General features: G+C 60.1%; 1 protein-coding gene across 19 annotated transcripts; it reads right to left on the bottom strand.

The window, feature by feature from the left end:
* Positions 1-7,577: 7,577 nt before the first annotated feature.
* Positions 7,578-84,672, bottom strand: FBRSL1 (fibrosin like 1). Of its 19 annotated transcripts, XR_005983739.1 has the most exons (21): positions 84,022-84,672; positions 67,518-67,718; positions 54,216-54,320; positions 52,142-52,177; positions 37,070-37,099; positions 20,884-20,929; positions 18,038-18,344; positions 17,725-17,945; positions 17,079-17,147; positions 16,694-16,908; positions 15,887-15,937; positions 15,601-15,696; positions 15,068-15,136; positions 14,877-14,906; positions 14,669-14,740; positions 13,470-13,581; positions 11,394-11,471; positions 11,104-11,187; positions 10,681-10,879; positions 8,693-9,736; positions 7,578-8,214 (listed from the first exon to the last, which is right to left on the bottom strand). XR_005983739.1 is itself a non-coding variant. In XM_041728593.1 (20 exons), exons 1-20 carry the CDS (start codon positions 84,298-84,300, stop codon positions 8,830-8,832), a joined length of 3,207 nt encoding a protein of 1,068 aa, XP_041584527.1. In that variant the 5' UTR covers positions 84,301-84,672; the 3' UTR covers positions 7,578-8,829. The 19 variants fall into 19 exon arrangements, 18 of the variants coding, with proteins under 18 accessions (XP_041584527.1, XP_041584528.1, XP_041584529.1 ...); XM_041728593.1 differs by having other exon boundaries at positions 7,578-9,736; XM_041728594.1 differs by having other exon boundaries at positions 7,578-9,736; positions 13,470-13,578.
* Positions 84,673-128,389: the final 43,717 nt, after the last annotated feature.

Below are 128,389 nucleotides of genomic sequence, written 5' to 3'. Positions count from 1 at the left end.
TGCTGAGAACAGATACCAACTGCCTCAACGCCCGCGCCCCCCACCCCCAGGTCTCTCTGAAACCCCACAAACAGCAGACAGAGCCACTACCAGAAAATACACCAACGATCCGTCAACTCCAGGGGCCGAACCTGGAGTGGGCAAAGCAAAGCCCTGATGGACAGAGGGGAACTAGTCCTGAGCACAAGTCCTGACAGGGACATGGCACATTTCTGAGCAGGACACACATGGGAGGTCGGTCCTCTGCATCAGCTGAGGAGATCCCAGCTGTGCCAGTAGCAGACCTGCTGGAACTTGTCCACGCTCCAGCAGTTTGCACTGGGGACCTTCTGCTCTCTGGGAAACCCCAATCGCTGGAGAAGCAGGATATGCAGGGATGCATCAGTGGAAACCTCCACTTGACTCTCCACAAGGATCAGTGAAGCACCAGAACACCACTCTCTTGCACACTGACCTGGAGGAAGAAGATTGGACAGAACCACTAACTGGCAGCTGGTATTAGAACCCAGCAACTCCACCAGGTACCGGCTTTTGTACTTCTCCCTTATCTCACCCGACTGAATTGAATGTAGCATTGGGCACAAGGCAGAGACTCTGAAAACACCCCCAATTCAATTCCTGATTTGCTTTGTGTGCTAGCATTTCATTGTAGAAGAGCAGCTGCTGAATCTGCGTAAAGGGCAATTAGATCTTTAAACAGAAATAGGCAAAAAAAAAAAAAAAAATCATTTATCACTCCCAACTTGCAACATTTAATCCATAGTCACCAATTAGAACGTTAATAATAGATCCATGACACGAAGTCCCGACTTTATTTTTATTTTTTAAAAGATTTTATTTATTTATTCATGAGAGACACAGAGAGAGAGAGCGAGGCAGAGACACAGGCAGAGGGAGAAGCAGGCTCCATGCAGAAGCCTGATGTGGGACTCGATCCCGGGACTCCAGGATCATGCCTTGGACCAAAGACAGGCGCTAAACCCCTGAGCCACCCAGGGATCCCCAAAGTCCTGACTTTAAAAGAACAGGGACACCTTGTAAGGTGCATAGAGGACACATGAAAACAGCCTACAATAGACATCACTGCCCCATTGGTGTGCATCAGGCTTCAATCTCACGTCACAGATTTCTACCCCAAGAATATGGGAACCTATGTTAAGGAAACCTCTCACAGACATATTGGAACCTACAGTAGAGGCCATGCCTTGACATTTAACATACAGGAGCTCAGACCAGATAGAAGTCCCCAGGTGGTGTTCAGGGTTATCCGTCTATCTCTGTGCCTAACTTAAAACCTGTATCAAAGCAGATCTGCCAAAAGGAAGGAAACAGTTGATGTTGACTGGTAGGAGTTTCAATTGGAGGAACATTGGCAGCTGCTTTTTTCTATATCAGATCATTCGAATCACACTTTAAACATTTTTGAAACCAAATAATCTCAGAATGACACATGTTGGGCCCAGATGGACAAAACCAGCAATGTGTGACAAAACAGAAATAAATTTTACACGGAAGTAAACAGGGACATGGAAATTTGACATGAAGCAGTTGGAGAAATCACTATAAATAACAACATACTGAAAAAAACGACATGAAAATATCAGGAAGGGAGACAGAACATGAAGACTCCTAACTCTGGGAGACGAACTAGGGGTGGTGGAAGGGGAGGAGGGCAGGGGGTGGGGGTGAATGGGTGATGGGCACTGAGGGGGGCACTTGACGGGACGAGCACTGGGTGTTTTTCTGTATGTTGGTAAATTGAACACCAATAAAAAATAAATTTATTATTAAAAAAATAAAATAATAAATAAATAAATAAACTTTGGGGGAAAAAAAGGTATTTCTCTGACTGTAGGCTGACAATTGTTGCAGTAGGATAGGTTAATATGGAGAAAACTCTTGAACAGCTATAATCTTGGGGGCAATCCTGGTTGTCTGAGATGCCAGACAGCTCAGCCAGAGGTGAAGGAGACACCACACATCCCTGTGCCTGTGCTTCCTTGGGAAACTGTAAAATTACACTATTGGCACTTCCAAGAGGAAACACGACATTGGTTGACCATACTGTTGTGGTTCCTCAATATGAGAAGAGAGAGCGGAGCGAGCCTTATAACAGAAGGCATATTCCTGCTCTGAAAACTATGAAATATGGATGAAAGACCTTGAAGACGACACTACAAATGGGAAGCTACACTAAGCTCATGGAGTGGAAGAATTAATGTTGTTAAAATGTGCACACTCCCCAAAGGACTCTCCACATTCAATGCAATCCCTATGAAAATGCCAACAGTATTTTTCACAGAACTGGAACAAGTAATCCTAAAACGTGCATGGAACCACAGAGACTCCACGTATCCAAAGCAACCTTGAGAAGGAAGAACAGAGTTGGAGGCATCGCAATCCCAGATTTCAAGATCCACCACAAAGCTGTAGTGATCAAAGCAGCATGGGACTGGCACAAGAACAGACATAGATTAATGGAGCAGGGCAGAGAGCCCGGGGATAAACCCACATTTTTTTTTTTTGAGTTTTTATTTATTTATGATAGTCACACACAGAGAGAGAGAGAGAGAGAGGCAGAGACATAGGCAGAGGGAGAAGCAGGCTCCATGCACCGGGAGCCCGACGTGGGATTTGATCCCGGGTCTCCAGGATCGCGCCCTGGGCCAAAGGCAGGCGCCAAACCGCTGTGCCACCCAGGGATCCCCCTAAACCCACATTTTATGGTCAATTTATCGAAGACAAAGGAGGCAAGAATGTGCAGTGGGGAGAAGGTGTACACGGTGCTGGGAAACTGGACGACTACATGCAGAAGACTGTAATGGGACCACGTGCTTATGCCATCCATGAAAATGAACTCCAAAAGGATTGAAGACCTAAGTGTGAGCCCCGACACTGTAAAACTCTAAAATAAAACATAGGCAGTAATTTCTTGGACATCAACCTTAGAGGTAGTTTTCTAGATGGGTATCTTCAAACAAGGGAAAAAGATGGAAAACTAATGCGTTGGGACTATGTCAAATCAACAAGCTTCTGCACGGGGAAAGGAACCATCAACAACATGAAAAGAAAACCTACCAACTGGGAAAAGACATTTGCAAATGACATATCTGATAAAAAGTATCCAAAATATATAAAGAACTCATAAATGTCAACACCCCCAAAAACAAACAATCCACACTAAAAATGGACAGAAGACATGAACAGACATTTTTCTGAAGAAGACATGTGGATGGCTACAGATATGAAAAGATGTTCAACATCCCTCATCATCAGGGAAATGCAATCAAATCTGCAATGAGGTACCACCTCACACCCGTCAGAATGGCTAGAATCGAAAAGACAAGAAATAACAAAATGTTGGTGAGGACGCAGAGAAAGGGGAAGCCTCTTGCATTGTTGGTGGGGATGCCAACCGGTGCAGCCACTGTAGAGAACAGTATGGAGGTTCCTCCAAAAAATGAAAACACAACTACCATATGATCTAGTAATTGCACTGCTGGGTATTTACCTAAAGAAAATGATAATGCTAATTTGAAAAAACACATGCACCCTCATGCTTATTGCAGCATTATTTATAATAGGCAAATTATGGAAGCAGCCTAAGTGTCCCTTGATAGATGATGGAAGATGTGGAACACACACACACACACAACGGAATATTACTTGGTCTTAAAAATAAATGAAATCTTGTCATTTGTAACAATATGGATGGAAGCAGAAGGTGTTAAGTGAAGCAAGTCCGGGAAAGACAAATACCATGATTCCATTTACTGTGGAATCAAACAAACCAAACAAGAAGAAAACAGAAATAGACTCCTGAATGCAATCAAGGAACTTGTGGTAGCCAGAGAGGAGGAGATTGGAGAGTTGAGAGAACCAGGGGAAGGGGTAGAGGAACAAGCTTCCAGTGAGAAATGTCACAAGGATGAAAAGTACGGCAAGTAGAGCTGCTGATACGGGACCGTCATCTGCGGGGGCAGATGAGGACTACAGCGGTCATGGTGAACACTGAGTGATGTACAGAGCTGTCGAATCACTATGTTGTAACCCATATTTAATATGACATTGTATGTCAACTACAATACAAAATTAAAAAATGTTAATGTCTGATACTATTTATGAAAAGTTCGAGCAAGGCGAATTTAACAGAGTCCCTATTCTGCTGCGCTGGTATAGACAACGAAGCCAGGTTGACTGAAACTAGATCTAATGGGCAGATTACTCTTGCTGTGGTTACTGCTGATAGAAATGGGAGTAATTTTTGAGAGGAAAAATTATGATTCCACTGTAACCATAAATGCACACTTTTGGATATTAGATTCTAATTCTGCTGACTGTTTTGAAGTTTTTATTTCTATCTGTAAACTACTCTGAATCCTGATTTTTCCGGATTCTTCCAGTGTCAGGCTACCATTTTCCACACATATACAATTTTCTTCTATCTTTTTGACTTGAAATCATGGAACACAGAAATATGGGGAGGCTGCTGGACAGGTCTGCTCAGAACGGCTTCGGGTTGATGCGCCCACGTCTGTCTGGAGCCCTTCCCACCGCAGCCCTGGTGTCATGTGGGGTGGGCCTCCCCCTCCACGGGGGACAATCCAGGTGCTCAGGGACCCCAGGACCCCAGAACGTGGGCACGTGCCTGCGAGCCTTCTGGGACCGAGCTGTCCTTTCCCTGGCATTTCCCAGCTAAACGGTGTTTTATTCCATAGTCAGAGCGAGCAAAGACGTCGTGGTGAAGTAGAAGATGAGAAGCTCCCGTTGGCCACTCTGTGGGCCCAGCTCAGGGCATTAAGCCGCTCAGGCTTGTGCGCTGTCACCACGGCCACCTCCGTGCACTTCCCACCGGGACGCTGCGTCCCCACCCGCCCTCGCAGAAGGTTCGGGCCCGGGGCAGGGACCCGGCGCGGGTGGGGGGCGCACGGGCGTCCCTTCCTCTCCAAGTGAGCGGCTGGCGGGGCCTCCGGGTGCAGGGAACGCCTGGGCACTCCTCCCCGTGGTCTCTCCCCCAGGATGAACCAATCAGAAGGGGCAAAAGGTGTCGCCCTGGTTGGTGCCCCGTGGCTGCGGCCGTCCCCCAGCCCAGGGCAGCCGCCTCTGCGCCTCGCCAGCGCGTCGTGGCTTTCAGGAGGGGGTGGCGGCGGGACAGGGCGCTGCCGCGATGGGCCTCCCTGGGGAAGATGCGCGATCGCCGTCGGGGAGGGAGCCAGAGCCCCAGCAGGGCCCCCTGGTTGGCGCTGCCCCGCGGGATCCCCCTCGGACCTCCAGGAGCCACTTAGCGAGAGGGGGGCGCACCGGGGCGGGAGGGAGCCCTGGCGCTGGAGCCCTCCCCCCACTGCTGCCACCTGGGTCCTGGAAGGGCAGGAGGGATGCTTGGTGGGGCGCTGGGCGGGCGGGGGGCACCTAGCCCCGCGGAGAGAGGAGACCCCAGACTGGGGACAAGCCCGGGAGCCTGACCACAGAGGGGCGCCCGGAGTCAGAAGTACCTGGGGCCGTTGCACCTGGACGTGGCTGAAGTGCCGTGGCCTTGCCTCTGCTCCGAGCTACCACGAGTGCATCTCCAGGAAGCACATCCTTTCCCAGGAGGGCCCCAATGGCCCGTGTGGCCTCGCACCAGAGGCCCAGGCACCAAGGAGCTAGGGACACAGCTCGTGCGCAGCGGTTCCCGCAGGACCCGGCCGGCCTCGGAGGGCTCTGACTCACCCTGGGTCTTCCCTCCACTGAGCTCCCCATGCGGGTTCTTTCTGTTGGGTTACAATCTGTTTTTTTTTAAGATTTTATTTATTCATGAGAGAGAGAGAGAGAGGCAGAGACACAGGCAGAGGGAGAAGCAGGCCCCATGCAGGGAGCCCGACGTGGGACTCGATCCCGGGACCTGGGGTCACGCCCTGAGCCGGAGGCAGGCAATGCTCAACCACTGAGCCACCAGTCCCTGGGCTACACTGTTAGTTCACTTAAATTCCTCCCGCAGCAGCTTCCAAAGCAAGGACATGGAATAACCAAACCACCATGTCAGAACACGTCTGCGTTCTTGACCAATCTGGCTGGGGTGCTTGCCACATCCCTTCATCCCTTCATTTAAATGCCCTCCCCCCACCTTGCGTCGGATCTTTTTTCCTGAAAATTCTATGAGTCAGATGATGGGTGTCCTGGGAAGGCCCTCTTTTGTTTTTCCTGTTCTTCAACTCATCATCTTTTTGTTTTACCTTCTAGAAGATTTTACAAATTTTGTAAATTCTTATCTTTTAACCCTTTTATAGAAAATCTTTGACAACCATTATTCTGATTTTAAAGACACTTCCTAGGGAATAATGTTTCAGTGCAGACCCTGGGTCCCCGGAGTTTGGTGCTACGTTACAGATAATAGTGCCTTATAGGCCACTCTTGTAGATTAGGGCCTTTGGTGGGGAGTGCTCCACTAGAGGGCTCTCAGGAGGCGCCCACCACAGAGTGCTCCACGGAAGTACCCACCACAGAATACTCTCAGGAGGTGCCCATGAGAGTGCTCCCACGGCGTACCCACCACAGAGTGTTCCCTTGAGGATACTCCACCCGAATGCTCCCAGGGGGTGCCCACCAGAGTGCTCCCAGGAGGACTCTCCACCATAGACTGCACCCAGGAAGATGCTCCACCACAGTGCTCCCAGGAGGATGCTCCAGCAGTGTGCTCCCAGGAAAACACTCTACCAGAGTGCTCCCAGGGACAGAATTTCACCATGGATTTGCTCCGAATAATCCTCCTCGTGGGTAACACCCCATTAGAGAAAATGGCATCCCTTGGGGAGGAGAAAGCCTGTCTCCATGCAGATACCAACACTCTCTCCCATGGGCAACACTCCACCAGGGGCCCTTGCCTGGGACAGGGGTGGCAAGTACTCCTCTCCACCCTGTGGTTGAATGCAGCCTGTGTCCTTTGGCTTTTAGCTCAAATATTTCCTCTCTTTACAGGATATACCTGGAATCCCAGGTGGTCTCAGGGAAGAGTCTGATTGGCACCCACATGCCCATTTTACCTATGGGTAGGTTCTCAGAGCCCTGGGGGCCGGCGGGTGAGCCAGGCCTGTGCTTCTCCTCACCCCTGCTCTGCCTGGCAGCTGGCTTGGGCTTAGCGTCGCCACTGGACACAGAGGGCTCCGTGGGGGGCCCCCAGGCCTCCATATGGGGGGCCCTACTTAGGCTCAGGCCTGGCTGCTCACCCAACAAAGGCAAATCCATTCAGGGCACCGTGTCAGGGCCCCCATTTCCGAACCACGGGCCGGGAGCAGAGGTGGCTAGTTCTGCCTCTGCCCTCTTCTTCCCTGAGCCCTCATTTCTCCATAAAAAGGCTCATCTGGCTCCACGTGGTACCAGGGCTGCAGGGGCAAGGCCAGCATTCCAAGAGCAGGAACAGTCCTGGGGGCGCCAGTCCAGGCAAAGCTAGGGATGGCACGGACAGAGCCCAGGGAGGGTGCTCTGCCTCTAGATAAAGGGGACCAGCAGCCCCGCTCTACCCGGCGCACTGCACTGCCCTGGGGGAGGGGGGCAAGATCCCCCACCTTCTACAATGACACACAAAACACCTGACCACCTCGTGATCCAAAATCAAGCCTGTATTTATCTTCATTGATTGACACGTGAACTGAATGTTTAAAACAACCGGAGTCCACAGTGGAAACATGGCTTGGGAATACAGAACAGAGCAGATGGCTGCAGAGGGCTGAACCCATGAGGCTCCAAAGTGCAGTGGACACAGGTGTGGACAGCAGGGAACAGAAAGGACACTGAGGTCAGGACAAGGGGACGTTCAGGTGGTTATGAAAGCAAAACCAAAATCGAAAGATCATGCCAAGGCCTCCACAGGTGGAGGAGCACGCTGAGAAACACCTGCTGACGGCTTTCACGTGGAAGAGAGTGGACGTAAGCTGCTATTTCTGTTTGCAACCAACCGTTAGACTCTCCACTCCTACTAAACATCTACTTGTCTGCTATGGGTTCCAAGAACGCTGCACCATGAGCGCTAGAGTCCAGAGATGTCCTCAAGACCAGAGTGGCCAGTCGAGTGGCCACCGAGGAGGGTGGGTCCGGGAGCTTGGGAGCAGCTCCGATGTGCTGCCAGGCAGCGGGAAGCTTCCTCCCCAGACAGCGGCCAGTCCCACCTCGGAGCGCTTGCATAGTTGAAAGATCTGCTGCAGTGACGCTTCCAAGCATTTTCAACTGACAGCGAGTGGGCTTTTTGGGACCATATTAAACAAATAACCAGAAAGGTTTCTAGAAACTGCTTTTTATAAAGTCTACCTAGGTTAAGAATTTAATAATGTCATATATTTATATTAACAGGCTATTTACATATTTCATGTTTTTTTTTTTTAAAAACAAACCAAAAAAGAAATCCTCTTATGCTTCGGCATAAGGCAAAAAAAGTTTTGTACATTATTATTATTTTAATATATATCTGTAACTTCGGTTCCAAGTACCAAGGGAGGGCCAGGCCAGCCCTGAAGGGGGGGCCTCACAGTGCGCTGGATAATAAAAATGACCGTTTTTTCCTCCATAAATAAGACAAAAGATCCTGGGGCTCTAAGAGATCTGAGGCCTTTACATTGCAAATCTGAACTGAAGATAAAAAAGCAAGAGTTTTTGTTTCTTTTTAAATGTCTAAAGAGCACAAAATTGAAAAAAATACAAATCTATTAAAAACGCTTCTCACCTGTGGGAAAAGATGTACAAACTTGGACCTTCTGCAGTAGCCTAAGCTCAAGCTCCGGAAACCGAAGCCCGCCCCGCGGAGCCGCAGTCCGCCACCCCACGGCATCCCCGGGCCGGGCCGTGCTCGGGCTCCAGGCCCTACCGCGCCTCCACCTCCGGGGGGTTGCGGGACGGGGAGTAGTCGCGCACCTCGGGCCCGGGGCCCAGCGGCGTAGTCCTGCTCCGCGGCGGCGCGGGGGGCGTGGGGGGCGCGCCCAGCGCGGCGGGGGCGGGGGCGGGGGCGGCGGGGCCGAGGCGCGGGGGGTGCAGGGCGCCCAGCGCGGGCAGGAGCGCGGCGCCGTCCAGGTGCGGGGCCCGCGTGCGCTCCAGCTCCTCCCGGTCCCGGCGCGCCTCCCGCGGGCGCTCGGGGCTGTAGTCGTGGGGCTCGCGGTCCCGGTAGGGGCGCTCGGGGGGCTCGCAGGGGGCGGCGGGGCCGGGGGCGGGGGCGGGGCCGGGGGCGGGCGGGGCGCGCCGGGGCAGCTCCAGGCCGCGGTAGGCATCGCGCAGGGTCTCCCACGCGAAGCCCAGGCGCTCGCGGGCCGCGGGGACCAGCCCGAGCTGCGGGGGCGCGGGGGGCGCGGGGGGCGCGGGGGGCGCGCGGGGCCGCTCGGGCGCTGGGTGCGAGGCGGCCGCGGGGGGCTCGGGCGCGTCGCCGTCCTCCCTGCGCTCCTCCTTGACCCTGACGTCACCTTGGGGCCTCCGGGCCAGCACCTCCAAGGGCCTCCCCAGCTCGCGGCCCAGGAGGCCGGCCAGGCGCAGGCTGTCGCCCAGGGCCGCCTTGCAGTAGGGGGACGGCGGGCGCGCAGCCGGCCCGGCGCCGGGGTCCCTGGCGGGAGAGCAGCTCTCCTTGACGCGGGGCTGGGGCTGGGGCTGGGGCTCGCGCTCGGCGGGGACTCCGGGCCGGCAGGGTTCGCCCTGGCCGCGGAGCAGGAGGCTGCTGAGCGGGGCCCCCGCCGGGGCCGTGGGGGAGGCCTGGCTCAGCAGGCGCGTCTTCTCCAGCAGGTCCCTGGAATGGACAAGGCAGAGCCATCCCCTCAGCCGGCGGGGTGGGGGGAAGAGCAGGGGGGGCTTCTGGGACAGGTGCCCGAGGCGGGCGGTTTAGGGCAACCTCAGGTCCTGGGGGTGACGCTGTGTGTAGGGGGGTCCCCGGCCAACACAGGGCCACACCCACACCTCATGCAGGCCCCACGAGACCCCCACGATGCGCTCCCCCCGACAAACAGCTCAGGAAGAAGCTTTGCAGCAGAACATGGAGATCTCCCTCCAGTCCCAAGCCAAGAGGCCCCTCGGGGAGGAATGGGGTCTCCAAGTACACTCTGGGGAGGGGGCCCCAGGGTCCTGCCTTGGCTATGGCTGACCATAGCTCCCATTCACAAGCCCCACTGCCCTGTGCCTTGAACACAGGGGCAGGGAAGAGGGCATGGCCTCCAGGGCTGGCATGGAACTGCGGCCTTGGCTGGGGACCCCCCAACAGGAGGGGCTCGGTCAGAGCCCTCCTATCCTCTGCTCCTGTCCACCCCACTAGCCAGCCACAACTCCATCCTCATGTTTCTGACTCTGCTGCCGACTCTGGAATTGGACCCCCACTCCCCTACCCGTCTCTTCCCGCTGCCCTGCGGCAGCCTGACTCGGCCCATCCTCTCAGGCCGACCCTCCCGCAGGGGCCCCTGCTTAGAAGATGCAGACAGCTCTGCTGCGCTGCTGCTCTGAGCTCCCTGCGGAGGCCCCACGGTGGTCAATGAGCTGCCCATCTCCCATGCTGCTTCCAGGGGTGGACCCTCCCTCTCCATAGCTCCTGCCTAAATCCTGCCCCACCAGGGGTTCTCCCTGGGGGCCCTCTCTCCATTGGCCTTCCCGGCCTTGAGGGTACAGCGAGGGAGATCTCCAGGGCAGAGCCAGAGTTCTGCAAAGCCAGCCAGAGGCCCTGGGAACAGTGGGGGTGCCACTCACCGCTCCTCCCTGCCCTTGTCCGGCTCTCGGTCGTGGTTGGTCAGGGCTGAGACCCGATCAGGGTCCACAGGTTTAGGCCATGGGGGTGGTGTGGGAAACGAGGGGGGCGCCCGGTGCAGTCGATTCCAGGTCTCATGGGGGCTAGGCAGGCCATGCAGCGAGGAGCTCTCCTTGGGGGCAAAGATGCCGCTGCCCTGAGCTGGAGAGGGGCAGCAGTGAGAGGCCAGGACGGCGTGCCCACCCCCACCAAGGGTGCCCCAATGGAACCGCAGGGCTGCTGGGGAGAAGCACACCATTCCTGCATCCCAGGGAGGCAGCCAGAGTGTCACGGTCAGCCAGGGGTCAGGGTGCAGCCCAAACCCACACGAGAAGCCCCTTGTGTACGAGCGGGTCGAGCAGGGAGCAAGGGTGGTGGTCACTCACTCAGTGCATGGCTCCCTAAGCCTCCGAAGGCGTTGCTGCCCAGGCTCCCCAGGCCCCCAAAGGTACCTGGCCTGCTGAAAGGGTCTGTGGGGACAAGTGGGGTCCAGGTTTCTGAGTGGCTCACGCCAGGGCTCCCATCTGACTCTCCTCCTACCCATGATACCAGAACATGGCAGGTGCCACGTATATGGTCTGAGGGGTCACCTCTTCCCACCACACACCCTCTCCCAGATCCTCTGAGGTCTGCAGAAGGCCTGTCACAGACTTCAGTGACCTGAGAGCACACCTACCTGTCAGGTGACCCATGGTCAGGAAGCTGCTGGGATGGGCCGGGGGTCCAAATGGGTTGGTGGTGGGATGGGCAGCACCTGTGGGGGCAGGCTGTCAGGGGCCTGACACACCTGAGGGCTCCTGTTTGTAGCTTGCTCCCAGGGTGGGGATATGCCAGCTGCCTCTGGGAACCAGTGTATACCTTCCACTGGAAGCACGAGGGGGGGGGGGGGCACTGAGAGAGCTTTCCAGGCTGTCCTCCAGACGCTGACCCCAAGACTTCTAACTAGAAGCTAAGAAATGATCCTGGCTACATCACAGTGTCCTAGGGGACAAAGCCACTGAAGACGGCATCTCCTGTGGTCTCCTCCAGCCACAGCCCACAGGTGTCACCACGGGGTCAGCTCTGCTGGAGCCTGGCCCCAATCGCACCTCCAGGGCAGCTGGGGTAGGCACAGGCCCTGAGAAGGGGCTGCTAGGTTGGGGGACTGGCTCTACTGCTAGGGTGGGGCATATGGGGGGTGGATTTCTGGCAAAGACTGCTGATGTGGCCTGCCCTCGCTCTCCAGCATGCCCAGTCTCGGGGACACCCGCAGGGGAGGGGTTGTTTCTGCTGGGCTGCTGCACGCAGTTTCTAATCTCCAGGAGCCCCCCCCAGACTGCTAGCCACTCTCCTGAGTGACTCACAGGTCGAAGAAATCAAACTGGAAATTAGAAAATAAGAGACAGCTTGCTCTGGTGCTAATGAAGATGTGTGTGGGGCGAAGTGTCCCTTTAGGGCACACGCATTGAGAAAGGACCAACAAGCGATAGGCAAGCTCCCAGCTTGAGGAGTCGAGGCGGCCAGGGGGTAGAGCCCTGGTGCAAGAGGAGATGCCTGACAAGCAGGGTAGGCCAGCGGCGTCCATGACCATGTAGCCCTGGTCTGGGTGTGTGGGGGGCGGGGAAGGGCACGGGTGCCAAGTCCAAGCTCCCCACTTCAGAGGAAGCCAAGGCCCACTGCCTGGGCCCCACGATGAACGTACATCCTGTGGACCTAGGGACTGAACCCCAGGTGGGAGGGACAGACACCAGGAGACCCTCTGCCCAGATTAGGGTCTGGAGACCACCAGGGTGTTGGGGCCAGGAACTAGAGAAGCGCCCATGCTTGTGAGGCCAGCCTGGGGGACCGTGCCCACAGCCAGCACTGCAAACTGTTTCCGGGGCCCTCGCTGACCACACGTCTGGGTGTGAGGTGGCAGCAGGTGCAGGGAGTGTGTGTGGACACACAGCAGGGCAGTTGGCTGGTGCATGTGGGGTGTTTCTGAGAAGGCAGTGTCTACAAGATCCTGACAGCTGGGGAGGGGCGCGGCAGACCCAGAGGCAGGCAGCCTCAGGGGGGACGGTATGTGAGGCTGGGACTTGGAGTTTGGGGGTCCTCAACTTCCTCGGACAGGAGTGCCGTGTGAACCTCATTCACTTGTGCAAACACGGTTTACGCTGACCACCTGCTCTCCTTCGGGAGTCAGCAGTGTGTGTGCAGGCACAGAACCCTACCTGGCCAGCCCCAGCAGGGACCCTGAGTGCCGGGCCTGCGAGCCTCCCTGCACCACAACACTTGGTGAGGAAAGGGGAGGAGTCCTGGGTCCCCCAGGACAGAACTCGGCAGTCCTATGCCTGGCTTCCTGCTCATCTCGCCCTATGCGCCTTTCCCCTTTGCCCATCTTGCTGCATCCCTGCTCTGGGATGCATCTTGGCAGTGGGAGGGACGAGTCCTGGAAGGGTGGCCCGTGGCTGCTGGTGCAGGGCAAGCACGCAGATTCTCGGAGCAGAGCCAAAACCCTTCCTTGGAGAGGGAAGGGATTCTTGCCCCTCCCTGCCTCAGGTGGGGCCTGGACAGACGTCAGAAGTGAAGCTGCAGGGTGAGGGAAAGCCTGGGGAGGGCACCCCACACGCGGTAGGACACCAGGGGGTGGCCAGGGGGTGGGTGACAGCGTGCAGCAGCGGGGAATAAACAAAAATGCCGAGGCTGCTGGAGCGCCAGCCCAGGGCACAGGCAGGATCATCTCTGCCCGCCAGCCCTCCCCCCTGCCTTGTGCTCTGGACAGGGCGCTCACCCGAGCCGAAGAGGGGCCGGGCTAGGTCCTGCGGGTAGTGGAGTCCAGCAAACACGCCTGGGGCTGGGGGTCTGCTGGCCAAGTCCAGCTTGTGAGGGTCCAGCTGCATCTGCTGGGGAGGACAAAGCACATGCGGGGCCTGCAGTCCAGACAGCCACGGCTGCCGACAAGCAAGCAATCCCCCCGCTGGGATGGAAAACCCCCCATCCTGGCCCAGGAGTGCCACACGCAGCCAGTATGACGTGTGCTGGATGTACAGGGTGGTCGTGGAGAGTGGTGTGTTCTACACCGAAGTGCACCGCCATCCAGAGCTCGCGTTTTCGTTGGAAACACTTTACCCACGTTAAGACTATCAGATTAAGTTGAAAAAATAGCTTCACAGACCTACGTCATTTTAGATACGTTTCAGTTTCCAGTAACTGATTAACATTTAAATTTCCTAAATGAAACAAAAAAGCCTGTGGCTCCGTTGTGGTGGCCACAAGAGTGCTCCCTGGTTCTGCCCTGCTGTAGTACCTGTCCCGGCGGTGGGGTGCCCTAGCCCACCAGGGGCAGCCCCCACTGGCCAGCCCCCCCAGGGCTATCCCCACACACGTGCATAAGGAAACAGGCAGGATCTTGGCATTAAGGCCCTGCTGACTTCTCGTAGCATGTTCTGGATGGGATGTTTTTTGAAAGCTGTGCATGGAGGTGGCATGTGGCCAGAAATGGTAGCAAAGAGTGTCCAGATCTTTCTGTACCAGGGGGTGAGGTGGAGGATGGGGGGGCAGGGGGGCTGGGGCACAAGTCTGGGTGAGGAGTTCTCCCGCCTCCCCCTGCCCTTCCAAGGCAACCCCAACCCTTCTCGTGTCATCTGGGTAACTGCCAGGGGACCCCTCCCAGGCACATGTTTAGCGCCCCCTGTTCACTGCTGGGCATCTAGGCACACACACAGCAGGTGCTCAACAAATGCTTGGAGAAAAGGATGGGGGACGGAATCGAAGATCTGTGGAGGGCTCAAATGATGCTGGTGGGACCAGCACAAGGTCAGCTTCCCCAAACCGCTGCCTGGGGACATGATGGGTGACCCCCACCACCTGGCCTCCTCTCCAGCCCTGCCCCATGCCCACATAAGGAGCACACGGACACGGTCCCAAATGGGTGCATCGGGACACCCTCTGACACCCCGGCCTGGCCAGGAGAACAAGGGATAGGCTCACCTTTATCTTCTGCTGATGGTGGTAGATCTGCCAGGCAATCTGCACGTGTACAGCACACCACTTCCCAGGTTTCTATGACAGGGTGGGCCACACTCAGCTGCATAGCCAGGGCCTCTGCATTCTGTTCCCTGGATCTGCAGTCCTCCCCAGCCACAACCCTCCGTGAGGTCCCACCAGACTCCTTCCTCCCAAAGACACACAAACTCACCCTGACTGTGGTCCGGTATGGGTCGGACACCTGTCATTAACAGAGAAGGAAACGTTAGATCCAGGCCTTGGGGGTGGCTGAGTCCTGGGGGTGGGGTGGAGACCTGCCCGCAGCTGCCACCATCCTCCACAAGGGAGACCAGGCTGCCTGGGATGGCCCCAGGGAGGGACGGCTGGGCAGCTGCCACCTACCCCAGGGGCTTTCTGGAGAAGGGTGTGAACAGCACTGGCCCGGCCTGTTACCTCGATTGGGTTTGAAGTCTGAGGGGAGAAAACAGGACGTGAGAGGTGCAGACCCCGGGCCCAGGCAGAGGACCCCATGTGGCCCCAAACACTGCCACCAGGGGATGCCTGGCTTCCCACATCCTCAGTCCAAAAGTTTCTGCAAAGATGGGCAGGGGCTCCTGACAAGGACACACCTGGGTCAGGGGGCGCTGAGAGAGCCTCCTACAGCATGGACAGCTCTGTGCTATGTGGGGTGGCCAGCCCTGCTCCTCCCCATGCCAGCCTCAGGCACTCCCAGTGGAGTGAGGGTGCATGGAGCAGTGCTACGGGGTTGCCCCAGAGCCCTAGGCTGCAGCTGCCTAGGCAGGGGTCATGCTGCTGCTGCTGCTGCTGCTGCACAGCCACATCCCACCCGGTATGGCTGGCTCACCCCAACACAACTGCATGGCAGGGGCTCCCATGGGCCCTGAACCCCGTCCCACCGCAGGAACAGCTGGTACCTTGGGCTGAAAAGCACCCTGTAGGGACCCAAAGGGGCCTGGGTGTGGGAGCAGGGTGGGCAGTCCGGGGATGGCAGAAGAGAAGGACGGGAAAAACTGCAAGAGAAAGAGGGGGAGCGTTCCAGAGGCCCCACTGGGAGCATGGATGTCCTGGGGGTGCACTGGGCCTGGCCCCCTGTACTAGGTGGGAGGCAACCTGACAAGGCCTCTGGGTAGGCACAGCCCCACCCTTTACCCGCTACCTGCAGCCCACAGGCCAGCCCAGGGACCTTGAAGGGACACTCACGTTGGAATGTCGGAAGTAGGAACTGTCCAGCTTGGGTGCGTATTTATCAAACTGGAAGGAAAAAGAATGGAGAGTGAGGCCTCCCCTAGCTCGTCACACCCTCTGCTGGACCCGGCACCCACACCCCCGTTGGGCCAGGTGGTGACCTGAATGGTTGTCCTGCCTTCTGCAGCTGGTGGTCTGCAGCTCCCTGGGGGCACTGGCCCAATGCCCTGAATTGGGCCCTTGGGACCCAGGTCTCAGACTGGGCAGGGCCCCTACCTGTCTAATGGTACCACTGCACATGGCCCATCTGTGCCATCTGACGGTACGGGCTGAGGCCCAAGAGATGCTGCAGCCATGATCAGGGGGTGGAGCCCAGGGCTGGTGATTGAGCAGTGAGACGCACCCAGGCCCCCAGTGAATAGGTCCTTCACAGAGCAAAGCCTAGGGATAGTGTACTCTGCTCCCCACAGCAAGTGGCTCAGGAGACAGGGGCCCAGGGTCTGGGGCCCATGGGAGGGAGTCCTGGTTCCCCGGCCCTGCTCATTCCTGTCTCTGGATCTGCTGTCCTGTTGCCAACAGAGATGCTGAAAACCCTGTGCGGATGCGACTGGCCCTGAAGCCACGTCATCCAGTGTGTGGATGTGGAGCACCTGCCCAGGCCCAGGACTGGGGATATCACATGACCCAGAGAAGGACCAGACAGCGAGGCCAGATGGACAGAAAGGGACGGTGAGAACCTGTGTGCGTGCAGAGAGCGTGTGCCTGCCGTGTGTCCCGCTGCCCGGGCCGCCCCCCGCCCGCACGCGTGGAGGGCCTACGCACCGGCGGGGGTGCGGTGGGCGGCAGGAGAGGCGTCGGGGACAGCCCCGTGGGGAAGGGGGCAAATGTGTGTTGGTGCTGGTGTGTGTGCTGGTGTGTGTGTTGGTGCTGGTGGAACTCCGCCCGCAGCAGAGCCCCCGGGCCCAGGGGGGCGCCGGGCCGCTCAGCGCTCTGGACCAGAAAACGCGCGTTCAGCTCTTGCCTGAGCAGCTCGTGATCTACAAGAGAAAAAGAGAGAGAGACGGAGAGGCACGTCGGCCGCGGGCTCCCGGCGGGGCGAGGCAGATAGTCACCTGGCACTCCCGATTTCGGCAGGCCAAGCCGTGCTGGCCGCTCGCTAGGTGCGGGCCCCAGGGTGCAGGTAAGAGAGGTGCCTGTGACCAAGTACCAATCAGAATCCCCGAATGAGGCTGGCAATACATGATTGGCTGGCTGAATGAGATCAACAGGCTGGCATCTAAAGGCAAGAGAGAACACCGTGAGCTGCCGGTGCCCCCGAGCCGGCCGCAGGGGAGCCCTGCCCCCCAGCCCAGCATCCTGGTCCCATCCCAGGGCACCGAGCTGCCCCGGGCTTGCGTCGGGTGGCTCGGGAATTAAAAAAAAAAACAACAAAAAACTTGGGAGTCAAGCTCCACGGGAGAAATCTTCAGTGACCTGATGTTCGGCCTTGAGGGGGCATCTGGAACCACGCAGGGAGGGGGAGACCGGGCTCCCGCCCTTCACAGCAGGATCCTGCGTGCCCCCAGGAAGGGCCCAGGTCCTTCGTTCCAGACACACTAGGGGCGCGGGGTGGCAATGGAGCTGCTCCAGACACCCCCCCAGGCCAGGGGAGCGCGTCCGTGTCTGCGAGCGCGCAGGTGGCACCCACGCCCCTGCACGCGCGTGCACAGCCCGGGCCCAGGCAGGAGGCTTCCTCCGCGGGGAGCAGGACGCCCGAGGTCCCGCCGCAGGTGGGAGGCTCCGCAGCCCCTGCCCCAGACACCGAGGCCCTCCCCTGCCCAGGGTGGGGGGCGGCGCCCGAGCCCAGCACCTACCGGCAGGGTGTCCTGGGACCACCAGGCTGGAGGCCGGCAGCGCCGGGGGCGGGGGCAGGGCCGGGGGGGCGGCGAACATGGCCGCCGCGTGCTGCTGGTGCTGGGCCTGCGAGCGGAGCGCCAAGTGTGAGGTAGACAGGTGGGGGCCCGGCGCGGCGGGCGGCAGGGACACGTGCTTCGCGGGCCCGAGGCTGGCGCTGCTGCCGGCGCTGCTGCTCCTGCTGCGGGGAGCGCGGCTCAGTGCCTGGGGGCGGCCCCCGCCGGCCCCGCCCCCGCCGCAGGCCCCGCCCCCCGGCCCCGGCCCCGCCCCCACCTGAAGCCGTGCAGGCCGTTGTGCGCAGCCGCAGCCCGGCCGGGGCCCGGGCCGGGGCCGGGGCCGGCGAGGGCGCCCGGGGGCAGAGGCACGTGCGTCGGGAGCGGGGCGCGGGGCTGCGGGGCTGCGCGCGGAGGCTGCGGGGCGAGGCGGGGCAGGGCCGGGGCTTCCTTCTTGACGGGCGGGCTGGCCAGGGCGCCCGAGGCGGGGCCGGCGGGGGGCAGGACGGGCGGCTCGGCGCTCAGCTCGCGGCTGCGCTCCAGGCCCGAGACTTTGGGCGGCCCGGCCTCCTCGCCCAGCGTGGGGCCTGCGGAGAGAGGGCCCGGGTGGGGGGCTCGGTGACAGTGGCAGCGAGGCCAGCCAGGGCTGAGCCCCCACCACCCAGTTCACAGCGCGCTGGGGCCGGGGCCTGCCGGCCAGGGCGGGCTGCCGCTGCAGGGCGCAGCGATGCCGGCGCGGGCACCACGGCCAGGCAAAGGGCAGCACCGCGTGGGCCGGAGCAGGGCACTGGCTCCGAGGCTGCTGCGCCCTGGCCCAGGCCCTGCCCACCTCCTCCACTCGTTCACTCGCTGCCCTCGCCGCTGAGCAGCGCCTGTGCTAGGGGCCCGCTTTCTCTCTGAAACCCACCAGGGCACCCACAGCCTGATCGCTCTCTGGGCCGGCAACTGGCCTCACCCGAACCTGGTGGGAGGAAGCGGCTTGCGCCCCCCAGCCGCCCACCGACCGTCACCACCCAGGCCATCCCCAAGCTCAGCATACCCACTGTCCCTCATCTCCCATCCAGGCTGACCCAGCAGGTGCTGCCTTCCTTGGAGCTGTGCATTTGTGCCAGGCATGTGCTCATGACAGTGACCTCCTGCCTACTCACTGCAAACCCCAGTCACACGCCCAGAGGCCAGGTGGGTAAGGAATGCCCAAAACAGGCTGGGCAGAGGGCACATGTCTAGGCCGGAGGAGGCTTTGCCTGGAGCAGACAATGGCCCAGTTTCGAGGATGGGAATCCAGGTTCCTGGGTGCAGTCACCCTTTTGGGCCACTGGCAGGTTTCACTTCCTTCTGGGGGCCACAAAGGCCCTTGGCATGCAAAGTGGAGCAAAATGCACCTCTTCCCCTGCTGCTGCATGGCCGTGGGCCTCAGGCCGACTCTGTGGGACCTCTGGGACATCTCCTCCCTGGTAGGAACAGGTGGCAGCAAAATAGGTGGCAGCAGGAAATGGCTCCTTCTGCCTCCACTAGGGTGCCACTTCCCTCTGCAGCCCCCACTCATCAGGGACAGAACTGAGGAGGACCGATGGCTTCAGCCCCATGGGTCATGGCACCATCTCAATCCACTGGCTTACAGTTGCCAAGGGCTGGCAGCCTGGCACTCCCGCCACTCCCCCAGCCTCCTCTCGCATCCTGCCTCTCCTGCCAGCCCCTTGCAAAGTAAGAGTGGCCATCAAGACAGAAAGGGCAGATGTAGTGTGCGCCTCTCCCCTCTCTGGGGAAGCATGAGCACTACCAGGGATCACCCAGCAGGAACCTCCCTGGGCACCTGAGAGCCCTGCTTTCCTGAGCCCTGCCTATGTCAGTGAGTGGGCCCCGTAGTGGATCTGGTAGTGTGCCAGAAGGCTGTGTCCACATTGTAATCACTAGCACCTGTGCATGTGACCCAATTTGGAAAAGTGGTCTTTGCAGATGTCATCAGGCTAAGAATTTTGAGATGACATCAATCTGGAATAGGGTGGGCCCTAAACTCAGTGGTGGGTGTCCTTCTGAGGAAAAAGGAGGCGGCCATGGGAGATGGGAGGGATACGGCCCCAAGTCCAGGGACACCCAGAAGTGGAAGAGGCAGGAAGGAATCTCCCTTAGTTTTCAGAGTGTGGCCTTGCCAACATCTTCATTTCAGACTTCTAGTCTCCAGAACTGTTGAGATGGTAAGTGTCTGCCCATTCTGAGCCAGCCAGTTTGTGATCAGTTACTGAAAACCACACTCCATGTGAAAAGCCAGCAGAGCGTGCCTCTGTCCCCTGACCTGTCTGGCATTCCTTCCCTAACTGTCCAGATGAGGGGGCTTTGTTGGAATGTTCTCCTTTGAGGACGAGGCTTCTCCAAAAAAAAAAAAAAAACGTGGAGACTATGCCCTGCTGCCAAACCCGAGGGACCAGACACTGCACACACCTACCTGTCTGTGCTGTAAGACCTGATGTGTCTAGTCCCATCCAGATGGCGCCTCCAAGCAAAACGGCCCCTTCTCGGTACTGGGTCCAAGGACACCTACTCTGGACCACAGTCATGACTGACAGGCTGGGTGACAACAGCCTTTCCTGGCCTCGGATGGGATGGATGCACTCTCTAGAGCAGCGCTGGCCAGGATAGCTGTCCGGTACCACGAAATGGTTTGCACCTGTGCCACCGATATGGGGGCCATGGGCCAGGGGTTGGGGCTGCTGTGCAGGGATCTGGGTCCCTGCACGGCAGCCAGCCTCCACCATGGCATGGGTGCTCAGCAAGTGCCAGAACCATGAGCTGCCAGTTGACCCCATGAGCCTGGAGAGGATCTGACAACCTGTCTTGCTAGCAGTTCTGTAAAGGGGCAGGAACCCCACTTTGGGAACCACTGCTCCACTGCTGGCCCTGCCCCTGACTTCTGTTTTCCCTGTAGCTTTCGCTGGGCGGTGGGGAACGGGCAGACTATAAATCCTAGCATCTAACTCCTGCCTCAGACTCTGTGTCCACAACCAACCCAACCCATGATAGGGCTTAACCTGGAGCCCACTCTGTTGCCCCAAGAGGCCCATTGTCCCTTCTCATGATGGCTTCTGGAATATACCCGGTCCTTTCCTAGAGGCCAAGGAACATGCTTACCTTTATCGGCTGCTGGGGCAAAGAGCTTCTCGGAGCCCACGGACGCCTGGAAGACAGAGAGGAAGGTCAGAAACTAGAGGCTAGAGGGAACTTAGGGCCTGCGGGTGAACTGGCTCTTACCCCTGCCCCCCAGGGAACAGCTCTGAGCAGGTTTTATGCACACTGAGGGCTGCCTGGCCTAGAAGAACATGTCCTCCCATGCCACCAGCCGCCACCCAGGGCCATGCCCAGGCCTGGTGTGAGCAAGTGTACACAGGTCACTCAACCCACAACCAGGGAATTGAGGATGCTCAGCAGATGTGGGGGTTCAGTGTGGCCCTAGCCCCAGGAACCCAAGGACTCCGTGGGGCCTGGCACTGGATGGAGCAGACCTTAGGATGGAACCAGCTGCAGGACAGCACTTGTCACACTCTGGTCCAAGCCCTGGTTCTGGGGACCGTGGCAGGTGCCAAGTGATTTCTGACAGAGCCCACCTCCCATTCTCTCCTGGGGAGACGCCCACACGGATGCAGGGTGGCAGGATATCAGGGCGAAGACACGGCCCTGCATGGAGGACTCTGCCACAACTCACAGGAAGGGGCTCCCTAAGACTGCCCTGAGGAGACCTATCCTTGCTAGTTGATTCCTTTTAAAAGATTTTATTTTTAAGTAATCTCTACACCCAACATGGAGCTCGGACTTACAGCCCTGAGATGGAGAGCCGTGTGCTCCCTCAACCGAGCCAGCCAGCCAGGCACCCTGGTAGTTTTTAGACAACTTCGCTGGGCTGCAATTCACACGCCGTACAGTTACCCGGTCAGAGGCGTACAGTGCAGCAGCTCTAGCAGCTGCGCGCAACTGTCACCTCACTAAGGCCTCGGACATTCCCATCACCCCAAGTGAAACCGTGAGATCTTAAGCCATCGCCCCAGCCCTCCCATCCCCTGACCCCAGGACCACCGCCTCTCTCAGGTGCACAGAGGCCCCATGTTGGGCTTCCCGGCAGGGGTGCGGGGGTGTGAGGAGACAGGGCACCAAAAAGCATGAGGCCTCAGACCATGAGGACAGCCACTGTCAAAACTCGACGGCAGCAGGTGCTGTTGGGGAGGCAGACACCGGACTGACTCTGGCACACTGCGGGCAGGAAGGTAAATGGTGAGGCCGCTGTGGACAACTGTAGTCTCCTTGAGGTTGAACGTGGATATACCGCGTGATGCAGCAGGCCCACTCCTGCATACCTGCCCCCCAAACTGAGAGCAGAGTCTCAAACAATTAATCTGTATGCTGGGGGGCACGGCAGCATTCACAGGAGCCAAGCAGCTGGGATGGCCCGGAGTCCATCAGCAGGCGTACAGGGAAGCAAAGTGGTCCACGTGGCCAACAGGTACCGGTCAGCCTTTTAAGGAAAGACAGTATGACAGGTACTTCGAGGGCGGACCTCGAGGACGTGACGCTGAGGCAAAGAGGCCAGAACCAGAGGACATTCAGTGTCGGACCCCACTTATGTGAAGAGTTGGCGCACCGGGGCCGGGGTGGGGGTCAGAATTGAAGAGACCCTGTGGGTTTTACAGGCAAAGAGTCCCAGATGCGGCAGCACACACGGTGTGACGCTCGATGCCCGGAGCCGTGCCCTGAGAACCGGTTACCGGAGTATATACCGTCTTACCACAACACATACAAGAGTAAAAGAAAACATAAGGGAGCTTTCTGGGCTGATGAAAACGTTCTATAGCGGACGGTGGTGGCGGAAATGCAGTTATGCACATCTGTCAAAGTACAGGACACTGTGCACTTAGAGCGGGAGCACTTTCTTGCCCCTAAGTTCTGGGGCACGAGGGTCCGTGACATGATGCGCCACTGACCCAGGCCCGTGCGGGACCTGGACTAGATGCTGCTCCCTGTGTCAGAATAATTCCAGACAGATCGGTGAGTGTGGGAAACAGAATCACAGCTGGAGGAGGAAGCCTGTCACCTCACAACGCTGTGATCACACTGGAATGTGGTTACCCCTTTCCAACCATGTCCCCCAAACTGGGACCAGGAAGAAAAGAGGGCGGTAATGCAGCCCCCAAACCAGAGCCTGGGGCTGGTGGAGCTGCCAGGCAGGGAGGCAGCCGCACTTCACACCACACCCTCTCAGAGGGCTTGCAGAGGCCTGGGGGAAGGACCTTTGACAGGTAAACAAGGAAGGTGGGTGGAGGCTACCCCCACTGTATTTGAGTGTGGGCAGCCGTGCCCTGGGGGGTCCTTCCTGCCTGGCCTGCCAGACCATGGAGGCTGTGTGTGACCTTCTCACCCACGCCCATCCCAGCAAGATGACGCTCCCACACAGGGGCACCAGGGCTGAGCCCTCCTCCCTCTCCCCGTTTGTCTCTTCCAGCACATTCTACATGGTGAGTAGTGGCAGTTAGAATCCTTGGCTTATCACCTCACCTCTGAGGAGTCCCCATGGGGAGAAGGGGTCTCCCTGAACTGGGGGGTCTGCAGGGCAGGGTAGGGGGACTGTCAGCCCTGGTGGGGGAGGGGAGCATTGCAGCCGGGCCTGTTTCCAGACATGACCAGCAATTCCTGTCCCCATCTGAACCTCAGGGCCAGGCCCCTAATCCCGCTCAATCCCAGGATGGACGAGGAAAGTCTGTCTGCAGAGTGACAATGCCCCGCCCCAGGACCAGGAGGGGGACAGCTCACACCAGTCTGCTCCATGGCAGACACGGCCCCAAGTCTGCCAGGAGCAGATAAGCATGTGCACCTCTGGCCATGGCACCCCCATGCTGTACCCCTCTCTGATGGTGCATGGGTCACCCACCCTCCCAGGACCTGCCCGAGGACTTTAGTCCTTCCTGGACTGGACCCTCACCATGACCCCAGGACCCCATAGCAGAGCCCAAGTGACAGCTCTGCTGTTATAATTATTACCTGGGCTTGTTAACATGTTCACAAACGAATTCACAAAGCCAAGAGTCTCTTTAAAATCCAAATCAGAACAGGTCAGCACCCTACCCTGCTGCAGACTTAAACGCTCAGGGCCTTCTCAGGATCCTCACCTGCAATCTGAGCTTTCCTGCAATTCTGTAAGGTTGTGAGCAGCCCACTGGGTCCACCTCATCCTGGGGCCCCTGACCCTGACCCAGCTGGCACCTCTGCCCGCTCCTCAGCACCAGGTGCCAGCACGGTTTGAAGGTCTCTTCTTGCTTGGCTGCCTCTCAGCTGGCCTGGACTCACGTGGGTGCTGCCACAAATGAGAGGAGCTGCTGGGTGCTGACCACGGCCTCCTAGGTCTTCATCATCTGCGCGCTGACGGCCCTCTGGGCCAGAGATGGAGTTAACTGCGCCAGCAGTTCCAGGGTCCCCAGCTCAGGGGCATGGTCTGAGGGCTGGCGCATGCTCCCACCGCCCTTGACACATCAAAGGAACGAGCTCAAGGCCTCACTACCTCAACTGCCGTGACCTTCCAGGAGTCTGGGCACGTGCAGGGACGCTGGGGGGCCCCCAAGCCCCAACCTCCTTCGTGAGCCCCTCCCTCCTGACACAGCCATCCCATCTGAGCAAGCCTGCATCAGACTGGAACGCTGACAGGTGGCCCTGAGGATGTTCCTGTTTCCCTGGGTCCCTGGGTCCCAGCCCTGGGGGTGGCGGGCAAGCTCACGGAGGCTGCAGGCTGGATACAGCTGCCGGGGCCAGGAGGTGGCGCCCTAGGCCCTGGGAAATTCCAGGGGAGCAGGGGAGGGGGCGAGCGGGAGTGCCCTCCCCACGGCTCCCAGCCCTGGGTGCCAGCCCGGCGGAGGCGGAGGCGGGGGGAAGGCCACTGTCTCGGGGCCATCCAGTCTCCGCAGCCTCCGCTGCCACAGAGGGCCCGAGTGAAAGTTTGCTGCGGGAAGTTGAGGGATTGGCGTCCCTGCAGGGGGCCTGGGAGGGGACCCAGGTGGGCTTCGGGGCCAGTCGGGGCCCGGACACCTGCCCCCTCCGTCATCTAGGAAGGCTCCGAGCAGACGGCTGCAGGCCCCGAGCCCAGGGCAGGCGGAGAGGCACCGCTGCTGCGAGTCACCCAGCGCAGTCCGCCTGCCCGGCCCTTCCACAGGAGGCGTCTGCGGCTGACCCGGTGACCCGGTGACCCGGGGGGTGGCAGCCCCAGACCCGGGCCAGTAAGCTCCCGGGACGGGGGTGGGGATGGGGATGTCTCCCGGCCGGGGCCGGGCAGCCACACCTGCACACCTGGCGCCGAGCCGGCGGGGCTGGGGCAGAGCGGCCGACACCACGCACGGGCCGGGAGGGGCGCGATGCAGCGGGGGGTGCGCGGGCCGCAGGCTCACGGCCTCGTGGACCGGCCCGGGCGGGGGCGGGGGTCACGCCGCGCTTTGTCTTCAGGACGCGCCCCGCGGGGCGGCTCGGCTCGGACACGCGGCGGAGCCTCCGGCGGCCGCGCCCCGCCCCAGACAAAGAGGCCGAGGCCGGCGGGCAGGTGAGCGCGCGGGGCGCCGGGGCCGGCTCCAGTCCCCGCCGGCGGACAAAAGCGCGCGCCCTCCCGGCCGTCCCCGCCCCGCCTCCCCGGCCCTCCCGGCCCTCCCGGCCCTCCCGGCCCTCCCGGCCCCGGCCCCGGCCCCGGCCCCTCCGCGGGGAGCGCCCCGCCCGCCGGCCGCCACGTGGGCGCGGGGTCTCGGCGCGCTCAGCTCCCGGGGTCGCCGCCCGCCCCGAGCTCGGGCCCTCCCGCCCGGCCCCCTCGCAGCCGCCAGCGCGCACTCACCGCGCGGGCGCCCGGGTCTGCCGCCTCCGCCTGCAGTGGCCGCGGGTCCTCGGGCGGGGCGGGGCGGGGCGGGGCGGGCGGCGTGGACGCGGGCCCGCCGCCTCCGCCGTCGAGGTGCCCCTCTCCCCTCCCCTCTCCCCTCTCCCCTCCCCTCTCCCCGCCTAGCCGGAGCCCGGGCCGGGGCCGCGCATGCCCGCGGGGCCGGGTCGGCGCGCTCCGGGCGGCTCAGGGCGCGCGGCACCCGGGGCCGGCGGGGGCGGGGCGGGGCGGAGGGGGCGGGGCGGGCGGGCGGGCGGCGCGGGCAGGCCCGACTAATCCAGCCCCGAGGCGCGGATCTGCCCGCGCGGGGCCGCAGGCCGGATGGAGCCGCCCAACCCTCGCCCGCGACAAGCTACGCGCGGCTCCGAAGCCCGTGCACGGGGGAAACTGAGTCAGCAAGCGGCGAGGCGAGACGGCGGGGCTCGAGCTTCGTCCACGGAAGCTCCGCCCTCCGCAGCGCTCGGGCTCGGGCTCGGCGTCCGCAAAGCCGGGGCGGGCGGCTCCTGGGAACGCGGCGGCCACCGGCTGCGGGTGGGGAGAGGCCCCCGCGGAGCCAGGCGGACCACCCCCCGCCACGTCCTGCACGTCCTCCGGGGCGACCACCGACCCCGGCCACCCGCGGGCACCCCCGACCCAGGGCGCACCGGCGGGGCCTCCCGCGGAGACGAGGTCCAGGGACCCCGGCTCAGACGCGCTGCACGGCCGAGCACTGGGTGTTGGCAAGTTGAACTAAAAAAAAAAGCAGCAGCAGCAGCAGCAGCCCAGGTACAGGACGTGCAAGCGCCTGCTCCAGGCCCTGAGAAGCCGTGGCTGGGTGGCCCAGGGAGGGTGCTAGCAGGGCGACCTCGGTCAACAGCCCCGGCCCCGCGCCTTCCCTTTCCCAAGGAAAGGCAGCGACCACCCCGGGAGGACGTGCTTGCACAGGTCACCGGCAGCCTCCCAGGGCACAGAAGAAACGGCTGACAGCAGCGCCACTAAGGTGGGACCTTAGGCCTTTTGCTCGGCTCGAATTATTTACCAAATACACGTACTCCCCTCTCCTGGCAGATCACCATTCCCCTAAGTCCCGCTGTTCTGCCCTAAAGAGAGCAAGCACTGCCCGAGAGTCAGACAACACGCGATATGCCTGACTGTGAAACTGTGGGTCCTCGTGCCCGCAATCCCTGAGGACACCCCATCACCCCCATTTTATCAATGAGAAGACAGAGAGAGATGTGAGCTGGTTCATCAGCTGGTGCAGCGGTTGTCGATCTGAACCCTGGCAGTATGACTGCAGTGTCCATGAGCTCCTCTGGGAAGGTAGCAGGGGCCAGACCCAGGGGGACAATCGGGGGCTGGTGGTGGGGAGTCTCTGCCTCACAGGTGAGTGTCTGTGGGCCCCGGGCCTCCTCCCCTGCCACACCACACTCCACAGGGGTATGAGCTCCTGCACACGGCCCCGGCTCTGAGGCCTCTGGCAGCAAAGGTCCACGCGGTGGGGTGTCCTAACCAGCCTGTGTGCAGCAGCAAAAGGGCCCAGGACTCTGCCAGTAGTTACCCACAGGGCAGAGTGGACTGATGGGTGACCAGCTGACCCTGGGAGAGGCAGGCGAAGGGTGGTGGGCAGCGTACTCATAGGGAAGGAGATGGGAGATGCCCCCTGCTGGCCCTGGAGACCCGGGAAGGACCAGGAGCTAGGCATGTGGGCGCCTTTAGAAGCTGTTAGACACAGGAAACAGTTCTCCCCTGGAGCGAGCGCCCAAGGGACAAGCCTGGCCCACCCCTTGACTTAACCCAGTGAGATGTTTCCAGAACTGAGATAACCAGTGTGTGCTGTCTTCAGCCACCAAGTTGGTGGTGATTTAGGAAACCCTAATGTTTATATCCAGGACTCCCATGAGGGGCATAGCAGGCTGCCCCCAGCATGTCAGCACACAAGTGCCCATCAGCAGGCCTGGATCCTACTTATAGCCTAGTAGGAGCCACCAGCAAACACAAAGGCAAACAGGCAAGACAAGTACTGTGGGGTGCTCAGAGCAGCAAAGGAGATGGGAAAAGTGGTGCGCTGCTGAGTGGCTTCAGGGAAGCCCTTCCAAATAGGGGCCGCTGAGCAGAGCTGGCAGATGAGGAGGACCAAGTTGAGGGGACTCTGGGGAACAGCTCTTCTCAGATAGCTAGCAGCCAGTGCAAAGGTCCTGAGGCCAGAACAACCTGGTAGGGCCCTGAGGGAGCTTCGCTGTTTGTGTGGAACAACATGCTGGGGTGGGGGTGGGGACCAATGGGTCCATCTGGGAGCTGCTATGACAAGCCAGGCAGCATGGGAGTGAAAAGGAGTGGGTGGTGGGGCCTCTCCCATGATGGAGAGGGGACTGTTCTGTGAGAGCTGACAGGTGGCACTGGGTACAGGAGCCTGGAGCGCTGTATGGAAGGAGCAGGGGGCAGGGTGACAGTGGACATGGACAGGGATGGGGTCCCCGCTCTGTCATTTCATGACCCTGGACAGGTCCCACCCTCCTTGGGGCAGACGGACACCAAGTTGGGTATTCGTCACTAGCCGAGCTACGAGTCCCAGGGTCCCCCAGAGGTGTGTTCTATTGCCGCACCTCCTACAGAGGCCAGGCTGCAACCATTCCCCCCAGTTGGCTGGGGACCCTGCCTCTGGCAGGGCCAGTGTGGGTGGGGACAAAGTGGAACTGCTGGGCCCATCTCAGCAGCAGCAGGAGGAGGAGCCCCGGCCCCCGGGAGAAGCCTGTCCTCATTTCCCAAGGCCACCTTGGGCACTGATCATCCCAGAGACACCACCTCTGAGCCCTGCACTGCCTCCCCCTGCAGTCTGGGAGCCCAGGGCAGGCCTGTCTCTGGTTGTGTTTAGAAAGTCAGGCGGCCGTGCCCCGAACAATCTGAATCTGATGAGGAAACGAGGGGTAGACCAAGAGGAGGAGGAGGCGGCAGCCAGGGGGCACAGGGGCTTCCCCGGAAACAGGGCAGAGCTCACGCTCAAGCCAGTATTATAACTGTCATCACAGGCAGCACCAGGGGAGGCATCATCATCACGGGGAATCCTGGAAGGGGCTCCACCCACACCCGGGGGCCACTGGGAACCCCTAAGGGGTGGCAGTGAGGGGCACCTGCCCCCCCAACCCTCCACCCCCCAGGCTGCCGCTCTGTGGTAAGTGGAGGCAGAGTTTGCAGAAGGCATGCAGGCCTCAGCCTTGAGCCAGGAACACCGGACACCTGCTGCGACCAGCTACAGGGACAGGGCCCCCAGGAGAGGATGGGGGTCATGGCTAGGGGGCCTCGGGGGGAGGGAGAGGGTGCCGGGCCTGAGTGCCCTCCCCTCCCTTACCACCCAGCATGGGCCCTGGTCCTGGCTTTGGTTCTCCTGGTCTCACACAGACCTCATGGGAGTGGACTGGCAGGCTCAGCTGAGGCCAGGGCATGGCGGGCGGGGAGGCGGGGGCAGGGACCAGGGAGGGTCCTCGCTTAAGCAGCACCCAGTGCTGGGAGAGAAGAGAAGCCAGAAAGACCCACAAACCTCACTAAGGGGCTGACAGAGGGTGAAAGCAGACCCTGCTCAAATAGCTGAGACACAGACTGAGCTAGACGGCCCGGCTGCGCTGTGGCTTGTGCTGTCCAGGAGGTGGATGTGAGCAGGACAGGGCATCAGCTGCACAGGCTGAATGGTGGCCCCGAGAGACAGGCCACCCAGGACCTCAGAGTGTGACCGTATGTGGGGTTAGGGTCTCTGCAAGGAATTAAGGATCTCAGGGCGCCTGGGCAGCTCAGTCGGTTAAGCATCCCACTGATTTCGGCTCAGGTCATACTCTCAGGGTCATAAGGTCAAGGCCTGCCTCTAGCTCTGCACTGGGTATAGAGCCTGTTTGGGGTTGTCTTCCCCCACGCCCCCTCCTTTCTCTCTTTCTCCCTTCCTCTAAATAAACAACAAAACAAAGGATAAGGATCTTGAAATGAAATCATCCTAGATCCGGGCGGCCCTAAATCCGATGACTCCCTCTAAGGAGACACAGAGAAACCACATGACGGTGGAGGCAGGGACACCTGGATGAGGTGGACGAGGTAGATGAGGCGGGAAGGACCCTCCCCTGGAAGGTGTGCCCTGCCCACACCTCAATTCTGGATTCTGGCCCCAGAACCATGGTGAATATGTTCCTGATCTGTGCTAGGGTCCAGTGAGGCAGGAGGCAGGCCCCCTGACCAGCACATCCCTCTGGGGTGAGACAGAAGCTGTGAGTGCCACAGGGCGGAGGACAGGGCTGAGGGTGGGGCCTCCACATGTCAGGAGGGGTGCCTGTGGGTGCACAGAGCATACACACGTGACGGCATTGTGTGGTGTGAACACTTATGTGTGTGAGGTGGGAAGGATGTGGGTGCTGTTCACCATCCCCCTAAGGTTCCTGCAGTGGCCTGGCACTTGTCACCACGTGGGAGATGGGAGGCAGGCCTGGCTCTGCAACCCCTCCCCTCTGGTCACCCCAGGTCCTGCTGGGGGGCCCCCAAGGGGCAGAGGCCTATGGTGAGGCCAGGGTGGGCGTGGGGTCTCTGGCATGGAGTCTGTAGGGCAGGATGGGGAGTCTGGACCCCCCCCCCCCACTGACCCCTGCCCCAGCCACCCCTCATCTCTTCAGGTTCTCACTAGAGCTGAGAACATCTGGCCTGGGTGTGCTCAGCCCAGGCCTGGCCCCGAGACCCTGGGGTTCCCGCCCTGCCCCTACCTACCCAGTGAGGCCTAGGAGGTGAGCAGGGCAGGTGGGGGCTGAGGGACTGTGACCCCCTGGACACAGAGGGGAGATGGCCTCTCCCTAAGCCCCGACCCAGGCAGGCCCCAGGCCCACACCCCCATGTTCTGCTCAGCTTGTTCTGGAAGGGCCAGGGGGTGGTGGGCAGGAGGGACAGATGCCCCCACACCCTCTAGGCTTGTTACTCCCACCGGGCTAGAAGGGGCAGCTTCTCGGCCTGCCTGGCACCTCTACTTTCTGATGCATACAGCAGGTGCCTGGGGGCCAAGGCTCATCCCCCACTTTCTGTCCCTGGGAAGCATCTGCCCCCACCCCAAGCCCCAGCAAGGCTCTGTGCACACCCAAGGAGGGCCTGGCAAGGCTGTGGATGACACCATCCAGTGGTGGGGGCAGGCTGGCCCAGATCAGCGGGCCCGAGGCATCATGTGGCTGCAGGATCCCCAGGCTCTGTTTCATTTAGGCTCCTGTGAAGTGTTTATCGCTTGCAGCCTGAAACACCCTGGCCTCCCTCACACTGACCTGCTTCTTTGGGACCCCTGGTCATAGAAAGCACTCTCCACCCTGTGCTGTGGCATGGGGCCCGGGCTAAGGAACCAAGGGACTTAGAGACGTGGGTAAGGAGTGTGTGAGGAGGCGGTGAGCATGGGGCCCTGGCGGACCCAGTGAGACCAAAGAGTCCTTCCAGGAGGGAGGAGGAGGGTCAGAGCAGCTGTCACAGGAGGGCAGAGGGCAGAGTGACATGAGCGAGCAGCCTGGAGCCTGGGAAACTGGAAGAGTAAGGAGCTGTCTTCTCCCTGCAACCTCTAGAAGGAACCAGCTAGGCTGACACCTTGATTTGGGCCTCGTGACACCCATTCAGACTTGTGACCTTCAAAACTATAAAGCCTGAGCTGTTCTGAGCCACCAAGTTCGTGATGACTTATGGCAGCAGGTGCTAGCCCCACCCCACCCCCTCGGCTCGGATGCCATAGCATGATCCTCCCCCGGGCCGGGCCGCCAGGGCCTGTGAGCGCATCACTGAACCCTCCTGGTCCTCAGATGCCTTGCTTGGATCAAGCTGCAGGACAGATACTGCTTTGGGTTCTCTGGGGCCTGGTGAGCTGATGGTCCTCACTGGGCCCTGCCTGCCACACCCAGTGCTGCCTGGATCTTCGGCAGGCAAACAGCCAAAGGCCTTGCCTTGGACAGACTGTGGGAAGGCCCCTCGGCCAGAGTGCGTGGCTCAGAGGGGTGGCTGGCTTCACTGCCCCCCACCCCGCCCCTGAGGCACTCCCTATACCTATGAGATGGCCTCGACCTGGGCTTATCTGGGGAGCGCTGGCTCCCCACACCATCATCCCCACAGCACTGGACCTGGAGAGGCAGGGTGCCAGGTGACGGGGACAGGAGAGCCCCCCACAGCCTTCTGGGCAGGTTCCTGGGAGCAGGTTCGGGAGAGGCACATGGGGGAAGCCCTCTGTGAGCAGCAGGACCTCCCAAGGTAATGGGTTACAGGACATGCCCTCAGGGGGCCCTTGGCCCTGCTGCCCTGGGCATCGGCCTCTTTGAGCCAGGGTCCTACGTGGTCCAGCAGCTGAAGGGCCACTGGCTTCAGGGCAGGGAGCTGCAGCCCAGGGCTGCTTGTGTGGTGGACTATGCCCCCTCCCTGAAGTTCACAGGGACCTCAGAGGTGGACCTTGTGAGCCTAACTGTAGTGATAAAGCAGAGGTGCCAGGCGGGCCCTGTGGGGCACAGAGGAGCTTGGGCCAGGGTGTGTTCACTGTAGACACAGGGTGCAGAAGAGCTAAGGGGGGTGGATGCCGCCTCATGACAGGCAGCCCCCAGTGAGCTTCCTATGCACCTGGAGCTCTCACCCCCACCTAGACAGCAGGCCCCCCCATGACCCCCACTGAGCAGAAAGTGAAGTCCAGAGGGTGCAGACCAGCCGTGGAAGTGCTGGCGCCCACAGGTGACCCCAGCCCCTCCCAGCTGGCCAGCTGCCTGCCTGCCCTGTCCCCGGTCCTGCTGCTCAGGAGCCGGCAGAGGCCCAGCACTGGGTATGTCCGCACGGGGGATCTGGCAGACAGGCCAGCCAGCCAGACATCCCTTGAGGGAGCGCTGTGGCCAGAGGCAGTGAGGAAGAACCCTGGCCAACCAGCCACCTGGCTGGGCCACGGGGCAGACAGCAGCCAGTCCACGCCCAGGAGGCTGCCTAATGAGCCCCACACAATTTTTCACCCCATATTTTTCCAATAAAAAAGCAGTTAGACACCAACCGCAGCCTTGCAGAGGGGCCATCTGGCTGCCTGGCAGCACAGGCTGCCTTCCCCGCCAGCAGCCAGCGCCTGGAGCAGGGCCAAGGTGGTGGGGAAGGCCAGGTTGGGGGGGGCCTGCAGAGCCAGGCATGGGGCATGCATGGAGCAGAGCCTGGTCTATCAGGAGGGGCGGGGGGTAGCCACTGGCAGGGGGAGGAGACAGGTCTTCCTGTCTGTGAGCACCAGCCTCTGGTCTCTATGTGTCTGTGTCTTGGATGTGGACCGTCCCCAGTGTCTGTGCCTAGAGCCAGGGGCAGCAGGACCTCCAGGAGGTGCAGGTGCATCTGACCTCAGGCCCTGGCAGATGGAGGAGGAGACTAGCTGGAACAGAGAGCCTGGGTCTTCCTGCTGCCCTGTCCCAGAGGAGACCTTCCCAGGGGCAGCCTGCCTGCCACGCTTTCCCCAGGGCCCAGCACATGTGTTGGGTCAGCATGGACAGACCCAGGGCTCTACGCTGCAGCTTTTCACCCTCCTGCCCGGCCTGCCTGTCCAGCTGCCTCACCAGAGGCCCAGAGTAGCCGGGGTGTCCCCTGTCCTGCTATCTCTAGGCCTCTGCGCAGCAAGGGACATGACAAGTGCAAAGCATTCCAACCTCATGTGGTGCACGAGTACCCCAGGGCTGAGGAGGGTCTAAAAGGCACCCTCTGGCTGGGCCCCAGGTGAGGGCATGCTGCAGGGGGACGCCCCTCTCTTTCACTGACACGTTCTTAAAGCCCTATTAAATCAGGGTTTTGCCATCCTGCAAAGACCGTGGAGACACTGGGCCATCCTCCCCTGACCAGCTCCTCCTGGAAGGAGTGAAGGACCTCATGTGACCGTGCCCCGGAGAAAGGAGGTAGGTGCTGCGGGGGGCAGAGGCTCCTGGGAGGTGGTCCTGGAGCGAGGGCAGCTCTGGGCGAGTGGGTACTGCACCCTTCTGAGCTGCACCTGCTTCTTGATGGGTGGGCAGGAAATCACCCATCACCCTGGAGCCCAGCCTAGGAAAGGGAGGGAACCCCACATGGCGTATCATTAGTGTCCCCATGCAGCCTGGAGGGACAGGGGGCTCTTGGGATCGTGGTTCCCCACTGCCCTTGGGACAAACCTCAGCTGCATGCCATGATTCACGTAACGTGGTCTCGCTGAACACATGCTCATACCTTCCTCTCTCACTCTGCTCCGGCCCCACTGGACATTTTGCACCAACAGTATTCCTGCCAGTCACTCTGCATGGTCAGTGTTGTGGGGAGGTGAGATGCATATGAGGTGGCTGGTGCTAATAGCTGCCTTCATGGGCCAAGGGGGTGAGGAAGGAAGCTACACACCAAGGATGGCCAAGCAGAAAGACAGGAACCTGATGACCATGGACATGCCATGCCAGCCTGGAGGGCCCACACCTAGGCTTCCAGGTGAAGAATACAAGCTCCTCTATTAAGCCACTGCTAATCCAGTTTCCACTATTGCAGCCAGATGCAGTTCCCAACCAACGTGGGGCCGTGTGGTACCTTGGAAGCCAGGACTGAGGACTGGGCATTGACTGCGCTGGCAGTATGGGTCTCTGCCTCAGATGGGGCCAGATTTGTGAGCAGATGAGAGGCAGTGAGGGCAGGGTGGCCAGCTACAGCTTCCAGACCTGCAGCCCATGCAGCACACAGAGCCTGGTGAGGCACAATGGCCCAGCAGGGCTGACCAGACCCAACCCCTCCCAGGGGTGGAAACACGGAGATGCATCCAAGTGGCTGACAAATTATCCTGCACAGAGCCCTTGCTCCAGGCGGCCTCTCTGGGAAGCACCGAGACCTCCCCACAATCATGCAGCTTTGGGGCTCAGCCCAAGCACCCACTGCCCAGCCCATGCTACACCATGGTCAGTTGTGTGGAGTCTCAGCCCTGGCCTCTGGCCTCCGTCCCAGCTGCCCGGGGACATACCCTACTGTCACAGAAGACCCAGGTACTCATGGGAGAGGCAAACTCGGGTGACCACGGAGGAAGCCTGTGCCCTTTTCCCTAGCTCTCCAGCCAAGGGGCTTTCTGGAGCACAGTCCAGCTCTATCTGACTTCAAGGGAATGTCTGCCCACAAACAGCAGCTTGCCAACTCTGTGTCGACTGACCCAGAGCTCACCATAGCCCTACGACGGGTCTCCATCTCCCATGAAAGAGGTGGGGGTACTGGGGCATGGAGGCAGTTCTGTCTCCTCTGGCCCTGGCCACACTAAAGCTGGGATGGGGGTGGCATGGCCTCCCACCTGCCCCACCATGGAGCCAGGATGTGGCACCATATCGCCAGTGCAGACTTCTCATTGTGGCCACACCGGGGGCCCAGCACACAGGTGTGGGGAAGGCTGACTCCTCACAGCCAGTATCACTCCCCCAAGACCCACAGCCACAAGCCCTGGAGGTGGCCTGAATGGGGTCTGGGCCAAGTGGGTCTGGGTCTGCCTCTGGCACAGCAGAGAAGTGAGCCCCAACATAGCCCCTAGCCAGTTCCTCTGGGCAGGAGTTTCTCCCTTGGGCTGCACAGGGAATTGCCAGGAAAACAAGACTCATGAGTTCTAGACCCCACCCCCTACCCATCCAGAGTGAGCTCCTCTGCCCACACCTGCTCCCCCCCGTCCCTTGGCCAGGCTGAGCTGGGCTGGTGCTCAAGTGTCACTCAGGACTGGCCTATGGGCTCCCCAGTGGGTGTGAGTGCAAAGGAGGCCACAGCTACAGCCTCCTGCTAGCCCTTGGTGGTGGCCCTGTCCAGGACATCGATGGCCACGTCAAAAGTGACCTCTTGTCCCTGGGGCACAGTCAGAGCTGCGCCCAAGTGCCTGCCCTTTCCCGCCCCCCGGTCTCCACCACCCAGAGTCCCCACTCTCGTAGCAGGAGTAGGCTGAGAGGGAGAGGGAGATATCGGCCAGGGCCAATAGTGACCAAGGGCCCAGGCCAAGCTGGGCCCCGGAGCTCCTGGAGGGCTGGGGTCAACCCTCTGGCTACCGGAGAGGAGGAGGCAGTGGCTCTGGGTGGGTGTGGCCTGGCAGCTGTCAGGACTCTGACACCTGGAAGGAAGCAGCTTGGGGGTAGCAGCTCAGTTTCTTCTGTGGAAGCCAGGGGCCCTGGGTGGGGACAGCCAGCAGCCTCAGGGCCTCAGAAAGCCCTTCCTCTGAGCTCCCCTCAGAGCAGCCCCTGGCTTCAGAGAGCACTTTCTGCAAGGTGGATTCTAGATAAAGGAGGTGCCGGAAGCGAGGTGTCAGCTCAGCACCTTCCAGAGGCCCTTCATCTAATTCCTCAGAGAGGCTGAGGACAGGCCCCAGAGATGCTGGGGGTGCCCGCTAAGCTCCTCTGCCCCAGGGTCCAGACAGGGGCATTCACTCCCAGCTGCCTGCCCTTCAGCCACTGTTCCCAAATGATCCAGAGCCCCGTAAGGACCCCATGTAGGACTTCTGGGCTGGCTTCCTGTCCACTTCCCACCAACCCTGGCTCCCAGGCTGGTCTCCCGGGCCCCCAGGCAGTCTCCACACACCCATCCCGCCTGGCGGCTTACCAGCTCTTTCCATACTTACTCATGTCTGCTGAGAGAGGCCACCCGGCTGTCCATGCCGTGGACAGCACCTGCCCAACGCTAAGCGGGAACCATTGTCACGCACGGCACAGAGGTCCCAACGGGACTTCATTCCATTTCACAAAACAGGCCTAAAAGCCAGTGCGCAGCTGACCCTTTGGTCCTCCCAAAAGCACGCCGGGACACCCTGTCCCCATGGGCGGATACTGGTCCTCCTCACCCACTCAGCACTCCTCTTGGCCTGCCGGCCCCCGACCAGGGCATGGCCATTGCCAATAGCCACATCACCACCTACCACTCTTCCCAGCTGGGCTGGTCACTTATTCAGGGGACAGCACCCAGCCTGCCTGGGGTCCAGCTATGTGACCTCGGGCAGGATCCTTACCCTCTCTATGCCTTGGTATCCCAGGATACGTTGGGGAGTCACAGTCCCTGCCCCCCAGGGCCTTGGAACAAGCAGAGTACCAGGCCTGGGCCCAGGCGTCTTGCCCCTACGGCGTCTTGCCTGCTCAGAGCTCAGCACACAGCAAGTGCTCTGTGGACAGCCGCTGGGCCGAGAGGTCGGGGTGGCCTCCTCCCTGCTCCCCACAGGACATTCAGGGGCTGATAGTGACCAGGGCCTCCCTGGGGAGGCCCACTCTGGGCTTTCTTCTGAGCTAAACTCTCCAGGAGCCGTGTAAATCCCGAGTTAATGGGACCTTCACTACTCCTGAAAAGGAGTGTAATTAGGAGGGGCTAACACGCTACCACTATTAGCAGAAACCTGTTCCGGTGATGTTTATGGCACCCACTCTGCCCCCAGCACCCCCACCCCAGGATGCCCAGGCAGAGACGGATGGATGAAGGTCTCGGGAGGAGGTGTGGAGGGCTTACCTTGTCGTCCCCTTCACTCTCGCTGTCACACTGCAGGGGGAGAGAGACAGAGAGTCAGCACCCTGCAGTACCCCATGGCGGGGCAGGGGTCATGGGAGGAGCCTCGCGGGGTGAGAGGCCCTGGATGAGGGTTCCCCACAAAGCCCCCCCCCCTCACCCCAGGCTACACGTGAGGCAGCTTCACCCCCCTAGCCCCCCAGTCCTGGGACAGAGCTGCTACCCTGTGACCCTCTCAGGCCTCCTCCCACATGCTGGACTCTGCAGGTGGGAGGTCAGTGGAGACAGGTGAGGAGCTGGCGCTCCTGGGCAGTGGAGACACACCACAGTCCACATGCCCACAGATGGGGAAGCCCAGCCTCAGCAGCCCCAGCTCTACCGAGGGGGGCACCCAGATCACTCGGACAGACGAGGTGGTCAGGCCAGGCCTGTGGCCACAGCACCGCCCTTGAGAGGGCCACCGCCTCCCCATGCCTTGTGTGCCCCTACAGTCTGGGTATGAACCCCTGGGCATGTTAGCTCAGCTGGTTAAAGAAGGGTTGGTAATTGTGCAAACAAATCTTTGTTTCCATTTTCAGTAAGCAGAGCTTTAAAAAGACAGGCTGCTCTTCTAGAAACCACGGCAATTTTCCCCCTAAAAGAATATAAAGAAAAATAATCCCTTCCTAGCAACCACAATTACTATCTGTCGTGTCAAATGAATTCTGCCACTGAAAATAATCTCCTGGGCCACACATGAGGGTGACGGGCCCCGTCAGCCCCGCATGCTGCTGGTTAGTGCAGGGGAGGGGTGCTCTGCCCTGGCACTGCAGTGTGAGGGCAGGGTGCGCTTGGTGGCAAGGTTCATGGAGTTGTACAGATGTGCCCCTTGCTTTCCCCACCCCACTGCAGCTGGAAGTGACCCTGGGTGATGGGGTGGCAAGATTCCTACCCCCTCAGCCCCATGGACCCCAGGCAGTGGTGTCCTTTTACAGATGGCAGAGGGGACGTGTGGGTGCACACAGTCCTGACCGCACAATAGTTAAGAGCTCCGAGGGGCAGGGAGAGGGCAGAGTGGCTGAAGCCCAGGATGGGAGTGTTCAAGACGAGGCTGGAGGGGTGAGGGGCCGGGAGTGTCATCGTCCTGTCCTGCCGCGCTGGGACAGAGCTCGGCCAGGGGGGCCTGGGCATGCCAGCGTCTGTGTGCAGGCAGAGAGGGGTGGGAGCCCTGGAGGGGAACCGTGGGGGTCAAGAGCCCCTGTGACACTGCAACTTTCTGCCTGATCCGTGGCACGGAGCACTTGCTGGGAGGCTGGGCCTTGTGTGTGAGCTGCAGGACCGCAGCTCGGGGTGCCCGGGACCTCCCAGCCTGGCTGTTTCACACCTCTCCCCACAGCTTAATGACCCACCAATTGGGGTTGAGTGAGGGTGCTCTCCAGGAGTGCCTGGGCCCTATAATTAACCCAACCGCACACCCTGTCAGCCAGCACAAGGCCATGTCGTAAATGAATTCACGTTATTAAGTCCCACTGAATTAATGTTTAACTGCAATAGAGCCAGAACTGAATGAGGCAATTAATCAGGACAAGGAGGGAAAAAGAGCCACATCTGTCTCGCAGGAGCTGCTTGAGCGAGGTGACCTTCACAGGGTAGAACTGGACTGGGCGGCCCCGGTGGGTGTAACCCTGAGGGGGGCGTCCATGGAGCAGAGGATGACTCCAACCCCCAAGGAGCAGCGCTGGCTACAGTGGGGAGGCCAAGACATGGGCAAACCCCTTGACCTCTCCATGCCTCAGTTTACTTCTGCAAAACACAGACAAAAACCTACCTACAGAGTGTTGTGCAGCTTCAATGAGTATGAATACGTGCAAAGCACTAGGACAGTGCTGGGTACTCAGCATGACATACAGCGTGACGACAACTTCAGCACCATCATTGCTACCGGCATCGCATTATCACTATTATCATCAACACCATCATCACTATCACCATCCTCACCATCATCATCTTTACCATCACCACACCTGCCTCAGCCTCTTCCTTCATATCACTTGAACAGCTCGTGGAGGCATCTAGCCCCCTAAATGGTCTGGACACAGACACCTCTCACCTGACAGTGCCTTGCTCCCCAAGGAGCACCTGCACAGGTTGTCTGGGGTCTTGGCCTCTATCCCCAGGCCTCTTCCAGAAACCTGGGCAGCTACTTGCTTGGGTGGGGGCTGCTTGTCACCCTCCAGAATTGGGAGACACAGATCAACACAGTCATGGAGCAGCAAGAGAAGCGTACCTGGTTCTCCTCTCAGTGTGAACGTTAATTACTGCTTCACGGCAGACCTTATAGCAAGGCTTCCCGTCTCCCATTTTTCAAACAAAGGCATGAAAAATTCATGGGCTGAGAGTCCCTGACACTGAGCCCACTGCTCCCATCAGATGCTCCATCGAGCCCCTGGGTCTGGCCCAGAGATCCCCACAAAGAATGGGGAGGAGAGGCAGGGAGCAGGGGCAGGGTCCTCTTGCTCCCTGTGGGACCTCCTCATGCCACGGAGACAGGCACTGAAAGCCACTCCTGGCTCTGCTTCTGCCTCCCCCCAGCTTCCCACCCAGGTGACCCCACTCAGAACAGGGGTCAGAGAGGGCTGAAAGGTGGTGGCACATGGCCTGGTGCTCGGGACTGGGCCAGGTTTCTGCTCTAGCCACAGTGCACAATCTGGGATGCTGCCTACAGAGGCCCTGCTTAGAGCTGCCCAGAGACCACGGAGGCCTGGACTTCTCACCAGCTCGAGACTTACTCTTGAAGGACACTGGTGCCTGCAAAGGCCTGAGCAGATCAAACTAAAAAAATCAGCAGGGTCTATGGTCTGTGTGTGGGTAGAAGACAATGGAACATTCTATGCAGCCCACCTGAGCATGAGGGCAGAAAAGTCTGAGCTGCTGGACAGTCAGTGCGGATACCACACTGCGGGCTAGGTCATGTCACATGGTTTGAAGTGTGCATATGCACTTCCTGTATACTCTGAGGACGCCTGGGGAATTTCAGGAGGCACAAATCCTCAATGTGGGCTGTTTCCATTGGGCCTATTCTCGTGGCTCATGCCTGTGTGTGCAAGCCCAGCTGGCCTGTCATGTATGTGCATGTTCCAAGACATGTCACGGCATGCTCTGAGGCTTCCCTACATGAGTATCTGGGCATCCTGTCCAGTGGTGCTTTTCCCCAGGGCGTCCTGCCAAGTATCCCAGTGCATGCATGGCACTGTGCACCCAGGTGACCCGATACAGGCTACCTGTCCTTATGCACGTGGCGCAGGAGCACTGGCCACGCTCCCAGGACATGTCTGTGCTTCCCATGGCCCCTTGTGGGGGTCAGCTCCAGCTTATTAAACATTCTGCTCCCTGGTGGCGCCTTGGAAGAACCTCAGGGAGGAGAGTGGCCGCCTTGCCTGCCCATGTGGGTATCTGTCCTCCACGGAGAAGGGTGCAGGTCCTCACCATCCTGCTGTACATGCTCCACTGGGATATAGAACCCATGCCTGTTAAGCAAGTTGGCTAAAGCAAGGAGCCGTGAACAGACAGCAGGAAGCCCAGGGCATGTCCCTCACCATCAGCAGTCAGGCTGGGATGGCCATGTTTCACCCTCGTCACACTCCAGCTGTGGAGTGTTTCCATGTTTCACCCTCGTCACACTCCAGCTGTGTACATGAGCACCACAGATGCTGGGCAGTGACCCGAGACCTCGTGGGCCGGGGTATCAGGAGCAAGGTGGGGGCTACAGTCTGGTCCGTGCCTGGGGTGGCCATGAGATCAGCTGGGTGGGTGACTGTATCTGATGGGTTGAGCCACAGCTGCGAGAGCCGGGCACACTGCACCAGGTGGGAGCCGCGCCCGCCACTTCACAGACAAGAAAGTGGAGGCCCAGAAGGTGAAGGGCCTTGCTGGCAGCCACGCGGCCCACAGACAGGAGCCCAGCACTAGAACCTGGGGTTTGGCTGTGCGGGCGGCAGCCCTGGGACTGCAGGGCAGGCAGGGGAGGGGAGCCCCACATCCCATTGGTGGGAGACCCAGGGCACTACGGGGGGTGGGACTGAGGGCCCATTTGCTCACTGAGGCCGCTTCTATACAACTCAGGCCCCACCACAGACCCACCTGCTTATGGATGGGGAAACTAAGGCAAAATAGGAGTCCACCTAGGGGAATGGGTGCATGAGCTCTGGAACCCAGTTTCAGTCTGGCCCTTCTGGTAAGGACCTCATGCCAGGGACTCCGTCAGAGCAGTTGGGATAGGGCTGGGGCCCCAGTATGACTGTGAACAGCCCCAGGCCATGTCGGTCCAGAAAGTCACAGTGAGCCTGATTAATTATGCACGATAGCTGGATGGGGACCCTGATAATCCCATTCTTGTTTACTCAGCTAATTCACTTTTTATGAGTGTTTAGGCTTTAAAGCAAAACAAAGCACTAATTACCCAATTAGTGAGCAATTAAGTTACTGCAGCCTAATAGCCCAAGTGTGGACTGCCTAACGGGCTGATGGTGAGCGAGACCCACTTAGCAGAGCCATGCAGCTGGCGCCACGCAGGCGCACTTGGGAGGGGAAGGGCAGAGCCACGTTACTGTCACAGATGGAGACAGTAAGGACAGATGGGGCCAAGACCTGCCCTCCCCAGCGTGCTCATTTAGAGTGGCCGGAAAGGGGTGGGGGGTGCCAGCCTGTGCCCACCCTGTGTGTCTGCATCTTAGGTACGATATGGAGATCCTTGTGGGCAGTGGTTTGGAGCTCTGAGAGAGCCCTGCACAGGCCACCATACAGAGACAGGAGATGACCCTGCAGCTGGACAGTGGGCTTGTGGGGCCCTGAGAGATGAGTGGGTTGGTGTCCCTGCCTCCTGCTCCCAGGCCTCCTCCTGCATTTTGAGTCATGGCTGATAGCAGTCTCTGAAGGCAGCTCATGGTGACACAGGGTGGGGCCTGGGGGCAGCCTGGGACTATCTCTGAGTCCCAAGCCTGAGCTGAGGCTGGAAACACTGCAGCCTATGCACAATCTCACATCAGAGGGGAGAGTCTGGGGCACGGTGTTGGGCATAGCCAGTGACTGGTCAGAGGGAAAGCCAGCCTGAAAGAAGCCACCGCTCTAACCCTCCAAATCTCAAGAGGACCTGCAACAGAATTAATCCTTCTACTACTTGGCCCATGTGACCTGCCTTGCTGCCCCTGGACAGAATGCATGGATGGATGGAAGGGTGCAAGAGTGACTTAGTGTGGTGTATACAGCCAGCAGGGAACGAGTGCATGCATGGATGGACTGACAGATAGATGGATGGACTGATGGATGACGTAGGGTGGTGCACGCAGAACCCAGACAGAGCCGTCAGGGAATGAATGCAAGGATGGATGGACAGATGGACAGACAGATGGATGAATGACTTAGTGTGGTCCACACAGTATCCAGACAGAGCTGGGAGGGAGTGAATACATGGACAGATGGATAGACGGGTGGAATAATGCATGCAGGGATGGAGGGATGACTTGGGCTCTGACCATGTCTGAACTGCCCTATCATCCTGCTCCCGATGCGGGGTCTCAAGGAGGCAGCACTTCGGAGGGTATTCTGGGTTTCACAGTGAAGGCCATCCCACAGCACACTGTGAAAAACAGAAATGACTTTAAATATTCTCTGGTTGCAGTTACCAAAGGTATCAGGGAGAACCGGGCATTGTTTTGTGGGATAACTTGTCCGAGTTCACCTATCCAGGAGGAGGACACTCTGGGAGCACCCCAAGGCAACAGTGGGCACGGAGGACACTCCTGCCTGGACGGATGGAAGCCTGAAGCCCTGGCTACTGGCTGTGCTGGGATGTCACCTCCCACCGTAGCTGGGGCAGCCCTGTCCTTCTTGGGAGTGTGAGCCTCCCAGGGCGCCCCTGCACCCTACCACACCCTGCTCTGGGCCCCTCTACTCCTACCAGCAGCTCCTGGCCTCACAGCAACCACCCCCCCGGGCTAGCCCTGCCTTCCCCCACCTGCAGGATGCACCTGCACACACCCGCCTGCACACATACAATATGCTCACTGTCACACACAGGCTCCTGCCCCCACACATGGTCATGCTCCTGGGCCTGTGTGAACGCTATCCCCCTGGGTGCTCTGGGGCACCTCTGGACCCCAGCCTGATGGCTCCTCCACATTTTCTCCCCTCCTGCTCCATCCACTCTGCACTTTTGCTCTGACGGGCTACACATTTACTCCTTGCCCGTCTCCCACCTGCCCTTCCCTCTACGGTCTCCACGAGAGCAGGGATTTCTGGGTTTTCTTCAGTCCTCTGAGCTCAGGGTCTGGAGCCAACTGTCATGGGCAGTAAGTGCTCAATAAATACTCAGAGACTGCAAATGACCACCACTTTCCACTCATGTGCTTCTTCCGACCCGGCATGGCCCCACCTGAGCCTCAAGGGGACAGCAGGGACCCTCCACTCCCACCTCAGGGGCCGTACTGGTCCCTTGGTCCGTTTCTTCCTCCAAACCCTCCAAACAGCGCGTCAGACATCAAGCCCACGCTCCCTTTTCCTTATTAGTGGCTCTCCCACTAGCCCTTGCTGGGCTGGAATAATTAACGAGCCTGTGTCAGAGAATGAATAAAAGATGGGCCGCAGTCCCGCCGCGTGCGCTGACCTTTCTCAAGTCGACTGTATTAATATATTCTCCTGCTGTCACCCTCAAAGTGCTAACTGCCTTATGAATTATTTAACAACACAAAACGTCTTAACCAGAACAGTGTTAACACTAATTCCTAACCTTCTGCACCCTAGCAGCTCTGCGTGGTCCACATAATTGAATTTCAGCTTCCGACTGGTACCTGGCTCCCAGCAGCCCAGCCTGTCACCCAGCCTGTTGCCCACCTGTGTGCCCAGGCCTGCTCCCCCTCCAGCTGTAGCTCCTGGCGCATGTGGCCACCACCGTGAAGGCTCCTTGGGGGCTTGTCCAGAGAGTCTGTGTCCAGCCTCTGGGGACATGAGTGTGGCCTGGTCTCCAGGCGTGAGCTGCCTGGGAGTGTGGGCCCTGGGCTGCTTCCAGTGGCTGGGGCCTGCACGGCTGAGTAACTCCTGATCCCAGAGTCCAGGCAGGAAGGGGGCCTCGACGGGAGGCTGAATGCAGGAGTGGGAAAAGGAAAGGAAGGCAGGACGCTGGCAGAGGTGGGAAGCCACAGTGACCCCCTACTAAGGGGGTGGCAGGGGCTGCCCACACCCCAGGCCAGGCAGGAATGGGGTGCGCCAGCTGCCCTGCCCCATAAGGCATCCCATGGGGGCAGTGCTGGGGTTGGGGTGGGCAGGCCGTAGGCTGGCTCCTGCCTGGGGGCTCCACGGGAGGAGCTAGCAGACAAGGGGGCTTTGGTGGTCCCCACACCCCCTCCTGGAGTCCACACTGTGTGCAGTCCCAGCCAAGAGGACACTGCGAGGTAGCCGTGCTGTCCGAGGCTCAGCCTCACATTCCCCCAGCCAAAAAGTCCTCAAGGGAACCTGGCAGATGCCAGGGGCATGGAATTCCCTAGAGCACTGAGATGGAACAGGACAAGAACCCTCAGCAGGCAGCAGCTTCTAGAATGTGGCAAGGTCTTCCCAATGGAGTGAGTGAGGGGAAGGACCCTGTGCAGAGGCTGGAGTGTTCCGTGACAGGGGTGCAGGGGGGCATCTGGGGTGGCTTTTCCTGGCAGTCCCTGCAAAGTGACCGAGGCAGGCCCAAACCCGTTGCCCACCCATGCGCCTGACCCCACGCCTGCCCAGTTGTTCCGTGACACCTGGTGGGCTGGTGCCTGCTCCTCAGCTCCAGTGGGCAGCCCGTGGCCAGTTTGAAATTAAATCACGGGAGGCAGGGATTGTAAAGATGGGTGGAAAACACTACGGAGACCAGTTGGTTTCTCACAAACATATGCTCTCTTGCCACTAAATCCAACCCTCGGTAGGATGGCAGCACAAGAAATGTGTGACCTGTGTGACCCCAAGGCGTGGATGACCGTAGTCCAGGGTTCCAGGCCCCCAGCTGGAGTAGAGTGCCCTGACGCACTGGACGCCTCTCAGAACCCAATGCCCCTGTTGCTGACTGAACCCCAAATCTCCCATAGGTGACCCGCCCAGAGAAGTGCCAATGGGCTGGATGTATTTGGGCTGTTGGGATTAGCCTTACCTGAAGGCTGCCTCCCTTTCAGCCCTGGGGGTGGCCAGGCCCCTGACCCTCCATGTGGCCCCTTCCACTTCCACTGAGTCCTGACCTAGAATTTGCTCTTGGCCTGATGTTGCCTGCCAGCTCCTCTCTGACCACAGGCACAGTCACTCCCAGCACCCACCCCCCGTCCTGGCAACCAACACTGAAAGCACCTGCCACTGACGGATCGGTTTCCTCCCTCTGTCTGCCCACTAGGGCGGGGACCCAGAGATTTGTCCTGCTTGCACCCCCAGAGGATGGGGCCTTCCTGGGACAGGTGGCGCTTCAGTGATGGGCACCCTGTGGGGGTACAATGGCGTGGGGTGGTGCTGGAGCGGCAAACACCCAGGATGCTCATTCACTGTTTCCACGTTCCAGCCGTCTTACAGAGAAAACCGAGGTCCTCTGGCCCCAGGGCAGCCCCACATTCCTCCCCCACAGCTGAGACCCTTGCTCAACCTTGCCCCGCTGTCCCTCACTCTAGGGACACGACTCTGCAGGGCCGTAGACCCAAAGGGAGGACTGCAAGGGGGACGGGAGTAAGTGGCGTCTTGTACCCCATCCCCGTCCCACACTCTGGCACCCGGGAGCCCCGCATGACCTTTGCAGGCAGCTCTGACACCTGTTCTCACAGCGGCAGGTGAGGTCCCAGCCATCCTACAGGGCCGCATATTGACCCTTCATGGCTCAAGGACCTGGATCTCAGGGCTGGGAGGGCCCAGGGGCTGCCCTGGTGTGTGTGTGGACTTGACCTGACTGTGACCTATGGGGGCTCCTGCACGCCTGCCGCCGGGTGCACACGCAGCTCGCCTCCATGCACGGGGATGGCTGGACAGAACAGCAGCAGGGTGGGGCAGGGAGCCCTCCCGGGGACCACTCCTCCCCGCCCCCAGCATCTGGCCAAAGGGGTGGGGGTGGGAAGTTTCTCCAATCGGGAAGGTGAGTCCCCAGCACCCAAGGGGGGAAGGGCATGTGACCCCAGAGTGCCTAGTGCACACTCTGCCCTGGCCAGGCTGACTCTATCTGGGACAGCGGGGCAAGAGGACAGGGAAAGACCCACACAGAAGGGCCTTGGAAAGATCATCAGCAGGAATGTGCCCCTGTGACTGCCCAGGCAGGCAGCGCCTGCCAGACACACAGCTGCCTCCAGAGTCTGCTCATGCAGGGTATGGCCCAGAGACCGGGCACCCTGCCCCTCCTCCTCCTCCACACCCACACCCCTCCACCTCCCCCGGGCACCGGCACCCCTCCTCCGGACACCTGTACCCCTCCGCCTGGTTTATCTTTCTCCTCAGCACCTGCACCAGCTACGGCACCGTGCAGTCACCTATTTATCTGTTCACTCTGCTCGTCCTGCTTTATCTGTGGGTACACAGCAGTTCACCGCCCTGCCCCTTTCAGGAAGAACCTTCTACCTAGCTGCAGGGGGGGGGGCCACATCCACTGGGCAGCAGAGCAATAAAGGGCTAGCCCAAGTGTGCCGGGCCACACCTTCCCCTGTCTCCACAGTGGCCGGCTCTCCTGGGAATACTCTTGGATATACCCCGGGGCCACCTTCAGGACCTCACAACCGGCCCGAGGAGGTGGTGCGAACAGGCTGGGGCCGACGTGCCCTGACCCCCGCCATGGCTGCATCCCAGAGCCCTAGAAGGTGGGCTGAGTGAAGGGTGGGTGCATGGGTGGGCGCACGGATGGGTGGGCAGGGGATCCTCCAACAAGAGCCGGGCTGGGGCTGCATCACAGGGAAGGACACGGTGCTCTGGACACACGCCCGCCGTGCCCAACAGGGCTGCCCGGTGCTCAGAGGTCACGAGGAGAATGCAGCTCCCTGACTCCGGGGAGAGGCTGACTGGCTTTTATTGCTTTTGTACAAATTACGGCCGCTCGGAAGTGGCCCAAGGAGCAGAGTAATGGATGTCATAAACCTGCCTCATAAAGACAGAGCCTGCATCGAGGCATCAGGGCCCTGCCAGCACTGAGTGGGTCAGCAAAGGCCAATGCTGTTCAGGGAGATGGCTGGGGACGCTGAGTGCTGGGCCACTGCTGGGGAGCAAAGAGGTCTCAGGACAGCTAGAGGCACCTCAGGCACCTCCCCGCCAGCCTCCCACAGAGTACAGCTGGCCAGGGATTCGCTGCACGTTGTCTACCCACCCTCCTGCCATCTAGCACCTCACTGGGACCCAAGCCCACCCCTGTCTCATGCTGCATCCCACCCCACCTTTAACCACAGACATCCCCGGCTCAAGAGGGCAAACCTAACGAGTGGCCTGCATGCACCCATCCAGTTACCTCAAGCTCCATTCCCTGTCCCCGGGGGGCCACCTGCTTTGCTGCCCCAAGCACAGGTCCCACCTGGACTCAGCCCTGTGAGCCCCATACCTAGGCCTCCAGAAGGTACAGCCACACCCGTCCTGCTAGGAGCAGGTGACCAAGGGTGGGAAACCAAGTGGAGAGCCAGGAGCTACGACCACCATCCCCAAGAGGAAGGGGTGGCCCAAGGCCACACGGCTGCATGTGTGCTCAGGTTGTCAGTGGAGCATACATGGGCTGCACGGACACCAGGGAGGAGCCCACATGTATGCTGAGTCATGCACATGCGGCCTCTGGTGGTGGCAGTCACTGCTCTTCCAGCTGGAGCTCAGGTGAGTCTCATTCGTGGAGGCACCCAGACAGGGCCAGGCACAGCCCCAAATGTTTGTTGAGGGCCATTAGGTGTCACATGTGCTTGCACCCCTGCTTCACCAGCAGAAGCCTGCTGTGCCCACTGCCCCAGGTAAGGAGAGCCCCGTCGGAACAGGTAAGGGGCTCTGCTGTGTGGTATGTCCATCTTACAAAGGGTGGGCACCCTCCTGCTGAGAAATGGGCCTTGGCCCCATCCCTTAAGTGCCATTGGGTTTGGTGACTGTGATGAGAGGGTGTGGGAGCCACAGCAGCAATACTGCTTCCTCCTGATGCTTGTGCCCAGGACCCTGGTCACAGCCCAGGCAGCCTGCTCAAGGACCACACAGGGAGGCTCAGGTATGGGAGTGAAGGAAGCTTCCCTAACTGTGGCCCGGGCCATGGGATTGCCTAGACTTCGGAGCCTATCAGCGCAGTGCTGGCTTGGTTGGGGCCAGGGGCTCATTTAGCTCTGGCCTGAGGCCCAGCACTGAGGCACAGCCGGGGATGCAGAGCAGGCCAGAGCCACCCCCCTCCACTGCCCCGTGGCACCCCCTCCATGGCCCCGTGGCCTTGGCCGCCCTCTTCCAAGGCCCTGAGGCTTCGGGACCAGCTGGACTCTGGGACAGAAAGCTGCTGCTATGACGGGAGGTGCAAGGAAATTAGCTGTCTGCAGGCCAAACAAAATTTTACAATCAATTTCTAGAAATCTCCCAAAGGTGATCAACCAACTGGCCGATTACAAAGGGCTACTGCCCTGGCAGCTGTAGAGGCACACTGCCCAGCCCAGATGAGCCGGTGGGCATCCTGTGCCCTTCTGCACCTGGCCAGAGGCTGGCTGTCTCACACACACCCTCGGCCTTCCAGTCGCCTGGCCTGGGGAGGAGGCAGATAGATGCCCCTTCCTCCCTAGGCTGCCCTGCTCCGCTGGCAACTCCAATGGAGTCAAAGTGAGAGCCCTACCAGGCCCTCACCTCCCCCTGCATCCCCTTGCCCCTTGCTTCACACAGGAAGGCAGACTCCCCCCCACTGCAGGGCCTTTGCACTGTTTCCCATGTCACTGGTATGGCTGAGGCCTTCCTTCCCCTGCCCACTGCTCACATTCGTGCCCCTGCACCCCGGCCTCGCCCCTTCCTACCACCATGTTGCCGCTGCATTCACCACCTCCAACTAGAAGTGGCACTTTTTTGATCTATTCACCATCTTCTCCATGGCACTGTGAGGCCTGTGGGACACAGGCCATTTGGTTCTTTCCAGCACCAGTTGTTGCAGGGAGGAGGGAATACACACTATATATTGTGGGCACAGAGGAGGGGGGCTGAGGACACTGGCTGCTGCCGGGCAGGGTGGGGTGCAGGGCGGGCACATGCACCAGAGAAGGAGCCCAGGATGGTCCTGGGAAAGGAGGGGATCCACAGACTAGCCTGCCTGCTCCTGCGGAGCCCAGCTCAGCCCCTCCAAGAGCACCTGGGCCGGGTCCTCTGAGGTTGGGGGGTCATTACCATGTGACAGCATCCACATGAAGGGGTCCGAGACCTCCCTGGCTCATCACTGGTGGTTGCCAGTGGGCTCACCATTGTTCTGCCTCTGCAAGCATGGGGCCCTTCCAGGACACTCCATGCATCACACTCGGGGTGGGAGGGTGGGAGGGTGGGGCTGGACTCCAGCCTCAACAGGCATCCAGACCCTCAGTGCCCTCTAATAAGGGAACCCCCCAGTGCTGCTTCAGAGGCAGATGGGTCATCATGTCCCCAGCTGCATGGAGCCGAACGGAGGAAAATACTTTCCAACTAATCTCAAGACACTAAGGAGCATCTGACAGTGTGCTGGGGGCACTGCCCAAAAACTACTGGGACAGAAGCTGTTGAGGATGAGCAATAGTTGGGGATTTTCTGGGGGCAAACCTCACAGACTTAAATCCCTTTAAGTATGGCCTATAAAGCAGGTCAGACAACAATTGCCCTGAGTCACCTAGTGCGGGAACACCATTGGGGACGTGAGCCCTGCTGAGCTTGAGGCCTCACTTACAGAAAACACAAGCAGCAGGGGCTCCAGGGCACACACAGGGACACGTGGCATGCCTGCTGTCAGCCATGCACAAAAGAGGCACTGTGCCACGCTGGTCACTTTCATGCAGACATACACATGGCACGCAGGCACCCACGTGCACATACGTGCACAGACACACAGGCGCAGATGTGCCTCGCCCCACCACAGCCACACAGAAACACCACCGTGCAGACACGTGTCAGCACACAAGAGGACACAGCACATACTCTTCTCTCATAAAGAGTCACGCACGAGCTACTCACGGGGCAGGTGCACGTAGAAGCCACATGCCCTACCTCTGGAACATGCGCACACACACCCACACACATGCACACACACATACACACACATTTACACACACACACAGGCCCCCCACTTGCCCTCACCCTGCCCACTCCTACGAGACAAGGGTCACCTGGGTTGCTTCTGGCTCTCATGCCCACTTGGTAGACACCAGGGACCAGCACACACATCTGCTCATGCCAGGGCCAAATGTACACAAAGGAACCTCCACGGCCCTAGCAGCAGTCTGGGCCCAACCCTGCCACCACCTGTCACTCCCGTGCAGCAGCCGTGGGGGGTTAAGTTGCAAGCAGCTGGCACATTAATTATGGGATCTTCTCCAGGAAACATTCGAAGAAACTCTTAGGGGAGAAGACCATGAATAACGCACATAATTTGGAAACAGAAGGGCTGCCTGGTGGCTGTGACAAGAGGCTACGAGGCAGGGAGACCCCAGCTGCCTGGGGGCTCTCAGGCATGAAAGGAGGCTCCAAATGGGGGGCCCTGAGCCAGGCCCCTCTCCCTTTACCTCACCCACTAGTGAGGGTTCCTGGCCCTCACTCTCCCCAGTCCCACCCTGTGCCACATAGTGTATTGTAACCAGACACCCCCCGTGTTGGCAGGTCTGCCCACTCTGTCCCTAGCTGGGTCCCAACGCTGGCACAGCTCCTGGCCAGTGTGCTGCTGGCTCAGCAAGGTGCACTCCAGGAGTGGTTGATAAGCTGAGACCGCCCAGCCTGTGGGAGGAAGGCACAGTATAGGGTGTGCTGTGACCAGGGACCTGAGGACAGCAGGGTTCCCCCAGGGAAACACTCCCAGGCATCGGGATGTGACCACCTGGAAGTGTACAGCCCCTCAGATGTAGAGCTGCCTGGGCGGCAGGCCCTGAGACTGGGGCGCTTGGGAGTCAGGGGAGGCCCAGGGCTGCAGGGTGTCCCTGCCCCGCAGAAAATCAGCAGGTTAATTACACACCCTATAAAGAGCTGCTGTGATTTAGAGAATGAGCCCAGCAGGTCCTGGAAGTCTGGAGCTCACAGTAAATCAGGGGCTGTGGGGATGAGGCAGGTGGAGCCCAGGCCCTGCCTTCCAATGAGCCAACGGCTATAAATCTACAGAAACGGCTTTTATGGAGCTCTGGGTTTTATGGTGTCATTAACGTTTCTCCTGATACTTAAGGGGCAATGAAATGAAGTCGCAAGGAAAGGTTAGGGGCTGCTTCCCTGGGCCAGGATGGGGCAGTGGGGAGGTAATGCTCCTCAGGGCCAGAGGCAGGGAGGTGGTACTCCCCTGGGCCAGGGGCAGGGGGTGATGCTCCGCTGGGGCAGGGGCAGGGGCAGGGCCAGTGATGCTCCCCAGGGCCAGGGCCCGGGGGGTGATGCTCCCAAGGCCAGGGGCAGGGAAGTAGTGCTCCCCAAGGGTAATGCTCCCTTGGGCAGAGCCAGGGGAGTGGTGCTCCCCTGGGCCAGGGGCAGGGGGATAGTGGTCCTCAGGAGCAGGGAAGTGGCCTCCACAGAGCTGGAGTTGTCAGGTCTACAAGTCAGCCACCTCCTGCCCCTCATGCCTGAGTCCAGGCAGAGCACATCGTGGAGGTGTCAAGTCCCTGGTGGGGTGGTCACTCCGCACCCAGGGCCCTTCACTCCAGGTACCTCCCGGCAGGACCCAGAGGCAGAGTGTCTCCCCTACCCCGAGTGCTCGAGGAATTCGGGGAACGAGGGCCAGCAGGTCTCCCCCAGGGCAGGACCCTGAGTGAGCGTGATGCTCCCTCCCAATCTCTGCCCGCTTTGGCCTCAGCCCCAGCCCTATACAAAGTCCCCTCCCAGCCTTGCTGCAGGGCCAGGACCACCCCGAGGTCTCTGGTCCCGAAGGGGAAACACTCAGGACAGCTGGGAGCTGCAAAGGTACACAGGTGGCAGACTTACCGAGTAGCCTCTGCCCGAGACGGCCTGCGTAGAGCTCTGCAGAGAAGGAAGAACAGTTAGGAGGAGGGTCACAGCCCCAGTGGCTGCCCCTCCTCTGAGGACCTCCTCCTCCTGGCCCCGGACCTCAGCCTTTTTCAGAGCCCCCGTCTCTGGGTGCTGACAGGCCACTGTGCCACAGAGGAGGGTACAGCAGAGTGTCACAGGGCCCTGGCAGAGACTCAGAAGATGCAGCCCTGCCCAGCAGAGTCAACCCAACAGAGAGGCAGGCAAAGTCCCCAGGTCCCTTCATAGATGGGCTCACTCCTTGGGCACATTTCGGCCCCTCCCAGAGGGCCAGGTCCCAAACCAGCTATGGGAAACAGGTGAGGCACGCTTTTGCTGGGGCTCCGTTCATGTCCTCCCCCTCTGGCCCAGGCAGGGGGACCAATGACCACCCACCAGCCACCAGCCTCACAGGGTCACTGGGTTGCGGGTGTTGGGGGCGCAGAGGGCAGACTTCCTAGAAGGGGAGTAAATGGGTAGCCTGGGGCTAGGGGTAGCCACAGACATGCACTGTAGCCTGGAGGCCAGGGGTGAGGGGCACCCAGGAAGGTCCCTTGAGGCCACCCAGCAACACTTGACTTGACAGGGCATTTCAGATTTGGCAGGAGAAACCAGTGAGGAGATGTGCTCAGGGGGCAGCCACGCGAGGAGGGGCATTCCACCAGCACACAGGCTGGCAAGGCAGGGGGCAGAGCGCAGGAAGGGGCAACCGACAGGGTGGATGTGGGGGTGGTGCAGGGTGAGTGAGCTCAGGGGGCCAACACAGGCTCATGGGTCCAGAGCATGCCAGGGAGGAACGGGTTTGGCTGCAGACTCCTCCAGGAGGGTGGGGGACCACGGGTTGAGGGGTGGTGCAAGGGGCAGGAAGGGGTCCCCCCTTACTGCAGCCTAGGCACAGCACCCCATCCAGCCTTGGCTGGGGCTCTGGGACCCTTCCTTGCCCAGATGGACCCTTGCCAGGTCCTGGGAGGGTCCACCCTGGCGGGGGAGGGGAGCTACCCCTGCCCTGCTGACGGGGGCGGGTGGGGTGCTGTAACTGCTCTGGAGCATGTGTCCTCAGGGCCCTCCCTGAAGTGCTCAGAATCCTGCTTCACTCATCCCACCAGCAATTAGAGTCCGAAGTAGGGCAGCCCCACAGCCCCAGACAATTACCAGTCTATTTTCCCATCTTGTGGTGACAAGCTCCCGAGCTGGGCAATTAGCCTCTCCTCCCAGCCTCCCCACCAGCGCTGCACCCTCCAGGCCTCTATTGAGATGATAATGAGAGATGCTCACTCCTTTCAGTCACCCAGAAACCCAGCCCCTGAGCCTCCAGGCTTCTGCAGCTGGGGGTCTAGGAAGACAAAAGCCTTTGGGTGGGGGGGAGGGGCCTCCGCCTGGGGCCTCTCCCCTGGTCACCATCCTAGTTCCCTGCTGCGCCCACCCACCCCCTCCTCCAAGTGGCTGTGGCCAGGGAGACCCAGAGGCCCTGAAGGGCACCCAGCACTCGCATTAGTGGCCCAATCTCAAGTGGCATCCTCTGCGTGTTGCCAGGGTCATCCCCACACTAGGCTGGATACTCAGGGACCTGTCCTCCCAGGACACTATGGGTCCCCGACCAGGCCAGCATGTGCCTCAGCGGGGCACCCTCGCTCCCCGTGGGCCTGAGGCTGCCCACCGCACCCCCCCCCACCGCCCCGGGCCCAGAGCAGGCCCGCCCAGCAGACCAGGAGCACTGCCCACAGGGGTTCCCACTGTGGCCCTGTCTGGCAGTAGCCATGGGCCAGGGTGCACCCCCAGCAGGACAAGGTTTCTCTGTGGCTCCTGCCAGGGCCTACTCTGGGTTTCTCATTTAAACCCCTCCTAGTGGGGAATTCCTCATTAGTGAAACCTCATGTTTTAAGGAAGGCACAATGCTCAGTGCAAACGCAAAGCCCTCGGTGAGCCTTTCAATACCTGCTAAAGGTGGGGAGCAGGCCCCCCCCCCCCCCCCGCTCCCTCCCGAGTGAGGGACTTGGGAGTGTTTGGCTGAGCAAGCAGCTGGGGCACTCACGTCACTGAGCTGGTCCCGAGAACTACTCCTCCGGGAGCTGGTGGCTTCGTGGAAGCTGTCATCCCCACTGTGGTGGTCGCCCCCTCTGGACGCTGTGACCTTCATCTGGGGACAGGGAGAGGGAGGCTCAGCAAACACAGACCCTGGCCCTCTGCCTGCAGAGGCAGGGTGGGGGCACATCCAGGGTCAGGCTCCTCACTTCTGCCTTGACCTGCTCACCCACACTGAGCCCCGGGCCGTGGCCCAGAGAGAGGGCAGCAGGGGCAGAGCAGGCACGGAAAGAAGCACCCAGAAGAGCAGACCGCACACGACGCCACTGCCGGCTCTGCCCTGGTTTCCTGGAGCCAGCGGGCTCCCCTGCCCCATCTCTACACCAGGGAGCTGGTCCCCGGCCTCCACGGCAGGCCACCTTTGTTGCCCCTACGGCACACACGAGCCCCAGGGTACTGCCGGCTGAGTGTGAACTGCCCACTGCCCACTGTGTGCCCTAGGGCCCCCACCAGACCTCTTTGTGTCTCTGCCCTGCACCTGCACAGCAGGACGAATGCACCCAGGAGGCCGGCTGCTGCCCAGAGTCCCCAGGCCCTGCTGTGCTCAGCACTCCACTTCTCACGCACAAGCCCTGAGGAAAGGCTTGTGTCCACTTTGTGGAGGGCAAACCAAGCCCAGAAGGTGAAGCAGACCCAGAATTCCTGCTCCTCTTCTCCTTCTCACTGGGAAAGAACTTTAGACCCTTGCACTGACCTGCCGCAGCCAGGGAGTCACACCTCCAACCACATGGCCCAGACTTCTTGGGCTCCCCCGCTCGCTGCCTGGGGTCTGCCACCCACCACCTCCCTACCCCCAGCCCTGTATTCTGGAGCATCCCTGCAGCTCTGTCCTCTAGGTCAGCCTGCAGGGCACACACTGACCACTGTACCTTGTCTATATGCCTGGCATCTTCCTCGGAACAGACCCAACACCTGTGGGACAGCGTGGGGACACCGAGGGCATGTGAGTGTCCTGCACCCCTCGTTGCCCCTCAGCCTCCTAGCCCACCCAGCATGGTGCCCTCAAGTACAGAACCCATCCCACCACCATGGTCCGCGAGGCCTGGCCAGGGTCCAGAGCCTATGACCAGTCCTCCACGTCCAGCCTTTTTGTCTCGAGCACCCTCCAGCCTGGAGACCCTGGCTGGGCCAAAGGCCAGGATGGGTCAGCAAGGAACACTGGCTATGATCTAGAATATTCTTGAGGCCTGAGTAAACGACCCCAGGACCTAGGCCCTTCCTCCTGCAGACCCCACAGCAGGCTCGGCCAGAAGCCTCTCTCCAGGCAGCCCCTCAGACCCCCTACTCCCCAGGGCCACCCCAGGTTCCAAGTTGGAGGTACGGCCCCCCAAAGCCATGGGCCCCGTGTTGGCCAGCAGTACAAATGACAAGACAGAGCCTGTGTCCGCAGTCCATAGCCTGGGGCCCTGCACAGAGGGTCCAGGGGAGGCCCAGGGGTGGCCCAGGCCTCGGCACCCTCTCCTCGGAGGCAGGCCCAGGGCAGGGTCCTGGTCCCATGCCAGGCAAGAGCCCCCACAGCACAGATTATGGTACCCCTTTTGTTCCATCCTGGTCAGCTGAGTGTGGCACGTCCAGAGCGAGCCAGCATGGCCTCTTCTGACTGTCCCCAGGCCCAGCTGCCTCACCTGTGCAATAGGGATGCCTACCAAATCCCTCCCGCGTGACAAGGAGCATGTGCACGTTGGTTCTGAGTGACACAGTTCCATCAACCTGAGTCGACAGGGCCAGCACCCACCAAGAAGCCGCCAGATGTCACTGTTGTCACCTGCAGAGTTCTAACTACCCTAGACCCGCCCCAGGCTTACAGAATTTGAAACTCAAACCACATGTCATCAGGCCCTCTGGGAGATGCTGCTGTGGCTCCAGCTGAGACCCATGGCTCCAATAATTAGTAGTCACCCCATGAGCCCCACACTCACTACCGAGGGGACAGCAGCTCAGGTTGAACCCAGGGCAGGGTCCCGCCCCAGGAGAGAAAAGCTGGACCCACAGACACCTCAGGGACAGGAAAGGACTAGTGCGGGGCTGCCCTGTACAGCAGTGAAGATTGTTCACTGCACAGGTTTACCCAGTAGGAGAGAGGGAATAGAGGGGCTAAACTGCAACCCCCCACACAGCTGAGACTGGAGAAGGGAGAAAGCCACATTTCACTTCACACACTCGAACAGGCTGTCTCCTCTCTCAGCTGGGCCCCAGAAGGGATGCCTCAGCAAGACTCCTCAGCGGTACTCTGCAGGAGGGGCAGGCTGGGGTCTGTCACCCCTCCTCGAGTGGCCAGTTTTGGCTCAGAAAGCCCCATTTCCCAGAAAATCCTATAAAACTGAGTCTTACGTCCTACGAAGTACCCCAATCCCAGACACAATGGGATGAGTTTGGCTGTCCTGTAGCCCCACCTGCTACCCTAGCTGCCCAGAGACGTTACTGGCCAGGTATGTGGGGGTTGGCAGGGGCGTGTCAGGAACGGTACACATGTTTCCAGCTGGAGCTGGAGAGATGAGATCAGAGTCCCTGGGCCTTTAAGTCCATGTCTAGGGCTAGAAGGTGCTCTGATTGCCCTGGGAGGGTAAGTGGGAGCCCCTGTGCCTGTGTCCACCACTGAGCCTTGTGGTCCATCCACCTATCCACTTATCCATTCATCCATCCATCCATCCAACTCATCCATCCATTCACTCATCTACCCATTCACCCAAACACTCTCCATCCACTTATCCACCTACCCATCCATCCATCCAACCATCCATCCACTCATCTACCCATTCACCACTCATCCATCCACCCACCAATCCATCCACCCATCAGTCCATCCCCCATCTATCCACCAACCTGCCCATCCATGTCCCCATCTACACACTCATCCACCTACCCATCCACCCGTCCATCTACTCGTCCATCCACCTGTTCACCCACCTGTCTATCCATCCATCCATCATCCCACCCACCCACCCACCTATCCACCTACCTATCTATGCATCCATCCATCTATCCATCCACAGGTCCACCTGTCACCTGCCCACCCAATGCTTACAGAGTACCTATGCACTGGCTCTGTTCTGGGCAGCAAACACAATAAGACACACATTCCCATCCTCCTGAAGCCTACAATGAAGAGACTGGCACACAGTTGGCAGATAGCTACAAGTACCAAGACAACAGCAGAGAAAAAAGACAAGGCTGCCAAGGTGGAGGAGCCCTAACATGGAGTGCCTGAGGCTTCTGTGGTGTGAGGACACCATGGCTGGTTTCAGCTGCCAACAGTCTGAAAACCGGCTCACAAACGGCTCTTGCAAGGTGGCAGGCCAGCAGAGCAGGCTCTCAGACTTGTGGGGATGGGACTCCGCCTTCAGACTGAGGGACATGTAGAAACGTGGCATTGCCTTCAGTCTGGCAGGGTCAGGTCCTGGCTCTCAGGAGGGTGGGTAGAGCACAACTCCTTTGGACTAGCATGACAGGGCACTGTCATCAGATTAGTGGGGCTAAGGATACTACTTCCTGGTGGTGGCATACCACAAGCTCTCCGACAGGGACAGAATGGCCACGGCAACTCACCCATGAAGAAGCCCAGACTCCTCAGGCTGCTACCCACTCTTGCGATCCCTCCCCTTCCCTGACCTCTCCCCCACGGGGCCGTCTAGTCCAGGCTCCACTGCACTTCCCGGGAGGAAGCGTCTATGTCCTGGGCTGGCCGGCAAGCACACTGGGCCACAGACAGGCAACACGGGGTTGCCCTTGGTGATCAGGCCACGGGGTGGTGGGTGTGGGGGTGAGGGGAGTAGGTGGCCAGTGCAGAGGACATTGCAAAGGGCCCAAGAGGGAGGACGCAGCAGTGCCCCTGGGCAGACAGGAGACAGCCCGTGGCTATCCCAGGCCTGGCTGCCCCCAGGATTTCCTACTACTTGCTCTCCCAGTCCCTGGGGCTCGGTGGGGCCTCCTGACCCCAGAACCTACAACCCATCCCACCTGGCATGTGCAATCACTGCCTTCCCCGTGGCACATGGCAGCAGTGAACATGTCATGTCATTGCTGTGTTCAGTTCAGCATATGCACCCTCTCAGCGGCAGGGCCTGAACCCATGGTCGGCAGAGGCCTGCTCTTGGTCCAGTGCTATGGAGAAGCAGGGTAGAGGCGGCCGCAGGGAGCCCCGAGGCTTGGGGCATGGCCACAGAGCAAGGCCAGCCCAGGGAGGCGCCTTTTCTCACGGACAGTGCGATCATGCGTGGGCGGGCAGGGCTGGCGGGAGCAGGCGACCCCCCTCCCCCCTACAAGGCTGCATGCATAGCTTCTGGACTCTGGGCTCTGTCATGTGCATGCATCCCCTCCCCGCTCCCCACCCTTGAACATGAACAATAGCTCACAGCTCAGCTTGGGTGTTTCCAGGCTGGCATCCCCCCACTGATGGCAGCATCTGTTGGTGAAGTGAAGTCATAACCCACTGAGACATGAGACATGCAGTCCTTGGGGCTGCATGCAGGGTCAGACGCGACCAGTTGAGAGGACATCCTGCTGCACCACTCCTCTGGTCGGCTAACACCTACTTGGGTTATAAGCTGGATTCTGCTTTCTCCAGAAATCCTTCTCGATGCTCTGTCCACTCCTGCATCAGCCAGGCTGGGCTAGGGACCGTTCAGGACCCTGGGGCCCCAAGTGTCCCTCTGAAAGTGAAGCAGCATCCCAGATTGGCTTGTCTGTCTCCTGCACTGTGCGGTGAATGCTCCGTGGACAGAGGCAGGACCAGGCGCAGTGAAGGGGGTTCAAGCAATGCAAGTGTTCCCACAGACAGCCCAGTACCAGGAGCAAACTGCTGCTCTCTGACACTGGCCACCCTTCCACTGCCCCATGCTCCTCCACTGAGACAGGGACGGGTCGATGGGGAGACAATGGATGGGCCGCAGATGGACAGATGTGTAAGATGCACAACACATCGAGGGATGCTAGTGAGGCCACCACCCTAGAAGACACATGGCTAGCAGGCTCTGGGCCTGCTACACACAAGCTGTGGGCCCTATCTGTGCACAGGTGTGGTCCCCCTTGCTAGAGGGACAAGATGAGCAACCACATCCAGCGCCCAGAACTATTGGCACAGAGGTGCGTGCCACTGGAGATGGAGTGGGGTCCCCTGGGCTCCATCTGGCCTCCGTCCCTTTTTGGCTTGGCCCTGGAGCCTGCTTGATCACTGTCCCCATCTTTCTGAAAGACTAATGACCTGATCAAGCCACCCAGAACCTCCTCGTGCCTGCAGAAGCCTCCTGCTCATCAGCTGCCCATGTGGCTGGCCCACTGACCAACCACGGATGCCAGCCCACCACCACCAAGAGTTCTTAAAAGCATCCGTCAGTTCATGCCCTGCACTGGTTACCACCCCCGGCGGTAGGCCTCTGCAGGAGAGTGCCCTCCTAAGTGCCAGGCCTGCCGGAAGAGGCTCCCTGAGCCCCGATCTACAGCAGCCCCTTTTCCCTTTGGACACTGGCCTGCTGGCCACTCAAAGTCCCTCCACCTGTTCCAAGGTGTCTTCCCCACTGGAACTCCTCCTCTCTGACGGTAGGGATTGTCTTCTGTCCTGTTCCTGCTGCATCCCAGGGCCCAAACAGGGGCCAGGTGGGGCCAGGTAGGTGGGTCCTGCCACTCTGGGCAACCCATCTCTCCTCTACCCTCTCAACAGAGCCTGTGTTCAAGCCCTCCAGGCTGTCCAGAGCCCAACTCTCAGTTCCCATGAGCACCACAGCTGGCATGGGAGCCCTGGGCTTGCAGCAGTCCCACCCCAGCACCTGCAGGCCAGCCTATGGCTCCTGAAGCTGCCCTGGGAAGGAACCTGAGAAGGCCTGGGAAGAGGGCTCAAGAGACGGCTCTGTGAGAGAACTGGGGCGGCACCACAGTGACAGCAGCAAAGACAAATCCAGAGCACCAGGCACCGGCAGATGGACTTGCATTTGTCTTGTGTGTGTGTGTGCGCACGAGATGTGTAGCATGGGTGACCCCCCACCTGATGGATGACGAAGCAGGCCAGAAAGGTGGAGGGGTGGAGCACGAGAAGGGTGGCAGGCAGGAGGTGAGCCCCCGCTGCAGAGCTGCACCACAGCGGGCGTGGACGCCACGGCTGGGGGGCCGCGGCAATCCTGGAAGCCCCGTGCGCCGCATGGAGCTGCAAACCTGGTGTGAGAATGAGCCAGGGTGGGCACAGCTATTTGCACAAGTAGGAGCCGGCCGTTCACACCAGCTCAGGACCTGCCGCTGTTCTGAGAGGGGTTCAATTAATGCTCCACTCCCAATGCCGCTGGGGGAGGAGCAACGTAACCCGGCCTAACCCCACCACGCAGAAGGGAAAACCCGGTACTGAGGGGCAGAGTCCACTGCCCAGGGCCACATAGCGAGCCTCAGGGCACCTAGAGCTGACGTTGGCCAAGGTGGAGCATCCGGAACTCTGCCATGACCCCCACCTGCCTCCCCTAGCATCTGCCTCAGCCCGGCTGCGGGTCACGCGACCTGGTCGTAAGTGAAGGCAGGTGCACAGGGTGTGAGGGCCCTGGGGCAGGGAAGCCCCGGAGGGTGGATGGTGCAGAAGCTGAAGCTCGAGGATCATCAGTCAGCCAGAAGTAAGAGTCAAGGCAGGAGAGGGACACAGGTCACCAGGAATGAGAGGGCAGGGAGAACCTTCCAGAACACTTTGGGCAAGGGGTGGGCATGGTCAAATGGGCTCCAAAGAGGAACCTCACTACCTGCAGATGGCAGAGAGACAGGGCCCAGGAAGCCAGGGGCTGCCTTCCAGGGAAGGGTCAAGGTCGAGGACACAGGCTAAAGGAATGGAGCTGCCCAGGTGTGGACCCTGCTCACCCAGCACCCTGGCAGTCTCAGCTGCTGAACTGCTGCTTCTGGGTTCTCCTCGTCATCCTCGTCTGAAACGTGGCGGTGACCTCGCCTGCTCCTTCCTGGGTGTGGCCACGTTGGAGGCGATGCTGGGGCTAACCGTGGGGCCTGGGCAGCTGGAGCTCAGCTCCTGTCAGGCGCTGCGAGACCATCGTGGCCGGCGGGGCGCGGAGCTCTCCGCCTCATGGAGCTAATGTCCTCAGCAGACACAGTCCCACGCCGATGGCCTGCTGCGGCACGGTCCGCAGGGTCAGGCTGCACTTTCCTGGCGGCCTGCGCCCCTCCCCTCAGCGCATTCGGGCCCCTGCAGCGCAGCCTCAGCTCTGCGGTCAGACCCTGGTCACTGGGGATCCTCGTTGTCACCCAGCCAGCGGGGCCTGTGTCGTCGGTGCTTTCAAAGAAGTGGCTTTGCGGCTCTGCCAGTGTCCTCGCTGCTTTCCGGTTGGTTAATTTCCACTCTTCCCCGTCATCCCTTTGTCTGGACCCACCCTCTCCAGCTCTGGGCAGTCCCGGGCCTCGTGCCTGTCCCCTCCCCCAGCACACACACCAGAGTGTCACTGAGCGCGGACAAAGAGTTTTTCCGGCCGTTTCCTTTGGGTCACTTTCAGGGCAATCCTTTGGAGACATGCACGAGGTGGAAGCCAAGGACTGGCCGCGTGTGGCAAGGACGGAGCAGCAAGGGGCGGTTATGCGTGTCCAGCCCCACCCCCCGGGCGATGCCCGCTCTCCCCGTCTGGGCCCGTTCACACTCCGCTACAGGCCCCGCGGCATCCGAGCGGATACCCAGCCTACAGCTCCATGGGAACTTCGGGGCTGATGCGCTCAGCACGGGGATCAGAAGCGGGGCTGGCAGAGCGTGGGAGGAGGCTCATGGAGACAGGTCACTGTGGGCTCTACCCACGCTGCACCACCCTCCACACCCCCTAGAATCGGAGCCACGAGGGAACGGAGCATGTGGATGGGCTGGTCTGAACGGAGGAGGGCTAGATACGTGCCGCTTTCCAAAGCTTGCCAGAAAGGGGAAATGTCCCACTGACTTCCATACTCACTATACATTGAAATGATACAACTTTGGACACAGGAAGTTCGATATTGTCTCTTGAATTTCAACGTGGCTGCAAGAGGGGCTACCACCATGTGGCTCTCACCATAACCCATCACACGGCACATCACACCAAGCTCCATCTATAGGTTCAGACATGCCTTTTAACAGGATCCTGGGGCCCCTCTAGGGGCCCCTCAAGTCTGGGCACCCCAACCCCAGCATTAGGGCAGGGTTCTTGCTGAATTCCCGGAGACAAGAGGGGGGTTGGACATGGGCAGCACCTTCCTTAAATGCCCCTAGTTTCAGCAAATGGTGTGCCTGTGGGGTGGTGACTGCGGCCTGTGGCCAGTCCACCTGGCTGGCCCGTTCCCCAGCCCAGCTGAGCAACGGTGTAGGTGGAGGCGTGCCAGCCCCTCTAACACACTCCGTGGTGATGGAGCCACTTTGTGTGTCTGCTAGAGCAGAGCCCCACGGGGCAGGGCTGGTCCACACCGGTCAGGATGCCTCTTCAGTGCCCGGAGCAGTACCCAGTGATGGAGGTGCTGGCAGGATCCTCGGTCAGCGAGCTTGGGGCAGTCCAGGGGCTCCTCCGCCCTGGGCTTTCCATGTGAGGGGGCAGGACGTGTCAGGACGGCGCTGGCATTCCACCTGAGCTTGGAGCCTGCTCAAAGAACACGGCCACACTCGGCAGAAGGCAGAAGCACATATGTCCACGCCCGGACGTGTACATGGCGCAGACAAGCTCCTCCCAGGAACCCTGGACCGGGCATCCTAGCTGAGTGCCAGGACCCTCCCCTCCCACCTTCTGCAGGGCGCACCCTGAGGGTTCTCCTTCCCCCCTCCTCCCTGTGAACCACCACACCCCTTGCTTCTCACCCATCTACCAGCAATCAGGCATGGTCTCCTCAGGGCCCCATCTGCAGACAGGGAGGTAGAGGCAGGGGACTTATGTAGGGTGGGCTACAGGGCTTGGAGGGAGACCCCAGCAGAGCACTGCACCCAGCTCCCATCTCCATCCAGGGGCCTCCCGAAGACCCACAGCACCCTAAGGACTCATCCTGCCCCCATTCTCCCCACGACAGGGCGGGCCACAACCCCCACCTCTAGCCTTGGGACCACATAAGCTGTCAGGGCCCAAACCCCTCCCCCAAGGCCACACATGGCCATTCAGCTGTGTTCTTTGGCTAGCGAGGTGGTTCCTAACGTTAGAATGAGCCACCATTTCAAAATCTCCAGATCCATAGAAAACCAGCTGCTCTCAGCAACAGAGACCATACAGGACCCTGCTCTCCTGTCAGCAATAAGGGTGGCTATGCCCCCGCCCCCGGACATGGCACATGTGGTCTAGTCCCCCATACCAAGTGGGTGCCTCTCCAGCATGCACCCCCTCAGGGTCCAGTCACTTTGAACCCAGGGCCAGCTGTGACCCCAGGGGGCCCCTCTGGGTTCAAATGGTTCAGCAAGTATGCAGGCGACGAAGGGGTGGGGGTGGTGACCAAGGGCACCCCCGGGCTCACTCATGGTGGGGCCATTCCGCCTGGGGAGGCAGTGGGCCTTGACGGGGGCTACAGTCTTCCACCCTTTCCTGCTGACCAGTGCCCTATTCTGTTTCCCCTACTCAGGTCCTTAAGTGCAGAAGGGCCTGGAAAGGCAGTGGTTGCACCAGTTCCACCCACCAGGCTCGCCCATGGGACCAAGAAGGCAAAGATCCCAATACTGCTACCCTCAGATCAGGAGGGTTCTGGGAAGGAAAGAGGGGACAGTGGGGACCAGGAGTCCGTGACAAATGTGCAGCATGCAGTGACCCCTTCCTGAGCAGGAACTCCGAGGGACATAGCAGGACATGAGGGCTTGCCAAGACAGTTGGATGACTATGGTGAGTGCGGACCCCCCGAACGCACACCACGTAGCATGGTGAGCTGTGTCCAGGCCACACACCCCTCCTTGGGCACCCCCTTCCCTAGGCTGCCTTCCTGCCACACAGGAGGAACGCAGTGAACAGGAAGCAAATCCAGATATGCACAAAACCACTTGTCACAATAAATCATTTCACATATGACACACACTCGCTGCTGCTGTCGTAAAAATAATGGCACGGCACTTTTTATTTTCTTTAATCAGAAAAATAAGCCCCACATTTCTGGGAGACCCTGGGTTAGGACCAGATGCCTGCAGGCCCTGCTCTGGGCATTGCGCAGCAGGGAAGCCCCCACACCCAGCCAGTGGGGACCCTGGAGGGCCAGCAACCTCATGAGAAAATGGGGTTGGTAGGGGGTACCTCCAAGGCCTCCAAGAATGGGATCAGCACTGGAGCAGCTCTTGCAGCCCAGTGAAACTAGGCACACAAATAGCTGCTGAAGCCCCGCCAGGGCCCCCACCAGGTGGCTGGTGCTGCTCTCTAGAAAGGGCTGCAACCCCCTGCCCCAGAGACCCTCAAATTCTGGAGGGTCAGAGCTGAGCACCAGTGTGGGACTGCCCTGAGCCTGGGATCTGGGGTGAGGGATGGGCGGAGGGCAGAAAAACCCTGTAGTGTGAGGTCTGTCCCACAGGGAACCTCCTGGGGGGCAGGGGCAACAGCTGAAAGCCGCACGGGCTGAGTGGAGCCCAGGAGGAGGCATTCCAAGAACGGCCCCAGCCCTCCCGGTCCAGAGCTTGGGGCACGGCCCTCCTTGTCACTAGCAGCTCCTACTCGGCCACAGACAGCCCTGAGCGCCCCGTGCGTCTGTCCCCTCCCTGCATTCACAGAACCCTGGAGGTGGACGCGCGACGTCACCCTTTGCCAGAGGGAGGTGAGCGGGACCCCGTGGCCAGGCTCCAGTTGACCCTCATTCTGCCTAGGGGCATGGAATGCACACAGGCCAGACAGATTCAGGCCCAGGGAGGGCAAGGCCTGCGGCTGGCAGCCCCCACATGCGCACACACATCCGCACACACTTGCAGGGACGCACACCCATGGAGGCGTGCACAAGAGCTCTCACGTACTTCTGAGGCACACAGACACAGAGGGATCCTCCAGTGTGCGCCCGGGCCCCTGGGGTAGCCGTGGTCACTCTCCTAGGAGGGTGCGCATACAAAGCGGCGGGCACAATGGGGACAGGCATGGCAGGGAGCTGGGAGGATGCTGGGGAGGTCCTCTCCTCTCTTCCTGATGCAGATGGGCCTCAGCCTGGTGGCAGCCCTGCAGGGGCTGCCTCTGCCAAGCCTCAGTTTCCAACCACAAACAGCCTGGACTGTCTGCAGAAGGCCTCCGGCCAGTGAGTCTGGTAATACATGTGCCTGCACAGCCACCCAGAGTAGTCTAGGAAGAGGGTGTCAGGCTCCGGGACTGACGGATGGGGCCTGGCGGGCCACTGCAGGGGTGGAGGATCGAGTCCGTCGTGACCTCAGGGGCCTGCAGGGCCGGCCCAGGGCCAGAAGTGATAGCTGTGGCTCATGGGCCCGAACCAGGTCCAGCAGTGACCGCCGTGGCTGGCTTGGGGGCCCCAGGAGGGGCCGGCGGGGTGGGCCTGGCCGGCCCAGGAGCGACGGGCGCTCAGGGATGGGGAGCAAAGGCTGGGGTTTGCAGGACTGGCTGGGGCCCAGGAGGGACTTCAGGGGCTGGCAGGACTGCTCTGGGCCAAGGAGCAGCCGCTTTTGTTGGCACGGCTGTCCAGGGCCCAGGAGGGAAGGTTTTGGGGGGCCAGGGTGCTCTGGGGCTTCAACTAATTGCTGGGGCTGACTGAGGCCCAGCAGGGACCCCCTGGGGCGGCTAGGCTGACCCAGGAGGGACCTCCGGGGCTGGTATGAGGCTAGGGGCACCCTCCTGGGACAGCAGCATTGGCCTGAAAGTGAGCTGGCAGGCCGGCGGCGTGGACGCAGCAAGAGGAGTGACTGTGGGGGTCGGCACCGCTGTCCTGAGGCTGCCCTGCTGGGCTGGCCACGGACACAGGGGGCCACCCATGACCGCACGGGCCAGCAGCGGTGCCAGAGGGCCAGCAGGGAGCGCAGGGGCCGGCAGAGGTGGCAGGGGGCCAGCAGGGAGCGCAGGGGCCGGCAGCGCTGCCAGGGAGCCAGCAGAGAGCGCAGGGGCCGGCAGCGGTGCCACGGGGTCAGCAGGGAACGCAGGGGCCGGCAGCGCTGCCAGGGGGCCAGCAGGGAGCGCAGGCGCCGAGAGCGCTGCCTAGGGCCTAGGAGCGCCCAACGTGGCCGGCAAGGCTGAGCCAGGAGTGGCCGCTGTGGCCGGCAGTGCTGATCTGGGGCTGGAAGCAGCTGCTGTGGCCGGCAGGGCTGGCCCGGGCCCAGGAGTGACCGCCGGGGCTGGCGGGGCTGACCCGGGCCCAGAAGTGACCGCTGGGGCCAACGGCCCTGACCCGGGAGTGGCCGCTGGGGCTGGCAGGGCTGCCCAGGGTCCGGGAGAGCCCGACGGGGCTGGCAGCGCTGACACGGGGCTGGGAGTGACCCCTGGGGCTGGCTGGGCTGGAGCTGCTGCTGGCGCTGGGCCGGGCCGTTCGGGTCCCAGTTGGCTGGGAGCGGCCCCCCTTCTGGGGAGCACACCTGCATGGAAGAAAGAGCACGTGTCCACCTGGGCAGGTGTGCCTGCAGACCCCCCAACCAGCCCAGGCCCCTGAGACATGCTGCCCCCTCACCAGCAGCCCAATCCCCACAGGAGTTGACTGTAGAGTGTGAAATGCCAAGAAAAACCCCTCTCTGAAAAGAAGGCGCAAACCATGAGTCCCTGAGAAGGAAAGCAGCGGCACCTGGGAGAGAGCCACCCCCCCTCCCCCCGCCCACCTCCAGGGCTCTGGTGACAGCAAGGACAACCCTCCCACCAAGGGCCCGGCTGGGGGCCGCTGCGGAGGGAGGCCCCTGGGTAGGGCTGCTCCCTGCACCTGGACCCCTGACCACGAGTCACGTGATCCCCCCACATGCTGTATCCTACAGAAGTGTAGCAGATGGAGAACACCCAATGCTGAACCTGGCCCCACACATTACAGACACGCTGGACACTCCGTGGTCGGCGGAGCCTGACAGACGCAATGGGGAGACGGGGCCAGCCTATCAGCGGGTGCACCCTCCTGCCCCAAGTACATTTTCCCCACCAAATCCCTGGGCTCTCAGCTGGCCTCTCTGGCTGTGCGACCCCCCAGGGGACAGTCTCCTATCTGCTCGGGACCTGGGCTCACGGCGAGCAGCTGCCTTGGGCCCTAGTCCACATGTACCTCAATCCCTACGCCCAACAACAATGGAGCACGTTGCCAGGCGGGCCCAGATGCCGATGGTGGTGTCCAGGTGCTGGGGTGGCCCCAAGGGCACCCAGGGGAGAGGGCACAGAGCCCACAGTTCTGAGTCGGGGCAGGGCCCAGTGCTCACCTGCTTGGTGGGCTGCAGTGGGACCTTCTTCTTTCCCCGGTCGCAGGCAGGCTCCAGGTCCTGCTCGGGGCTGCCAATCTCCAGGGGATGCCCATTCTCACTTGGTTCTGCAGATGGGCAGTTTTCTGCCTCGCGGGGCTTCTTGGCAAGGCGACGTTCCCATTTCTCCTTGCGCTCCTGTGGCTTCAGGGCCATGTCCTTCTGTGAGTGAGGAAAGACAAAGCTGGTTAACTGGCAGTGACGCATGACCCCCTTGTGTTAACCCACCAGTGACACCACACAGACCATGCTGTGCCCTGAGGGTGGGTCCCTGGGCATGTGTCGGCACCTACCTAGAGGTGCCAAGCCCTTGAGTAAGCAGTCAGGCTGGGGCTCACACCTCAGGAAGATGGGCAGATGGGTCAGGTGAATGTAAGTGGGCCTGTCAGGACTAGAGGGCTGAGCGAGTGATGTGGAAACAAAACTGGACCAGGGGCTATGTTTCCCAAGGGGTCCCAATCGGTCACGGGGGGTGGGGTGGGGGAGCTGCTCCGTGACCCAAACTGGAGCAGGTGCTAAGACCAACAGCTGTGCTGGCCTTCCTAGGGGTACCCCTTGGGTTCCTGAGCTGAGGGCCATTGGCATAGCAGCTGACTACTATCCCCTGGTCTAGAGCCACCCATGGGTTGATCTGCCCAACTTCATGCAGCCGGGCATCCTGACACTATGGAGGCCTATCTGGGAAACCAGTCCCTGACTCAGCCAGCTGTGCAGAACTTCAGGGACACTAGACCCCTTCCCTAGAATGGGGACCTGTGCCCATTTTGATCATAGCTGCACCTGGTCCCAAAGCAGGGAGTGACACCCAGGGGGTATTTACTGAGCACCTACTGCTGTGCTAATGCCAACAACAGTGTGTGTGGGGGGGTCTCTCACGCCCTGTGGGGTCCCCACACCATGGTGCACAGCTCCTACTGTGTAGAGGTGGTCCTGCCAGTGAGCCCAGAGCCCAGGACAGACTGGCATTTACTGGTAGTGTGCAGGTGCAATGCCACCCACCAGCCTCCTATTTGGGTCCATGGAGTAGGGTGGGAGATACCGTCTCCACTGAGCTGCTGAAGAGGAAAGGAACCAGCTGCAAGAGGCCCAGAAGATTCTGAAAGTATTCACCCGAGAGGAAGGGGAGGAGGGCCTGAAAAGGTGATGCCCATGGCTGAGATGCTCCCTGGTCCCCACAGGAAGTACTTCCTGAGAACCTGAGGGGGATGTGCCAATGCAGCCAGCCCTGACCATGGCAGCCTCTCCCAGGGCTGGCCTCTGTTCTCAGGTGAGCACCTGGCCCCAGCCAAGCCTCAGAGGCCTCAGTCTACGTGGGCAGGTGACAGAAAGAACCAACGCCCCAGCCTTTTGTGGTCCCCTGCCCCGGCGATGGAGACGGTGACACGCTGTGCTTGCTGGGTGGGGTCCTCCAATCTAGCACCAGGCAGCCACAGCAAGTTGCCCCCCCACACACACACACAGCTCCTCCTGATGGGTGAGAGGCGCCACAGTCCCCAGAACTGATGAGGTGCACCAACGCGGCTGGCCAGGCTAGAGCTGCCCTTCCAGCATGGACGCCGCATGACTGCCCTGCTGTGACCCCACAGCCTGGTTGGGAGCAACCATGCATAGCTGTGGGCTGCATCTGCAGGTGGCAGACTTCTCTCTTAGGGTGGAACACTCCTGAGGGGCCTGCGCCCAAGTCACACAGACTGAGGACAGCCCCAGCAGAGCCTCCCACCTGTCAGGACACTAAGGGGCTGGATATGCATCCTCCTGTATGAAGAGGGGTTCACCCTGCATCCCTACCCCTACCCAGGGCTCAGAGGGACAACGGAAAGGGAGAGGAGAGCTGGGTTGCAGAGGCACCTGTCCTGGGACATCGGCAAGGCTGGGAGCTGTCCCTTTCTTAAGCTGTTCCCAGGCCACACAGCTCTGCCCAAAGCTCCACAGGCTTTGGCCAGGGTAGCAAGTGGATCCTCACTCCTCAGACACGGGACAGACCCTTTCCCAGGCTCTCCTGGACACTTCTGTGGGCTGCTACATTTATGCAGCCCCTCCTGGAGTCCCAGTCAGATGCCCTCATGCCTCTCTGAACCTCTCAGAGCCCCAGCTCATCTCAGCCCAAAGGGGCCGCTCCCCATACACCCTGACGATGGAGCCCCTACTCACCATAAGAGCTCCCAGCTCCTGCCCTCTCTATGGCTATCGGGCTGATCGCAGACTCTGGGGGTCTCCCTGCCTCTGCATATACAAGGCTGGCAGGAAACACTAACTATGCCAGCTCAGCTCCAGGCACCAGTGGGCAGCCCAGAGGGGAGCTGGCTCAAATGGACAGCAGGGCAGCCCACGCAAGGAAGCTGAAGGGAAGGGGCCACGTCAGAGCTGCTTAGGGAGGGCTCCTGGGCAGGGCCTGGGACACCCCTCTCCCCAGAGGACCAGCAAGTGCAATCACCCTGAGGTGGCGAGGAGCTGAGCCCTATGCTCCCTCTTGTGCCTGCCTCCCTGGCTCCACTGGTCAGCATATAGCCACAGGGTTCCCTGGGGAAGAAAACCGAGGCAGTCCCTCCAGGGACAAGAAAGTCTGGAGACTGTAGCTCCTTCTCCACGTGTGGGCACTTAATACTTGCTGACTCCTGGTGCCCCCACGACACACGGGCACCATACCCCCTTAGTCTGTCACTCTTAACTCATGGCTTTCAGGCCTCCTGTCCAGGGCCAATCTTGCTGCTACCAGCCAGTTCCCTCCCACACAGGCCATAGGAACAATGAGGCCCCACAGTCCTCGCCTTTTCAACCTGGACGCTGACACCCAGCTGCAGGCTGCCGGAACCTCAGCACCACACTACCCACCCTCGAGGTCCCCGCCTGGCCCCAGTCCCCCATCGTGGTACAGAGGGTGGGCCCAGCAGGCTGTGGTCAGAGACCTGCAGAGAAAAACCAGAGCAACGTGCTATAAGGGGTGTATCAGCCGGGGCTTCCCAGAGAAGCAGACCAGCAGGATGCGTGTACGCGGGGAGCCTCACTAGGAGAAGCAGCTGCACAGCTCTGGAGGCCCAGATGCCCAAACCCCTGCTGTGGGCAACTAGAGGCCCAGGAAGGCCAGGGGTGCAGCTCTCTTCCCAGGGCCGGAAAAGCCTCCCTCCTAGCTCAACGGGGTAGGTGGGAGGAGCTCTCTCTTCCTTCTGGGAGAGTCTTTTTGTTCTACTCAGGCCTTGGCTGGATTGAATAAGGCCAAGAGGAGCCCATCTCATTCAACATACAGATTTAAAAGCTAGCCTCACAGGTACCCAGAACGTTTGATCAAAAGTCTGGGCCCCAGGGGGACACTGACCACACCGGGAGCAGGTATAGACACTACCTGATGTGCACGTGGGTAAGGAAACAGGAGTTTGAGGTGCCCCACCACGCACGGGCATGCACATGCACGATGCTCACGTGTGTGCCCCTACCCCGGCCTCCACAGCGGGTGTCTGCTACAGCTGAACTGTGTGGGCTCCTGGGCCCCACCCCCTCCTGGCCCTGACATCAGCTTACTCAGCTACCAGGTGTGTCCACACCATGCACCCCCCCGCCCACGGGCCACCTACATCTCCGTCTTGCCACAGAGCCCTGTGGGCCACCTCCTCCTGCATATACCTCCACAACAGGCACGTCCTGAGGCACTGTGGGCTGAGCCTCACTTTCACAGAGAGAGCCACTAGTTCGCAGGGAAGGAGCAGGAAGCCCTTCTAGGACCTTTCCATCAGTTAAAATCACAGAAGCAGCTTCTAGCCTGGGGACAGCCTCTGAACTCCCCTGTCAGAGCCCGGGAGATGAGAACGGGGATGGCCTGACTGTGCATGATCAGAAGCACAAGCAGATCCGCAGGATGTGTCAACGTTTCATTACTAACTATGAAACCTGTGGGACACTGGCTGGGCTAGGATCTGTCTAACAGGCACTGGTAGTCAAAACAGACAAACCCACGGTGCAGGGACGGCAGGGCAGACACACTGCAAAGCAAGCACAGTGACCTGCCAGCCACAGACCTCGGTGGGGGGCTCCTCCCTCTCAGCCCTGCCTTGGCCCCTCTGTGGGTTCTGGAAGGGCCTCAGGGCAACTCCAGGCCACTTCTCCACACACAACCAGTCACATCTTTCATGCAATGAAAGTAGTAGCACTCAACCACAAATCATTCAACGCATCACATTTTCTGTAAACCTGCTATATTTGTTTAGTCTTTTTTCAACAAACAAAATACCTAGATTGTTAGAATCCTTAAAATACCAGTGACGAAGCCTGTCTCCTGGCCTAGACTCAGTCCAGCTCAATCTTGGCCCCAGGGCAGGAGCTCCTGCACCTGGAAGAGTACGGGAGCTGGGAAGCCATTTGCTCCCAGCCCCGCAAGGGTTGAGCCAGTAGGCCCCGTGCACGTGGAGGGACAGCGACACCACAGGACCTCTCCTGGCTCACATGGGCAAGAGGCCTTGTGCACAGGGACCCAGAGGTGGCCACCCCCACTCAGCTACTGCCTGAGAATGACTCCAGGAGTCCCTGGGCTTCACAGAGCAGACCCCTATACTGTGCACCCAAGAGGCTCTTGGTCACAGGACTCAGCAAATCCTGCCATGGGACATTGCTGGGACAAGTCTGGCTGGCCCTTTCCTGGTACACCAGGACTGGGGCTGGCCTTCACCCGTTATGCTGACCCCGTGTGAGCTTGGGCCAATTCCAGAGGCTCACCCAAGCTCAGGCACACACTGCCACAGTTCTGCCCCCACTGAGCCAGCAGTGGGAATGCTGGCCCTGAGTCCCAATCACAGCTCTGCCTGGACTGTGGGGCCTCTGGGTAGGGTTCCTTATCTGTAGATGGGGCAGCAGCTATGCCCAGACTGTGGTGAGTGTTCTGGCAAGGCAGAGCCAAGAGCCAGGGCAGGTCTGCAGGCAGAGACTCTCTGGGCAGAACCCCCAGGGAGGGAGGCCAGGTGAGCGGGGGGCTGGTGTCTGACTCTCAGGATACTCGGTGTGCCTACAGAACTGGAGGACCCACTGAGGAGGCAGCAGTGGTTTGGGGTGAGCCAGGACAAGCTCCAGCAGTCCAGGGCCGGGCTGTATCCTCGAGCTGCTGTCTGCATGCAGACCCACCAGATGTGGCCAGGCACACCCTAGCACGCATGCCTACACACAGGGTGGCCCTACAGAGGGGGCATGGCCAAGCGCTGCAGCCCATGACCCTTGAGGCCTGAAGTAGTGCCCCCACAGTGAAGCCCCCAGCACCCCAGTAGCAGCCAGGCCCCTGGATCCTCCACAGACCAAAAGGGGGATCTGACGATGCCATGAAATCAATGATTACGTTTTCCTGTAGCAATTCCATGGGGTTATTTTTAGCATCACCAGTTAAGATCTCTAATGGCACTTCAGTAAACCGTGCAGAGATAAAAGTAATTAGAACTGGCAAACCCAGATTCAGATTCTCACTGAGGGCTGAGGCTTCATGGTCTAACATGGATCTGACCTTTCCAGACTCCCAGATTCTGCAGGCAAAGGCATGGCTACACCCCTCCAGCCAGGTGGGTATCCTCTTCACTCCTGGAAGCATGGGGACCTCTCCCCCAGGACCTGGGCCTGAGCTTCCCAGGTCACGTAGAACCTGCCCCTCACTGCCAAGCATGGGCACTTCCTTGGTCGGGTGGAAGGACCGGCCCACCTGACCTTACCTCCCTGTTGCATGGCTGGGGCTGCCTGTCTCCCAGAACCTCTGGGACACAGGAGCCCCCAGCAGACCTTGCAGGCTGACGGTTCTGTCAACAGCTCTCCCTGTTCCAGAAGCTCAGGCCAAATTCCACTCACCTGACGGGCCGTCATCACCCACCTGGAAGCCCTTCTGCACCCATCTGCCCCAGGGCCTTGGCACAGTGGCTCCCTCTACCCTGGTATCTATGTGGCTCACTCTCCTTCACCTGCAAGATTTGACTCAAACTTCACCCCAGCTCACCCCTGAGTAAAACCCAGCCCCATGTTCTACCTACCCTTTGTGCTATGACCTACCAAGCTCCAACCCAGAGGGCAGGGACCACCTCTCCCACCCCAGCTAGGAAGGAGGCAGCTTGTCCACTGCCCACCAGCAACTGGGACACACCCCCCCCACCCCAGAGTTGACCAACTATCCTCATCTGTCTGGGACCAAGAGGGCTCCCTGGGTGTGGGAAGTGTAGTGCTAATGATGGGGAAGTGACAGAGAAACAGGAGGGGGGGTCCTGTGAACCACAGCAGCACTTCCCCTATCTCGACAACCTCCCCTAGAGTCCCAGAGAGCCGAGGGCAGGATGGCAGCAGAGTGGGATGAGAGAGCCCATGTCCAGGTGCAACAAAGCCTAGGGTGCCTCTGACACCTGCTGCTGACCACTGTTCGAGAGTCAGACGGACTCCGAGCTGGCCGTGGACAGTCCCTGCAGGAAACCTGCACCCAGTGGTCCCTGCCCTGGCCTGAGAGCATATCCAGGTGCCTCCTCCCTGGCCCGTACCCTCCTAAGCTCATACCCACACCAGGTGGACTCCCCATCATCTACTCCTCCCAAACAGCCCACCTGCTGTCCCTCCATGGAAGGTAAGGCATCCTGCCCAAGAGGTTCTTCAACCCACCAGGCTGTGGCTACCCAAAGCTAATGCCACCCTCGAAGACGATCCTCTGAAGGCCTTGCTGACACCTCAGTTGCCCCAGAACCTTTTGGAACCAGCCTTGTGCACCAGGCCCACTCACTGAGCTCCCCCTCAGCACCCCTGCTCCTGAGTGCCCCCCCTATACTGTGCTCCATGCACTGGAGCACCTGGCAGGACCAGTATGGCTTGAGGGCAGATGGTCAAAGACCCGGGAGTTGGGGAGTCAGTCCAGGACAGCCTCAGCAGAACCACCACACCTTTGTCACACCTGGTGCTCAGCCTGCTAGCAGATATCCTCCCCTTCCGTGGCTCTGGAACACTCATTCCTTTACATGTCCATCAAGGCTGCAGCACATGCTGAGCGCTTGCTGGGGCAGAAGAGGTCACCTGGAAACACAGGACCCCCACCCTATGGTCTGGGATAAGTTAGACAGATGATGATGACGACAGGTCCTCCACACAAAGGCACGGAGCCTGAGGCAAAGAGGCAGCCAGGCCCCATTCCAGGCCCCCTGCCCAGGTCTGCAGAGCATGGACACATCCTCCCATGTCCACTGTGACTTCACACTGTGACCCTGTATTGCCTACCCAGGCAGCCCTCTAATCCACACTCGACTGGAATCTTGAGGTTCACAACTGCTGTCTCGGCCACTGTCCAAGCCCCTCCCAGCCCCTCTACATACAGAGGGCATGCCAGACACTCGCCTGTGACTGCCAGGGCTGGCCTCAGGCTCGCTGCTCTACAAGCTCCCCCTCAGTCTCTGGGACCTGCATGGCTGCTGCTCAGTTATCACACACGGAGGGGACTGCCCAGGGAGGCCAGAAGCCAGGCCCACTGTGGCTGAAGCATCCCTGGCCTGTGTTGTCCTCCGGTGGGGGACTGAGATCCAACCTCAGGGTTAGCTCAGGGAAAAGCACTGGAAAGGGAAGGGGGAGGGAGACAGGAGCAGGTGGCAAGCACTTCCAGCTCATCACCCCCACTCCCCTGATGAGGAAAGTAAGGCCCAGAAGAGGCAGAGGCCACGTGGTGAGGAAGAGAAGTGGATCTAACCAGGTGTCTGGCCTAGGCTCCCTCACTTCACTGTCCTCTTCAGCTGGCCAGGAGCAGGGGGAGGCTCAGAAGCACCCTGAGCCTGCTCTGGAAGACGGGATGGGCACAGCAGTGGGAAGGCCTGAGGAAGGAGTGCCCAGGGCCCCAGATGACAGGGTGGGCAGGGCCAGGCCTCATGGAGAACATGAGCTCATTCCATGGGTGACAGACTGGGGCCCCTCACTTTATCCAGGAGACAGGGCTACACAAATCCCTGAGAAAGACCCACTGGAACTACAGGTGGAGCCAGGTACTGAGTGTGAGCCACACAGCAGGTACAACAGTGTGGCTGAGGATTAGCTAGAGGCTGGCTGGGATCTGAGGACCAGTAGGCGGGGTTGGGGTGAGGGGTCAGAGCAGATCCCGAGGGGCCATGTGGAGGCTCTAGGTCTGACTTTCAGCATCGCTGCACATCACAGTGGGTTGTGGCCTCCGGGTCCTCCTTGTCAAAGGGGTACCAGTGGTGGCCCTTCGATGGGGCAACTCAGGCGCCCCACCCAGATGGCTGCTCTGCGCCCTGTAACTACCTGATACCCTGCTCTCTCCAGAGTACCCTCCCATGTCTGGGGCCCACAGGCGCCTGCAGTTGGGTCAGTGTGTGTGTGTGTGTGTGTGTGTGGTGCCGCGCCTGCCCCCTGTGTAGAGTCCAGGGAGAGCACCCACCCCAAACAACTGCTCCAGAAGAAGCAGAGCCAGGGATCACTGAAATGCCTCACTAGGCGGAGTCGAAGCTGGACAGCTGGGCACGGAAGGGTGCGGGGAGGGCATGGATATGCCCCGCCAGGCCAGCCTGGCCTCTCTGCCAGGGGATCCCTCCTCTACAGGGACACAGGCATCCCCCAGGCCCCACACATGGTGCACACACACACACACACACACACACACACACTGTGTAAGACAGGCAGGGATGGTCTACACATGCTAGGCTGGGCACCAGGGTTCGGAACCAGCTCTACCCTACATGCAGCTTCAAACAGAAGCCCGGTACACAGAGTCCTGGTGAGCTGAATAAGGCTGGTAACTCGTTGGTGAGTTTTCTTCCTTTAGCTACTTGGGCAAACCAGGGCACCAGAACAATCTCCATATGGAGCTGGAAGCAGGTATCATGTTTGCCCAGAGTCCCCAAAGCATTCAATTCCACATGGGATTCAGATTCTGGCTCCCAAGGGAGAGAGTGCCTCGAGTGCCCTTGGGGCCCTAACCTGGTCACCTCCTCAACCTTCTGCAGGCCTCTCAATCCAGATGTCCCACCTAGCCTTGCCATCCTCCTGGGCTAATCCCTGTGGGCACGTCCCAGCACCTGCCCAGCCTACACAGCCTCATGCCGAGCCTCCTTTCTGGCACTCGCCAGTCTAGTTACCAATCTGCATTCTGTCTGGAGCCAACACGGTGGCTGGCACAGGGTCTGGCACATAACTGGCACTCAATGCTCAGTGATCAGTCACTCCCTGTGAGCCACTGGTCACTTCTAAAGGCCTAACGCGCCCCAATGTGAGCCTGCCCTGCCCTGGGGCAACCACTGCCTGAGCCCCAGTGGACAAGAAGCAATGAGAAGACATCCTGAGCAATGGTCCAGGTAAGAGGGGGATGCCACAAGCTGCACAAAGGAAGGGCTATCTAACCCAGCACTGGAGAGCACTGATTGGGTCATGGTCTGGCTGCCCAGGCTTCTGGGAGGGTGCACCTAGGGGTTCTCAGCAAAGGAGCATGGGCAGGTGACCATGAACACAGCTACACTTCCACCTCGGGCAGTCAGCAAAAGCCTGGTGCCTCGGCTTACCCCCCGTTCCCTAACAGGGCTGGCCACAGCCCCCACCCCTGGGAGCTCCATGTATAGCATGTGAACCACAGGAGTCAAGGCCAGGATGATGGTGGCTCCCAGCAGGTGCCATGCCCAGTGGCTGTGCAGCTGTTGCCACTCTGGCTTCCCTGAGAATATGACATGCCCAAGCCCACGGTGGGAGTGGCTTCCAGACTCCAGGGTCCTTCCTCCAGAAGGCAGCTACTGTCCACCTGAACAGAATACAGGCGAACAGAGCCCAAGGCCTCACCCCCTGCCAACTCACAGGTAGCCCTGCTCGGCGGCAACTGTCCCAGACCAGCCTGCTCAGGGCTTGGGGCCTAGGGGGTGGGGGTGGGGGTGCACCCTGCTAACTCTACTTCCAGAAGCAGGTCCCATGGACCCCTTACTCATTGCCTGCCTCCCGGCCACAAATGGAGCTGACTGGGGTCTCTAACTGGCCACCAGCAAATGAAGCTGGAACACCAGGACCCCAAGCGTGGAGAGGAGCTAACGATTCCTGTGCCATTCGGACTGTTCCAGAGCACAAGAGAACATGCAACAGACACAAGACAATCTCAGACTAATTTTATATGAGAATACAGGGCTAGGGGATCCCTGGGTGGCTCAGCGGTTTAGCGCCTGCCTTCGGTCCAGGGCGTGATCCTGGAGTCCTGGGATCAAGTCCCACATCGGGCTCCCGGGATGGAGCCTGCTTCTCTCTCTGCCTGTGTCTCTGCCCCTCTCTCTCTACCATGAATAAATAAATAAGATCTCTTAAAAAAAAAAAAAGAATACAGGGCTAAAAACCCAACTAAAACATCCACAAAGCAATCTGACACATGACTGCCAACATGACCTGGAATTCAGAGACAGCTTGACGTCACCGGGTCCAAAGAAGGATGATAATCATCACATAGGGGTGCGAGTAAGGCCCATTGCTCACTTCTGGTGCCAGTCCAGACACTTTCCAGGAGGGACACCATGTCCACGTGAAAGGTCACATACAGCCGTGCTGAGGCCAGGGGAAGCAGGAGAGGCCCCCTGGAAAGGACGGGGGTAGAGCTGCTGACAGAGGCCACAAAACAAGAAGGGAGATGAGCAGTGACAATGCTATGTTCCTGGCAGACGCCACAGCAGCCAATGGGAAACCTGGAGACTCCACTGGGCAAGTATCCAAACTGAGAAGGGAACCTGCTTGTGCCTGGGCACCACACTGCAGCGACCTATCAGAAGGCAGAGCGACCGAGGTGTGAGGCGGACAAGTGGGCCATCACATGGACCCTCAGCAGGAACAGGCCTGGTGCCGCAGCTCACGGATGACTGTGTCTCCGCGTATCAATGTGAACAGCACACCACCGTAGGCCCCCCAGGCCCAGGTCTGGGAGCTTCTCTCTGGAAACAAGCATGTGTACAAGGAAGTGCCAGGTGGGGAGACGTCAGCGAGTAAACCCACACTGCCCAAGTCCTCATGGCGGGGGGGGGGGGGGACGACACGACACACACACACAGACATGACAAGGAACAGAGGACAAGCCAAGAGGGGCTGGTGGTAGCCCAGACACAGGGGTGGAAGACTCCCTGCTGGGGAAGGAAGTTATGTGACCAGAGAGTGAGTCCCTGACACTGTGGAAAGAGTCCTATGGGCAGAGGAAAGAGCAGTTAGCAAGGGCCAGAAGTGTGCCCATGTGTATGTCTGAGGATTCTCAGGGTGGGGGGGAGTGGGAGGAGAGGGAGGGGACCTAGATGTAGCTGGAGCTACAGAAGTGAGAGGCTGGGGGGCCTGGAGGGGGCCACTGCAGGCAGGGTTACTAAGCTGCAAGTTTAGAACAGTGACAGGCCCAAGAAGCTAAGGGGGTGGTGCGGACAGGGACCAGTTCTGTGAATTCATGAGCATTTGCTGCCCACTGGGTTGGAGGTATGTATGGGAAGGGACTGTCCTGCAACAGGCTGTGGACAATGGAGAAAGGGCACGAGGCCCAGGATGGGGTTTCACCATGTGTGACCAAGGGGCCACATGCAGGCCTGTCCTCTGCTCTGTCCAGGCCACAGAGCTGCTGCCCCAGATGGGGTCTAAAGCATAGACATATACAGAGATCTACACATGTGTATGGACACATGTGCACACATACCTGGGGCATGGACCTTACACACACACACACACACACACACACATATGCTGTGCACCTGACACTGTCTAGAAACTCAGAGAGGGCAGGGGGAAGGAGGGCTGTGGCCTGCCACTGGGGTGCCTCCTGGCCCAGACTGGGGAGTATAGCCTCCAGGCCCCTAGTAGAAGGGTAGGAGTGGGGAGACTTGAGGCTGCTACCTCTGCCACCATCAGTCCCACACATCACAGATGCTAAGGCACAGTGGGCAAGACAGACAGAGAAACTGAGGCCCAGAAGCCACAAGTACTGTGTACATGATCCCCAGCCAAAGAGGAGCAAGGGAGTGGGCTGGGGTGATGGAGCCCAGGAAACAGCCCCTGCTCACCAGCCTAGGGCATGAGACCCTCACCTGTGCCCTGCAGGGGGTGGAGGGGACAGGGACAACAAGTTGGCCAGCAGACACACAGGGCCACCACCCACTGGGAAGACCATGGCCACCTCCCCTGTGCTGTGCCATACTGTGTGAGTGTTCACCGTGGCATTAGCACCGTGACAGGTGTACAGTGACAGACCAGACCCCTCCCAGCCCGTGGATGCCACAGGCTCTGCAGACTGTCACTGATGCCCACAATGCTCAGAGGGGTAGCCTTTCCCCAGAGGTCAGACAGCTGGCCCAGGGCAGCAAAGGGAAGACCATCCCTTTAGATGCTACAGAGACCACTGTCCCCTCTTCTCAAGCCCCGATTCTTCCCAAAGAGCATCCAGAAGACGTGACTGACATTTGGGTGAAGACTCATGAGATTTCTGTCGTCTAGTGCTGTGGTGTGTGGATCCCAGATGAGAACTCTGCCCCCCACCCCCGAGCTTGTTTCCTCATCTACTGAGTGGGCATGTGAGGACAGCGCCCTGAGCAGCAGCTGTCAATGTCACCACTGTTCCCACGACACATCTTCCCTCAGGAAGGTGCTGACCCGCACAGCAGGAGCCCAGTCCAGGCTCCTACTTCACTGTTAGCAAACAGCTGCTGCCCAGGCAAGGGGGCAGAGGAGGCTGTGTGATGGCTTTGCTTTCACCGACCTGAGGGGTCCCCCTTGGAGGGAGCAGCCTCCCCCACAGCAGTAGCCCTCAGGGCAATGGGGGAGCAGATCAACTGCTGTGCAGCCTAGGCAGCCTAGCCCCGGGGCCGTCCTCCATGCCATGAAGGCAGGCAAGTGCTCCCACTCTCAAGTCTCAGTCTCCCATCTGGAGTGTAGCAGGCAACCTGAAGTAGGTGTTCTGGCTGGTAGGCATGGACACTACTCTGTCCCCCTCACGGGAGGGCTGCGCTGGGCACACATACAGCCCCCTGATCAAGGTCCCCAAGGGTGGGACCAACAATGCAGGCTCTTCTTGCACATGGACAATGGGGCCACATCCTGAGCCCCCCACACTCCTGGCCCTAGCAACCAGACCTAGCATGATCGCGTGCCCCTTGCTCAGGGGGACACTGAACACCAGCTTGCAGGGAAATCACTACCACTGAGTGGCCTGCATGGGCCCGGGGGGAGGGGGGAGTTCTGGCCCCTCCATATGGTCACCTCCCACCAGGACTCGAGTAGCCTCCACCGCCTGCCACAAGGCCCCAGCCCAGCCCCAGCATCTTAAGACTGAGGGAACTCGGTTACTTCCAGCAGAGATGCCCAGCACATGCCCAGACAGTATCAGAAGCTGGGCGGCCCACACAGCATTCACTGGCTGATGTGGTCGTGGGGAGGCCAGGGCAGGTTTCCCAGCACAGCTGGGCACAGCAGCTTGCACCTAGTTTCAGAAACCCATTGTATGGATTATCAAAGCAACACATACCGGTCATTGTGGGAAAAAGAATTAGAAAAAGGACGTCACCGATTACCATGTGTACAATTTGGGTGTCTTCCTTCTCACTTTTTACTCCTGGATACACGCCTCCTAGACACACGTATGGAGGTAGGAAATAACCCTTTCTTTCTAGTAAACATACGTGCATAGCATACTCTGGCCAAGGCAGTTACTGAAGGTCAAGGCCAGAACTCAATATTTTTTCAGGATGTATCTTTTCTCTGATACTGATCTTTGAACCAGCTCAAAGCGTCTTGCTGTTCTGAAGCAAATTAGCAAAGAATCAAAGAGATGCCAAACCAGAAGGGTGGTTTCCACTGGGTACTAGTAGCACACACTCTCTCAAGAGGTAGGCACTACCTAGAGCATGGAGGGGAAAGACTGGTACACAGGCACACAGACACCCCTGAGGGGAAGTGCTGGGAGGCGCACAGTAGGCCTGCTGGGCTCACCAGGCTCTTGCCTGCAAAGCAGATCTCCCAGAGGACCCAGGGGCTAGCACAACCTGACCTATGGCCTAATGGGTCCCTCTGCCATTAGGAAGGATCAGGAGGACCCTGTCAGAGGACCTCAGTTCTGCCCTGGCCTGCCCCTTAAGGGCCTTCCCATTACCTCTGGAGACAGACGTGTCACAGGAAAGACAGCCCCTGGCGTCGTCCCCCCCCCCCAAATCACAGAACCTCTGTCCCACTGCCACCTGCTCACTGTTCCCACTCTGTTGAACAGTTAGAAAGCTGATGGGAGGACCAGGGCTCTGATGTGCAACCCCTGCCCATGGGACATACCCCCAACTCAGATGCTGAGCGCTAGCTGTCCAACCCAAAACTCCATGGAGATAACTCCATCCCCAGGGCCTTGTACACACTGGGAGCCCGGCCAGACCTGGAAGCCCCCTCCTCCATCAACACCACCACTGTCACATGCATGTGTCCACAGCACCGCACAGAGGTGGCCTGGGATCCTCTTAGCCACCCAAGGAAGGGACTTGTCTTCCCTTAGGAGAAAACACAGGGAGGTGCTGGAAGAGTGGGGTCAGGGGCCTGCCTGGGGCATGGGGGACGGGGCAGGCTGCATCCTCAGGACAAAGGTAAGGAGGACTCTTGGACAGTGGCACTCTTCAAACCTTCTGAGCAGGTCGACACCTAACACTGGTTGTTTATGTCCTGGGGGATGGCAGCAGTTTACATCCCTGTGCCATGGCAGCCCTGGCAGAGCTGATACTGGGCAGGCTGGGGCCTTGACATTCATGGCACTGGGCCTCAGTGTCCCCATCTGTACAGTGGAGTTTGAGGACAACCAGAGTCAGAACAGTGCCTGGTCGGGTACATGTTCGCTGCATGCTGGCACTCAATGTCCTAATGAATTATCTGAACTCTGGGGAAAACCATTATACTTCAGCAAAAAACGAGTCAACCAATCTAGAAATTATGACTGGTACAGAAGTCCCGTACTTTCCCGGGCAGGTCAATCCCTCCCTGGCTCAGTAGTGCAGAAAAAGGTGCGTGGTGACTTGGCTGTGTGAACACCAGGCAGAGAGCAGACTCAGTCTCACTATGATCTGATGGGGCTGCTGGGAGCCTGCAGAAGCCCCCGAGCCCAAGACTGCCCTCTTGAGTGTCCCCGATGCCAGGAGTACACTGAAGCTGCTGCAGCACATGCGTTCTACAGCTTACTTCAGCAGGGTGCAGTGACTTCTGGCACAGCCTTGCCCAACAGGAGTTTCTCCTCCCACTCGTTCACTCCACAAACACGTATGGGGCACGGGGACCTCACAGAGCACACAAGACAGACGTGGTGCCCGCTCTCTTCCAGCTTACAAGTTTTGCCGGGGAGAGAGCCAAAAGAGAGTGTAAATCACTAGATGGCTTCAGGGAGAGTGGTCACTGACAGAAAGGAAAGCAGGAGGTGAGTGGGTGCGGGTCCTGCTTCAGGTCACTGAGGAGGGCCTGAGTAACATCTGTGCTGAGACACGAAGGTTCCAAACAACCTTGGCAGAGGGGACAGCAGGTCCAGAGAGCCCGAGGCAGCAGGACATCAAGAGGCTAACATGGTGACACAAGAGGATGTGCAGGGTGCAGGGCAGGTACACAGGTGGAAGGTGGCTGGAGGAAGCAGGCTCAGAAGCTGCAGTGCAGAACTTATCCACACCTTCCCATGCCCCAAGTGTCTCAGCTGGGGAGCCCCTGGACTGGAAGCCGACCAGGCCCCCCAAGTGTACACACAGAAGACCGGGCTGCGGTGGAGGGCCGGGTGGCGGCCAAGTGCCCCGCGTCTACGCATCTACCTGTCCCTGGGCCACCAGCACCTGACCCTGCTCTCCACAGGCCTGGCACACCTTCAGGAGAGGGTGCACAGTGGGGACCTGCACGTAGGCACTTCCCCATCCCCAGAGCTTGGCCTCTAACCAGGGATTCCCAGCCTCCAGCCCCCAAGCCCCAGGAAAAGGAAGGGGGGCTGTTAACCGAGCAATCTCTGGGACCCCCAACCCAGCGGATGGTGGTGATGCAGGGTGAGCGATGCGGGGCACCCTGGACGGGGGTATGCTGGCGGGCGCCCGCAGGACTATGGGGTCTGGCCAGCGTTTCTACAGCTCTGGGGGACAGTGGCGCCCCACCCATCCAACTTGCCAAATGTGAGCGTCAGTACCCACCTCCTTGTCCACTCACCTGGGCTCACGCAAGAGGGGCAGTGTTTGCTCAGCAGACACCGCCGGGGATAACTCAGCCAGACCGGCGCTACCTCGGCCTCCTTACCAGGCAGCAGTGAAGCGTGCTCGGGAGGGCTCTGACCGTCCCCCCGGCGCCCAGCCCGGCCTGCGCGGACACCTCCGAAGGGCGACAAGAACCTCCGAGCACCCACTGCAGCCCCGCCCCCACCGTGGCCCGCGGCGCCACCGCCCGAGCACGCCCGGGCCGAGCGCAGACCCCGCGGAGAGCGGCGCGGGGGCCCACGGCGGCGCCGCCTGGAGACCTCCCCCCGCCGGCGGCCCGCGGCGGCCGCCCCACCCACCTCCAGGGCCTCGAGCGTGCTGAAGCTGGCGATGGCGAAGCCGTCGATGACCTCCTCCTCCTGCGAGCTGGACTCGCGGCGGCGGCGGCGCGGGGGGCGCGCGGCGGCGGCGCGGGGCGGGGGCGCGCGGGGCAGCCCCGCGTTCTCCTTGCCGGGCCCGGGCTCGGCCTCGTCGCCCGACGACGCGCTCAGCTCACGGCCATCGCGAGCGGCCTCCCGGCGCCGGCCGCGGTCCCTCTGCGCGCGCGAGCGCCGGCTCTGGCGGACCTTGGCCTCCATGGTGCGCAGTGACCTTGCAGCCGCGCCGTCGGGCTCCCGCGCTCCCGCTGCCCCTGCCGCTGCGCTACGCGGCTCCGCCGGGCTCGGTGCGAGCCGCGCGGGCTCCGGCCCTGGGCGGCGGCGAGCGGCGGGCCGGGCCGGACATGCCGCGCGGGCTCCCTCAGCCCTGGGCCCGGTGCGGCCTGGGAGCCCCGACGCGGGCGGCTGCGCGCATCGGCGGGGCGGCCTGCGCTCAGCGGCCCTCGGCCGCGGCCCCAGGGGCGCGCCTCATGCGCTGCGGGGGGCGGCGGCGGCGGCGGCGGCGGCGGCGGGGCCCGGGCTGAGGCGCCGTGGCCCGGAGGCTCAGGCTAGAGCTGAGACGGCGACGGCGGCAGTGGCGGCGCCCGGAGCCGATAACAACTGACGTACTTCCGCCCGGCAGCCAGCGCCAGAGGAAGTGGCGCTGCGCCGAAGCCCCGCCCCGGACACGCCCCGGACACGCCCCTCCTGCACGCCGCCGAAGACGCCCCGGCCCGGACACGCCCTGGACACGCCCCGGACACGCCCCTCCAGCGCCCCGCCGAGGCCCCGCCTCCGGCTCGCTGGGCCCCGCCCCCTGCGCGCTGCGCCGCGCCGCGCCCCGCCCCCGGCCTGCAGGCTCCGCCCCCCGGGGAGTCTGGGAGCCGCGCGTGTCCCCGCCCCTCAGCCCGCACCTGTGCTGCGGCCCCTCCGCGCGGGGGGTGCGCGGTGCACCCAGGAGTCTGCCGTCCTTCAGTCGCGTCGGACACGTGGGCGAAGGGCACGCTCCGCGTCCACCCGAGCTGCGGGCGGGGGCCAGGGCTGGGCTGGGGTCCCACTGGAGGCGTTCCCGGTCTCCGACACCCTCCAAGTCCTGCCCACGTGGGGGTGTGTGCAGGGGGGACGCAGGCGGGGTGCAAGGTAGGCGCCGTCCGCTCTACCCGCACCCCGGTCCAAGCTGAGTCCACGTGCCCCGGCCCCCCCTCTGCAGGGGGGTCTCCGGCGGGGCTCTCAGCTGTCCAGCCGCCCCAGACCCCGGAACACACCTTCACAGAGGCCCAGGGCTGCCCGGTTTGCTTGGAGACAGCCGCTTGGGCTCCAGGGCTTAGCCCCCAGCAACGCTCCAGAAAAGCTGAACGAGAAGGGGCAGCTGGAGAGTTGAAAGCTAGATCTAAGGGTGAACTTCCTCATTCACCAACAGGAGATTGTCTGGAGTCAGGAGGGGCCGTCTGCGTCCAGGTTTGTGGTGCTGTCGTGTGGTGCTCCCCTTTTGGAAGTGGAGGAGAGCACGATCACATGGCCAAGTAACCATGTCTAATGGTGCCATGAAGCAAACTGAAGGGAGGCGTCACAGTGAGTTTGGGGTAGTCCCAGGATGCCCCTGAATGAGGGCCTGAGCTCAGACCTGCAGGATGAGAAGGAGCTGGCTGGCCCAGAACTGGGGAACCACGCCTCCCTGCAGAGAGCATGGCCCTCGCAAAGGCACTAGGGCAGGAAGACGTGCTGGAGGGTCCCCCCATATAGAGACTTGAGCTTCGAGTCTGTGTCACCCTGCCAGGGCCAAAGACCCCCATGGAGGGGGGGGGAAGAGAGGTGCCTGGCTTGGGTGCCCTGTTCACCAGGCTGTCCCTGGTAGCAGTTGGGAAGGCAACTCTACAAACTTCTGTACAAAGGGTTGGGGCTCTTAGGTCCCGGCCCCTCCCTTCAGTGAGGCTCTCTGGTCTCTGAGCCCTCCCTAGCCCTCTCCTAGCCTCCCCAGGGTGGGGGGCAGTGTTCCCCTCCACCTCTTCCATTCCAGGTTTTGTTTTGTTTTAATTTTTATTTACTTATGATAGTCACACACACACACACACAGAGAGAGGCAGAGACACAGGCAGAGGGAGAAGCAGGCTCCATGCACCGGGAGCCCGACGTGGGATTCGATCCCGGGTCTCCAGGATCGCGCCCTGGGCCAAAGGCAGGCGCCAAACCGCTGCGCCACCCAGGGATCCCCTTGTTTTGTTTTTTTAAAGATTTTATTTATTTTTTCATGAGAGACACAGAGAGAGAGGCAGAGACACAGGCAGAGGGAGAAGCAGGCTCCATGCAGGGAGCCTGATGTGGGACTCGATCCCGGAATCTGGGATCATGACCTGAGCCAAAGGCAGACACTCAACCACTGAGCTACCCAGGCATCCCCCATTCCAGGTTCTGTTAGGAAAACTCTCTCTACTCCTCCAGCATCATCCCCTGCAAGTTGTAAGAACCTCGGCAGGGAGACAGGAATGGACCTGGCACAGTCCCTCTGTGTTCCTGCTACCCTAATTCTCCTGTGAGGACAGAAGGCCAGAAAACATGGGCATCAGAGGGTGTCCTAGGATAATATTTCAGGATTTCACATGGATGCAGGCTATTGGGTCCATGGCCTGCTCTGAGGGCTGCTTCCAGGCCCCAGACCTGCTCTGTAGGGTGCAGAGACTCACCCTACACAGAGCCTGGGGCATCCTGCAGGCCCTTTCCTGTCACCCCTTCCCCACCCTCCTAGAACAATGCTGCGCTGGGCAGGGAAGCCGTAGAACCAGACTATCCATCCTCCACTTCCTCCCAGAATACTAGGGGAGTGATCTTGCTTCTCTGCCCCCGGATCCCTGCTCCAAAACAGGGCTGGAAGTGATGGCTGTGTTCCCTGCAGGCAGTGTCTGCGTGTTCAGCCAGTCTGCCAGCTCTGGAACTGTCAGCATGTGGGACAGTCATGTGGGACTCGGCATGCATCTCTGCACCTGTCCCAGAGTTTTCAATTTGTCTGGTCCCAGGTGGGGCTTGAGAATTTGCATGTCCAACGAACTGGCTACAGGTCTGGGGACCACACTCTGGGAACCACAGGTTTCCCTGCTGTGACAACACCTGGCATGTAGTAAGGCTTGCAGAAGAGTGCCACCTCTGTAGCCACCGGAGTCCCTGAGAATGGGTGCCGCACCTCCCCGACGCAGCCCCCACCCTCAGGGCCTGCCTCTTGATGACCACAATAGCCTCCCTCTTCTTGCCCTAGTTCTGGGCACCTCCCTAGCTACTCTCCAGGCCCCCGGGGCTTGGCCCTTTGGCCTACTGGCAGCCCTGCTCTCTCCTGCCACTGCGTCCCATCCCTGAGGACCATCCTTCCCAGGGCAGAGGGGGGTCCCTGCCCATAGACGGAAACACTGCCAGAGAGAAGCTTCTGGCCCCCCCCCAGCCTGCCGTTGAAGTGGGCCAGCAGCCCAGCCCTCACCTGGTCACCGCACATGCGTGCCCCCTCCAGCAGAGCTCTGAGAGGCTTTGCTGGTAAACAGTTGCTTCCAGGATGGCCTGTCAGCCCCATCAATCCTCACCATTTGGTTTTGCTTTGGAGAGTCATTGCTCTTCTGTAAGGCTCTGAGCAAAGTTAATTGACATGAAATTGTATTCAAAATTCAATTTGCTCTCACAGATCCAATTTGGACCCTATAAATCAGCAGAGCCAGCTATTCCTTTGGGGTTCAGATATGCTTTTTGCTTGCAGGGTGACAGCCAGAAAACCAGTTCTGGCTAACAGGCCAGCCCCTAGTGCCACGTCTATGAACTAAATGTTAGTTCCGCCATGGTAGTAGACGCTTGTGGTTTCCACCTTCCCAGTATTCATTCCACCTCCTTCAGGTTAGAGCACGTCAAAGAACTTGAGATTCGGGATCCCTGGGTGGCACAGCTGTTTAGCACCTGCCTTTGGCCCAGGGCACGATCCTGGAGACCCGGGATTGAATCCCACATCGGGCTCCCGGTGCATGGAGCCTGCTTCTCCCTCTGCCTGTGTCTCTGCCTCTCTCTCTCTCTGCGTGACTATCATAAATAAATAAAAATTAAAAAAAAAAAAAAAGAACTTGAGATTCTTAGACTGCTTCCGTGGTCTTGTTTGGGGGCTGAGCTCATTGAGATGCTCCTCCCTCCCCTGGCTAGGAACAGGCTGGTATGTTAGCTCCGCTGTGATAATGCTGCATAACGAGCAGCCCACAGAATTCCTGTGACTTACAACACTAAGTGTTCTTTTCCTTGCTCCCAGGGCTATGGATTGACCTGAGGGGCTCTGCTTCAGACTGTGGGTCAGGTGCAGGTGTCTCTCTGGAACCCAGGTGGCAGGATGTGAACTACCTGGGGCATTCTCCTGACAAAACTCAGAGGGCCAGGCCGAACCACAGAGGTGCCCAAAAACCTATACTGTAAGCCTTGCATCTTGTCTGTTCACATCTCGTGTGCAGCAAGTCAGGTGGCAAGGGCTGCCCTACATGAGACAGGAAGCCGATGCCTGCCCCCGGGGTTGTGGAGGGCTGGCCCTGCTAACCACATGGCAGAGAATAGGCATGGTTCTGTGGAAGTGAACATGTGGGGATATTCCCACATGCCACAGACCGTCCCTGGAGTCACAATCTGTCCTTAGGACAGTATCCAAGAGATTGATATTTGGGGTGTGCCCATCCCAAATGTGCCTCTTCCCCTAGTTCCTGCTCCACGGGACCTGCTCTGTGGTCAGTTTCTGAGCCTGTCCCACCACCCACTGTCCACACCCACTGTCCTGATCAGCCCTGACGCCAATGTCATTTCTTCCCAGTGGCTGGCTGCTGGCTTCACGCTGAGCCGGGTCCCACATGAGAAACTGGTGCATGCTCTGGCAAGCAGAAGTGAAAGCAGGACCAGTTTACTCCAGATGAGCTTCAAGGCACCTGGGTTTGCCAGGGTTGTGCACCAAGTTGGGATCCACGGTCCCCTGCCCCCCAAGGGCTCTGGTCGTGTCCCTCTGCTTCTTGGTTCTGCAGGAAAGTTGTATCATGTGTGTGGAGGTGGTGAGAGGGCTGTTTAGACTATCTTCACAGCTGCTGCCAGCCTTCCCAGAGATGTGCCCTCACCACACGTGCTGTCGCTGTGACGTGGAAGGCCGGGCTGTGGGGCCCAGACAGTGCCCCCTGAGACCTGCAGTCTCTCCCACGGGGATGCCCTCTCCTGCATCTTGGTGCTCGTTCTAATGGGTGAGCACATCTGTCAGCTCCAGAAGAGCAGCACTGGGCCTGACTTGATGCCAGCATGCAGTGGGGGCTGGAAGCAATGTGGAGGGCCGCAGGTCTCCCAGCCTCCTGGCTGGCCTGGGGGAAGAGGGGGAGGCTCCAGTGATAAAGTGGTATCTGCAGGGCATTGTCAGAGCTGGAGGGTGCCGCCCACGTGCCCCCTACACCAAACCTGTTCCGAGCTGTGCTGACAGCAGGGGAGGTCTGTGGGAGCAAAGAGAGGCCCCAAGAAAGTGCCTGGACTCACAGGGCTCTTCCCTTGATGTTGCCGGAAACCCAAACCCAGACTCTCTTACTTCGTCTTGGAAACTCAGAGGTATTTCCTGGGCCTGAGGTAGAGCTGGACTCCCGAGACGGGCTTTACCTGCAGAGGTGAGTTCAAGATCAAGGGGAAGGACACGGTCTCGCAGAGCCTCCAGGGTGCTCAGCCTGGCTGACACTTTGATCAAGGACTTCGGGCCTCCAGGACCTGATAGAATCTGTTGTTTTAAGCCATGTGGTCTGTGGCCACAGGAAGTGCCATCGGGCCCACACCCTGCCCGGCACCACCCTATGGACCTGGCCATGCCTCACCTCCGTCCGTGGGACAGATGGAAGGAGCCGTGTGCCCGTTCTGAGCCCAGACTTGAGAGATGTGGTGTGTTTCTGCCTGCTGTCCTGCACCTCTGCCGTAGCCTTGAGGAAGGCATGACCAGGCTGGCCCTGCTGGTCCCAGATACCACGGCCATGGTGCCTAGGAATACCCACCCTAGAGTGAGTCCAGCTGAAATGAATAGGCACAGGCAGCCTTCAGACACGTGAACCATAAATATGCATTGTCAGAGATGCTGGGATCCTGAGTGCTTGTTACTCAGCACTTTTGTGGACTACCTGACAGGTGCAGATGGGGCTGATGCAGGAGGGGCCGCAGCCATGCTGCTCCGAGGCGGCCGGTGCCTTCAGTTGGGGATCGTGAGGGGCCTGCCACAGGGGGACTGAAATGTTTCCACTCCACCAGGCCAGGCAACAGGAAGGAACACATCGTTGGTGACTTTCAGAACATCTGTGGTGCACAGTGAGGGGGTGGAGATCTCCAGAGGCGCAGACTTGGCTCCCCCAGGGCCTGCGGTTGGCCAGCAGAGGTGAGTACTTAGCTAATCATTACACTCTGAGTTACCAATTCCTTTTACTTGTCGGTTTCTGTAGCACAGAGGCGGTGGAGGCCACAGCTGAGTGACTGTGCAGGGGACACAATGTGGACAGTAGCTGGAGAGCAGTTTCCTACCGAGGAAGCATGGTGCGGTGGTGTGACAGTGATGACGGTGATGATGGTGATGAGACCGACAGCTCTCAGTTGTTGGGAACTTGGCATTACCACATATGGTTCCAAATACTTTCCCCTGCAAACTCATTGAGTCTTTACAAGACTCTTGGTTGCAGGTGGAGGTCTTACCAATTCTTAATAGCAATTTGCAGTTGTCCCCTAGGGGAAAATGTTACACGTTACCCATGCCACAGTCCAGAAGCAGAGCATGGCTTGTAGCATTCATTGGCTTCTGCTCTTCTTACTTGGTACTTTATAGGTACAACATGGCTGCTGCAGCTCCAATCATCATGTCCTTACTCCAAAGGCCCATGCAGAGAAGGAAAGCCGACTGAGTGCCAGTCCAAGGAGTTCTCGCTGATCAGAACAGAGTTTCATAGCTATTAATTGTTGTAAAGGTCGCTGGGAAAATGAAAATCCAACAAAGGGCAGGGGGGAGGAATTTGCTATGACTGCCTTAAGCCAGATGGGATTTATCATAAGGCCCAGGGAAGGGGACCCATCTTCCCTGTGGTCAAGGGCTTTCTGCCTCTTGAGGAACAGCCTGGAGCTGTGTAAGCAGGGGAGCAGGGCACGTGTGGCTGTTTGGGGGACGGTGAGCCCTGTGCCATCGCGCCAACTTTGGTAACAGGATCCTGATTTTCTCTGGGGTCACTTTCTCCTTTGCTCATTCTGTGAAATTAGGGAAATGTCAAGTCTCATCGGCCAAGTTTTGCCAATTGAAAAATCACATTTCCCTGTCCCCAGAGATTGGTCCAGGGATGGGTCGTCACCCTTGGAAGGGAAAGTCACTGTTTCCCTCAGGTTTTGGGGGCGTTCTGGTCGACATTTTGAACTTCTAGATCCTGCTATACCTGAAGGCAGAACGTCCCATGCACTGCACAGACACATAACTCACTACATCCCCCTTTTGCTTACGCCAGTTTGTGTTGGGTCTTCTGCCGCAAGCACATCTTCCTGAAAGAGAGCTGCGTGAGATGACCCCACCGCCCGTTGGAAGCCCATGCAGGCCGCAGAGCCAGGTGGGCCCTGGATTTTCTCATTCCTGTGCCTTGAAGCTTGATACTCCTCCCCAGACTCCTGGCCGCACTCGGTCAGGGCTGATGCCACCAACGGACTGCTCCAGGCAGGCGGTGGCCCCGGGGACTCCGGCACCGGCAGCTGGGTGGCACTGTGCTGTCCGCGCTCTCTCCGTTCGCTGGGCGAACACTTTCTGAGCTCTGCGGGGCTTCGGAACGTACCTAAGGTCATGGAAAGCCCGGGGCGGGGGTGGGGTGGGGGAAGCCGATGGCATCTGTGTGTGTCAGCTCTTCTTTCCCAGACGCCGCCTGCATGTGCATGAGGGCAGGAGGGCATCCAGGGAGGGGGTGGGTCGAGCGCCAGCTCAGGAGTAGGTGTCAGTGCGCAGCCGGGGCTCCACGTGCTCCTGCCTGCCTACAACCCAGCTGTGACGGACCAGGTTACGTGGTGGTGACCCGCTCTGACCGCCAGCTCCTCGCTACTGGTTTAGTTCTTGCCCACGCACTGGGGGTGGGGTGGGGGCCCTGCTCCACATAGTCACTTAAGGGTCCGGGTGCCTCAAGGGTCTGTCATCGCCTGTGAAAGGGAGCCCAGGACCCTGCCTCCTTCATCAGTCCTGCTGTCCTCTGTTGGCCCTATTCTTAGCTAGGCTCACACCTGGAGTAGCAACATGGCCCTGAACTGAAGCTCCAGCAGCACACTCTCCCGGAGTAAGGACTCCAGCAAGACGGTCCCACTAAAATCCCAGGGTTCACTCTGATTGGACTGACTTGGGCTGTTTGCCCAAGCTTGATCAACTATCATCACCGTCACTGTCAACTCCGTCACTGTTACCATCGCCACCATCACCATCGCCACCATCACCATCATCCTTTTTTTTTTTTTCGTCACCATCATCCTAAGGATGAAAGTGGAGTTGGAGGTGATGAAGTGTGAGGGTACAAGGAAGACTTCTCTGGTCACAGGGGTCTCCAGCCCCCATGTCAGGCAAGAGAGCTTCACTGCATGAGGAGAGTCAGAAGGGCACACTGGAAACATCAGAGCTAGGACAAGCCTTTGCTGAAGGATTCATATGTTGGCTCCAGGCTCACCTTCTCTAGGGTATCACTTTTGCTTGTGTGGTGTGGAGACAGGATTTGGCTCACACAAGACAGTTGGGGGTAAATTGTAGAATTTTCCTCCAGGAAAGCAGAATTGGATGTGGGGCACCCCCTTCCCAGTCTCCTGGGCCCCACTTTCAATGCCAGCATCAGGGCAGGAAGCACGGAGGTGTGGGAGGGTTCCTATCCAGGCCAACCGATGCACAGTCTCCTGCCTGAGCACTGTTGGGTCAGGATGAGGCAAGGGGTACATCCCAGGGCAGATAGCTGGACGCATGATGGAGCAGAGGCTGGATCTCACAGGACTCCTTGGCTGGCTCTGCACGCAGCCCCGGGGATGCGGAAGGCTCTGGCTTCTGTTACAGAGACACGTGTGCAGTTCTCCTTGGTTTTCCTGTCTCCTGACGCTGTTCTAAAGATGGAGAAATGGGGATCCCTGGGTGGTGCAGCGGTTTGGCGCCTGCCTTTGGCCCAGGGCACGATCCTGGAGACCCGGGATCGAATCCCATATCAGGCTCCCGGTGCATGGAGCCTGCTTCTCCCTCCGCCTATGTCTCTGCCTCTCTCTCTCTGTGACTATCATAAATAAATAAAAAATAAAAAAAAAAAAAAGACCAGAGAGAACTACCCACCAGAGAAGCATAATGCAAACATCGCGTTGCATTTAAAAAATAAATAAATAAATAAATAAATAAATAAATAAATAAATAAATAAATAAAGATGGAGAAATGCTAATGTCATAAGGAAAGGCTTTTGGGGTCCTGATGGCCCAGAAGTGGAGGATACTCAGAGTAGGGATGTTTCGGGCATCAGTTGCCAATGGCACAGAGAGACCAAGGCCCCCGGGGGGATGACTTGTACAAAGTCACATAGGATGGGTTGGGGTGGATCCAGGGCACAGTCCATTTGCAGGGATCTTTCAGGAGCCAAAGGACACTGGAGAGGACTCTCAATGGAAAACCCAAGCCAGTCAGGCATGAATAAAATAGAACTACGTTAGTTAGCACAGGCGCATGGGGGTGCCAGGCAGGCTGCCTTCAGGTATGGCTGAATCTAGAGGCCAACCCAGGCCGACATGTCTGAGCCTCCCTGGTTCTGTGCTTTGCTGCTCACCTTCCTGATTGTTCGCGCAGACCCCGGAGCATCACTGGTTTGACAAAGGCCACCATCCCGTACCTGTCCAGGTTATGGACATGGGGGGTGGGAATGGCACACACTGACCAGCCAGACCTGGGTTTGGCCAAGGAGACAGTAAGGCTCCTGGGACTGCGAAGGATGCTCTTCACAGCAGGCTGAGGTGCCATTAGCAAGAAAGGGTGGGCAGTGGCAGAAAGGGTCCCTGTGCCTGACAAAGGTATACCATGGCCCCAAGAAATGCAGGGTGTGGCAGTACTGTCTGCCCCTCCCAGGGGAAGCTCCTGGCTGTGAGCAGGTGCCTGCCATGTGCATGCTCTGGGGGCTGGGCCAGCAGCCTGGCCCAGAGGTCCTGGGGAAGTGGCAGCCCATGTGCTCTGAGCTTTTCCATGGCAACAGCTAGACCAGCTGACTGCTCAGCTCAGCAGCTGCTTATGAGCCTCTGGGCAGGTGGATGGGGAGGCCACACTCCGCATCCTACTAAGGGTGGGCATCAGGTGGGGCCAGGATGGTCACCGATACCCCAGGTTCTCCTGGGCCCTTAAAACCTCATGGTTTTAGGGTCAGACCTGACATTTTCTGGGTGGATGACCTGGAACACAGGTAATCTGGGTTTTAGTTTCCTCATCTGTAGGACACAAAGAATCATGCCCACGTCCTGGGTTTGGGGACAGTCATAGGTTAATGAAATGGAATCCGTGGGGCCTCCTCATGGGGCAGTTCGAGGATGGTGAGAAAGATGCGGGCCTGAGGCTGGCCTCAGGGAAGCGCCAGGAGATGTCCTTTGGAAAGTGGGGATGATCGAAGTTAGATGCTCCGGTCTAGGAAGGCAGGTGCGCTGTGGAGGAATGAGCCACAGAACAGAGTCCTTCCTTCTTCGTTGATCTAACAGACCTCAGGCTCTTCAGGGCAGTGCTTAGCAGCCCCATCCTGGGTGATTGGAGCTGTGGGTGCTCCAGCAACAGCAGTGTCACAGGGGGGTTGGGGAAGGCCTGGTGACGTTTGTGGAAGGTGTGGCACTGCGAAGGGAGCCCTATGGGGTGACTGGGAGTGGACCGGATTCCCTGTAAATGCATATTGCAAATTCTAGGGTGACCACAAAAATTCTTTTCCAAGAAATATTGTTGATGCCCTGGAAAGGGATGCAGGTATTTTGGGGTGCAGGGAAGCACGGGTGAGGAGGCTCTGGGCCCAGCACAGGAGAGAGCCATTCCCACAGGGGCTGTAGGCTGTGGGGAGGGACAGAGACTGGGACAGAGATGCAGAAGAAGGGAGGGATGGAGGGACAGAGGGAGGGAGTAAGCTCAGGACAGCGCAGGGTCAGGGCACAGAGGTGCCAGGGAGACACCCTACCCTCTCTCCTGCTGGTGCTGCCCTCTGGGCAGGGAGCCCCGGACTGGTCACCTCCAGCACCAGAGTGGGATGGTGAGGCTGCAGCCTCTGACATCCAAACAGAAGTTCCAGAAGTACAGATGGGTGACCTTCATCCTGAGGATGGCTGGAACCCGCAGCCCGGGGCCTGAGCGAGCCGGGGCTTTGGGGTTTGTCCTGGGAGGCTATTCTCTGTGCTGGCAGAGTCTGGCCCCCAAGGTGTTTCCATTACTGTCCCCATAACCACCTCAGACAGATTCTCTGCCCACCAGGGAGAGTTGGGCAGTGGCCCTCTGGCAGAGGGTGAATTTGTTGTTCAAGCAAGAATGGTTTTGGGAAGCCCTCGGGGTGGGCGTACAGCCTCATGCTTACTCTGGCTGCATGGGCTGGTTGTGGCTTCTTCTGGGCACTCTGTGGGGGCCGCTGTGGCCAGAGCGGGACGGGCTGGGGACACTGGTGCGTCCATCCCAGTCAGCCAGCCCTTGGAGGGGCTTGTGGAGCTGTGGGGGCTCAGGGGCAGAAGCCACAGTTAAATGGATCCAGGGGCCTCCCAACAGACTACGGGCCAAGATGCAGAGGAGCAGGTAGGCGGCAGCAGGACCACATGTGTGCAGGGTGGATCCTGGGTGGTGGGCACCGTGTGGAACCAGGCTGGACTGTGGCAGGCAGAGTTCTAAAGTACAGGGCACGGCATCGGGCAGTGAGGGAAGGGACTGAGTCAGGGAGGAGTGTGGAAAACGTGTGGGGTAGTATGCAGGGAGGATGTGACACAGGAGCCGCTGGGCCAAATGCAGGAGGGATGTGTGCACAGTCTAGCATCCTGTGTGACCTGGGGCCTGAGTCAGGGCAGACCTGTGGGCCGTGGTGGCCCTCAGCTCGTCCCAATCATGATAAAGCCTCCCGTGGGGGACCTGCTGTCCATACAGATGTAACAAGACACAACATTTGGCTCAAGCCCATGATGAACGCTTTTCCAGGGGGCAGGGAGGGGGGTTGGGCATAGGTGGAGGGGGTTCAGCCCACCCCCAGCCCTGCAATCTGTCACTGGTTCCTGATGGCATTCTGGGAATCTGGAAGGCACCCCAGCCTGCTTCCCTGCCCTCACATCCCACTGGGCCATTCACCGATTCCAAACCGTATTGATTAAGCCTGTGCTCTGGGCTGGGTGCCACGTTCCCCACTAGGATGCAGAGACAGGGTGGAGATGCTAAGTGAGTCTGGGGGGCAGTTGGCATTGGTTGTTCCGTGAGAAACAACCAGCTGTGAAGTGGGGGAGCCCAGTGCACACAGGACCCCTGCTTCTGACACCTTCGGCTGGTCTGGGGTCCCTGAGACCCCCCACTCTGATACAGCTGGTCTGGGGTCCCCGAGACCCTCTCCAGTTGGACAGACCCCTAGGAGGACTCTTGAGCTCCCTGAGAGCTGTTTTCTCACACCAGAGTTTACTTTTTCTTTTTTTACTTTTTTTTTTAAGATTTTATTTATTTATTCATAAAGATGCAGAGAGAGAGAGAGAGAGAGAGAGAGAGGCAGAGACACAGGCAGAGGGAGAAGCAGGCTCCATGCAGGGAGCCTGACGTGGGACTCGATCCCGGGACTCCAGGATCATGCCCTGAGCTGCAGGCGGCGCTAAACCGCTGAGCCACGGGAGCTGCCCTCACACCAGAGTTAAATACAGGGAAGGGCACAGGGCAGGCCCAGGAGGTCCCCAAAGCCCCATCTCTGGGGCCCTCCCCGTGGGGCTGTGGACAGAGTCGGCTCTACCCCTGACATGGGACAGCAAGCACCGGGCACTGCCAACCAGGGGGCTCCCACCTCAGTGTCGTCTCTACAGGACTGTGGGGCCCGGTGGCTGCTGGTGCCCAGCCCCTCCCAGGCCGGAGCAAATGCCGCGAGGCCCAAAGCTCCACCGTGACCTGTGTGTGGGCTCCGAAAGGCCGGTCCGGGCGGCCGGCACTCCTAGTGGACAGGGCACTGGGGGCCTGCGTCCCTCCGGGGAGCTGGGCAGAGGCCAGCCCTCAGTGTGGGAGAGGTGACCATTTACCCCACCCTCCACGAAGCTGACCTGTTTTCCTGGCATCTCTCTTGGTCTCAGGGAGGAGCAGATGGAGGAGCCACCATGGCAGGGGCCAGGCATCCTTCCAGGAGGCAGAGATGGGCTGCTACAGCTGCTGGCAGTGGCCGTTGGGTACTGCCACCTTGCTCAAGGCCAGGCTGGGCACGGGGGACAGAGATGGTGACCCGAGGCTGTGCTGCATTTGCACTCATTCTGCAGGCTTGGCTTGGGCACTCGCTGTATCCCTGTGTCTGGGCCCGGATGCAGCCTCTGTTAATCTGCTATACGTGGGGCAGGTGCCACAGGGAGACAATGCGGTAGGGAGGGAGCGGGAAGGGGAGGGCCCGCTGCAGGCACCTCCCCTGCAACCCCTGAGGACTGAGCTGCGGGGGAAAGGTCAGCTCACAGCTGAGTTGGGATGCCCCATCCCTCCTCTCGCCCCATCCCTCCTGGTCTCTCAGAAACTGGGAGGTACACCTGCTCCCGGGTTCTCGGGCCTTAGGACTTGGACTGTATCACATGGTGGGCTTTCCCAGGTGCCCACGGGCGGGTGCGGGCCTGGGACTGCTCAGCCTCCCTGACCAAGTAACCAGCAGGGGGCCAGGGTGGGCCTGGCGGGCCCTTCTCCTCCTCCCCGTGTTGGATGCACTCCCTGGGGGGCTGCCCTTGCCCACTATGGCACTCACCTACAGGGGAAGCCAGACGGTACCCCCATGGGGTGGGTGTGGGGACAGAGGGACATGGAAAGGCCTTGAGGGTTTCCCACTGGCCTCAGCAACCGGGAAGGAGCGGTTGTTTCTCAAGCAGGGACGCGGCCGGGGGATGGGGCGGTGGTTTGGGGAGCTGCATTTGTTTCCTGGGGCTGCCATAACAAAGCACCACAAAACCCGGGCGGCTTCAAACCACAGAAATGTGTTCTCTCTCAGTTCTGGAGGCCACAAGTCTGAGGTCCAGGTGTCCGCAGGGCCTGGCTCCCTCTGGAGGGGCCAGGGGAGGGTCCTTCCCGCCTCGGCCAGCTTCTGGCTCAAGAAGCTTCTTGAGGTCCTGGGCTTCTGTGCCCTCACCCACATCTCTGACCTGGGCTTCCCCCCTCCCCCCACCGCCCTCTACTTCCCTAGGGCCACAGGAGGCCTGGAGGGTGTCTGTGGGTGTGGCCTAGGTGTGAATGGGAAGATCTTAGGTCTCCAGGTGGAATTTGCTCAGGAGGAAATGTCTAACACCAGGTGGTTAGCAGAATAACAATAAGCCTTCAGGGACGTGTTGACTATCTGCTGGCACCTATGAGGGCTCCATCCCACTGCCTCCCTCCTGCACTAGGGACCACCCCGGCAGGGTCAGCGTGCAGCTCCCTGCTGATGCTCCCTGTGGATGTGGAGGGTCAAAGGTCAAGATCACTCAGCTGGAAGCGTGGTGCTGAGGTTCCCAGGCTTGTGTGCCCCCTTCCAGGCTGTCCTGCGCGGAAAGAGAAGCCAGAGCAGCATTTGGCAGAGGCCCATGGACTCCGAGGGGTGGTGGGCAGGAGGCCAGCCTCCAGCTGGTGCTGGGTCATATCCCTTCTGCCTGGAGAGCACCAGCTGTGACATGAAAAGTGATATTTGCGATGGGGACTCATCTGGAAGGCCGTGAGGGGGCCCTGGGCACCACAGCTTCACCGGGCCAAGGGTGACTGCCGGGGCTGTGGCCAGAATCACCACTCACTCGTTCGTCCCCTCAGCAGCAGGTTGGGGGCGGGCGTGCTGTGTCAGAACCCGTCCTGGACACCGGCAACTAGCAGAGGCCAAGTCCAAAGGGGCCCTGGCCCATGTGGGCTTTCACGGGGGCAGCTTCCGGGCAGAAGGAAGCGGCCCTGACCTGTTTCCAAGATCGTCCACCGCACACACTGGGAAGGTGTCCAAAAGCCAGGGATGCTAGAGCATCTGTGGGTGACCCACTGGGGGGTCAGGCAGGGCAGGGGCAGGCCACCAGGAGCTCCTAGGTCTGGGAGCAGGAGAGGAAGGCCCAGCTGAGGGTGGACAGTTGCAGGGGTCCCTGAGGAGTGAGGCACAGGCCACGGGGGCAGCCTGGTGGACTGGACTCTTCCAGACAAGAGTTGAGCTGCCCCTTAGGCTGCAGACTTTATACATTCATTCAGATTTCAGTAAGGGTGGAGGCGAGAGAGATTTTCATTTCTTTGACTTTTCAGGTTTTTCCCGTTTTTTTTTTTTTTTTTTTAAGATTTTATTTATTGGGATCCCTGGGTGGCGCAGCGGTTTGGCGCCTGCCTTTGGCCCAGGGCGCGATCCTGGAGACCCGGGATCGAATCCCACGTCGGGCTCCCGGTGCATGGAGCCTGCTTCTCCCTCTGCCTGTGTCTCTGCCTCTCTCTCTCTCTCTGTGACTATCATAAATTTAAAAAAAAAAAAATTTATTTATTTATTCATGAGACACAGAGACAGAGGCACAGACACAGGCAGAGGGAGAAGCAGGCTCCATGCAGGGAGCCCAACGCAGGACTCAATCCCTGGACTCCAGGATCGTACCCTGAACTGAAGGCAGATGCTCAACCGCTAAGCCATCCGGGCGTCCCTCCCAGCAGTTTTTAACTAAAACTTTCACACACAGAGAGAAGCTGCAGGAATGTCCTGTGCAGATCTGCGTACCCGCCACCCAGACTCTGCCAGTGCTGGCTCTCCCTGCGCCGCCCCCCCCAGCTCCCCCTCTCTCTGGGCAGCTGGGGCTGGCAGGCAGCTGGGGTGGGTGGCCAAACAGGTCTACACAAACAGGGGTGAAGATCCCAGGAGTTCATCCTCCCTGTTCTGGGGCCAGAAGTCTGAGATCTGGGGCTGCAGGCCGTCGCTGCCCTGGTGGCCACTGGTGTCCTAGGCCCGTGGCCATCTCTGCCTCGCCATCCTGTGCCCTCCCCTCTGTGTCCCTTGTAAGGACATATGTCCCTGGATTTGGGGCTACCCTCATCGAGGGTCAAGAATAATTACATCACAAAGACCCCTTTTCCAGCTAAAGTCCACATCCCTAATGGACACCTGTCTTGGGGACCACCAAATAGGGGAGAGAGCTGCTTTCAGGGGGAGGTGCTGGCACAAGTGAGTGTAGTGGGGTTGCTGGTCATCTCTGAGAATGCAGAGGTGGGTCTTAGGAACTGCGAGGGGTGGGCTGAGGGATGGGGTGCTGGGGGTGACCCCAACACTGGTCTTGTCCCTCTGCACTGCTTCCACCTCATTTCTGAGCTCACAAACACGGATAATGATGATAATTAAGTACAGATTAAGATTTAAATTTGAGGTGTGACCTACAAAGGTGAGTCCCTGACATCCTGAAGATTAGTCGTGGGTGGGAGTGGGGGCAGATGCAGGAGGCTCTGGGACAGAAAAAGGGAGGATCCTGGTCCTCCTGCTGCAGAAGAGGACAGTCTCTTTACTGGGGTCCCCAGGGTTCACTGGGTGGGGCTCTGGGCCCTGAGGACGGCAGGCTTTGAGCGCTGGCTCTGACTTCATCTCCATGATTCCTTCCCATCCCTGCCATTCCCCTCAGACCAGGGGTGCAAGCCAGGCCCCCATCCCCAGGAACAGACTGGCCGATGCATCCATGAAGCCATGAGCAAACCTCAGGCCTGGGGGTGTCCACATGTCCCCCGCCCCAGCAGTGCTGGCAGGACTCCTGGCTGGGAGTCAAGGCTAGGGAGACCCAAGCAGGTTCCCGTTTCCCAAGGGCACAGGGCCTAGAGCCGAGGACCACCAAGACACAGAGGCTTTGGGGCCATTCTCTGCTCCCAAGTGATGCTCAAGGGCGTCCAGGAAGGAAGTAGTCTGCAGGCAGGTCCCCTGCTTCCTAACTAGTCAGAAGGAAGATCTTCACGGCTGCACGCCTTGCGTCTCCCAGCTCTCTGGTCTGATGTCCATGTGTGGGCCGGGCTGGTTCTGTCTGGAGGCCCCGGGGACAGTCGAGTCCCCGCCCATTTTCTGGTTCCGGGATGCTGCCCCACCTCTGCTCTGCTCTCTGCCCCAACCTCTGGCTTGTGCCCTTCCCGGACTGATCCCTACTCCCTCTTGTAAGGACCCCCGTGGCGACATGGCTCCCGTAATCCAGAACAGTCTCTCATTGAAGAACCTTAATTTAGCAATTGCTTCAGAGTCCTTTTTCCCTTTTAATGCGACATATTCACAAGTCTCAGAGAGTAGGACCTGGTGTCTTTCTGCCCACCATAGCTGTGTGACCCAACAAGGCCACTGACATCTGTGAATGTCAGCGAGGTGTTCGGCAGACTTTCAACGCATTCTGGGGGGAGGCTGGATGCTGACGGAGGTGTGGCCACTGGGTCGCGGGTCCCAGTCCGCTGCCGGAAGATGGCCCTCCTCCAAGTGCCGGCCTGGGGACAGGTGGCCTGTGTGCCAATTCTGGCTCCATGCTGCATGTGGCCTCGGATGAGCCCCTGTTCCCTCAGCGGGAGCACAGCCCACCTCAGAGGAGCATGAGGGTTCTGGCAAGACAGCCCCTGTGCGGCAGGGAGTGTTTTCATGGATGCTGTGGAGCACTCTCCGCTGTCCCTGAGGGCTCTGCCCTTTCCCTGGAACCTGGCCAGCGTGACATAGGGCCGCTGGGGACAACCACCCTACAGCCCATGTGGGGCGAGGCCACGGGGAGGTGGGGAAGGAACAGGGCCCTCAGCCCCAGCCACGCATCCTGGAAATGGGCCCTCCGGCTCACGGGGCTACCCTGGAGACCGCATCTGCAGCAGAGACGCACCCGAATGGCAGGTTCCTAAGCCAAGGAGGTGAGTGCAGTGGTTAAGCCACCAAGTTTTGGGGTTTTGTCAAGTGGTATCAGAAAACTGATGCGCCACTCGAAGCGCTGAGCACAATGTAAGCGCGTGGTCGGTGCTCGAGGGAGGCAGCTCTGCTCGTCATGGGGATCAGCCGTCCGCTGTGGTAGGACCTGAAATCCTGTGGGCGTGTTAGGAGCGCATGTGCTCAAGGGAACGCATTCAGACACCAGACAACTCTCCTTGGAGGCTGGAACGAGCCCCTGCCTGCAACTTTGTCTGGGGGTCTTGGGATCCAGGCCCTGAAAGGGGTGCAGAGGTGCCATCAGTGCCCAGAGCCCCTCTTTGGGTCTAAGAACCACTAGGAGGTTCCACAGGGAGGAAGTTTCCTTGCTGCCTGGTGTGCCCTGGGGCTTTGTGGGCGTTGTGTCTGCCCTCCAGGGCCCTCAGAGGGAGGGGAGGAGGGCTTCCTGCAGCCATGGACCCTCAGGGTGTCAGGGAGGTGGGGTGCCTCACGGTGTACCCCTCTGTTGCCGCCCCTGCCTCTGCAGCAGAGCCCCAGGCAGGCACCTGCCACCAGGTCAGACCAGGGCAGGGAGCTCTCTAGGGGGTGATTTTTTTCCCCAAGGGACATTGGCAACATGTGGAGACACTCTAGTTTTCACACTAGGTGTCTTTCTCCATGTCTCTGGGCTCCTCTGCCTCCCCCAGGAAAGGACTCTTGTGGAGACACCCGATCATCCAGGATAATCCTGTTTTAAGGTCAACTGATTATCGGCTTTAATTCCATATGCAGCCTTAATCCCCCTGCCATGTAACCTAATACATTCATAGGTTCCGGGATTAGTGTGGCAGTAAGGCCTCACTTTAACTTGATTACATCAGCAAAGACTTTTTCCCAAATAAGGTGACACACATAGGTGCTGGAGGTTATGCTGGGGCACATTGTTCTGGGGGCAATTCAGCCCCTGACAAGACCTTAGATGAGTATGCGTGTGCTGAGCAGCCAGACGGGGTAGGGACAGGGGTCTAGGGCCCGCCTTGCCCTCAGAGAGCCACCTTGCCTGCCTCTGGCATCTCTGCAGGAACCAGGAGGAAGTTAGAAACCTCCAGCCACGTGCCTGCTCACAGCCTGGTTGTAAAGGGGCCCCTCCTGTTGCCTCTTGCTCTCCAGCTGGCTAATCTGATGGCTCGTGGGGCAGCGGTCCTTGGGGCTCCTCCAGGGCAAGAGGGCTGCTGAGGACTCCGAGGTCTGGGCCTGGAGTTCATGTGGCATCCCTTCCCACATCTAATGGTCCAGGCTGGACACAAGGCTGGCTCTGATTTGGAGTATGGCAAGTAGCCCCCCCTTGCTGGGAAGATGGCCAGGTTGCACTGGGAAGGGCCTGAGTGCAGGGGGCAGCAGGACCTGGCTGTATTTGTGGCCCACAGCCCAGCAGGGCATTTGCTTGATTGTTGTTCTGACCGTCAGGAAGGTTGCTGCCCCAGTCTGGTGGGTGTGCACCTGCATGCCTGCGCGTACTCACATCCACGCGCTCACACAGAGACCCAGGGTTTTCTTTATAAAGCACCTCAACACCTGTATTTATTCCAAATAAATGGCTCTCCCTGCCTGGGTCTGTCCACCTGTGTGCTGGTGCCATGCTGAGGGTGATGAGCTCTCAAGCTATTCCTAATGCCCCCTGCATGCCCCTCTGCCCTGGCCCTTGGAGCAGAGAGAAGGAGGGGACCCCCTACCAGTCTGTGGCACTCCTCCCAGCAGACCCTGGAGACCCTGCACCCTCCCAGGCAGTCTTGCCCAGACCCCTGCCTCCCACCACCAGCCTCTGCTCTCACGAGGAAGCCAGTGCCTCTGGCTTGCCCTGGGACCCTCCTGGGACGCTGGCCACTCTGCCTCCACCTTGTCTGTAGGCAGCCAGCGCTCCACTGGCTGCACAGATGCTCAGATTTGGGGAGAGGAGTCCTGGGTGGCCTCAGCCCCCTCCCACCACCCTGTGAAGCTGGGCTTCCCAGACCCACCTCTGCCTCAGACCCCTCATCCCCATACCACAGAAAGGAGCAAATGCCTTCAGGGGCAGTGGGGGAAGAAGCAGCGATTTCAAGGGGGTCCTGGGTCCTGTGTGGGTCTGCGGGCCTGGCAAAGTGAGAGGGTGTCAGAGAAGCAGGCAGCCCTTGGGATCGCATTCGCGCGGCACACTGTGTCCCAGAACAAAAGCCGAAGTTCTCAGGAATGGATTTGGAGGGCCTTCCCTCACTGAGGGTCAGGTGTTCCCCAAACCCTTCCCATCCATGCAGGCCAAGGATGGAGACCTGCCTGCATGCATGCCGGGGGGAGGGGGCAGGGGAAGGACACCAGGGCACCTGCATGCCCAGCTGTCCAGGGCCTGTGGGTCACTGACCCCAGGTCTTCCTGGCTTCAGCAAATCCTTTCCTTTGATGAGGAACAGGGCCCGAGGCATCCAGAAACAGGTATACATTCCAGGGCTCATCACAGGGATTCTGGAATTCAGTTAAGTCAGCTGTCCTCCTGCTTCTGGGTGCAATCAGGAGCCTGGCTGCTGGGCCTGCTCCCTCAGAGCCCCCACCCCTCTACACAGGGCCCCCCAAGCTGCTGTGTGTGTACGCAGTTGGCCCTGCTGCGCCAGGAGCTGTGCCAGGAGCCAGCACAGCAGACGGCCATCAGCCAGAGGACAAGGTGAGTAAGATGGGGCCTCGGGGCCTTGGGGAGCCACACTGTGTGTCATATGGTGGCTGGTGCCTCATTACAGGTCCTGGGGAGAGCCAAGACAGCCAGCCTGCAGTGCTCCAGGGCTGACCAGGGAAGGTGTCGTGGGAGGGGGGCGGTGTTGGAATAGAGGGGCTGTGGAACAAGCAGGAGGGGTAGCCAGGGGCCGGGGGCCAGGGGGCCAGGGTCAAGGAGCTTGGGGCAAGGGCAGTCCTGGGCAGGGGATAGGGGGTCTGGGGGGCCGTGATCTGGGGGCAGGCCTCCAAGGCCGTTCCTGAGGACCCTGGCTTCCATTCTGGGAGATGGCATCCTGCATGGAATAACGTCCCCCCACGATTCATGTCCACAGGAACCTCAGAACATGGCCTCGTTTGGAAGGGGGTCCTGCGGCCGAGGGGCCGGCCTGTCATACTGCATACTCCCAGTTACCCTGACAGACCCTGGTGCACGCCTGGCCTAACACAGCGTCCAGCAGCTGTGCAGACCCTCGTAGGGGGACCCTTGGAGGCAGAGCTGGGGACCCCAAGGCTGGGCCTCAGTCCCTCCCTCTGTGCTCCATGCCTGCTCCCCAGGTTTCTCAGCAGCCTGGGAAGCCATCTCCATGGCCCTAGGGTCCCAGGGAGGGCCGGAGGGATGGGCAGGAGACCACAGCCCACACTGTGGAGGCTGACGTGGGACCCTGTGAGGCCCAGCAGCTGCAGATAGCCTGTCCTGTGACCCCTGGGCCTGCCCTCTGCAGCATCCATCTGCCCTCTGTGACTCAGGCTGCATAGGTGGTCCTGCCTGGACACTGAGCCTGCCTCTGGGGGCCCGTCGGAGTGCCTGTGGACAAGCCCACACCGGCAGGACCCCAAGTCCCCCTACTCCCTGCCTTGCCCAGCCCACTGATGTTAGAGGGTCATTCGGCAGGGAGGGGCAGGTGTGCAGCCCCCAGTGCCCCCTCACCGAGGGTCCCTCCCACTCCCCGGCTCTACAGATGTCTGGCTCGTGGCTTGTCCAGCCTCTCCCATGTGAGAATTTTCAGGCTGCCTGCTGTAGACAGAAAAGCAGTGAAACCTGTGGAGAAGCCACCAGAGAACAGCGCTGGGAAATGCTCTTTATTCAGACAGGAGAAGGGACCAGAGTGGGTGTAGGGTGTAGGACGGGTGGGCACAGGCCCCAGAGGCTCCTGGGAGGGTGCCTGTGGCCAGCACACCAGCAGGCAAGTCCAGGATGCCCCACTGGCCTCTGGCCACCAAGCCAGGCTCACGCTCCTCCTCGCTGGCCTATGGAGGGGCTGGTTCGCAGCAGGGCGTGATGGGGACGGGCTCTGCCTATCTGGCCCCTCCGTTGGGTGGCGGGAGGACCACACAGCTGGCCCGTCCAGGCCTGGAGCGTCGTTGCTGCAGGAGCTCACTGGGCTCTGGCAGCTGTCCTTACCACTGGCCGTGACGGTGAGGGTCCTGGGGACAGTGAGGCCTGGCCCAGCTCCCGGGGCCTCCCACGGGGTGGCCTGTGATTCTCCCTGCCAGATGGTTTCTGTGCAGTGGGGCTGGGGGTCTGGGCCCCTCACATCAGCCCGGGGGTTCCTCGTTCTGGTGGCCTTGGAAATCCTTCCTGGCAGTAGGTTACCCCTCCTGGAGGGCTCTGGTTGCTCTGCTCCGCACTGAGGAGAAGCAGGTTATGTTTTGATTTTGGAGGTCTTGCCCCGGGTTTGATGGATGCGCGCTCAGCAGCTGGCAGCGAGGGAGTCCCATGGCCTCCCGTGCCAGACGCCGCTGCTCCCCGACAAGCCCGTCTGGCTTCTTGGCCACCCCTGCCCTCTGGAGCCGGCAGCGTGTGGAGGAGGCCAGGCCACTGCTGGAGCACGGCCGGTGCAGATGGGGCTCCCACCTCTGGGGCCGTTCCTGCGGCCTACGGCCGTGGCCACAGTGGCGGGTGGGGCCGGGTACAGGGAAACCAGGTCTGGGTTCTTCCGGGTACTTCTGCTGTGCGACAGGGCTGCGGCGACCTCGACACTCAGGGTAGGCCATCGAGGACTACGGTCCGTGGGAGCTGCAGCTAGAATCCCACAGCAGTCAGGAGCTGCGGAGGGGTTCAGAGGGAGACTGGCACGGGGAGGGCTGGGGAGCCAGGGGGAAGGGGTGTCTGGGGGCCGGTCGCTGTGGCCTGCCCTTGTGGGGAAGGGAGAGGGAGCCGTGATGAAGTTTTGGAATATAGGTGAGGTCCTGAGCCCACACCAAGAAAGTATTCTTGAGACGTCTTTGGTGCAAGATGCTGGTTTTATTAAAGCCCGAGGGCAGGACCTGCGGGCGGAAGGGCTGCTGCCCTGGGCCTGTGAGAGCGGCTGATCGTATCCTGGGAGTTGGGAGGGGTTTGAGGAGAGCGCACTCCCTGAGGACTTTTGGAAGCGGTTTCCAGGACGTTGAGGGGGCTGCCTGTCGTCGGGAAAAGGTCGCTTAAGACCTGAGTCGTGAGACCCTTCAGATGTGTATCGATGGGCTATATGCTTAGGGGATCGTCGTCAACACGTATCTTGGGGGTTAGGAGATAAAGGAAATTTCTAAAGGAATTTCTATATGTTGAAGTAGGGTTACAGGGGCCTGGGGGTCGGGCTGGGGATGCCTTCTGCCCTTAGCAAAGCATGAACAACGAGGCGGTTGAGTCCCTAGAGGAATGTCCCTCTGTCTACTTCAAGGACTTAGTGTGACGCCCTGGGCCTGGGCCTTGTCCTCAGCTAGTCATCAGGTGGCACTGCCTGCTGGGCATTGGCAGGCTGTGCAGGGGTGCAGGGAGCAGGGCCTCACTGACAGGACGCAGCCGTCTCTTGCTGTGCCCCCTGTGTGCAGAGCCGGTGAGGAGGCGGTAGGACCCAGGGCCTCCTGGGGACAGCGAGAGCTCAGTGGCTTTGATTCCAGGCTGGGCTGGCTTCTTCCACATGAGCAGCTGCCTACAGCCTCAGATCCTGACCCACGATCCTACCAGACACAGAACAGGCCCCTGTGGTTCATCCCTCACCACCCATCCCACTGGGGCTCACGTGGCCACCGGGGTGCCCAAACAACAGACTGAGCAGGGAGGCCCCCAGGATCTGGTGGATGGAGGCATCGGGGTCACCGACCTGCAGGCATGGGGTCTGCCCTAGTCCCCATCTGACCCCGGGATGGCCTGAGGAGTGTCCAGGGGACACCTCTACTCCCCATCATTTCCCCACTGCCAGTGTGTGCAGCACCCACCTCTCCTCTGCTCCTTGGACTCTTCCAGGCCAGGAGACTGGACCTCAGGGGCAGCTGGCACCATGGCGGTCTCCCTGGGGGCTAGGCAGGAGCAGGGCGGCACCTGTGTCCCCAACAACATGGTTACTGTAGTGAGGTATGGCCAGAACGGGCCGGAAGCAGCCTTCCCTCTGTCTGGGCCCACCCTTGTCCTATGCGCTTCACAGAGGTGCAGTTCCCACTCCTCACCCCTGTGCATGAGGCACACTGTTGGGCCGCCAGGGCCAGTTTGGGGTCTACCAGGTAATCCCCCGGGCTCCTGCAGGATCCCTCAACACCTGCTTCCAGTCCCCACCTGGATCCTGGTCCCACCGCCGTGAACAACCCTTGTCTCCGGTCCCCCGGCTGCGCGTCCCGTCAGGCCCGTGTCTTGGCTCAGACTCTGGGCGCTCCTGCTCCTGTTCTCGATGCCCCCAACTGCCCTGCGGAAAAGCCGCGACTCTGGTTAGTCCCGGCGCTTGTTCTGCTCTTTGTATCTTTCAGTGGTGTCACCGCAGAGAAAAGAAGAGTGAGGTCCCTGACGTAGGGAGATGTTGGGGTTCAGAGCAGGTGGCCAGGAAAGAATTCCTCAGACATCTTGGGCTCAGAAAGCCCCGGGACAGGACTCTGGGCAGGAGGAGCCACTCTGGGGTCTGGAGGGTGACGGGTTGCGGTCTCCCAAGTTGGGAGGGGTTTGCCAGTGGGCCCGCCCCCACCCCCAGGTACTTCGGAGGGTTTCCAGGACCCTGGGGGGTGGCCCGTGCTGGGTGTATCCTGGGGCGGAGATAGAGGAAGTCTCCGAGGGAATTTCGGTACCTTAAGGGAGACCCACTGATTCTGGGGGTTGGGTGAGGTCAAGCCAAGGTTGCCGCTTGCCCTCAGCCGAGCATCCACGGCGGCGGGGCGGGGCGGCGGCCGAGTCCCAGAGGATGGTCTCTCCGCCGCCTCTAAGGGCTCATCAAGGGGCACGAGCAGTGAGGAAATCCCACGTTTCCTCTTCTTGCCTTTGTTCCGCACATCAGTGCTGACGGGTCCCTGGGCTCCCGGCCGGCCTTGGAGCTCCCGTGAGTCCCGGCTGCGCTGCGGGCCGCGGCCCCTGGAAGGCCCCCCCACCCCCCCCAGGACTTCTCTGCCCCAGGGGCCCACGCCCCTGCCCCACCCTCATTCTCCGGAGAACTTGCCTCCTGTTTCACTGAGGGAAGCGAAGAAGAAGCCGCCGGAAGAGGGCTGTCCCAGGCCTGCAAGGTGCACGCAGCCTTGGCCTCCCCCTCCACACACCCGGCCACTCGTGACCCCACCCCACCCCATCCCCACCTCCACTGAGGCCTGCTGGCTGCTCCTAGGAGGGCTGCTTCCTGCTTACACCCCAGCGCCCGGCCAGCAGCCCCCTCTCCTGCACAGTTGCTCTTTCCAAGACCCTTCCCAAGACCCCATTCCCCCTGGCTGCCCTGCTACAAACTGAGGAACTTTCCAGGCACACCTGTTGCCTCCTGCCAAGTCCTAAGGGCACAGCCTCCCCCTTGCTCATTCCCTGCAACCACAGGGTCTTTGCACTGCTGATTCTCGGTGGGGGCAGGACAGCGGGGGATGCGCAGCCCTCCTGGGATTCTTGATCCAAACTGTCTCTCCAAAACCCCCTCCCAGCCGCAGTGCACACAGCCCCAGTTGAAGAGACCTCGCTGTACTAGAATGCCCCCTGGTTGAAGTCGTAATAACTTTAATGATTTTTTTTAAGATTTTATTTTGTTATTTATTCATGAGAGAAACAGAGAGAGAGAGAGGCAGAGACACAGGCAGATGGAGAAGCAGGCTCCACGCAGGGAGCCCCACGTGGTGGGACTTGATCCCGGGACTCCAGGATCATGCCCTGGGCCGAAGGCAGGCGCCAAGCTGCTGAGCCACCCAGGGATCCCAACTTTAATGATTTTTGTCTTGGCGTTTATTCTGTGATGAAGTCCAATGGGACGAAGGAGGGTATGCTGGGGGCATGGCCCTTCCTGGGACAGGTTCTTGACCATCTCTCCTGCCTGGGATCCCCCACACTGGCTGGCCTCCGCCACGGGGGCCTGGGAGAAGGTAAAGGGGTCAGGGTCAGTGTCGGCATCAGGGTAGGGGGCTCCCCTGCAGTGTCTCGGGTGGGGCATGCCCTGGCTGCCGCAGGGCTGGTGGGAGTCTGCAGGAAGCTGTGCCTTAGTGCCTGAATTGGGAACCACACGTGTCCCAAGGTGGAGATTTTAATTTCTTAGGGGTCACTCACTTGTTGTGGATGGTGGTGTGTGCTTGTGGGAGGGGGGATGCCTCATCAGACCCCCTCCCCACCCTGCCCCCGCATCCTGCCTCCCATTCTGTCAGACCATCGAGGGGCGGGACCTGGTGATTATGGGGTCCCAGGACTGGCCTCTGCAGGAGGGTCCACACATCCCCAGAAATCCTCATGCCTGGGGCTTTCCCTTGAGCCAGTTGCATCTTCTTTTCTCTGTATTATGGACACCTGGGGCCTCGGGGCCTTGCTGACCTGACCCTGGAGGGACTGCCCCTCCCCGGACTAGCCGGCTCCCAGGGGCAGTAAGCAACCCGCCTGAAGGGCTCCTTCTTCTGCAAACCACCAAGCCGGCAAAGCCTCCCGCCACCCAACCTCCTCCACCCTTGCCTCCCACCCTGACCAGCCCTGCTGCCTCCTCTAGCGTCCTGCATGGCCCAGCGGCTCTGTGGCCTTCCCTGGACAGGTTGGGGTTTTCTCTCTGGCAGCTGGGGGTGCCCTCTGGGAACACCAACCGTGTGGTCTTGGTGATGCTGGATGTGTGTGGCACACCCCCGTGTGTGACTGCAGGCTGGCATTGCGTAACAAAAACATGGATGGCAAAATTCATGCTAATAAGTTTAACTTTTTATTTAGTGAGAATGGCATCGCTTACCATTGCATACATACCATACACGTGGAAAATAGCAGACAAGCAGATGGGACAGAGGAGGAAAGAGACTCCCCATTTTGTGTCCATAATGGCACCGTTTCCCTGTGTGCTGGGCCCCGAGGATTACGCAGCCCACAGATGTGAGAAGGGGTGTTGCCATGGTGATGACGGCGGCTTCTGGGTTGGCATCTGGGTTGCTGTTGACAAGGCAGGGGTGTTAGTGGTGGTGCAGAGTAGAGGGGACATCTGTGAGATCTCCAGAGGGAAAGGACTCTCTGTCCCTGAGAGTCTGGGTTCGTGGCTGTCTGTGGAGGCCGTGGCCATGGGCTCCATCTCCCCCAGGCTACCCACAGGAAAGAATTCAAATAAAGAAATCTTATAAACAGAAGATTTACACCCAGACAGGCGGGAGTGGGAAGCCTTGCCTGTCCTGAAGCAGTGAGCAGTGAGCATGCCTACCTCGCGGCCTGGGTGGGCTGGGGATCCAGGCGGGGACGCCCACGAGACTGGCGGCCAGTGCAGGAGCCCATGGACAGGGAGTCGGGGAGGTGCAGCCCTCACGCATTTCCCAAACAGCACAGGGACCTGAGACAGGGAGTGGACTGGGCAGTAGGGTGGGTCCCGCGTGCCAGATCGCCCTGGGAAGGACCTATCCGAGGATTCCTACACAGCCTGCAGCTTTCGGGGGGAACCTGGAATAAATCTGGGACAGTACCCTCAAAAGTGATCCCTAAATACCCTGACCACAGGATGGGGGCCCACCTGCCTCTGGGGGAGTTGGGGTCATGACTTGGAAAGGGGGCAGAGAGGTGCCCTGTGATCCTGCGCCTGATGTTGACTCACTCACCGAGAGCTGGCCCTCAGGAGGGCCCACCCACCCCAGGCCTGGGGTCTCGTGACTGCCATGCTGAGGACCGATGGTCATGCAGTTAATGACAGCACTGGGGGCTGCCCCTGCTCCCGGCAGCCGCTTTTCACGCTGAGACCACAGCGGGGCAACGCAACACACAAAATGTGGTGAATCGCTGTTGTTCACAGTGGTAAGCCTGTTCCTGCAGTGGCAGCACAGGATGGCAGAATAATCCAAAGGGACGCACGTAAGGGGGCGTGTTGGGTGGTGAATAGGCCTGCTGTCACCGGCTGGGGGCTGGGGCGGGTGCTGGACTGCAGGACCTGCAGGGTTCCGCACTCCAGGGTGCTTTGGAAGAGGTTTTCACGCACAGGCTCCATTCCCCTGGAGTGTTTCGGTTCCTTTCCTTTCCATACTTGCTCCTCCTCCATCTGGAGCTTCTGTGGAGAAACAGATGCCTCTGGAGGCGGGGGGGGGGGGGGGGGGGGGGGGGGGCAGCCAGGGAGACCAGGGAGACCGTCGGAGGGGACGCATGAGTTCGGGCAGGCCCCGTGGCCGGCCTCCTGGGGCGGCGCCTGCTGGCCACTTCCCCACCCCAGCCTGCTGAGAAGCGGTGGCCAGCCTGGCACTCTGGGAGCTGGCGGGACAGGACGTGCCCCGACCTTGGACCTTGGAGGACCCGCCCCAGGTCTGCGTGTGCGCAGAGCACCTCAGTGCCTGGCCTGCGTGCACATGGGGGCATAGCCCTGGCGTCTGCTGGGCTTTGTCTGGGCAAACCTTGAACAACTGCATTCTGTTCTGCTGGGGAGCAGACGGGCAGGTCGAGAGGCGGGGCCTCAATTCAATGTCTTTGGAACAACTCCCAACAGCAGGGAGGAAGTGAGGCCCAGAGGCCTCACAGGGCCAGAAAAGTCCCCGAAAATGGCTGTGGCAGCCCCCTGGGCTCCATTTGGCGATGTCTCCCAGGTGGGTGGCCTATGAGCTTCTGCTCTGGGGATGCAGGTGGCGGCTGAGCACCCTCTGTGAGCTGCAGGAAGCAGAGGCCCCGGGGCTGCCAGCTGCCCACTCTGAGGTCCAGCACCCCAGCCGGGACATAGGCTCCATGTGGGGCGTCTGGGAAAGCAGCCAGCAGTGGCGTGTGCCCCGCAGGCTGGTCCAGGGTCTGCATCCTCCCTGCAGGTCGCTGGGCCCAGGTGCTCTGTGAACCCAATGTGAGAATAGTTACGTGCATCTCCGGGGAGGAGGGGCTTCCTGGGTCCTTTATGTTAGGAGCTGGTGGACCGTGCAGCTGACAGGGTTTTACTGTCACTTCACAGTTGATATGTTCATCCCACCTGGAATCCAGAGCAGTAGAGTTCTCGTGGGCACAGGAATAGTGGCCTCTCAAGCTAGTGTGGGCATCCTGGCTCCTGTTCTGGGGCCAGAGCCCAAATCAAGGGGTAGGCAGGACCTCGCTCCCCCTGGAGGCTCTGGGAGAACCCTCCCTGTCCCTCCTGGCTTGGCTCCTGGTGGCCACGGTGGCTGCAGTGTCCCTCCTGCCTCTGCCTCCTGTGTCACACGCTGGCCGAGTTTCTGTAAGATTCCCTCCCCACAGCCATTCGGATGATGACTTGTCCGAACTGATGAGATCTGCAACACACTTTTCCTAGGTTCCCACATCCTAAGATTCTAGGGGACATGCGTGTTTGGGGACCCCATGCAACCCAGCACGATGCGCAGGGACACTTACTTGATCTTTCCAGCACCACAATCTTCCCGTGGGACGGGCATGCAAGCAGAAACCAGGCAGGGCAGGGAGGGGGCTTGTCCAGGCCCCGGGGAGGAGTTACTGTGTCAGTTACTGTGGTTGCTCAGCAAGCACCACGCACTTGGTAGCACCCAACCACAGCAGCATTGACCTGGTTCTTGAATTTGGGCAGGGCACGGGGGTGAGGATGGCTCGCATGTTGGGCTCCAGCTTATCTCAGGGCCCGCTGGCTGTCAGCTGCAGCCTTGGCAGGACTCTTGCCTCCCACTGGCCTGGGCCTCCTCACAGCATGGTGGTGGCTCCAGGCGCAAGCATCTGGGCAGCAGAGAAAGCCAGGTGGAGACCAGCCGTTGCCCCTAGCGTGCTCAGGTATGCAGGTGAGCTGGATGCCAGGCCCAGGAATACACGTAGCGCAGCACATCCTCCCTGACTCCTGCTGCCGAAGTCTGGTGTGGGAGGGCTGCTAACCGACTGCCCACAGGGCACAGGCCACCTTCTGCAACCCTTGGCATCTTGCCCAGAAGCAGCCCGGCCCTGCCAGGGTTCAGGCCCCGGGCCAGGCGGGATATCCCCTCACTGCCACCTGGTGGCCACTGCTCAAGCTCCGGGAGCTTCTGGGAACCAGCTCCAGAGCACCTGCAGGCTTCCAGCATCTGTGGCTCCTCCAGGCCAGGGTGCGGAACAGACAAGCATGGGCTGTAGCACAGCTGCTTCCTTCACCCCCCACTTCATCCTGCATGGGGCACTGGCATCCAGAAGCCGTTGGGGAGAATTCAGGCGCTTCTGGAACACACAGCCTGGAAACACTTGGACCCTCCCCCCCCAACAAAGAAGCCCCACTGAGGAAGGCCCATGTCCCTGCTGCCACAGCTCCCAAGGACTTCCCGCCTGTCTGTTCACCATCCCCTCCCTAGTGGGTGCTAGATAGGCTGGCCCTCCTTCCAGGGTGTAGGGGTTACCAGCTCTGCCTATAGGACGGGGAGCGGGGCTGGGTCCGGCGCTGACGGGCTGAGTGGGACGAGCCATGTCCTGGCTGCTCTGCCCTGCCTGATGCGGTTTGGCGACTGTACCCACCGAGACTTTCCTGCTACACTCAGCCTCCTCCTGTCCTGACCCCATGTGACCTCATCCACACCCGTTTGCTCCCTCCCCAGGAGTCGGGGATGTGACGCACACAGGAGGTCAGGAGCCAGCTGGGACCTTCATTCCGGGGAGGGAGGCCCATTACAAGTTAGTCTCGGGGAGTGGCAAGTGCCCTGACGCATGCTGTGGAGTGACTAGAGGTCCGAGCCGATGGAGTGGGCCTGCAGCATTGCAGCATTGGGGGTGGGGGGCGGTGAGCACAAGGGCGCGGAGAGCAGAAAGCTTTCCTCTTGGTGGGGGTGGGGGCGCCCAGTGGGGGGTTGCTTCTGTTCTTTCAGGTCTCTGGAAATCAGAGAGGATGCTGCTGTGACTCAGTCTCTCGTCTTCTGAGCCAGGTGCTGTGTCTTCTCTCAATACTCAGTCTGTGGATGACTTTGCGTGGAAGGATTACCAGGAAGCCAAAACTGATGGAATCCTTGGGTGGTCGGCCACAGGGTGGCAGGAAGAGCAGGCTGGCCCCTCCGGGGCTTTGGGTGAGCCACTGCAGGGAACCCAGCCCCTACTGTTGCCCTGGGCAACTGCTGGACTGGGGATTGTCCTAACCTTGAAAACTGATTACTGGCCTTGCCAGCGCCCACGGTCTCAAAGCAGATTAAGCAGGAGGTTGGTGGGTTTAGGGACCCAGGCATGGCCTCCTCCGGGGCATCTATGGCAACCCCCTTCCCACAGAGACTAGAAGGTTTCAGGTGGGCAGGTGTCTGCCCTGGGGGCTCTGGGCCTTGGGGTTTCCCGCGTAGCCCCCTTCTGCTGGGAGGGGCCCCACACATGTGGGATGGTCGGCCCATCTCAGATCAGCACAGCCTCATCACCCGGCTGAAACCGGACACCCCTCCCTTGGCCTCTTGGCCCACAGATCCTATTTCAGTGCCTTCAAACAGTGTGCAAGTCCAGGTTCCTCTTAGGACACCCACTAAGCCCCTGCGGCTGCCACCTGTGCCTGGGCTGTGCTGGTCCCCCAGGGGGAAGGGAGACTCGCCTCTCAGGGCCACAAAGGGCACATGTGATGGGCGTCACTTGTGCGTTAGGCTATAAGGTCAGGCTTCTGTCAGCCTCTCCTTCCTGCTCTGCTCCATCTGCCAATGAAGCCAGCAGCTGCCATCTCAAGAGCCGCCTTGGGAGAGGCCCCCAGACAGGGACCGAGGACAGTGCCCGGCTGCAGAGAGCTGAATCCTGCTGTGAGGCCTGTGTGCCAGCTTGGAGCCCTCAGACAGGCTGTGGGCTCGCCGACATCAGCTACCGGGACTGGAGCTGTTTGTTACACAGCGATAACTAACCGCTGGATCCTGGTGCCCTGGTCTCCAGCAGCTCCATGGCCTCGTCATACCCTGAGCAAAGCAGAGGCCTTCCTGCGGCCCCCTCGGCCTTGCCTGCCGCCCGCACTCCTCTTCCAGCCACAGGCACACTGTACTGTCTTTGATGCTCCACGCGCTTCTGTCTTAGGGCCTTGGCGCTGGCTGCTCCCTCTGCCTGGGATGCTTTTCCCTGAGCTGTGAGTGGGTGGGTCCCACACCTCACCTTCCCCTCCCTGCGTATTGGGCCTCACGGCATCTGTCAAGGCCTGCACTGTCCTCTGCCGCCCCTCCCCTGCGCTGAAATGTGTGTCCTGGGACAACAAGGACTCCATGCGCCTATCTCCCGACCGCGGCAGCCCTAGTGCCTGGATCCACGTCAGCACACCCTCCATGGGTGTCTGGTGGATGCACAGGTGTGGGGATACCAGGTGAGTCCAGGCAGCCCAGCGTGAAGAAATGTCTGGCCTTCCACGCACATTTACTCAGCCAAGTCACGGGATGGGGTGAGGATTCGAGATTCCGAGCGTATGGGAGGAAATGTAATCCTTGGGCCTCCCTGCCCCACAGGTTCTCTGTCTGTGACACTCGGGTGAGGACCAGGGAGGAAGGAGAGGGCTGGAGCCGTCCGGCTGGCTGGGCAGCCCTCTGGCCGCCGGAGGGACCACAATAGCTCCCTGTGGGCCACCTCCCAGTGGCTCCTCATCTTCCTCCCATTGCCTCGTTGTGCAGTAGGGAGCACTCTGCGACCACGATCCGACTCCCGACATCGCCTCCATTTTCTCCTTTAAAAAATCGTGAGAGGGATCCCTGGGTGGTGCAGCGGTTTGGCGCCTGCCTTCGGCCCAGGGCGCGATCCTGGAGACCCGGGATCGAATCCCACATCGGGCTCCTGGTGGATGGAGCCTGCTTCTCCCTCTGCCTCTGTCTCTGCCTCTCTCTCTCTCTCTCTCTCTCTGACTATCATAAAAAAAAAAAAAAAAAAATCGTGAGAAACGTTTCTTACCTCCCCCAGTTAATGCCTGAATCTGTTCTTATACCGCTAAAGCAACCTGCTCTGGCCCCTGTCCCCCAAGCCCCCGCTCCAGGGTCCGTGAGCACCGGGAAACTCAGCGCCTGGGAGGCGGGGGCCTCTGGCCTTTCCTGCCCCGCAGCCCCGTGGGGTGTGCTGGTGGAGCATCTGCCAGGCCCTGCCGCACGTCCGTGAGAAGCAGCCCCGTCATTCCATGTCACCGAAGTCTGGGGATGGCTCGCCCTGACCACTGCAGGAAGGGGCACCGACCTCTGGGCGCTGCTGTGGCTTGAGCCCGAAGCCCCGCGCGCCCGCGTGGCAGACAGAGAGGAAGCTCCACGCGCGCAGTGAGAGACGGGGTGGGTCCATACAAGGCAGCAGCAGCGGCGGAGGGTGCTCACGGAGCAGCAGGAAGAGAGGGAGACTCTAAATATCGTCCCCCCAATGCCGGACCGTTAGCAGATCTCCAGCCCCCCAAGGTCAATCAGATCCGACTGGGTGGGCGGTCCCCAGACACCGAGCCCGGTGCCAAGAGACTGGCTCACGTGCGCTCTGGGACAATAGCGATGCCGGCACCATGCTCTGGCAACACGGAGCAGGTGGATGGGTCACCCGATGAGAGGTACCCCTGTAGGTCTGGAAGGACCCCCCACCGCGGAGCGGGCATCACCCAGAGGCCCTGGCTGAGTGTGGCTGACACACGGGGTCATCTTGCGGTGGAGCCAGGAGGACAGTGAGCAGAATTAACTGGTCTAGAAGGCAGACCTCAAAAGTCTTTAGAGCTGTTCACAAATAATTTGGCGTCCTCTGCCAGACACGTGTCCCTGCCTCTGGAAGTTAGGCCTCGCCGCGTGACCCGCTTTGGCCGGTGACACTTGAGCCTTTAAAGGTCAGTTCACAGTGCTTCTCGCTTTGGTGGTGGCAGAAAGGGATGTCAGCTCGGGCTCCCAGTCCCCGGTGAACACAGAGTCAAAGCCTCCACTGGCCCAGCCTGGACACACAGAAGGAGCAAGAGGTGAACGGTGACATATGCCATCATGGACGGGGGCCATTTGCGACACAGCAGGGTCTGCCCCCACTGGTCGCTTCCCCAAGACCAGGGGAGTCTGAGGCTGGAGGCTTCTCAGGGAGGCTCAGTGCCCTACTCCTGGGTCCACTGGAGACAGTGAGGGTCACAGGGGATTGCCCTCCGGAGGTGCCGGGCTGGGCAGTGGGAGGCATGGCCCCAGGCACAGCAGCCAGCGTGGGTTCGGGCGGCCAGCGTCCCCCGGGCTCTGCCATGAGGGAGTGTCCTGCATCCCGGCAGGTGAACGCACCGCCGTGGATCCTGCCCTCCCCACCCTCCCAGGCCCACGGCCCGAGAGCCTCTGCTGTCACCGTCAGGGGCTGAGGGACCCCACACTCAGAGAAGCTGCCAGGAGCTTGGGCCTGCTTGTACTTCAGAGGCTCTGGTTAGACCACAGCCACGATGCGAGGTGTCGGTAAGGTCGTTGATAATAATGGTGCGTCCGCTAAGCTCCTGCCACAAAAGAAGCCTCCCCGGGAAGGCCCACTGGTGTGTTCACACGCAGTGTCCACACATCTCTAAGAATTACCGATGTAACGGCTTTGGGTATAGATACCGGGAGGCAGTTACATTCAACAGCATAAATCCAATCCCCTCCGCGCTCAGTTTTCCCAGGTTACAGGGTCACTTGGGGCCTGTGTCAGGGCTGGGTGGTTCCCTCTGTCCCTGTGTCTCTCCCTCTGCAGTCGGTTGCAATCCTGCAGAGGAAGATGCGCACATACAAAGTAACAGCCTTGTTACTTGTTAAACAGACCAAATGTCTGTTTATTTTCTGTTTATTTTTTATTTATTTAATTAAAATTTTTATTAAAATTTTCTTCCTTACAGCAAGATCTAATTGGGCGGGACCGGAGCACGTTGCTCCAGGGTGCTGCCAGCCCCAGGCCGCTGCCACCTCTCCCATGTGGCCATGGATCGTGCTTTCATGACCCCTAAGGGTGCCTGTCTGTCCTTTCCCCTGGGCCCCAGCCAGGGTTGTGCGTGTCTCTCTAGGGTCTTCTCTGGGGAGTCCCTGAGCCCTGTGGGTTTTCCATGTAGGTTTGTGTCCTTGGTCTGCCCTTCTGCTGCAGTGGCGATGACATAGAGATCACATTCTGAGGGTGACACACATGCTCAGGTGCCACATGTCCCTGAGATGTGCCTATGTATGGGTAATAAACCCCCATTTTATGCATGGGAAGCAGGTACAGAGATGGTAAGCAACTGAGCACAGTCACACAGCGAGCATCAGAGCCGGGCAGCGCTCACCCAGAGGCAATTTGGACTCTGGTTAATCCTGGGGGCCCTGTGCCATCCTGCCTCGCTCCACGGACAGTGGGCGGCCATGGTATGTACCCAACCATCTGTCCCGTCTCCTGCTAACAGCTCCAGGTACCCCATTTAGAACCGCCTCTGCCTCTGGGCCAGTCGTGCACTGAGTGGAAACACCCCCTGCCTTGCCGGGGGGCCAGTGGCAGCCCTCACCCCTCAGGCACCATGGGTGGCTCACCGTGAGCCCGTGGTCCATGCCACACCGATCAGAGTTGGGCCTGTGACTCTGGGTGGGTCTGACAGGAGGGGCCCTGGGCAGCAGGCAGGTGGGACTGGTGCCAGGGTCCCCTGTGGGGCATGGATTCTCCTCTTCTGCTTCAACGTCTGCGTGACTCAAGCGCTTTGACACCTGTCCCTCTGGGCGCCCATATGGGGAGGTGTGCGTGTGTGCACCAATGCACGGGAGCCAGTGCTGCTGGGTGCCTGGGTCATTCCTACTGGCATTGCATGCGTAGACGCCAGGACTGCTCATGGGGCCCGGGCAGCTCTGCGTGCTCACCTTTCTGAGCTGGCCCCGGATGCAGCGGCTCCGGGAACGCACGGCCGCCCATCTGCCACACCCCGACTGCCCGACCCGAGCTCTGGAGATGGTCTAACCAGGGATGATGAGGATGACGTAGGGTTGCTTAGGAGATGTGGTTGCACTCAACCCCCGGGCCCATCAGATTCCCTCCCTCATGTCTGTTTATTTTTTATTTATTCAATTAAAATTTTTATTAAAAATTTTTTTAAAGATTTTATTTATTTATTCATGAGACACACACACAGAGAGAGAGAGAGAGAGAGACAGAGACACAGGCAGAGGGAGAAGCAGGCTCCATGCAGGGAGCCTGATGTGGGACTTGATCCCGGCCTCCAGGATCATTTCCTGGGCCAAAGGCAGTGTCAAACTGGTGAGCCACCTGGGCTACCCTTTAATTTAAATTTTTACAGATTTTATTTATTTACTTGACAGAGAGAGAGCACAGGTGGGAGGAGGGACAGAGGCAGAGGGAAAAGCAGGCTCCCCGCTGAGCAGGGAGCCCAATGCGGGGCTGGATTCCAGGACTCCGGACCACGACCTGAGCTAAAAGCAGACACTTAATCAACTGAGCCACCCAGGTGCCCCCTCATGTCTGTTTACAGGAGAGGAACCCGGGGTGAGTGCCAGTGTCTGGGTGGACTGAAGCCCAGAGAGAACCCAGCTGCTCTGGGACCCTTGTTGTGTTACAGCCACATCCCGGGCACGTTTGGAAAACACATGGGAGGGGCGGTAGGGGTGGTCGAGGTACATCTGGAGTCCTGGGTCCTCACATGTCAGCCTTTGTGACACACGCTGTTATGTCAGCAGCCCCTGCTTGACCAGTTCAGAAGGCCTGGGGCCATCCATGTGCACCCTCTTGGGGCCTTGACTTGGCATGGGAGACATTCAGCTGCCCAGACTATGGAGAGGTTACGTGGGGGGGCACGGGGGGAACCACGTGGAGGGGCCACGGGTAGAGGCCACGGGGAGGGGCCGTATGGAGAGACCACAGGGAGGGACCGCGGGGAGAGACCATGTGGAGGGGTCATGGGGAGGGACCACAGGGAGCGATCACTCAATCTTGCCAGGGAGAGAAGGGCTCGAGTAATCCAATTCAGAAATGTGTCTTTAGTAGGGGTAGTCAGGGAGGAAGAAAGACGTTGAGTAACTGTGAAGACAAGACACAGAGAGAAAGTAGTATCTGATATTTGACGAAAAGTTATTGGGCTCCCAGAGGCCCATTCACAGGAGCATCCTGTGGTCTCACTAGGAACTTCCAGAAACTGCCCAAGGGTTTGTGAAGGGATGTGGACGCTGCCCATGGTGGGGCCTGGCTCTCCCCAGATCTGTTGGGGACATTTGTCACGGAGCCGTCGTGGCTGCAGAGGAGCCAGGCCGGAGCACACATGCTTGTCCTGGTGAGTCTACTCTGGCAGGGGCCTGCGGGCAGTCGTCTGCCTGGGACCCAGGGCACAGCCCCTCTGCCCCCGCTGGAGGGCTGCCAACCCCAGGGCCCTGCAGAAAGCTGGTGGCTCCTGCGCTAGAGACAGCACAACTGGTGGGGCAGCCCCCCCTTCCTTTCTTTGGGGCCCTAATTTGTTGTTCTGCAGGCAGAGAGCAGAGAATCCTCCAGGCTGTCGGGGGGCAAGCGGACCGTGACGTGAGCCGGCAGGCCTGCTCTCTCCCGGCTCCTGGGTGTTGCCACGAAAGCCGAGCGGAGGCTCCTCTTTTCAGAGGCCACCGAGGCTGGAAACCACGGGGGAGCATGGGGCCCAGGCAGGTATGACCGCGGGCCAGGGTCCACACAGTCAGTCAGAAGCCAGGTGGCCTGTTCCCTCTTCGAGCAATAGAGAGTGACGGCACTGCCTCCCCCCGCCCGCCCCCGCGGAGGACCCACCTGCTGCACTTAGGGCCGGCACAGGGCATGGCGCAAGGGGCACACGCTTGCTGTCACTGTCCTCACTCGAAAAGACAATTGTCCTAGTACAGGATGGTAATAACGTGACCTCAAAACAGGACAGGGGACCTCATGGGCTCCGGGGTTGTCAGTGATTCTATAAGGCGTGTGGTTTTCATGATCTCTCACGGCTTGTGAGGTTCTGGGAGCTTGGGGTCTCGGCGAGGACAGCCCCACCCGAGATGCACGCTGTTGTGACTGGGCAGCATCCTGGGGGGCCAGGCCACCAGGCCAGCAGCCGCGTCCCCTACAGGAGGCTTGTTACTGGACAGATGGACGGTGGGGTGGATGGGCGAAGGCCCGCACGTCCTGCTGCCCCCTTAGCGCTCCATCTGGGGCGAGCTGCCAGCGGGGCTGCGTTAACCCCCCCGGAGCCTTCCTGGCGGCCGCTGAGTGCAGCCCTGTCAAGACCCACTGATTTGCTGTCCCTATCGCTTCCCGACACGATGGCCACGACTTCAGACCATGGCTGTTGCCATGGCAACGAAATGACCCGTAGTAGTCCCTGCCTCCTCCAACAGATGAAGGACAGAGGTTTCCTATGTCTGCCCTCCCCTCACAGGAGCGGAGCCCCGGCCCTCGGCCCCTCGACCTAGACACCAGGTGGCTGACGACTGCGGGCGAGCCATGCCCGGCCCACGTGTTCCATCACTCCTGCTGCTGGTGTGAAACGTGGGTGGCACGAAGTGTGCAGTGACGAGACACACAGACCTCTCATCAGAAGTCCCGTGTTGCCAGCGGCTTCTCCAGGACACTGTCTTCCCAGTTCCGACGTGCAGCGATCTTGGGCTGGGCCTGGCAGAAGGCGGCGCCACCGACATGCACCCGCAATGCTTCTGTGCAAGGGAAGGAGCCAGGAAGTGGGGCGGTGAGGCTGGGGTCAGGGCCCAGGGCCCCCCAGGAGCATTTCCCCAGGCCTCTGGTTTGCTCTGCAGTTCACAGACCTTCTGTAGGGTTCAGCCTCACGGTCAGCATTGCCTCATCCCCTTCCAGGGCGGGGACAGTGAGGGCTGCCGTCAGCCACGCCTTGGTGGGTGGCACATGCCCACCTGTGCTGCCCCCCCCCCCCCGTGCTGTGGGGGACGTGGGCCCAAGGTTTCAGGAGCCTTGGCTTCCTTGTGACTCTGTGGCCAGCCAGTGGCCCGAGGGTACCTCCATACGGCTCCTGGGGGCAAGAGTGCGCGGCCCTGGTGGAGGGACTTGACCGTGTGAGCCCAGGGCTGCTGTCCTGCCTCCGTGGCTCCTCTGTAAGGCGGGGACAGCTGTGCCCCAAAGTGATCCCTGAACTCTCGGTGCTTCGAGCAGCTGGGGCTGCTGGGGGCGTGAGGCAGGGTGGCACCCTGTGTCTTGGCCGCGGGGAGCCCACCCACAGGCTGCTATGGCCACTCTGTGAAGCGCTCCCGCGTGCTGTGGTGCCCAGGAGGGCTCCCTGGGGACCCGCTTTCCTCTTTGGTCTTCATGGGAGGGCATGCAGGAGGGGCTGGGAGGCAGCAGAGGATGGCTCCTGCCCCTCCCACTCTCTGGGCCTCTCCCCCCACCCTGACTCTTTCTGTATCTACCCACCTCCCCACCATCTCGGGATGGGGGTGGCCCGGGCGCCGGCTGCCCGTGGGCTCCATGCTCATGACTGACAGGGACCCAGGACCAGGTCAACCAGATTTTGTTTCCTTCTCATCAAGGTCAGCCAGCGCTGGGGGCCTCAAGTGGACCCACGCGAATCCAAGGTGGACAAGTGCTGAAAGGGAACAGCAGGTCCTCTGGGCCTCTTGGGGGGGACTGTCAGGGATGCGATCCCTGGGCTGGCCAGGGACGCCGGATCTCCTCCCAGGGCCGTAGGGCTGGCATGGGAGCTGCAGGGTTGGGAAGGGACCGGAACCCAGGCAGAGGGCACATGGGGGTGACACCTGGTACGACTGTGCTCCATGGGGCCAGCGGGCAGTGGGGGCAGGGGGGGCCCTGGGGCTGCAGGGAGGGTCAGGAACCTCCATAGCCCTTCACCCCTCCTGGCTCAGGAGTCCCAGGCTCATCTCTTCCAGTCTGTGGAGTCAGCGAGCAGAAAGGGGAACTGCTTCCTGTCTCTGTGCCCTGACCTCCTGGGCTAGGTCCTCCTGACTTGCTGCCCCTGGAGGGTGTACCTGAGCCTTTGTCCTGGACCCTCACCTTTCCCAGCCGTGCCCACGGCCTGGCCCATGCCTTCCCATCTCAGGCTCCCACTTGGCCGTCACCCCAGGGTGTCCTCGCTGGGAGGGGTCTTCTCTTACCCCCCCCTTCCTCTGGGAAGGCCAGCTGCAGTCTTGCCTCCTACAGGCAGAATTCCAGGATTGTTCCGGTTGGTGCCTTCTCTCCTTCCACCTCTCCTAGGACACCTGTTCAGGCTTAGGCTGAGGGCAGGCTTCCTGTGGGGACCTGGTTGTGCTCTCTCTTCCAGGGGTGTTGCAACAAGCTGAATGAATATCTACACCCAACATGCGGCTCACGCTCATGACCCAACGTCAAGAGTCCCAGGCTGCATGACTGAACCCACCAGGCAGGTGCCCAGGGAACGTGTCCCTCTCTCATTGTTTCAGGAACGCAGGTCAAGGGCTCATTATTCTAAACAAGTTTAGCTGAGTCAGGTCCTGGGCTCCAGGTGGGCAGGTGAGGCTCTTCCACCACCTGTGCCGGCCCCTCCCCACTGAGGGGATCGTGAGGCAGGTTCTACCTTATTACTTTATGTGGGAGTCACCATTCCCCTTGCAAACATGGCTCAGTGCTCTCTCATAGCACACCCCAGACTGAGCTCCTGCACATCCTTCAGAACCCCTGTCCCCCCGACCTCTTCCTCATCTCAGGAAATGGCTCTTCAAGGTGTGGGTGGGGTCATCCTTGTCTCTGTTCCCCTCTAACCTCTCAGCATCCTGTCAGGTGTACCTGAGAAATACTGAGTCAGATCACATCATGGCCCTCCACTACGGCCCTCTGGGGAGGAGGGACAGGGACAGGGGGATCGGGGGAGTGGGGAGGGGAGGCCAGTGGGAGGCCTGCCTCTGCCCATTTCCTTTTTTTAAAAAAAAACATTTTATTTATTTATTCAGAGAGAGAGAGAGAGGCAGAGACACAGGCAGAGGGAGAAGCAGGCTCCACCCAGGGAGCCCGACGTGGGACTCGATCCCAGGACTCCAGGATCAGGCCCTGGGCTGAAGGCGGCGCCAAACCGCTGCCCCTTTCCTGCCTCCCATGTCCCTTCCCCATGTCCCTTCTCCAGCGCTGGCCTGGATGCAGCTGCGGCCATGCCCACAGGTAAGTAAGGCGGCAGCATCGGTACATCAGTCGTGATGCCCACCATGCAAACGCCCCAGGGTGGGCATGCAGCTTCGCCAGCTGCCCAGCTCTGATGTGCCTTCTGGTGGCGGGACTAGATCCTCCTGTGTCATCTGACGTGGTTTGAGCCGGTGGTCCAGGGTTCTGCAGGCTGTGAGCTCCTGGCCGTTGGGGGTCCGCCCCTCCTCGAGGTCGTCTGCCCACCCTGCACCCTGAGGGGGCTCTCTGAGCACAGGCACTGGGCTGGGAGGGGGTGGCAGCAGGCCACGGGGGTCACCCAAGGTGGCAACGCTCTGCGGGTTCAAGGTCAGAAACAGGAGCCAGTGAGTTTTTGCCCCAAGCACTTACTGGGCACCTCCCATGTGCCGGGCACTGTTCTCGATGCTGGGAAGTGAGACATGGTCTCTCTGCCGTAGGTTTCAGGCGGAGGGACAGGATGGCAGGGGCAGGTGTGGATTGAGACGACCTGAAAGCGTGGCCAGGCCCAACACCCAGGTGGTTGTGCCTTGGGCCAACGATGGGAAGCGCCACTGGAAAGGAAACACCTTGCGATGGAAGGTCATCCCAGCTGCCCGGGGTCACCCTATATTCTTGCTGGTCTGACACCTGTTGGGGGCATCTCAAGTGCACCCCACATCAGTGTGCCACAAGGATCAGGCCATGGTGTGAGCACAGCGTCGGTGCCACTCGCCCTCCTCACAGGGCTCAGGCCACCTCCATCTTCATTTGAAGAAGTACATAGATTTGGTTAAAAACTTCTTTAAAGCAGCCCCACAGAGGAAATAATGAGGCATAGCTGGCTTCCCTGCCAATGCCTGGGCCCCCGCACGGAGAGGACCACCCTTTCCAGATTCTTACCGGCCACAAAGGCAGTGGACTGACTGCAGCCCGAACCGGGTCCACATGGAACATGTACCCCCTCATGGGCTTCGGGATGCTCTGTGGTGATGCTGGGGCACAGCAGGCGCTTCCAGAAGCTTCTCCCCTCCCCTGCCCTCCCAGACACTCTGTAGCTGCTAGGCTGCGAGGGTGTGGACTCCTGTGCCCCGCGGGGGCCGGACTGGAGGTACCGCTGCTCCCTGCCCCCAGGAGGCTGCTGGCCGGAGCTGCTGACCAGCCCCGTGGTCACATGGCCCGTGGGCGCAGAGTTGGGACGCAGCATCTGCGCTCGAAGCCCCCAAAGGCGACTCTGGCTCCAGAGATGGTCTGGGTGCCCTGCGGGTGCTTTGCAGGCTGGTTACTGGGGCGCTGTCAGCTGCAGCGCCCAGATGCTTTCATGTCCTGCCCCAGCATCCTCCGTCCCACGGGGCTGCTCTAGAGCAGCTTCACCTGTGTACGATCATCCCCAATCCCACAGCCCTAGAGACACGCCTCTGTCCTTTTTCCTCCAGGGGCTCCTGGGACAGGTCTGTAGGTGCTCAGGCAGACGGAGTGTGGACCCAGTCCCCGGCCTCAGCAGCTGGGCTGGCAGGCGCAGAGTGGCGGGGCTTAAAGTGTCCTCAGTGCTCAGGGGGCCCACAGCCTGCTTCCTGGAGCAGGGCTCCCGGGGCAGGCACCAAGGTTTCTGAGCGCGTTAACAGGGGGAATCAGGGCCTCCAGCTCCCAATGTCCCCAGGACACCAGGGTCTGGAGGATCCGGTCCCTCCTCAGGTCACTGCATTTTTGCCGGGCGGACGTCAGGTATGGGCTGGCAGACATTGCTGTCCACCCTCTCAAGGCCTCTGCGGGGACTTCTGGGGGCCCAATAGGCTGGTCAGGAACACAGCCCAGGACTGATCTGGGGTCCCTGAGCACCCCAAGCGCTGGGCAGACGTGTCCTGGAGATGAATGGGGAGACACTCCCCGTGCCAGAGGTGTGTAGGGAGGGGATTCCCTGGGCTCCAGTCTGTACCACCGTCTTCACTAGGGGCAGGGAGGGCAACCCACAGGGTATGGGCCTGGTTAAGAAGAGGGTCTGCCCGCAGCAAGAGCTCGTGATGGTGCAGGGCGCATGCCCACGGAGGGAGAGGCTGTCACCATCCTCTGCCCCAGGCCAGCCATAGCCAAGTCCTGAGGGTCCGTCTCCACAGGTTCCCATCCTAGGTTCCCTCTCCCAGGGCGCCAGCACACAGTGTGGCCAAGCATGGCACCTAGTGGGCAGAGGGGACCTTGCTCCTAGTGCTTTTACAGGCCGGGAGTCCCTCATTCTCAGTGGACCCTCAGCCTGGGAGGATCTTCAGTCTAGGAGGACTCTCAGCCGGGGTGGAGCACACGGCCCTACCAGGCCCGATGGCTTGGGGCTTTCACAGAAACCTCTATTTGTTGGGGGATGGGGCCAGGGAAGGGTGGGCTGCAGGTGCTAGAAGGCAGCCGGCACAGGCTTCAGGATTTACCTGTCCCCGGGGAGAAATCATGGAAGCCTGCCCGGCTGGGAGACTGAGTCCTGACCCGGACCCACGGGGGCTCGGCGGTGCTTTTTACCCAGGGATGTGTGCCCTGGACTGAAGATGCAGCGATGAGGCCCTCAGCCCTGCCAGGAGAGGGGGGTGTCCCATGGGTTCAGCTAGGCGGGGCAGGGCCGGCCGGAGCGGTGGCCCCAGGTTGGGGTTGCACGGCTTCCTCTTTGGTTCCCAGCCCCTAGCCCCAGACAGGTTCCCCCTCAGGTCCTCTCCAGGCACCAGCACCCTCCCTGCTCTCCCTACCTGCTCTGTTTCTGCTTCTATTCAGGTCTTCAACGGATGTGGCGGAGCCACGTTCAGCCCAAGCTGCGACTTCTCCAGGTGGTGCTCCTGCTGGGGAAGAGCCACATTCTCACTGCAGCCCCCGTGAAGTCCCCTCCCCTTGGGTGTGCTGGGCGGAGGAGGCGCCTTAGCCCTGGGGTCAAGGTCGCTTTGGGAGCAGGTGCCTCAAGGTGCCCTGATGGGAAGCTGCTTCACCTGCGTGCGATCATCCCCAACCCCACAGCCCTAGAGACCCATGAGAAAGCAGCAGAGCAACCCAGATGGGCTGAGGGCAGTGGAAACACCTGACCGATGCTGCTCAAAGCTGTCGAGCCGAGGGCCAAGCGCGAGCCTGGGCCTAGGTGCGGGGGTGTGCTGGGCCCCGGGCATAGACCTGTGTGGAGGAGTGGCCCCTGGCCTGGGGAGCAGTGGTTACTGCTGCCACTTGATGTTTTGGCCATGGGCTGTGGGTGGGAGGTGAGGGCTGAAACTATCCGCAGGTGGGGACGGTATCCAGGGCGCGGGCTCGAGCCCCCAGTCCTACAGGACCGCGTGCGCCC

Source organism: Vulpes lagopus, chromosome 14, assembly GCF_018345385.1.
Source record: "Vulpes lagopus strain Blue_001 chromosome 14, ASM1834538v1, whole genome shotgun sequence".
NCBI classification, from domain to species: Eukaryota; Metazoa; Chordata; class Mammalia; order Carnivora; family Canidae; genus Vulpes; species Vulpes lagopus.
This window is presented reverse-complemented; position numbering and strand designations above follow the sequence as displayed.

Excerpts from the sequence above, each read along its gene's own strand:
- FBRSL1 (XM_041728593.1), bottom strand. The coding sequence starts at position 84,300 with ATGGAGGCCAAGGTCCGCCAGAGCCGGCGCTCGCGCGCGCAGAGGGAC. Across the intron at positions 20,930-37,069 it reads AGAGTGAAGGGGACGACAAG|GCGTCCGTGGGCTCCGAGAA; the intron begins GTAAGCCCTCCA and ends TCTGTCTTCCAG. Across the intron at positions 11,472-13,469 it reads CCGGCCCCTCTTCGGCTCGG|GTGCTGCCCATCCCACCACC; the intron begins GTGAGCGCCCTG and ends CTGCCCCCACAG.